The 139,971-nt window shown below is 45.4% G+C and overlaps 7 protein-coding genes, 1 long non-coding RNA gene, 1 other non-coding gene and 1 pseudogene across 23 annotated transcripts in view; 4 read left to right on the forward strand and 6 right to left on the reverse strand.

Moving 5' to 3' along the window:
- EARS2 (glutamyl-tRNA synthetase 2, mitochondrial) overlaps positions 1–3,936 on the reverse strand; it is a 24,848-nt gene extending 20,912 nt beyond the window's left edge. The window contains exon 1 of the mRNA XM_032242707.1: positions 3,772–3,936. Within this exon, the coding sequence (XP_032098598.1) occupies positions 3,772–3,910 (139 nt within the window). The 5' untranslated portion in view covers positions 3,911–3,936. The remainder of the gene's footprint in view (positions 1–3,771) is intronic.
- Positions 3,937–4,032: 96 nt separating this feature from the next.
- UBFD1 (ubiquitin family domain containing 1) lies at positions 4,033–21,178 on the forward strand. 5 transcript variants are annotated; one of them, XR_004258196.1, is made up of 8 exons: positions 4,033–4,335; positions 4,524–4,853; positions 6,109–6,317; positions 9,110–9,175; positions 9,611–9,716; positions 11,182–11,252; positions 14,078–14,160; positions 17,264–21,178. XR_004258196.1 is itself a non-coding variant. In XM_032242950.1 (7 exons), the coding sequence occupies exons 1-7, from the start codon at positions 4,311–4,313 to the stop codon at positions 17,372–17,374; spliced, it is 930 nt and encodes a 309-aa protein (XP_032098841.1). In that variant the 5' UTR covers positions 4,033–4,310; the 3' UTR covers positions 17,375–21,178. The 5 variants fall into 5 exon arrangements, 3 of the variants coding, with proteins under 3 accessions (XP_032098841.1, XP_032098843.1, XP_032098842.1); XR_004258197.1 differs by having other exon boundaries at positions 11,182–11,232; XM_032242950.1 differs by lacking the exon at positions 11,182–11,252.
- LOC116526568 lies at positions 14,179–14,792 on the forward strand. Its single transcript, XR_004258198.1, has 2 exons — positions 14,179–14,253; positions 14,565–14,792. It is a non-coding gene; the product is annotated as an uncharacterized LOC116526568 (long non-coding RNA).
- Positions 21,179–33,496: 12,318 nt separating the features above from the next.
- Positions 33,497–44,360, reverse strand: NDUFAB1 (NADH:ubiquinone oxidoreductase subunit AB1). 2 transcript variants are annotated; one of them, XR_004258199.1, is made up of 6 exons: positions 44,137–44,360; positions 38,905–39,027; positions 37,060–37,147; positions 35,361–35,460; positions 34,155–34,272; positions 33,497–33,571 (listed from the first exon to the last, which is right to left on the reverse strand). XR_004258199.1 is itself a non-coding variant. In XM_032242953.1 (5 exons), the coding sequence occupies exons 1-4, from the start codon at positions 44,302–44,304 to the stop codon at positions 35,369–35,371; spliced, it is 471 nt and encodes a 156-aa protein (XP_032098844.1). In that variant the 5' UTR covers positions 44,305–44,360; the 3' UTR covers positions 34,110–34,272; positions 35,361–35,368. The 2 variants fall into 2 exon arrangements, 1 of the variants encoding a protein (XP_032098844.1); XM_032242953.1 differs by lacking the exon at positions 33,497–33,571 and having other exon boundaries at positions 34,110–34,272.
- A 2,678-nt stretch (positions 44,361–47,038) lies between these two features.
- On the reverse strand, positions 47,039–84,485 carry PALB2 (partner and localizer of BRCA2). 4 transcript variants are annotated; one of them, XM_032242956.1, is made up of 13 exons: positions 84,243–84,485; positions 81,497–81,556; positions 81,276–81,378; positions 77,843–79,297; positions 72,521–73,350; positions 72,092–72,163; positions 68,851–69,012; positions 66,382–66,467; positions 65,661–65,822; positions 64,037–64,153; positions 57,056–57,143; positions 51,314–51,462; positions 47,039–47,546 (listed from the first exon to the last, which is right to left on the reverse strand). In XM_032242956.1, exons 1-13 carry the CDS (start codon positions 84,288–84,290, stop codon positions 47,336–47,338), a joined length of 3,543 nt encoding a protein of 1,180 aa, XP_032098847.1. In that variant the 5' UTR covers positions 84,291–84,485; the 3' UTR covers positions 47,039–47,335. The 4 variants fall into 4 exon arrangements, 3 of the variants coding, with proteins under 3 accessions (XP_032098847.1, XP_032098849.1, XP_032098848.1); XR_004258200.1 differs by lacking the exon at positions 57,056–57,143; XM_032242958.1 differs by lacking the exon at positions 51,314–51,462.
- LOC116526749 lies at positions 79,922–80,062 on the reverse strand. Its single transcript, XR_004258253.1, has one exon. It is a non-coding gene; the product is annotated as a U4 spliceosomal RNA (small nuclear RNA).
- An 18-nt stretch (positions 84,486–84,503) lies between the features above and the next one.
- DCTN5 (dynactin subunit 5) lies at positions 84,504–102,060 on the forward strand. Of its 2 annotated transcripts, none has more exons than XM_032242959.1 (6): positions 84,504–84,723; positions 86,401–86,469; positions 92,654–92,772; positions 94,837–94,948; positions 97,906–98,008; positions 99,268–102,060. In XM_032242959.1, the coding sequence occupies exons 1-6, from the start codon at positions 84,676–84,678 to the stop codon at positions 99,363–99,365; spliced, it is 549 nt and encodes a 182-aa protein (XP_032098850.1). In that variant the 5' UTR covers positions 84,504–84,675; the 3' UTR covers positions 99,366–102,060. The 2 variants fall into 2 exon arrangements, with proteins under 2 accessions (XP_032098850.1, XP_032098851.1); XM_032242960.1 differs by lacking the exon at positions 99,268–102,060 and adding an exon at positions 98,801–98,948.
- An 8,217-nt stretch (positions 102,061–110,277) lies between these two features.
- On the forward strand, positions 110,278–124,982 carry PLK1 (polo like kinase 1). Its single transcript, XM_032242966.1, has 10 exons — positions 110,278–111,663; positions 112,409–112,577; positions 113,323–113,467; positions 114,490–114,583; positions 116,291–116,510; positions 120,774–120,929; positions 123,276–123,353; positions 123,874–124,028; positions 124,129–124,311; positions 124,482–124,982. The coding sequence occupies exons 1-10, from the start codon at positions 111,256–111,258 to the stop codon at positions 124,680–124,682; spliced, it is 1,809 nt and encodes a 602-aa protein (XP_032098857.1). The 5' UTR covers positions 110,278–111,255; the 3' UTR covers positions 124,683–124,982.
- On the reverse strand, positions 121,513–122,800 carry LOC116526574 (annotated as a pseudogene). The gene has a single exon (XR_004258202.1). The product of XR_004258202.1 is annotated as a glyceraldehyde-3-phosphate dehydrogenase pseudogene (transcript).
- Positions 124,975–139,971, reverse strand: part of ERN2 (endoplasmic reticulum to nucleus signaling 2) — a 24,309-nt gene continuing 9,312 nt past the window's right edge. Inside the window, exons 9-22 of one of the 5 annotated variants that reach the window (XM_032242961.1) lie at positions 138,158–138,236; positions 137,928–138,075; positions 137,694–137,812; positions 136,197–136,352; positions 135,780–135,942; positions 130,830–130,914; positions 130,136–130,325; positions 129,959–130,058; positions 129,667–129,866; positions 126,793–126,940; positions 126,575–126,702; positions 125,908–126,031; positions 125,757–125,824; positions 124,975–125,669 (exon numbers count right to left, since the gene is read on the reverse strand). In XM_032242961.1, the coding sequence (XP_032098852.1) occupies positions 125,457–125,669; positions 125,757–125,824; positions 125,908–126,031; positions 126,575–126,702; positions 126,793–126,940; positions 129,667–129,866; positions 129,959–130,058; positions 130,136–130,325; positions 130,830–130,914; positions 135,780–135,942; positions 136,197–136,352; positions 137,694–137,812; positions 137,928–138,075; positions 138,158–138,236 (1,921 nt within the window). In that variant the 3' untranslated portion in view covers positions 124,975–125,456. The other 4 variants (XM_032242963.1, XM_032242962.1, XR_004258201.1 and 1 more) reach the window with 4 other exon arrangements.

The following is a 139,971-nucleotide window of genomic DNA, read 5'->3' on the forward strand; positions in this document are numbered from 1 at the left end:
ATATATTTTTACTTTTTTTAAAAGAAATTTTATTTTTAAAATTTGAGATGGGGGTCTCACTGTTGCCCAGGCTGAGGCTGGAGTGCAATGGTGCAGTCACAGCTCACTGCAGCCCCAATCTCCCAGGCTCAATCAGTCCTCCCACATCAGCCTCCCAAGTAGCTGGAACTACAAGTGTACACCACCACACCGGGGTAATATTTGTATTTTCTTTTTGTAGCAGCAAGATCTCACTATGTGGCCTGGGCTGGTCTCGAACTCCACTCCTGGGCTCAAGTAATCCTTCTACCTCAGCCTCCTAAAGTCCTGGGATTACCGACATGAGCCACCATGACTTGCCAAGATTTTCACCTTAAATGCTGGCTTTAAACACTAACCAAAAGTAGCGTTTGAGTCCACCATCTTTCTCTTCATCAGTTTAAACTCCTAAGATTTTACTTTTTCATCATTCCTGTCTAAAAACTGACAGTTAACAGTTTTTCCAGGGCAGTCACTACCTCTTACCCTACCTTCTTTGGACCAGCCCATAACCCTAAGTTACAATGAGCTCATCTATATTTATAGGTACAAGAGGCAGCACAAGAGAGGAAACACTCTTCTGGAGCCAGGCTGACCCTGCTTCAACACTGATGTGTATAACCTTCAGGCAATTACTGCAAGGCCACCAGAAAACCAGTGAGGTTCAGTGGCACTGGATCCCAAGAGTCCCTAAGACAGAAGAGGAACCCAGCTGCTAAAAACAAGGCCTCTTGGCTGGGCGCGGGGGCTCAAGCCTGTGTAATCCTAGCACTTTGGGAGGCCGAGGCAGGCGGATCACTAGGTCAGGAGTTCAAGGCCATCCTGGCCAAAGTGGTGAAAACCCCATCTCTAGTAAAAATACAAAAATTAGCTGTGCATGGTGGCAGGTGCCTGTAATCCCAGCTACTCAGGAGGCTGAGGCTAAGGCGAGAAAATCGCTTGAACCAGGACCCAGAAGGCAGAGGTTGAAGTGAGCAGAGATGGCACCACTGCATTCCAGCCTAGGATACAGAGCAAGACTCTATCTCAAAAAAAAAAAAAAAGGCCTCTTACATCAAGTACACTGGGATTCAAATTGTGCATCCACCATTTATTAGTTGCTACCCCTTGGGAAGGAACTCTGCTTAACTTTTATGAGCTTCTACTTTCTCATCTGTCAGAGGGATTAAGAGCAAAAAACTTGGAATCTTCCTTATTACAGGGTTGCTCCGAGATCTAAATGCTGACCAAAGTAAACCCGCAATTAATTTCAGCTACTGTAATGATCTGTGCCTGACAATTCTTTTATATGTTTATAATCAAAAGCCTTTCCCATATGGGCTTTTCCTGCAAACGAGTAAGGAAATGAAAATTATAATCATCATAACAGAGGATGGTAAGTGCTTTCTGTGTGTATTAGACCTTGCTAAGTGGTTCAGCTGCATGAGCTTAACCCCATGAGACAGATACTATTATTGGCCCTGTTTTGATGAATGGTAAAACTGAGGCTCAGATTCATTAAATAATTTGCATATCTAGGCCACCATGCATGGTGGCTTACTTACACTTGTAATCTCAGCACTTTTGGGGGCCGAGGCAGGTGGATCACTTTAACTCAGGAGTGTGAGACAAGCCTGGGCAACATGGCAAAACCCCATCTCTACAATAAAGTACAAAAATTAGCTGGGCATAGTCACACGTCTGTAGTCCTAGCTACTTGGGAGGCTGAAGTGGGAGGTTCACTTGACAGAGCCAGAAACCTTCTCAAAATAATAATCATAATAATACTGATAGTAATAATAATTTGAACATCTAGTAAGTTATACATTTAACAAGTGGCGAAGACAGAAATTTGGATCCAGGCAATTCCAGGCCTTGGCATTCTACGGCTTTTCAAAGCAAAGCGTACAATCCAGTGCTGGTTTGAAAACAGTTGTCAGTTCACAATCAAGTACAGAAACTCACAGTAAAAGTTTAGAAACTTTTATTGTTTTTTTGCGATGGAGTCTCACTCTGTTGCCCAGGCTGGACTGCAGTGGCACTATCTTGGCTTACTGCAACCTCTGCCTCCTGGGTTCAAGAGATTCTCGGGTGTCAGCCTCCTGAGTAGCTGGGATTACAGGCCTGTGCCACATGCCTAGCTAAATTTTGTGTTTAGTAGAGATGGGGTTTCGTCATGTTGGCCAGGCTGTAGAAACTTACATAGCAATCTGACAGAATGATTTTTACCTCTGCTAAACCAAATAAGGAGAGATCGGTTTGTATTTTGAATGTTTTCAAAATTTTATTTTTCTAGTCATTAATTTATATTAATTTTATGCAAATATTGATACATAATTGATTGGAAATTAAAAACCAGTACTTCTACCACGGATGGTTTGAAAAGCACTGCTCTGGCCAGGTGCGGTGGCTCACTCCTGTAATCCCAGCACTTTGGAAGGCCAAGATGGGTGAATCACAAGGCCAGGAGATCGAGACCATCCTGGCCAACATGGTAAAACCCCGTCTCTACTAAAAATACAAAAATTAGCTGGGCATGGTGACACGCACCTGTAGTCCCAGCTACTCAGCAGGCTGAGGCAGGAGAATCCCTTGAACCTGGGAGGCGGAGGTTACAGTGAGCCAAGATCGCACCACTGCACTCCAGCCTGGGGACAGAGTGGGACTCTGTCTCAAAAAAAAAAAAAAAAGCACTGCTCTGTACTACACTGCCTGCCAGAAAGATCCTGTCACATACAGCTGGGATCTTGCCACAAAGATCCTTGTATGTTTACCCTGGGATTTGGGATGAGAGGAATACCCAGTGTAGAAAAGGCAGAAGATAGCCTTACTGGTGGGAAGCCCCCGACAAGACCTCCAACATAATATACAACAGGCCTCTGTCACCCTCTAGCTTGCTAAGTTCCCAATAACAATAGCACAGTGCCTTGGTACCTGCGATTTCCTCTACCCAGAAGGTTCCTTCTTTGAGATGGAATTTCACTCTTGTTGCCCAGGCTAGAGAGCAATGGTGCGATCTCAGCTCACTACAACCTCCACCTCCCAGGTTCAAGCAATTCTCTGCTTCAGCCTTCCAAGTATCTGGGATTACAAGTGTGTGCCATCATGCCCGGCGAATTTTGCATTTTTAGTAGAGACGGGGTTTCATCATGTTAGTCGGACTGGTCTCAAATGATCCACCCGCCTCGACCTCCCAAAGTGCTGGGATTGCAGGCGTGAGCTACCGCGCCCGGCCTCCTGAAGGTTCCTTCTTATAGGCTTCACAAAGCTGGCTCCTTCTTGTCATTTGGATCTCAGCTCAAATGTTACCTGCTCAGTAAGGCCTTCTGGAGCATCCTTCCTAAACTCGTCTCCTATCCTGCTTCATTTCCCGCATGGCACATGTGACTCTAAAATTATTTTTATAGGTGTCCGCGGCAGCCACTGGGCTGCAGGCTTCTTGACAGCAGGGCCCCTACCTTTCTCAATGATCACTGTATCCCAGCGTCTACAACACCTGGCACACAGTTTGTCGTCAATACACATGTATGGAATGCATGAAAAAAAGATGGAAAGAGATGGGATAGCACAAAAAACACAAAGAAATCCCTGGCAATTTAAATTATTTCCGATCCTGCACCTCAGTTTCTGCCTCTGTAGAATGGGCTCCCGCTGCCTTAACCCTTCTCCGCCCGCCCGCTCCGACACCACCGGAAAGGATTCATTCAGGAACTTTCGGTGGGCGGAGACGGGACAGGGGGCCGTGGCCTGCGGCGTCACGTCCGCCAAGGTTACCTGTGGGGCTGGGAGCGAACCGCACTCGCACCGCAACCCCGGGATCAGTGCCCAAGCTAGCCTCACGCCGTCCCACGGGGCGGCCTGAGGCCGCCAAGGGCCTGCCGCGTTGCAGCAGTCTCTTCAGGAGCGCCGCCATGTGGGGTGGAATCGCACACGTGGGCTTCTCCCTGCGTCACTTCCGTGGACTCCTTCCAGCCAATCGGCCTCCGCCACAGCCAGCGCAGCCCTGCCCCTTAAAGTCACAGGCCTCCTAGCGCGAAAGCCCACGCCCCCCGAACGGCTGCGGCCGCCCTCGGCCTCCAGGGGGCAGAGCCCAGTGAAAGGGCGATTTCCCGGACCCGCCCCCTTCGGCTTGGGAAAGCTAAAGCGTGGCAGGGGCCTGGCCGGGGAAGCGGAGGAGGCGGGTCTCCATAGAAACCTCCACCTGTTTCCGGCCGGGAGGCGAGCGATTAGGGGCTGCTGCGGGGGCCAATCTCAGCCAGCTCGCCTCTTCCCAGTGGCCTCTGCGGGAGCGGTGGTTGTTGTACACAATCATCATGGCGGCGGCCGGGGCCCCGGATGGTGAGTGCGGCGGGGGTGGCGGGTGGCGGGCGCCGGGCCCGGGCCGAGGTTGCCAGCGCTCCTCGGGGGGATGCGGCTCGGCCCGAGAGGGAGAAGCGCGGCTCGGGAGCGGAGGTCCCGTGGCGTCCGGGCAGCGTCCGTTCCCAGGCCCAGCCCGCGGCGAGCGCCCACCCCTAACCCCCTTGCAGGCATGGAAGAACCTGGCATGGACACGGAGGCCGAGACCGTGGCGACCGAGGCGCCCGCGCGGCCCCTCAACTGCGCGGAGGCTGAAGCCGCGGTGGGGATGGCGGCCGAGGACTCCGGCGCCGCACGAGACAGCCTGCAGCCGGCCCCGGCCCAGCCCCCTGGGGACCCTGCGGCCCAGGCCTCCGTCAGCAACGGCGAAGACGCAGGCGGCGGCGCGGGCAAGGAGCTGGTGGACCTGAAGATCATCTGGAACAAGACCAAGCATGACGTGAAGGTCCCCTTGGACAGCACAGGCTCCGAGCTGAAACAGAAGATCCACTCGATTACAGGTAATTTCTGCGGTGCTGACAGCCAGTCTTCCCCACCCCGCCTCCTGACGGCCCTTGCACCGTGCTAGGCACTTGGTGGCTTTCTTTGCATCAGGTACTCCCATCCTCACAACAGTCTTAATGAAAGGCACTTGGATGCCCATTACTCAGCTGGGGAAAAAGACTCAAGTTTATAGAGCTAGTAAGTTGTAGAGCTGGGATTCAAGCCCAAGTCTGACATTTAGGCCTTAGTTTCTCACTAACGTTTTTCTAACATCTCTAATTTAAAAATCACCTAAGGCACTTGTTTTACAGCTTCCCGGCCCTTTCTCAGGAGATTCTGATTCAGTGGGTCTGTGATGTAGCCAGGAATTTATTTTTAGCAAATATCTTAGGTAATTCTCCTAAGTGAAGTTTAGGAAATACTGCTATTGACTTTGATGCTGGTTCTTCAAAGTTGATACTGTTCTTAATTTTACCTTGTTTATAGTGCTTTGACGTCTGATTTTTTTTTTTTTTTTTTTTTTGAGACTGAGTCTCACTCTGTTGCCCAAGCTGGAGTGCACTGACACGATCTCAGCTCACTTCAACCTCCGCCTCCCAGGTTCAAGCGATTCCCCTGCCTCAGCCTCCCAAGTAGCTGTTATTACAGGCACCTGCCACCCTGCCTGGCTAGTCTTTTTTTTTTTTTTTTTGGTGATTTTTTTTTTTTTTTTAAATATGGACGGGAGTTTCACCATGTTGGCCAGGCTGGTCTTGAACTCCTGACCTCAGGTGATCCGCCCACATCTGCCCCCCAAAGAGCTAGGATTACAGGCATGAGCCACCACTCCTGGCATTGAAATTTATTGTTTTAAGGCTTCCTACATGTAGCCTTGTAAGCTCCATTAAGAACAGGAGTTTTATCCCTATTGGCTTCTGTAGCTCTGATGTCTGTGGATTCTCAATATTTGAATGTTATGATTGAGGAACAACTTGGAAAGAATGAGAGCTAATATTTATTGAACAGTTACTGAATAATAGGCACCATACTAAATGCCCTGCATTTGTCCTGTGTCTTAATCCTTAAAACAAGTCTATACAGAAGGACTTATTCTCATAAATCTTACCGAGTTCTAGAAACTGAGTTTCAGAGGTAGTAAATCGTCCAAGTTCACAAAGCTAATAGGTGGTGGAGTCAGTATTCACTTTCTAGTCTGTTACCAAAGAGCTGTGTAGGATCCATACATTTTTTTCCTTCTTTCCTTTCACTATCTGCCTTCTACCTTTTCCCAAGGTCTCCCGCCTGCCATGCAGAAAGTCATGTATAAGGGACTCGTCCCCGAGGATAAGACATTGAGAGAAATAAAAGTGACCAGTGGGGCCAAGATCATGGTGGTTGGCTCCACCATCAATGATGTTTTAGCAGTAAACACACCCAAAGATGCTGTGCAGCAGGATGCAAAGGCCGAAGAGAACAAGAAGGAGCCTCTCTGCAGGCAGAAAGTGAGTCCATCTTGTGCTTCTTGGTCCTGAGAAATTTGAGGCTTTGTCCTCTCGAGCCTTGGCTGGTTATAGTCTCCCTAGAATAAGCTCCTTTTTGGACAGGGCCCATGATGGAAATTTATGGCAGCAGTTGGGTGCCGCAGAGTGGAGGTGACAACTACCTGAGATTTGCAACTTTGTCTCATCTGGCGGGTCAGTGTGTCTCAAGTCTACCTACTTTAGGATAAGACCTTGGTAAAGGGAGGCTTCAGATTGGTGTTAAAAGGAATCAGACATGGGTTTCTCTCTCCCTTTCAGTGCTAGAGAAAAAACCAGTACTAGAAGCCAGCCCTCGTTTTGTACAGGTGCTTACATGTGGCTTTTTGGTTTGTGGCTTTCCCCAAGTCCACAGGCCTGGCTAGGCACGGGAATCAACAACTGAAGGTTCCTCTAAAACTGATCGTTTCAGGAAGCTGAATGACGCCGAGTAAGAAGACAACTACACTTAGTTTTTTTTTTTGTCCTGATCTGTGAAATAGGGGCTTGATTTTTCACATTCTCTGTTCTTTTGTATCAAGAGAGCCTGCCTTGTCTTATGCTCATCATAGCCGTTAATCTTTTGTGTAACGAGGAAAAATGAGATTTTGCTATACAAGGAACAGGTTGTAAGAATCATCATTTACTGTCTTTTTACCTGGCAAATCCCACTGATTGCTGTGGAGCCTCCTGATCATTCCTATTGTTCCAAGGAAAACAGGTGTTCTCAAATGTGTCTGGAGTAGAGTAGATCAGCTTGAATCAACATTAGTTTTATTGACCGTAGGCACTAAGATGTATGACCAACAATAAGAGGAGGGCACAGTTTGTGTTACAGATTGATAATCCCCCATGTATGCTTCCAAAACCCCAAAGGAGTCTAAAACTAAAAATGTTTTTATTTAAAACAAAACAAAATTTTATTTTCGAGATGGAGTTTTTCATTCTTGTTGCCCAGGCTGGAGTGCAGTGGCACCATCTTGGCTCACCACAACCTCTGCCTCCCAAGTTCAAGTAATTCTTCTGCCTCAGCCTCCCAAGTAGCTGGGATTACAGGCATGCCCAACTATGCCCAGCTAATTTTGTATTTTTAGTAAAGGCGGGGCTTCACCATGTTGGTCAGACGGGTCTCTAACTCCTAACCTTGGGTGATCCACCCCCCTCAGCCTCCCAAAGTGCTGGGATTACAGGCGTGAGGCACCGTGCTTGGCCATGTTTTTATAAATTTAACAGACCCCCCAAAACCTGACCAGAATTAGTGTGAATTTTTCTCTTTGGTGATAAGGTCCTGCCCTGGACCCCACAGAGAAGATTGTGTTATAGATTTTAAAACAATATTATCTTTGTAAAACTCTTAAAGTTTAAAACTCTAGGGTTTGAGATAAGGGGTTGTAGAACTGTGTTATCTAAAAGGTGTTGATTTGGAGACTTCACCCCCACATACAGGTTGTTATGTCTTAAAACCGATTGAGTTCATTCTCACATTCCTGTAGTCCTCTCCCACGTGTCAGGAGTGGTCCCACTGGTCACACCCTTAGAGTGTAGCATGCCTCCTAAATACAGGTTTTGAGTTACTAATGGTAGCTTAACAGGCCTAGAACTGTTCTCCACAATACAGGAAATCTTGTTCAAAAGGTACTTGAAAGGTGTGACTCGAATTATACTTCCAGCCCATGCTGCTCTGTTTCATTGAGGCCAATTATGAGGCATCACATGACCTAATGAGGCGGATATAGTCCCTTGGCTTTTTATCACCTTGTTAAGGGGTCTGGGGCTGATGTCTGGAGTGACTGTTTGCTAGCAGTCTGGCAATGCTGAGTTTATTCCTCCGAGGGATTCTGCCATGCCATTGAGGATTTGGGCTGGCTTATGGCTACCTGGTGCTTACATTTGATTAAATTTTTACCTTCTATCCATTCATTGCCCCATAGTACCAGCTTTACTAAGCAGTGGCTGTGCCTATAAGGCCACAGATGGAGAAGAAAGAAGACTCAGGCATTTGGGCCTGGCAGGAGAGCTGTTTAAGGGGCCCTGAACTTGGAATCCTTAAAGAGCTGCCTCAGAGTTCTTGGGGCAGGCGGGAGGGGAGGAGTTTAGAGGCTTCTTAATGTCAGGTTATAGAGTAATTTGCATTTCTGACTGAAGGGTGGCTCCTACAGGTTCCTGTTTAGCTGGAGTTAAGGGTAGGGCAGTGGGGAAAATGTCTGCCATGGGCTGGGTTTCCATTTGTTGAAGAGCTGCTCCTTCTAGGCAGTTAGACCGATCATCAACATGTTGTAGTGTTCTCTGGGAGTTTAAGTTGAAACAGTTGGGTGCCTTTTTTTGGGGGGGGGGCCTACTAGAGTAACACCCTTTGTGGCTCTCTTTAGCTTGATGGTTTAATTATTTCAGGAGTGAATTTTTTTTTGAGGGGGAAGGGCAATCTGGAAATCCCATTTATTCTAGAACTTTGATATCTAATATGGTAGGTAGCTACATGTGGCTGGTTAAAACTGAAATGAAATTAAGAATTCAGTTCCTTACTCATTCGAGCCGCGTTTCAAGTGCATAATAGTCACAATAGTAGATAGTGGCTCGCACAGGTACAGAACATGTTCCTCTCCCCAGAAAGTTTTTCGGGACAGCGTTGTTCTGTAGTTTCAAAGGATCCTTGGGCTGTCGTCATTAAAAGCTTTTGAGCCAAAACACTAAGGCTTTCTTTATCCTTTGTTTCAAAGGAATAGTATATGACTAAACGTAGTCAGCTGTTTCATTTCATCCTCTTTTCTGACTTACAGCAACACAGGAAAGTGTTGGATAAAGGAAAACCCGAAGATGTGATGCCATCTGTTAAGGGTGCCCAGGTAAGGCAGATTTCTTTGTGAACATTCTGAAAATGAGCCAGTCCCACCTTCCAACTTGAGGTTCTTCCAATCCTGTCCCTTCTCTTTTTTCTTTTTTCGAGACAAAGTCTTGCTGTGCCGCCCAGGCTGGGGTGCAGAGTGGTGATCTTGGCTCAACTGCAGCCTCCGCCTCCCAGGTTCAAGTGATTCTCATGCCTCAGCCTCCTGAGTAGCTGGGATTACGGGTGCACACCGCCACACCTGGCTAATTTTTGTATTTTTAGTAGAGACAGGGTTTTACCGTGTAGCCCAGGCTAGCCAAACTCCTGACCTCAGGTGATCCGCCCGCCTTGGCCTCCCAATGTGCTGGGATTACAGGCATGAGCCACTGCGCCTGGTCCCTTGTCTTTTTTTTGGACCATGCCTCTGTCTCTTACCATGCTCTTGTGCTTTCAGGAGCGCCTGCCAACGGTACCCCTGTCTGGCATGTACAATAAGTCTGGAGGAAAAGTGAGACTCACCTTTAAGCTAGAACAAGACCAACTGTGGATTGGCACTAAAGGTATGTTCTTCCTTGCCTGCTTGCTGGCCTGCTGCCTGCCTCTGGCACCCAGCAGCACTCACGTTGTGGAGTGCGATTCCGCCCCTCCTTCTGAAACCTCTCTACACTGTGCTTTGCGTGCTTCTGGCTTCTTTTTTTTTCTTTATAAATAGAGATGGGGTTTCTCCATGTTGGTCAGGCTGGTCTCGAACTCCCAACCTCTGGTGATCTGCCCGCCTCGGCCTCCCAGAGTGCTGGGATGACAGGCGTGAGCCACCACGCCCGGCCGCTTCTGGCTTTTAAATTCGCTTTTAGACGCTCGCCTTTTGTTCGGACCCTTTTTCCTCATTGTTTTTAGTCTGATCTCAGGGCTGATCCACCAAACATTGGCTCTTCAGTTGCACACAAATTCAGAGGCCCCAAACATGGCCCAAGGACCAAATCTGGTCCACAGACAAGGCTTTTGTGGGATGACACACAATCCATAAAAATCGGAGGATTTCACTTAATCTGTTTTTTGTTTTGTTTTGTTTTTGTTTTTGTTTTTGTTTTGGCTTCTCTTGAAAAATCAAATGATCTGGCCCTTTGGGGCCTGCATTCTCACATGGCATTGACCCACTAGAGCTGAGTGGTAGTTTCCAGTGGGCCATGCTACAGTCCTCATAGTCCCGTTTATCTTAGAAGTAGCCAGCTTTGTTCATTCGTCACCTGCCTGGCCCCTGTAGGTCAGAGTTTGACCCTATAGAGGGTGAAGTTTTCCTAACCACTGCCTAGGAACCTGTCTCTCCCACCCCTCCTGGTTGCCCTCTGCCTGCCCCACCCTAGCCTGTGCACGGTCTCTGGATCAGCCTTACTGTTTGCTGGAAAGTGTCTCTGACTGTCCTCCCTCTTCCCTCCACCAGATGCTTACAAAGTGTTTTCAGTTACACTGCAGAACTGTCTGTCCCTTTCTTTGCTACACTGTTGCGCCAGTTTAGGTTCCCAAGCATCTTTAAACCTGGTCTGTTCAAAGCAAGTTACCCTATTGCACTGCCCCATCTGTGTTTTCTTCTGTCCTGTCCATGTTGCCTATTGCTTTTTGTCATGGGTACCCGTGCTCAAGAACCGTTGGCTCTTTAAGGACACGTTCCAATGCCTAACCTTAGCGTTCAGTGTTCTCAACACCGGGCCTTAGTTTAAATTTTGGTTCCAACTTCCGGCCCGTTTGCCCTGTGTATTTCAGCCGCATCTCTCTATGAAACTCCCAGTGTGCTTTGCACAGCTCCTTGTCTTTGCTCATGCTGTGCCCTTACCTGGAATGCCTTCTTCCCATTCCTTGTTTTTAATAAAGTCATCCAAGGCCCTACTTAAATGTCCTCTCCGAATGAAGTCTTCCTTGGTTCTCCCCCCACCCTCCAAATGACTTGCTGCAGCTTCTGTTCATAGAGCGCTTCATTTATATGCCCAGAGCACTCATTACTCTCTGACTTGTCTGTCCCCCTGTTAGATTCCTGGAGGGAACCGAACATGCCTAAATCACCTGTTTCTGGCCAGCACTGTAGGTATTCAGTGTTCGAGGTAAATGCTAAAGAGAAGTATAGGGGGTCCCATCATCTGAGGTTCATTGGTCTCAGGGACAGGCCATTTAGTGAGACTCCACTTAAAATGGGACCAAGTTTTATGGAGAATAATTGGGGCGGGGTGGTGGGGAGAGAGATTTTTTTAAACATCTAAGATGCAAAAATCAATACTCAACCCTATACTGATTCTTAAAGTGAACAAAAATTGAAATGCCAAAAACGCTTGAGTTTTCTATCAATTTTATGATAACTTGCTGTTTTCTTCATTTCACATTCAACTCTAACTGCATGGGCAAAGCAAGTTTTGCAGTATATCTGAGCGTTCCCCCCAGTTTTTGCAAGGGCCTTTGAACCCTCTGCTGGACGATTCTTTTCTGCAGATCCTGTCCCATCTCCCACCTTGTCGGTATTTAGCTACCCAGCCTCTGTTGACTTTGCAGGTGATTTTGCTTAGTTCTGTCTCATCGCATTCACTTGCTGAAGTGCATAGACTTACTGCCTCTTGCTGGACTTCTACTTTTGCTTGTGGACAGCCTTATTTGAAGGCAGTTGCTAAGGCTGATCTGGAAAGACCCTGCCATGAGGATAGGTACAGGCAGAGAGTTCTGGATGGGAACTAAGTCTGGAAGTGCTCATTGGTTCCTCGGGGATATATTTTTGTGTCAGGAAGTTGTATAGGGAACACATCATAACTGCAAGAACTGATAGAACAAGAACCTACTGACCCTGTATTGGAGGTTTTCTTTTTACTAGTAGGAGCAGCTGCCTTCCTGCTTTGGACTGAAGGCAGAGCTCTAGAAGAAGCTCAGTATGTTGGGGCTTCTGAGCCCTTGAAAGCCTCATTACTCACCAGCCTTGTCGAGGAGCATGGCACTGAACTATTCATGTCTTCTAGGGTTGACCAAGGCTGAGATTTTCATTCCCACCCAGAGGACTGTACCTCTGGAGCCCAAGGGGCAGGCACTCTTCCCAGTTGCCCAGGAGTCCTGTCATCTGAGTGTCATAAGCACTCATAGGAGGACAGCTTGTTCTGGGAGTTGGCTACTATAGCCACTGGCTTCATCTTTCTGCTGGCAAGGAGAAGCGGCTATGGAATGACCGTCCCAGCAGCGAGTTGGCCTCTCCATGAGGCACTTTGCTGAGTAAGTGACCCTTAAGGGCTGTTACTCTTGACTAAACTCTCCTAGCTTGTGTAGGAGTAGGCAGTACTAACAGCTTCAAAAGAATGAGAACAAGCTCCAGGCAGGAAATGTGAAGCTGCTAGGGGAGAGCATGTGCCCTGCTCGTAGGAAAGTTGAATCTGGCTGGTGGTCTGATGTCGTGATCAGGAGTGTGGGTCCAGAAATGCCCAATTTTCAGACTTTTCAAGAGAAGCCAGAAAACTGTTAGATATTTTTGTGTGAAATCTCCAGACGTTTCAGGATGAAAGGTGTTTTACAAGTTTCCATCTTAAAGACAACTGCTGCCCAGGTCCTGCTTTGTGGACCGCTGTTGTAGAGCCACTAAAAGTCCAAACCTAAATGAACAGCTTCAGGCCCCTCTTCCCCAGCCCCCATTTTTGAGAGACTGAGGCCCACAGAACTGAAGTAAAATGTCTTAAGTCCCCAGCTAGACCAGAACCCTGGTCTCTGAATTCCCAGTCTGTTTGGCCAGTTTATCTATTTTAGATTCTACCTTTCCAGATTTTTCCTCCTGCAAAGGCTGCAAGTTTTTTTTCTACTTGGTTTAGCTGTTTGCTGAGCCTCCGCGCCCCATCCCCGAGGTGTCTGCCACTCCAGGGTGGTCATGTCCTGTTGTGCAGGTGCACCACACGCCTGACCTCACCCCGTCCCGCTTCACTTGGCTCACTCGCAGCAGTCTCATCTCCAGGCATCCCTTGCTGCCCCCTCTCTCTTACCTGCCATCCTCCTTAAACTTGCCTCAATGTCTTCTGACCCCATGTGATAAGTGGTATCTCAAGTGTTAATACAAGAGGTTATAAATGTTTTATGAAGTTCTCCTAAAAGTGTGAATATGGAGGTGGGAGGACCCGGGGAGGGAGGTTGGGGAAGGGAGCAGGGTCATGATATAGAATCTAGCCCTAAAGCCCAGGCACTCCCCTTCCCTTGTGAGAGCCACAGAGGAACATGTTGCCTCTCCCTCTTAGGCCCCTTGACTTTCCCTACTGCCCAACACCTTAGCCAGTGCTGGGCTTGCATAAGGTTACAAAAGAATTTCTTGGATATTTATTTTATTTTACTTTTTATTTTTTGAGGCAGAGTTTTGCTTTTTCGCCCAGGCTGGAGTGAAGTGGTATGATCTCGGCTCACTGCAACCTCAGCACCCTGGGTTCAAGCAATTCTTCTGCTTCAGTGTCCCGAGTGGCTGGGATTACAGGCGCCCGCCACCACGCTTGGCTACTTTTTTGTATTTTTAGTAGAGACAGGGTTTCACCACGTTGGCCAGGCTGGTCTAGAACTCCTGATCTCAGGTGTCCACCCACCTTGGCCTCCCAAAGTGCTAGGATTATAGGTGTGGGCCACCATGCCTGTCTGTCTTGGATATTTATTAACCATCAAACTTTAAAAAATAATCCTGGGGAAAACATATCTCTGCCCTCAGAGACCTTTACCATTGCCAAACCCTGTTTCCCACTTGCTCCTACGGAGTTCCCAGCTCACACACAGGGCCCTAGTTACACTGGGAGAAGACCCTGTCTTGTTGTCCCCAGAGGGCATGGGACCAGTCAGTCCCACAGCCACCAGCCCTGACGAGGGACTGCTGAGTCAGGAGAGTTAGAACAGGAGGGCCTTTGAATAATCACTGTAATCCCTCTCAACTTAGAGCGGACTGAGAAATTGCCCATGGGCTCCATAAAAAATGTGGTCAGTGAACCTATCGAAGGACATGAAGACTACCACATGATGGTAAGTAGCACTGGCTGAGTCCAGCCCCTCGCTAGACTCCTGCTTCATCTGGCAGGAAACAGTTTCAATTGAGCTTGTTTCATGGAAGAAAACGTAGTCTCGCCGGGCGCGGTGGCTCACGCCTGTAATCCCAGCACTTTGGGAGGTCGAGGCGGGTGGATCACAAGGTCAAGAGATCGAGACCATCCTGGTCAACATGGTGAAACCCCGTCTCTACTAAAAATACAAAAAAAAAAAAATTAGCTGGGCGTGGTGGCGCGCGCCTGTAATCCCAGCTACTCAGGAGGCTGAGGCAGGAGAATTACCTGAACCCAGGAAGCGGAGGTTGCGGTGAACCAAGATCGCGCCATTGCACTCCAGCCTGGGTAACAAGAGCAAAACTCCGTCTCAAAAAAAAAAAAAAGAAAACGTAGTCTCCAGAAGATGCACTGTTTTAAGACCCTCATGTTGTCTTCATCTACTTAGACCTTAATCCATGGTCTCTGTTCCTAGTTCTGTTTCTTTTGCACACACACCCCCCCACACACACATACCTTCCATCAGTTTAAAGAGGATGTGTCTTCTCCTACCTCTTAGAAAAGTCTCTTTTGCCTCCCTCTTGCAATGTGTTGCTTTTAGACCAGGAAAATAAAAAGAGGAGGAATGGTTTGTGGAATTTCATTAAAAGTTTTGTCTTGCATGTAAAACAAAACCTGCCCCTAGCCTTGGTGTTGGTGAGGGCTCCAGACATCCTGTTTTCTGTAATAATGATGCCGCTCTTCCCAGGCACAGTGGTTGAGGGCCTGGTGGGGAGGACAGGCTCTCTGGAGCATCTGTTCTGCAGAGGCTGCTCTGTGGAGAGACAGAATGTTTGGAGGCCATCTGCAAGTATGCAGAACGAAGCAAAAAATTTATTCATCTGATAAAATGAGCAGCTTAGGCAAAGTTTCCAGAATTTTCCCAGCACTCTTTGCAGAGGCCACATTGGCAACAAAGTTGATTCTGCAGTTGCCATTTGGACCTGGCCTGAGCAGCTGTGGTGTGAGGGCGGGGCCTCCTGCCTTTGTTCATTCCAGGGGGCAGGCCTTTCAGTGTGCATTCCATAGGGATGAAGCCACATCGGCCCCATCCCAGGGAGAAGGAGGAGCTAGTGGTTTGACCTGTGGGTTACCAAGTTAGATGTGTTAGAAGATTTTCTTGCTATAGAAAAAAATGACAGGGGCTTAAAGTATGGTGGGGAAGGGAGGCAGCCCTGTCCCTGTCCTGCCCAGTGCTGCTAGCAAGGCCGTAGCTGGGAGTGTAGGTCCTAGGCTGCAGGGCTTCTGGGGTTTTGGCTTCTGGAAGTGATGATGACATCACTGGGACTTCTCTCAGGCCCCCTGGCAGCCCTTCCACCCCTACTGTCTCTGCAGTCTTTATTACAAGGATTGCAGACAGATTGGTTTGACCTGGTCAGTTATTATTTTCTGTTTTAACAGTTGGACTTGAATGTTTTTAACTGAGTCCCACCACTCCTTTTTGAGTAATTTGTGTTGCCAGTCGCACCCTGTGGGGTTTGAAAGCAGCCTGGAGGTACGGAGTCCAAGGAAGTTGAGTAGACTGTTTTGGACATTGGTGTGGATGGGTAATGACTTAGTATTTCACTGAAATGTTCATTTCTCTCGAGTCTTTTCTGGCAGAGGATAGTTCTAATTAGCCCCCTTCTCTTATCCAAACACCTTTACCTTTGTCCTAATGAAAGTACTGACTTTCCTCTTTGTCCAGATGCCATTTCTCTAGCTCCATTAATGTGTCGTCATTCACAGTTGGAAAACTGTGGCTGTGCTTTTTCATTTTTAGAGAAATGTTTTTACGATACAGAAAAGAGGCTGAGCGCAGTGGCTCACGCCTGTAATCCTAGCACTTTGGGAGGACGAGGGGATGAATCACGCGAGGTCAGGAGTTCGAGACCAGCCTGGCCAACATGGTGAAACCTCGTCTCTACTAAAAATACAATAATTAGCTGGCCAAGGTGGCACATGCCTGTAGTCCCAGCTACTTGGGAAGCTAAGGCAGGAGAATCGCTTGAATGCAGGAGGCAGAGGTTGCAGTGAGCTGAGATTGCACTGCTGCACTCCATCCTGGACAATAGAGCGAGACTCCAGTCAGAAAAAATAAACTACAGAAAAGGACAGAGAATAATAACTGTCACAAACTCATATATCCATCACTGAGAAGTGGTAATTATCAATATTTTATAGCTTGATTTAAATTTTTTTTTAAATAAAAGAAATAGTTTCTTCATAGCAATGATGGCCCCACTGTCTTCCCCTTCCCCCATTACCATTGTCATGTGTCACGTGCTTCCTTCCCATCTATTCATTCTTTTATTTACACGGACATTCTTTTATTTATCCATGACAAGATGGGAGTATTGTTTCGTGCTTCCAGTTTTCGTAAATGGTATCATGGTATATGTATTGTTCCACAACTTTCTTATCTTTGGTTCAACATAAGAATCTGTCATTTTCCTCTTTAAATTGCTCTAATTGTTGAAAGAAAAAAAAAAATCTGTCAGAGATCCATATGGACCCAGTTGATACCTCTTTAAAAAGAACCCCAGTATTGGTGTGACTCTAGGCCTTGTCGCTTTGAATTATGCATTTCTTTACTGATAGATATGTATGTTGTTCCCAGGTTTTTGTGGTTTCAGACAGTGCTGCAGTGAACACCTGTTTTCTTGAGCATGTGTGACAGGTTTTCTAGGGCAGTGGTTTTCAAACGTGGTCCCTGGATCGGTAGTGTTGCATCACCTAGGAGCTTGCTGGTTTCTCAGGCCCCACCCGAGACCTCCCTAAATTAGAAACTTCTAGCAGGGGTGGAGGTGCTGATCTATGTTCCAACAAGCCGTCTGGATGGCTCTGATGCTCACTCAGGTTTGAGAACCGCTGCTTTAGGGTTGGCTCTGCGTAACCCTCACCCTGCCTGGTTTTGTTTTTTGTTAGGAGAATGCTCCCTATGTGCAAAGTTTTGGTTTTTCTTCCCTTTTTAATTAACTCATATCCCAACCCTCCCCCATTTTTGTTCTGCCTGCTTGGTCTCCCAACCTCTGAAGTACCGCTTGGTTTTCCTTTTTCCTTTCCAGGCGTTTCAGTTGGGCCCCACAGAAGCCTCTTACTACTGGGTGTACTGGGTTCCAACTCAATATGTGGATGCAATCAAAGACACTGTGCTGGGGAAATGGCAGTATTTTTGAAAGCACTTTCACCTCTGGCCCAGGAGACTGACCCAAAGTGAAGGACATTGCCGGGAGAGGCCTGCAGCATCCCTGGATTTCAGAGTTCTGGAACTTTGTTCACAAAAAATCTATATTCAATCTAAGGTGATGTGGTGACTGAAGCCAGAGGTGATGTACTTTCACCATTAGCTTAATTTTAACTTAAAATTACCAGTTCCCTTTCTTGCAGTCAGCTTCATACCATTTTTAAAGTCCATACGATGGAAATCAATAAATCTGAATTCCGAACATGTTGTGTGGAATACTCTTAAGTGTGTTTGAGAGTAGATCTGCCAATTATGTTGACAAGGGAATGATCAAAAGCTTTTTTTTTTTTTTTCTTTTTTTCTTTTTAGCAGTTTCAATTGAAATATTTTCGTACATCTTTGGTTGCAAACATTTGGACTGCCTTGTGATTAGTTGGGGTTTTTTTTCCCTTTTTTGTATAAAATTGTATGCAAAATGCGGGGGGGTTAGTAAGCCATATATTTCTGTCCATTGATTCAGATTTAATTCTTTCCCTTTTTAATTCTCTTGCTTCCTCAATTTGAGTTTTTGTTTTAAGAACCCAAAGATATCAGTTCCTCTTTTAGTACCTCATCAACGCTTCCTCTCCTGGGCTCCCTCCTGCCGTGCTGCTGCTGCCTGTGAACGCACGGTGGGAGAGGAAGAGCTGCTCGGTCTTGGGCAGGGAGCTCTCACACTTGCTGTGGTGTTCGTTGAGCAGCAGAGTATCTCCCAGTGACTCCTGTCTAAACGTCTTGCCCTTTGGGCCTCAATCTCCGAGGAGTTCCATTGCTGGTTGGATGATTGTCTGCACCCCTCACTGAGCTTGGCCTAGAGGCCCAGCCTGGCATGGTTGTGCCTGGGCTGTGCCCCTCAAAAACCCCAGCTTCCAGGCAGACAGAGGCCTCTTCTAGGAGGAGCCAGGTAGGAGATAGACTATACAGCCATACAGCTGCAGATCCAGATAACCTTCTTTATTTGGAAGTTTTCAAGAAATTCTTAAGCAGTCCAAGGATGATTTCAATTACGCTTCTCCATTGGGTCCTTCTGCTCATCCATTCAGTTCAAGTGTCCTTTATCCCAGGTTCAGAGACGCTGCCTTTCACGAGAAGAAGACATCTGACCCCAGCAGGTTGGCCGTTGTTATTGAACAACGAATGGGATAAATTGCTTTCATGATTAGCTCACCCTCTTCTGGTTTTAGCCCTTCTGTTCTTTGTACATGTGAACTTCTGTCATCTCCTTCTGGCTTGGTTGCCTCTGACAGGAGGGAAAGTCTCTTGGTAAATGATCTCCTTTGTGCTGTTTGCTGTTTCTCTGCTGCCGTCTTTGCAGTTCTCCTCTCACTGGTTGCAGGCTCTCATAGTAAGGTTTGGCGAGAAATGTTCCAAATGTCACATTTTGAATTCTAGGCTGTCACCCCTCATTCTGTGAAACGTATTAGCATGTGTTCGCCCAAGATGACTATTCCTTGTGAGCCAGTTGATGATCTTCTACACCCTTCCCTTCTAAGCCGTAGTTCAGGAATCCAGCCCACATAGCCAGACTCTTCCTTTCTATGGTGTAGTCAATGCCAAGTGATGCATCTAGGCAGGAAAATCTACTCTCTGCTTTTTTGGGGGCAATTAGTACATTTGTGAAGTGCAGCATCCAAGAAACTGCCTGTTTTTCATCCCTTGAAAAAGGAGCGACCATTGCAGCTTTTCTGTCCTTGTCGGCCTGCAGTTCCTGGGGAAAAGAGTGTGTCTGAGCTACTTGTCCAAGCCTCTGTCTGCAGGTGATGGGCTTTGGGGGAAATGAGATGCATTAAGTAGAACATCATCTCGGGTCAGACACTGCCCCTTTTGTTTGCCAATGCCTCAGTCCTAGAGACTTGCCCTGACAGTGCCACATGCCTCCTTTTGATCTCTCAGAGCAGGCGGCTCCATCCCCAGGCTGGCCTGGCTACTCTCCGAGGCACCTCCACCTGCTCCCCTTTATTGCCCCGTTCTTGTGGCTCACTGGGCCACTTGGCCTCCCTTCTTGCCAGTGACAACGAGCGTTCCATCATCTCCCCGCTCCCCAGGGGCCAACTGCTTCTCACTCAGGCTGGTGTCATTTCAAGAGGACCAAAGCCTGCGTGAGCCTTTTTATTTTCAGTAAAATGGTGCTTTTTTCCTTACTTCGAGATACTATATATAAATAATAATGTAAATGACACCTTTTCGTACGGAGCTGTTTGAGTATTGCTTTACAGAGCTCACTAAATCAGCTTCAACAATCTTGAGCTCTGTGGCTTCCCCCCCTGTCCGCATGGAAGACTTTGCTGGAAGCTCTCGGACAGCAGACATACCACCAGAAGCCACTGGGAGAAGTGTTTGCGATCCGTGTCTGGGCCACAGTAGTTTTCACTGTTTACTCAGTTCTGTGAGCAGTCTCTTCATATATTTCTTACAGTCCAGAGTGTACTGACTAAATCTGTGTAAGCAAATTGAAATACTCTTTCTCTTAGGTAGCGTCACAGTGTTTTTTTTTTCCTCAGGATAATTTCTATACAATTTCCTCACTGTCAGAGAGGACCGGATCTTTCCCTCACTGTGGCAGGGGGCATGCAGGTGGATAAAGGAAGAGCTGGTTTCCAGAGAGTGACTGTAACAGTGCTGAGTCAAAGCTAGAGATGGGGGTGGTGGCTGTCTCTTACACGTTGGACACCTCTCGGAGCCTCCTGAGGGGCTTCTTTCTCTTCTAGAATCTGTCCCGTGATCCTCCCGCGGGTTCTGGCTCACAGATGTCATCATGCCTTTCTTTCTTTCCCTGAGGCGCCTTGGTAGAAGAACGTGACCCTGTGAGCCAGGTCTTCATCAGCTCTGCTTCAGATCACAGAACGTAAACAGACTCACGAGTTGCTGGAACTCTTTGGTATTAAGTGTTTGAATCTATGATGGGCCTTTTGCAAGTAGCGTTAGCTCTTTTTAATTGAAGTTGAACTGAGCTAAGGATGCACTTTCTTGTGGACATAGAAGGGGCCCGCGTGAGGCCCTGAGTAGGCTCCTTAGTTGCTGCTTTACCTGATGAGGGCCAAAGAGATTACCTCTGCCTCGTTGCCATGTCTCAGAAAAGTTGCCATATTTCACCCAGAAGGGGCTCGTTTTCCTCTTACTCTTACTTTAACCATGTGCCTGGAGGAGCCGTTCTGGGCTCTTGCACTTCCCCAGCCTTTCTTTGCCAGGGGCAGAGAAGGGAAAAGGGGTAGATTGAGTGTGCCAAGGGCCGTGCAAGGGCAGGCTTGATTTCCACCCATCTGCTGAGGGAGCCCTTTCCTCTCGCTCCTTGCCTCTGTTCACACCTGTTGTCTTGGAAAAGGATGGTCCCTTTGTCTTAAGGCTTTGTGATAAAGTCATCTCCAGTTAGGATCGGCACCTGTTTCCTTCGTAATAGTGCCTGGCGGCCTTTCTGAAGTTACAGGTGGTTGGGAGCCCTCTCAGATGCAGAACATCTGGTAGATTGACCTGCCAGGCTGGGTGGTTCTACTGCTTTCTCAATTTCTAAGAACCTTTTTTTTCCTTAAAGAGTTCTGCAGAATTATTTGACAATATATGTGAGTACCATGTTTCCTTGTGGTGTACGCTCTGTTCTGGTTTCTGTTTTTAAATCAAATGCCTGTTTGGGAGGAGATGAACGTATTTAGTCTATTAGATTTGCGCTGCTGGATTTTTTTTTAAAAGTGTAACCTTGACTAGCTGTCTTATTGTTTATCCTGTAAGATTAGTCTATCGATTAAAGTTTGATAATTAACTGCGTCTCTTTTTCCTTCCAATTCTTCAAGCACCTAATTCACACTGGAGATTAACCAACATTTGGAATTGGGGCCAAAGCCATTTCTTTGCCAGTTATGGTCTTATTTGGCTTTAAGTATATCAAAATTTATTCTCTGCTGAAACAGCTGACCTTGACTCTGTAATGGTGACGGTGACCAGGGTGGCAGTGAGCCACACTCCCACTAGATTGGCATGGTCTGCTCCTTGGGTCGGCCCTGGCCTCTCCACATGTTGGAGGGGAAGCTGCCTCCCTGTATTCACACCTCCTGACCAGTGCCTTGGGCAACCCCACCTGGCCATTCAGCCTTCAAGGACATGTTTTGTAAAACACTGAGATTGGAGCTACAGATTTAGCCACAAGCTACAAAGACCCAGGAGCCGGGAAGGAGAAAAATCTGTTACCAAAAAATGGGCCTGGCTCAGTATTTACCCCTGTAATCCCAGCACTTCGGACGCCAAGGTGGGAGGCTCATGTGAGTCCAGGGGTTTGAGACCAGCCTGGGCAATGTAGAAATGTAACCCCATCTCTACAAAAAATACAAATATTATCCAGGTGTGGTGGCTATTCGGGATGCTAAGGTAGGAGGGTTGCTTGAGCCCAAGAGGTCAAGGCTGCAGCGAGCCATGACTGTGCCACCACACTTCAGTTTGGAAGACAGGGCAAGACTGTTGAATTTAAAAAAAAGGACTGTGGTATGGGAGAGTCCACCCCTGTAATCCCAGCACTTTGGGAGGCCGAGGCAGGTAGGTCATTGAGGCCAGGAGTTCAAGGCCAGCCTGGCCAATGTGGTGGAACACCGCCTCTACTAGAAATACAAAAATTAGTCAGGTATGGTGTCAGGTGCCTGTAGTCCCAGCTACTTGGGAGGCTGAGGCTCGAGAATCGCTTGAACCCCAGAGGCAGAGGCTGCAGTGAGCCAAGATCATGCCACTGCACTCCAGCCTGGGTGGCATAGCAAGACCCTGTCTCAAAAAGGCCGGGGGGAGCTAAAACAGAATCCTTGGTATATGAAGAGTGTGGAGAGTGATGGAGTTTGTCACAGCCGGTTTCACTTCCTCTGGCAATGGAGCAGGTAGCTCTTCACTTTTTCCCAGTATCTCATAATCCTGAAACAACACTGCTGGATGCGTAGGGATCTGACTCCTGTGTAGGAGAGGGGAGCGGTGGGATTGTGTCATGTGCTGTATGTTGGCTGATACTCACCTAGAGACTCTGCTGTCTGCAATCAGGGTACTTCTCGGCTGGGTGTGGCGGCTCACACCTGTAATCCCAACACTTTGGGAGGCTGAGGCAGGTGGATCACGAGGTCAGGAGTTTGAGACCAGCCTGGCCAACATGGCGAAACTCCGTCTCTACTAAAAATACAAAAATTAGCTAGGTGTGGTGGCACACACCTGTAATCCCAGCTACTCAGGAGGCTGAGGCAGGAGAACCGCTTGTACCCAGAGGCGGAGGTTTCAGTGAACCGAGATAGCACCACTGCGCTCCAGCCTGGGTGACAGAGCAAGACTCCATCTCAAAAAAAAAAGAGGATAGTATTTTATCCCAATTCTGAACAGTTATTTCAGGTACCTTAGAAACCAGTATGATGACAATAACAAAGAAAAAACAGTATGATGATTGACTCTCAAATGAGATAAACTCTAGTCTGAATGTCTTATTTGCTGGGGAGATGTCCAGTGTTTTCTTAATTCTGGGTGATTAACAGACTCCTTTGTACAACAGGGACCCATCAACCAGACAGTTATTAGGACAAGAGGCGATGACTTCCTACTTTTGCATGAGAGGAATTGTTTAGCCCAACCGTGCTGTAGGAAGCTGAGATACTTCAACCCAGGAAACTAATACCCATACCGTATGGCTGCTTTCAGCAGGGATCAGCCCCCTCTGGCTTTGCCTAATTTTTTTTTTTTTTTTTGAGACAGAGTCTCACTCTGTCACCAGGCGCCATGCTGGAGTGCAGTGGCGTGACCTTGGCTCACTGCAACCTCTGCCTCCTGGGTTCAAGCAATTCTCCTGCCTCAGCCTCCCAAGTAGCTGGGACCACAGGCGCGTGCCACCGTGCCCAGCTAATTTTTTTTGTATTTTTACTAGAGACGAAGTTTCACCATGTTGGACAAGATGGCCTCAATCTCTTGACTTCTTGATCCACCCGCCTCGGCCTCCCAAAGTGCTGGGATTACAGGCGTGAGCCACCGCACCCAGCCTGCCTAATTTTTAAATTATTTTTTGAGAGAGGATCTCATTCTGCCACCCAGCCTGGAGTGCAGTGGTGCTTTCACAATTCACTGCCGCCTCGATCTCCCAGATTCAAGCGATTCTCCCACCTCAGCCTCACCAACAGCTCAGACCACAGGCATGCACTGCCACACGCAGCTAACTTTTTCATCTTTTCATAGAGACGAGGGTCTCACTATGTTGCCCAGGCTGGTGTTTACCTTCTGGGCCCAAATGGCCCTACCACCTCAGCCTCCCAAAGTGCTGCAGTTACAGGCATGAGCTACCGTGCCCCACTGGCTTTGCCTTATTTATCAAGGCTGTTTTGTTCCAAAACCTCATCATCCTCTCTCATTTTCCTGCTATGACTTTGTCTGACTGTTCACCTCACTTAATTACTTCTAATTAGGATAGGTGTGGTGGCTCACACCTGTCATCCCAGCAGCAGAGGTTGAGGTAGGAGGGTCATCGAACCTAGGAGCTGGAGACCAGCCTAGGCAACATAGACTTCATCTCAATAAAAATTAAATAATTAGCTGGGCGTGGTGGCACATACTCGTATTCTCAGCTACTTTAGGAGGCTGAGGTAGGAGGATCACTTGAGTGAGCCCAGGAATTCGAGGCTGTGGTGAGCTGTGATTGCACCACTGCCCTCCAGCCTGGCAATAGAGTAAGACTTGGTATTTTAAAAAAGTGCTAAATTTTTAAGTCTTTTGCTTTTGTTTTTACCCCTTTGCCTTTATCTAATTTTAAATCATTCATTGTTTTTCTCTTTGTGTTTTGAAAATTTTTAAACCAGGCTAGGCACGGTGGCTCACACCTGTAATCCCAGCCCTTTGGGAAGCCTAGGTGAGCAGATCACTTGAGGTCAGGAGTTCAAGAGCAGCCTGGCCAACATGTTGAAACCCCATCTCTACTAAAAATACAAAACTTAGCTGAACATGGTTGTATGTGCCTCTAGTCCCAGCTACTCAGGATGCTGAGGTAGGAGAATTGCTTGAACCTGGGAGGCGGCGGTTGCAGTGAGCTATTACTCCACTCCACTCCAGCCTGGAAGACAGAACGAGACCCCACTCTGAAACAAAAAACAATAATTTTTTTTTTTTAAATACCTAAACTGGAACTGGGTAATTTATAAGAAAATTTAAAAAAAAATTTTAACCTACAGAAAATGTAAGCGTGCTACTGTGAATACCCTTATATCTTTCACCTAGGCTTACCAGTTATTAAAATGTTAGCCACATTTGCTTTCTCTTTCTCTAGATACACACACACCTTATTTTGCTGCAACTTTTTTTTTTTTTTTTTTTTTTGAGCGGGGGACGGAGTTTCGCTCTTGTTACCCAGGCTGGAGTGCAATGGCGCGATCTCGGCTCACCGCAACCTCCGCCTCCTGGGTTCAGGCAATTCTCCTGCCTCAGCTTCCTGAGTAGCTGGGATTACAGGCACGCGCCACCATGCCCAGCAAATGTTTTTTTGTATTTTTAGTAGAGACGGGGTTTCACCGTATTGACCAGGATGGTCTCGATCTCTTGACCTTGTGATCCACCCGCCTCGGCCTCCCAAAGTGCTGGGATTACAGGCTTGAGCCACCGCGCCCGGCAACTTTTTTTTTTTTTTAAGAGACGGGTCTCACTATGTGCTCAGGCTAATCTCAAATCCTGGTTTCAAGTAATCCACTTGTCTCAGCCTCCCAAAGTGTTAGGATTACAGGCGTGAGCCATCACACCTGGCCTTGCTGTGACATTTGACAGACGTGCAGATATTGTGATATTTCACCTGTAAATATTTTAGCACAAAACTTCTAAGAATGTGGGTGTTGTTGGCCGGGTGTGGTGGCTCACGCCTGTAATCCCAGTACTTTAGGAGGCTGAGGCGGGTGGATCACGAGGTCAGGAGATCAAGACCATCTGGGCCAACATAGTGAAACCCCATCCCTACAAAAAATACAAAAAAAATAGCTGGCCGTGGCAGCGCACACCTGTAGTTCCAGCTACTCGGGAGACTGAGGCAGGAGAAATGCATGAACTCAGGAGGCGGAGATTGCAGTGAGCCAGGATTGCGCCACTGCACTACAGCCTGGGTGACAGTACAAGACTCTATCTCAAAAAAAAAAAAAAAAAAATACGGATGTTGTTATACCGTACCACAATAACATTATCTCACCTAAGAAAATTACCGTCAATTCAGTAATATCTAATATGCAGACCAAAGTATCTTCTGGAACTATTTATTTTCCAATCAATAATCCCTGGTTTTCTTTTTTTATTTTAAATAGACACAGAGTCCCTGGCCAGGTGCAGTGGCTTAAGCCTGTATTCTCAGCACTTTGGGAGCCCAAGAAAGGAGGATTACTTGAGCCCAGGAGTTCAAGACCAGCTTGGGCAACATAGCAAGACCCAGTCTCTACAAAAAAGAAAAATGTAACCAGGTGTGATGTCACGGCTCCTGTAGTCTCAGCTTATTGGGAGGCTAAGGCAGGAGGATTGCCTGAGCCTGGGAGGTTGAAGCTACAGTGAGCTGAGATCACACCTCTGTGCTTCAGCCTGGGTGACAGAGTAAGACCCAGTTTCGGAAAAAAAAAAAAAAAAAAAAAAAAAAAAAGGTTCCCACTGTGTCACCCACACTGGGTACAGTAGCCCGATTAGAGCTTGCTGCAGTCGCCAACTCCTGGGCTCAAGTGATCTCCCACCTCACCATCCCAAGTACCTGGGACTGCAGCTATGCCACCACGTCTGGCTAATTTTGTTTCTATTTATTTTTTATTTTTTGAGAAAGAGTCTTGCTCTGTCGCCCAGGCTGTAGTGCAGTGGTGTGATCTCGGCTCACCACAACCTCCACCTCCCAGGTTCAAGTGATTCTCTTGCCTCAGCTTTCGGAGTAGCTGGAATTACAGGCGAGCGCCACCGCACCCAGCTCATTTTAGTAGAGATAGGGTTTCACCATGTTGGTCAGGCTGGTCTCGAACTCACCTTGAGATCCACCCACCTCAGCCTAAAGTGCTGCGATTACAGGCATGAGCCACCACACCTGGTGCTAATTTAGTTTTTGTTTCTTTTTATTTTTTTGTAGAGATTGGGGTCTCACTATGTTGCCCAGGCTGGTTTCAAACTCCTGAGCTCAAATGATCCTTCTGTGTGCTGGGATTATAGGTGTGAGCCACTACAGCCAGCCTAAGCCTTGTTTTTAAATTCTTACTAGTCTTGTATTCTTTAAATACCCTTTTAGCTTTTCCATGGTTGCTAGTCTTGGCTTTTCTGTCTACCTTAAAATTAATATCCCATATATATTTTTTGTTGTTTGTTTCTTTGCTTGTTTGAAACAGAATCTTGTTCTGTTGCCCAGGATGGAGTGCAGTTGCACAATGTTGACTCACTGCAACCTCCACCTCCCAGATTCAAGTAATTCCTGCCTCAGCCTCCTGAGTAGCTGGGATTGCCCGCACGTGCCACCACCCCCGGCTAATTCTTTTTTGTCTTTTTAGTAGAGACAGGGTTTCACCATGTTGCCCAGGCTGGCTGGTCTTGAACTCCTGGCCTCTGGTGATCTGCCCGCCTTGGCTTCCCAAAGTCCTGACATACAGGCGTGAGCCACCTCACCTGGCCATCCCTATATATTTGTAATCTTACTTTTCACTTGTGACCCCTAATCTCTTCTCCTTCCCATCTTACGATGAGGCTTGTTCTGAGTTTAGGTCATGGGTGTCTCAAGGCTGGGACAGCTGTGGTTCTGGGAGAGGTCTATAGGGAGCTGCCCGTCCCAGAGGGCAGATTTCTCTCATCCACTGATCCCTCTGGCTCTGTTCCCATACCTAAGACTGAAAAGACTCCATGGGTCCATGGCTTAGGACTGCCTTAGTTCTTGGTGACAAACCCAGTTCACATGACTGAGGTAAGGACACTTGGCTCATGTGACTGGAGGATCCAGAGTGTCAGACCTGGTCCAGCACAGGTGCTCAAGTCAGGTCATCAGGTCCCTGACCACCAAAGCCTTGGCTCTACTTTGTTCTGTTAAGTTAGTCTCCCAAACTAGCAACTCCAAGGAAAAGAGAATTTCTTCCCCCAAGAGTTCCAGTAAAAGACAGGTTCTTCCTCTGTCGCCCAAGCTGGAGTACAGTGGTACAGTGGTGCAATCTTGGCTTACTGCAGCCTCAACCCCCTGGGCTCAAGTGATCCTCCTGTCTAAGCCTCCCAAGTGGCTGGGACTATAGGCGTGTGCTACCACACCTGGCTAATTTTTCTTTTTTTTTTTTAATAGAGACAGGGTTTTGCCATGTTGCCCGGGCTGGTCTCAAACTCTGGGTTCAAGTGATCCACCTGCCTTGACCTCCCAAAGTGCTGGGATGAGAGGCATAGGCCACCACTCTTGGCCCCAGATAAGCCTTTTATAAGCATGTCACCCTGCCCTCCGTAAACACAAACACATATCAGCATCTAAGACATGCTAGTTTACTTTCATTCATTGTGAGCCTGGGGCTTTCAGGCAAATACTCCATGTCATACCATAGATAACAGAGTGGCTTTAAGAGACCACCTAGGCTGGGCGCAGTGGCTCGAACCTGTAATCCCAGCACTTTGGGAGGCTGAGGTAGGCGGATCGCCTGAGGTTAGGAGTTTGCTATCAGCCTGTCCAACATGGTGAAACCCCGTCTCTACTAAAAATATAAAATTAGCCGGGCCTGGTGCCGCATGCCTGGAATCCCAGCTACTCAGGAGGTTGAGGCAGGAGAATCACTTGAACACAGGAGGCGAAGGTTGCAGTGAGCCAAGATCGTGCCATTGCACTGCAGCCTGGGCAACAAGAGTGAAACTCCATCTCAAAAAAGTAAAGAGACCACCTAACAGGGTGTTTTGACCTCTTGCTATATGCTTGTGAATGCTGCTTCTCTAGGCCACCAACCCTGGAACGAAGAATGGACGTCACCTCTAGCATTCTGACCACCACGTATTTGCTCCAAACACTCTACATTCAGGTCCTGTGATATCAGCTCCTTCCTTACATCTTAGTGTGAAGGATGTTGTGTGCATTATATAGTCAACACTACACCACATGCCCCCATGACTCCCACTTCAGCCACTAGAGGAAATCTTAGGTTCTAACATCACATCCCTGTTACTGAGTGAAGCTATGATTCAGAATCCAGCTTTGTCTGATGGTAAAGTCTGTGCTCCTAGATACTTGCCTGCACTTGGGAAGTTAGGAAAGAACCCAGCTGCTTTGTTTATTTAGCTTTCAAATTTTTTCTTTCCTTGGTTTTGCTGTATGTCTTAAAGGGCACTGACTTGGGTGTTAGCTGCTTTTTTAAACTTTGAACCTTGGCATTTGTTTATTGGCTTTATTCATTAGCTTTGCATATTAATAAAGTTAATTTGTCAGTTAAATTTGTTTAATTGGTTTTATTTATTAGCTGGCTACCACTTTAAAAAATTAAAACAGATGCAAATCAACAGGAAGGGAAAAAAATTAAAACAGTAACACATGCACTTAATAAATATCAGGTGATAGGTAAGTCTTTCACTCAGTTCTCCCAGCTTCCCAGCCCCAGCACCAAATCATCCCTGAAGAAGTAGAATTCCCATTAGGCTTAAGTACTTAAGTATGCATCCCAGGGAGCAGAGGGCCAGTCATTCCCACTTAAACCACTTCCAAGAGTGCTGTGAGGGCACTCCTCAATGGGAACTTAGCAGGAAGGAGCCAGCACTGGGGAAGTGCCTCACCAGCACTCAGACTCCAAGCCTGACATTTTTCTTGAGCTCTTGCTTATTATCTCTTGCCTACTCGGGTGTCCCACACCTCAAATCCAATGTACCAGATACTATCCTCAGCTCGTCCCTGCTTTAGACAACAACTCACCCAGTACTGGTAGCTTGAGAGGTATCCTAGGTACAACTGATCAGATTCTGCCATTTATTTTATTTATTGATTGATTTTGAGATGGAGTCTTGCTCTGTTGCCCAGGCTGGAGTGCAGTGTCATCATCTTGGCCCGCTGCAACCTCTGCCTCCTGTACTCAAGCAATTCTTCTGCCTCAGCCTCCCAAGTAGTTGGGATTACAGGCACCTGCCACCATGCCTGACTAATTTTTATATTTTTAGTAGACACCAGGTTTCACCATGTTGGCCAGGCTGGTCTTGAACTCCTGACCTCAGATGATCTGCCCACGTTGGCCTCCCAAAGTGCTGGGATTATAGGCATGAGCCACTGTACCCGGCCTATTTATTTTTCAACTCCTTTAGAGACAGGGTCTCCCTTTGTTGCAGTGCCATGGTGCAATCAGCTCACTGCAGCCTCTAATTCCCTGGCTCATATGGTCCTCCCACCCAGCCTCCCAGGTTCTGCCATTTTATTCCCAGAATCTCTTGCCAGTCCATCTCTCTTTATCCCAGGCTCCAAATATGGGACTAGCGGGGGCCATAGGCATGTGACACCACACTCAGCTATTTTTTAAGTTTTTTTTGTAGAGACAGGGTGTCACGATATTGCCCAGTCAGGTATCAAACTCCTGGCCTCAAATGAAAGTGTTGGGATTAACAAAACAGGCATGATCCACCATGCTGGGCCTCCCATGACTCTTTACAAAGTCCAGGCCTTATAAACTCTCCCACCCTCTGGATGTTTCCTCATAATCAGATTCAAGTTAAATGAGTTTAGCGAGGGTGCCTCAGAGGTGACACAACCTCATTGCTTCCCATCAGGGGCAGCATAGGTGGATTGGCCTGTTGTGTCATTGGTGATGCCGAGTGCGATACCTCTGCCTGGGTTGTACCAGTCTCCCTTAAAATAAGATGGTGAGCTCCTGGAGACAAACTATATGTTGTGAAACTGTACTCAGGCTCCAGGAATGCTTAACACAGAGTGGGTACTTCATTGTATGTGGAGCAATGAGTGCACTTGCTATTTGGGGGACACAGAAGACTGAAGCAGCTCCACTGGAGATATGGTGGGGATGGCTGGAGATAGGGCTGGGACCGGGTCATGACAGGCTTCACAAGCCACCGTTCCCCAGTGGGAATGGTGTGCAACAGAGGCACAGATCCTCAGAGGTGTTTTCAGCAGCTATTAAACACCATATGCATACAATTCCATTTACCCTGTTCTTGAATTCATGCATGCTTAATACTACATTTGGCCAGTTTGCTGCCTACTTATAGTGGCACAGAAGTCTCAAAAGAACATTTTGGCTGGGTGCAGTGGCTCATACCTGTCATCCCAGCACTTTGGGAGGCCAAGGTGGGCGGATCACCTGAGGTAGTAGTTCGGAACCAGGCTGACCAACATGGTGAAACCCTGTCCTACTAAAAAAAAATACAAAATTAGCCAGGCGTGGTGGCCCATGCCTGTAATCCCAGCTACTAAGGAGGCTGAGGCAGGAGAATCATTTGAACCCGGGAGGCAGAGGTTGCAGTGAGCCAAGATTGTGCCATTGCACTCCACCCTGGGCAACAAGAGTGAAACTCCCGTCTCAAAAAAAAAAAAAAAATTCTGATAAGCTCTTAGAGCAGAAAGAACAAAAAGGCTTTTGCTTTTGTTTGAACAACCAGACCCTAAACGGCCTTGGGGATGAATGATCTGTGTGTATGAGATTCAATAAATGTCCTCCCTCATTCTGGCTGCTTTGGGGCTTACAGTGGCTACTGGATGACATGAATGGGCCGTTTCACTGCAGGCGTCTGGTGAAGATAGTAGCAAAGCAGGCACTCAAGTGGCAGTACAGTCAGACTTTGTGATCTTAGGCAGACACAATCACAGACGCTTTTTCTGGCAAAATGTACAGCTGCCATGGGATTTTAAATAGAACAACTTGGGGACCATCGCCAAAATACCCCCAGTGTTAAACTACAGACGTTTAATCAAAGGAATGACACAGCCTGTTTATTCCCTATTGGATCACCAGTGCCTAGTTAAGTGCTCAAGTTTTTTTTTTTTTTTTTTTTAAAAGACGGGTTTCTTCATGTTGGTCAGGCTGGTCTTGAACTCCCAACCTCAGGTGATCTGCCCCACTCCCAAAGTGTTGGGATTACAGGTGTGAGTCACCATGCCTGGCCTCAAGCTATTGTTAAATAAATGCAGTTGTAAAAAACGAGGAAGTGCCTTATCCTCCAATTTGGCAGTTTTCCAAGATATGTTGCTAAGTATTGAAAAAAAGAAAAAAGGCCTAGTACAATGTATGATTTTTATGACTGAAAAGAATATGCTTTCTATTACCAAAAATAGTTTTAGTATATTTAAACTATATTTAGTATATTTAAACTAAAATTAGTTTTAGTATATTTCTATTACTGGGGGCCGGGCGCGGTGGCTCAAGCCTGTAATCCCAGCACTTTGGGAGGCCGAGGCGGGTGGATCACGAGGTCAAGAGATCGAGACCATCCTGGTCAACATGGTGAAACCCCATCTCTACTAAAACTACAAAAAATTAGCTGGGCATGGTGGCGCGTGCCTGTAATCCCAGCTACTCAAGAGGCTGAGGCAGGAGAATTGCCTGAACCCAGGAGGCGGAGGTTGCGGTGAGCCGAGATCACGCCATTGCACTCCAGCCTGGGTAACAAGAGCGAAACTCCGTCTCAATAAATAAATATTTCTATTACTGGGTCCAGGACCTCACACCTGTAATCCCAGCACTTTGGGAAGTGGAGGCAGCAGGATCTTTTGAGCCCAGGAGTTTGAGACCAGTCTGGGTAACACAGTGAGATCCCATCTCTACAACTAACTTTAAAAATTAGCAGTGGTTTGCCTACTTGGGAGGCTGAGGCAGGAGGATGGCCTAAGCCTGGGAGGTTGAGGAGGCTGTAGTGAACCATGATCATGCCACTGCATTCAAACTGGGTAACAGAGTGAATGTCTCAAAAGGAAAAGAGGTTTTCATTTGACCCAGCAATCCCATTAATGGTTATACATAAAGGAATATAAATCATTCTATACATTCTATAAAGGCACATGGATGCCTATGTTCATTGCACCATTATTCACAGTAGCAAAGACATGGAATCAACCTAAATGCCCATCAACTGTAAACTGGATTAAAAAAAAAAAAAAAGTGTGTAGGCTGGGCACAGTGGCTCTCACCTGTAAGCCTAGCACTTCAGGAGACCAAGGCAGGCAGATCACTTGAGGTCAGGAGTTTGAAACCAGCCTGGCCAACATGGTGAAACCCCGAAACCCCAGCTCTACTAAAAATAGAAAACAATATCTGGGTGCAGTGGCAGATACCTGTAATCCAGCTACTCAGGAGGCTGAGGCAGGAGAATTGCTTGAACCTGGGAGGTGGGGGTTGCAGTGAGCTGAAATCATGCCACTGCACTCCAGCCTGGCAACAAAGCAAGACTCCGTCTCAAAAAAAAAAAAAAAATGTGTACATGCATGCTCTCGCATGCACACACACCCACACACCCCCCATGGAATACTATGCAGCTATAAACAAGAATGAGATCATGTCCTTTGCAGCAACATGGATGCAGCTGTATCCTAAATGAACACAGGAACAGAAAACCAAATACCATGTTCTCACTTGTAAGTGGGAGCAAAACATTGAGCAAACATGGCAGAAGGGAACAAGAGGCACTGGGGCTTCCTGGAGGGTGAGCAGAGGATGAGGATCCAAAAAATATCCATCGGGGCTGGGTGCTATGGCTCATGCCTGAAATCCCAGCACTTTGGGAGGATGAGATGGGCGGATCACCTGAGGTTAGGAGTTCAAGATCAGCCTGGCCAACATGGTGAAACCCTGTCTCAACTAAAAATACAGAAAATCAGCTGGGTGTGGTAGTGGGTGCTGTAATCTCATCTCAGCTATTTGGGAGGCTGAGGCAGGACAGTCACTTGGACTTGGGACGTGAGGGTTGCATTGAACTGAGATTATGCCACTGCATTCCACCTGGGCAACAAGAGTGAAACTCCATCTCAAAAAACCCATCGGGTACTATACCTATTACCTGGGTGATAAAATAATCTGTACACCAAACCCCATGACACACAATTTACCTGTAACAAACCTGCACATGTACCCTTGAACCTAAATGCTGAAAAAAAATATATATATATATAATCCATTAGATTCTCTGCTGGCTGAGGGCCCCTCACCTTAGTTCCTCTGCCCTGAAGACACTTCTTACTATAGGCTTACTACAGGACTTTGGTTCCTCTTCCCCCCCAATACTAGAAACATCAGTAAGAGAGCAATTATTTTGATGTAACTCTCAAACTAAACCTCATCAAGAGCTAGGCAATTCGTACATGTTATTTACATCAACCCCAAGGAATCAACACAGTGCTAAGAGTAAAGGGCGGAACTGATATTCAATGTGTGACAAAGGGACACAATGTCAAACTGACCTTCCAGGAGGAAAGAGAGCCTCCATTCTCCAGAACTGTTAAATTCTATTAATTTGGAAAGGGATCTTTAGGACAGGGATGAAAAAGTAGTCCCACATGCTGTTATCAGCTGACACATCTGATAATAAGCTAATGAAAACTAAAAAAAAATTTTCTGAAACAAAAAGTCTTTTTCCATGAATGTATTTACTCCTGACACGAAGGAGGGGAGAGAGCCTTACTTCAAGTACACTGCTGGAGAACCCACTGTTTTTGACGTACATGAATACCAATGACAAATGAGACAGGCCTTTACAGATATTAAGCAATGGCAATAAAAAAAGCACTTTATAGACATCACTGAAAAACTGAAGACTGAGGAAAATGTTGGTTTTATAGATTTATTTTCAAAGAGAAAAACACTCACACAATTTAAATACAAGTCCCTCCGAATTACTCTGTCAGAGCCAGCAATAATGCCGAACTGTGTCCTCACTGCCATTCATCAGTATCATCTGTGTCCTCTCTCACCAAAGCTAAAGGGTCTGGAAAAGACAAAGGAAGTTCAGTGTTATTTTTGGTGTATTCTTACTAATGGTAAGTGACATCTTTCAGGTGCTAAAAATGCAGCATCTGGCTGACCACAGTGGCTCATGTCTGTAATCTCAGCACTTTGGGAGGCCAAGGTGGGCAGATCACCTGAGGTCAGAAGTTCAAGACCAGCCTTGCCAACATGGTGACACTCCATTTCTACTAAAAATACAAAAATTAGCTGGGTGTGGTGGTACACGCCTGTAATCCCAGCTATTCAGGAGGCTGAGGCAGGAGAACTGCTTGAACCCAGGAGGCAGAGGTTGCAGTGAACCAAGATCATGTCACTGCGCTTCAGCCTGGGCAACAGAACAAGATTCCGTCTTTAAAAAATAAAAAAGCAGTCACTAAAAGCTAAAGACACTAATACAATGTTTTAATTCAAAAAGTCTTAATTGATTATTCTAGAACCCAAATAACAAGAGCTACTATTTACTGAGAGGCTTCTTTACATCATTGTATTAAGCTATATACATACTGTCTTCAATTTTGCCTTCACAAAAGCCCCAAGTAGGTCCTGTCATTACCCCCAGATTATGTATGAGGAAACAGGCTTACAGAGCTAAGCAGCCTACCTGGGACCACCAGCCTTACAGAGTGTGGCAGGGCTGAGAATAAACTTGGATGTCTCTGACTCCACAGTCCATCCTCTTACCTGTCAGGCCTCTCTTGCCTAAGAGCCAGGTCACCTCAGTGTCTTACCCAGCAGGCTGGGCTTGCTTTGAGTAATTGAGGGAGACAGAGGTTTCCAGGTTACCCTGCTCAGTACTTTGTATAAGACTCTGCTTTTGTTAGAAGAGCTGACAATCAAGGGAGTCCTGTCTAGGAATGACAGCTCTCAACCTCTCAAAGATAAAGATCACCACCTGGGCTGGGCCCCTTTGAGTGGCAGACAACAGAAAAGGGATTGCATTTTGTAAGTAGTGAAAAGTCTCTGTCAAGCATTTCCATTTTCTATTTCTTCTTGAGTTTCCTTTATTGAAGAACCACTGACAGATTAAACCTATGGGTGAACACCATTTTTATAAGTCTAATTATTTACCTGATACTTTATTCATATACATCCTTCTTATCTGCAATGTAATCTACAATTTCTTGTGGACACATTAACTTTTCCGCATCTAAATCAGGAATTTCAAACCCTAAAAGAAAAATATACAATGTGAGAGAGAAAAAAAAAAAAAAATCCTTTAGAACGGAAAGCACCTGACCCTTCTACAACAAGTATATAAAAAAATTCAGCAACCTTGAATCCCGTTTAGGTGGTGGGCCAGTTAGGTTCTAGACAGTGTGCATACAGGTTGGGTACCATGTTTCAGAGGTATGTATGTTTGTCTGAGATAGAATTCACATAATAGGAAATTCCTCTCTGTATATATATATATATGTAGTTTTTAGCATGTTCACAACATTGTGCAGCCATCACTACTGTCTAATTCTAGAACATTTCATCACCCGAAAAGAAACCCAGTGCCCATCAGCAGTCCCTCCCCATCCTCCCTACCCCTGGCAACCACCAGTCTACTTTCTGTCTCTGGATCTGCCTCTTCCTGACATTTCACGTAAACGGTATATAACTCTGTGTCTGGCTTCTTTCACTCAGCACATTCTCAAGGTTCACTGTGTTGTAACACGTCACACATGCATCTTTTTTATGATTGTTGGTTTTTTATAAACGGCTGGGTTTTTGATAGTTAGCTTACTTTGGGCCAAACACTGTGCTGAGCATTTTACACATAACCTCTGATTCCCCAGCAGTCCAAATCCTGGGGTTCCTACTATGATCACCCCCACTTTACAGCTGAGGAAACAGGCTTTGAGAGATAGTTACATATCCAGGCTCATACCTAACTAAGCTCAATTCTAGACCTGGTACTCAAACACTAGGCAAAGGATTCCATCCTAGTCAGCACCATCTGTGAGGAATGTTAACTAGGCCCTGCTCTGTAGAAGAGCACAGAAGTCCCTTGATTTCCTATTCAACCAATTCATCCAGAAACAGCCAGGGAGCCTTATAAAGGTCTCACTTGCACAACACACAGTCCCAAACTTGGAGTGTGCATGTAAGCCATGATAGGAGACCAAGGCCAGAGGGCTCTGGGTGCGTCTCTTGTTCGGGCACACCTCATTACAGCTAGTGCTCGACTTACGACCACAATTGGTTCCGACAGACCGGTCGTAACACGATTTGGTCGTAAGTTGAGTGGGCTATATGCACGCAGAGATGGCAATGCTGCCGGAAGCTGGTCCACACTGTCGTACGCCCAGCTGGGCAACATTTGCGCTGCCAGACGTGGAGCAGTCGTGGCTAGCGATTGTGGTCGTAAAGTCGAACGATCGTAAGTTGCATAGGTAGTAAGTCGATCAATACCTGTACTTCCATCTGGCTTGTGTTACCCAAGCTCATGAGGGGCTGACGTGTCATCAGCAGGTGTTCCAGGGAGGCTTTTGCCCTGGACTCAGTCCCCTGGAACCCTCTCTAGTCATTTCGCTCTTGGGACCACACTGGGCACTCTGCTGGGCTTGTGCTAAGTGCTTTCTGAATAAATGCACCATCCCTAAGGCTTACTTCACCTGATGGTAAGTGGGCAGGAAGGTGTGTGGGTAGGGCAGTGGAAGCTACTGTTTCTATTAATACTTAATTCTAATTCCAATTCAGACTCCCAGCATTTCTTTCAGTTTAATCCACCGAAATAAAAAATCACAGTATGTAGATACGAGACTGAGCCTGCGTGCATTACCAAATTCGTCTTCCATGGCCATGATAATCTCCACTTGGTCCAAACTGTCTAAGCCCAGGTCTTTCATAAAATGAGAATTTACGGAAAGCTGCAAGAAAGGAGCACCAAACACACAATTTAGCCCATGAATGCATTTGCTTCCCAAGGTAACAGGGTGGTACAATGCCACTTAATCACGATATCCAATTTTTTTTAATAAACAGAGGCCATAACTGACATTATATACGTAACCTGTGCTGGTATGTACATGGTTTGCTTTATCATATTCAACTTTGTTTTGAAGTGGTGAACAATATATACACAGCTAATGAAGGATTTCACTGAATATGGGTTTTTTTTTTTTTTTTGCTTTTTTTGAGACAGAGTCTTGCTCTGTCCCAGGCTGGAGCACAATGGCATGATCTTGGCTCATTGCAACCTTGGCCTCCTGGGTTTAAGTGATTCTTGTGCCTCAGCCTGCTGAGTAGCTGGGACTATGGGCACATGCCACCATGCCCAGCTAATTTTTTTGTATTTTTAGGAGAGACAGGGTTTTTTGGCCAGGCTGGTCCTGAACTCCTGACCTCGGGTGATCCGCCTTCCTTGGCCTCCCAAAATGCTGGCATTATAGGTGTGAGCCACCGCGCCCAGCCCAAACTGTATGTTTTGCTGAGATCTCTGATTATTGTTCTGAATGACATCAGAAGTTTGGGTATTTTTGCTGCCTTACTGACAACTAAGGCCTAGACCCCACACCTTAAGCGGCCTGCCTCAAAAACAGCAGACTACTATAAAATGCAGGCAGTTTCATGTTACAAAGTGTTTACTACCACCCTGCCTTTAATTTAGACCTCAGGATCACCAGGAATGATTCTTCAAAATCCCGTATCAAAAACAAACTACCCTACCTACACAACAGATTCAGTTTTTGTTGTTGCTGTTAGACAGTTTCACTCTGTCACCCAGGCTGAAGTACAATGGTGCGATCTTGGCTCACTGCAACCTCCACCTCCCAGGTTTAAGCAATTCTCCTGCCTCAGTCTCCTGAGCAGCTGGGATTACAAGCGACTGCCACCACACCTAGCTAATTTTTGTATTTTTAGTAGAGACAGGGTTTCACCATGTTGGCCAGGCTGGTCTTAAACTCCAGGCCTCAGGTGATCTGCCCGCCTTGGCTTCCCAAAGTGCTGGGATTACAGGCGTGAGCCATCGCACCCGGCCAGATTCAATTTTTAAAGAAGAAAATTTTAAAAACCTTCCATATCAGAAAAATTCCAAGTTAAAAATGCAAGGATCATTTACACTACACTGCCACCTGTGGGGTTTTTTTTTTTTTTTTTGAGACAGAGTCTCACTCAATTGCCCAGGCTGTAGTGCACTGGCACAACCTCAGCTCACTGCAACCTCCACCTCCTGGGTTCAAGTAATTCTCCTGTCTCAGCCTCCCCGGTAGCTGGGATTACAGGTGCACACCACCACATCCGGCTAATTTGTGTATTTTTAGTAGAGACAGGGTTTCACCATCTTGGCCAGTTCGTCTTGAACTCCTGACCTTGTGATCCACCCGCGGCGGCCTCCCAAAGTGCTGGGATTGATTATAGGTGTGAGCCACCGCACCCGAACCCACTTGTATTTTTAAAAAGGGTGAGATATACCTACATATAATATACACACATGTGTATACTTCTTAATATACACATTGAGTATTTCTGGAAACACACATGAAACTGGTAGCGCTGGCTGTCTCCCAGAATGAGCCTGGGTGGCTGGGAGCCAGGGAGATTTTTACTGAGTATCTTTCCCTTTGCATTTTGTACCATGTGATTAAATACTCTAAAGAAAAAAATTCAAACCACCATCAGTTACCTTCTCTGGGTCAATCTTGTCATAGAGTTTCAATACGTAAAGAACACGGTCCTCGATGCCCGCTAATGTCAACGGGGGTGCTTCGCAATACTGGCGGCACAACTGTGTAACTCTACTCGGAACCTGGAGAGAAGGCAGGAAGGAAACACTGTCACTGAACAAAAATGCCTCTAAATCAGTGCACAAATCTATAGGTAACTTTCACAAAACTTTTGGGACTTTAGGGAACCCACATCATCTGATTCTAATTGTGGCCATTAGGACACACCAAGTTGCAGAGCTTGGTAGTCGCAGAAGCCCTAACAGTTCAGCAGCATCTTAGGCCTCCTTCCCGGGAGTCAGGACTGGCCCCTCTGCCTCCTGGGTTCAACCCTCAGGCTCTGGACATTCATCCTGCTCTGTGACATTAACTGCCACTAAAATTGTCTAGTGCCTGCAGAAATGCCTATGTCTTCTCATGGCATCTTCAGCATCCTGAGGCCTCTATAGGGTGCTGCCACCTTTAATTGGCAGACCCAAGTCAAAATAACCCACAAGGAAACAGCTGTCATGGTAAACCCAAAGGCAATTCAAACTGAGGACCATACACCAGAAAGGTCTAGTTTGGCTCCAGCAGTTATCTCCCTAACTTCAGCCAGGACAAAGAAAGCTGGCCACCCAGCCAAAGAGGGGGATGAGGGAGCTTACAGTCATTACATTCCAATCTATTTCTCTTCCAGAGAGGCTTGCCTCATGGCCACCAGCCAGACCATGAGCCCTTCTGGCCTCTGCCATGTTAGAACAATATGTCACGTTATCTCTGGTATTAGTTGGCTCAGTGTTTAACTAGGTATTAGGGTCTTGACCAGATTTCATTCAACAAATGTGGAATGAGCTGCAATCACAGGTCGGGGCTTTAATGCTGTGGAAGGTACCCTGCAGAACAAGAGAAAACAAAATAGGTATCTGGCAGTTTTGCTCAGTACAGGAATCCCTAATCTAAGTTGGTCTGTTTACCTCCTGAAGTTGATTTTAAGTCCAAGGCTTGGAGTTCTTAAGGCATTTCCCTATTGAAAGTGGGGCTGTTTGTTAAGGCTCAGGTCCCCGACACTCACAAAGGTCTACGAAAAATCGTAATATACACTGCCCAGGGAACCAAACCAGTATAACCTCTATATAAGAAACATTAATCTTGCATAAAGAACAGGTATTAGGCCAGGTGTGGTATCTCACACCTGTAATCCCAGCACTTTGGGAGGCCAAGGTGGGCCAATCACTTGAGGCCAGGAGTTTGAGACCAGCCTGGCCAACATGGTGAAGCCCCATCTCTACTAAAAATACAAAAATTAGCCGGGTGTGGTGGTGCATGCCTCTATGAGCCCAGGAGTTCAAAGCTGCAGAGATGTGATCTTGCCACTGCACTCCAGTCTGGGTGACAAAAACCTTATCTCCAAAAAAAAAAAAAAAAAAGAAAAGAAATAAGACAAGGCATGAAAGTGCAGTGCCTTTCTATGTAAGAAGACATTAGCTCATGTTAGGAGATGGTACACAGATGACAGGTTCCGAGGCTACGAGGAAGGGCCTTAAGGGCCATAATAATGGCCTGCGACTTTGTCTTAATGGGAGATGAATGACACAGATAGAGCACAGCCCCGAGTCCATTACAGTCATACATTATCAGTCTGGTCCTGGTCCCAGTCCTGGAATAGCTAGTTTTTTTGTTTTGTTTTGTTTTTAACACAAGTGCTGTCTTCATATGGGTACCATACCCCACAGAACTGCTGGAAATTCTCTTTGTGCTCCAGCTGCTGGACAGTGTGGATTCAATACCTGCCTGGATCAAGTATAAGACTTCCAGGCTGCATTTTAGGTCACTGCCCTTGTTTGTTTGTTTTTTTCCCCCCTCCTACATTATATTTTATGTCACCTGGTATTTTTATACTCAAGAAAGCTGCCTTAGCTTCTTTTGGGAAAAAGGGTGTAAATGAATAACTAGTTGCTCTGGAGTTGGCATAGTGGATGGATGTGAGGAGGGGAAATTTCACTGCAGGGAATAGGTAGCATCAGCAATGGTCCAAATGAGATCAACAAGGGCTGGAGGTGGAGGCCTGGGATATACAGCAATAACAGAAACCAAGAGTGAAGAGGTAGTCCAAGGAGCGTGTGTGGTAAAAGAACTCTGGAGCCTATCAACATTTAAGAGTTAGGCACACCAGGTGTGATGGCTCATGCCTGTAATTCCAGCACTTGGGAAGCTGAGGCAGGAGGATCATTTAAGCCCAAGAGTTCACAACTAGCTTAGGCAACATAAGGAGATCCTGTCTTTACAAAAAAGGATAGACATCAAAAAATTAGCCAGGCGTGGTGGCACATGCCTGTAGTCCCAGTTACAAGGCTGAGGCGGGAGGACCACTTGAGTTCAGGAGGTCAAGGCTGTAGTGAGCCATGATCATGTCACTGCACTCCAGCCTGAAAGGCAAAGTGCCAACAAGGTAGGGGGACAAACCAACCAAGGGAGAACAGTGTCCCAACAGCTTAGCGAAGAAGACAGCAGCAGAGAAGGAGCCGGCAAGTTGGACATAAAGGCTACAAAGTGTTCAATAAAGATGTAAGCTAATGTCTTTCTTTTGTGTTCATCTCTGCATCTCTCAACGGTTAGCATAAGTTCTGGCACATAAGCTGGCCCTCAATATCTTTGAATGAACTTAGTCAAAACCACTTTGTAAATATAAATAAAATTATTTCTCTGCTGTATATGCAAGCCAAGCAGCCACAGTGGAACATTTCTGAGCTCATTGCTATTCAAAGCATGGTCCAAGGAACACCAGCAGCAGGATCTTCTGTAAGCCCACTGGAAGCGGAAGCTCTCTGACCCCTTCCCAGACCTGAATCAGAATCTGTATTTTAACCCAATCGATGAGAATCAGTACTGTGAGAACAAGGACAATCACTTCACATTTTAGCCTAAAGTTGAAAGCAATCTTAGGAACCAGACAATCATCAATTCTACCTACTGCCTTTTTTTACTTTTATTTTTTTTTTGAGACAGAGTCTTGCTGTGTCGCCCAGTCTAAAGTGCAGTGGTGTGATCTCAGCTCACAGCAACCTCTACCTCCCAATGTCAAGCAGTTCTCCTGCCTTGGCCTCCCAAGTAGCTGGGACTACAGGCATGCGCCATCATGCCCAGCTAATTTTTGTATTTTTAATAGAGACAGGGTTTCACCATGTTGGCCAGGATGGCTTCGATCTCTTAACCTTATGATTCACTCGCCTTGGCCTCTCAAAATGCTGAGATTACAGGCATGCGCCACCACGCCTGGCCTACCTACTGCTTTTTTAACCCTTAATTTCAAGGTGACACTTTTCATCTTTTGATACAGCCAATAGTGTGATGCCCAATGAATTAATCCATTAAATTATCAGTGAATATCAACACTGACTTCACAAAAGAAACACCTGATGACTTCTAAAAATAGTTACCTAGTATTCACCTCTAGATTCTGTCCATTTGGCCTGGGCTGGCTTATTTATTTATTTGTTTAAGATGATCTGCCTCCCAGGCTGGAGTGCAGTAGCACGATCTTGGCTCCCTAAAACCTCTGCCTCCTGGGTTCAAGCAAACCTCCCACCTTAGCCTCCCGAGTAGCTGGGACTAGTCAGGAGGCATGCGACACCATGCTCGGCTAATTTCTGTATTTTTGTAGAGACGGGGTCCCAACATGTTGCCCAGGCTGGTCTCAAAGGATCCACCCATTTCAGCCTCCCAAAGTGCTGGGATTATAGGCGTGAGCCACTGTGCCTGGCCAGACACACTTATTTTTCACACTAACATGCAGTCAAGGTTGAAACCACTATTATCTGAAGTCCATGACTTTGAAAAGGGGTTTCATAACCTGACCTTGGGAGTCTATCCTACCTTAAGATGGTTATTTTCATTCTTAACTGGACTTCAGAGTCACCTGGAGAATTTGGACAACAACAAGCCGGGTGCAGTGGCTCATACCTGTAATCCCAGCACTGGGAGGCCCAGGTGGGCGGATCACAAGATCAGGAGTTCGAGACCAGCCTGGCCAATATGATGAAACCCCGTGTCTACTAAAAATATAAAAACTACCCAGGCGTGGTGGTGGGTACTTGTAGTCCCGGCTGCTGGGAAGGCCGAGGCAGGATAATCGCTTGAACCCGGGAAGCGGAGGCTGCAGTGAGCCAAGATCGTGCCACTCCACTCCAGCCTGGGAGACAGATTGAGACGCCATCTCGAAAACAACAGCGACGACGATGACAACAGCAAAAGCCGTGCCAGGGCCTCATCCCAGAGGAATAGTTCAGGAGGAAGGGGGAGGAGCAAGTCTTTTTTTTTTTTTTTAAGTTACCCAGGTAATTCGAATCTGCAGCTAGGTTTGAAAATCACTGCCTCCTGGCGTTTCAGCCTCACGCAGATTTCATCAGCTTAAGCTATGTACTACAAGGTGCAGTCGTTCCTTGGTATTAACGCAGGAAATTGGTTCCAGAACCTCTGATTATAGCCAAATCCTCACACATTCACGTCCTGCAGTCAGCCTTGCAGAATCCGCTGATAGGAAGAGCTAACCTTCCTTACATGCGCGGCTGCACATCCCGTAAATACTGGCCGCGTTTGGTTGAAAAAATCTGCTTATAAGTGAACCCGCGCAATTCAAATCCTTATTGTTTAAACAACACCTGCTCTTGTTTTCTAGAATTACTTCCAGGAGTCCTGGACACTGGCAAAAAGTGGCCGCAGGGAAAAGTAAGAATATAACTGCAGGGAGAGAACTGCTCTAGAGAAGACCGTAGGCCAGTGTGGCTGCCTCTTTGCATGCTGTTACCATTACAACACGGTGACCACTATTTTGAGACCGCAGGAGGTGCTCTACCCGCATGAACTGATCTAATGCTCATTGCTACTCCGCAAGGTAGAGACCAGGATCCCAATTTTGCAGATGTGAGCGAGGATGGAAGACTCGTCCAAAGTTTCAGTAAGCGGCAGCCAGCACTGGAACCCAGAGGTGCTGGACCTGGGTTCCAGTCTCTGCTCTTGCGCGTTATTACGAGGTCACCCAGCCTCCTGACAGGGGTCAACTAAATACCGTTAGGCAGCGGGGCTGGGAGCGAGCTGGCTGCCCCCCTGGCCACCCCCGCCTGCAGCTCGCTCAGCCGGGATGCCCGGCCTCCACTTCCACCGGGGCCGATCCCTGACCCCTGCCAATCCCCAGCAAAGTCACCGCGAGTCACCTGCGCGAGCGCCGATGCTGGCTGCGAAGGCCCGGGCTTCGTCCGGGTCCCCGCGGAGCACAGAGCGGTGCTGAAAGGCTGGGCGGCGGCCAGCATGGAGACCCGGGGCAGCGGCGCGAAGGCCGCAGGCAGGCGGCGGACACAGGAGGAAAGGACACGAGACGCCATGGCTACGCCGACCCAGGATGCACTGCGCCCCGCCTCCGGCCCAGGATTCCTATCCCGCAGCGCACAGGCGACGCACAGAGCGGCGCTGTCGGGCAACGCCGACAGTAGCGGCCCCTGGCGGCTCCTGGAGGCACTGCGCCCTGAGAGCGCATCCATGTTCGCAGGCGAACATCGGCTTGGTACCAGAACTAAACTGTGCAGATGCCGCGTCTTTCCCTAAACACTGCTCATTGACACGAGAAAGCTATCACTTTTTCTCTGAAAGTTCTGAAATACATCTATTTAAACGTTAGGGGCCGGGCGCAGTGGCTCACGCCTTTAATCCTAGCACTTTGTGAGGCCAAGGCGGCAGGACTGCTTGAGCTCAGGAGTTCAAGAGCAATCTGGCCAACACACCAAGACTTCGTTTCTATTACAAAAAAGATTAAAAGAAGAGAAAAAGGTTTTGATTCCATGATTCTTCCACAGGTATTAACATTTATGGAGGCCGGGCACGGTGGCTCAGGCCTGTAATCCCAGCATTTTGGGAGGCTGAGGCGAGCGGATAACAAGGTCAGGAGTTTGAGATCAGTCTGGCCAACATAGTGAAACCCCATCTCAACTAAAAATATAAAAATTAGCCGGGCGTGGTGGTGGGCGCCTGTAGTCCCAGCTATTCTGAAGGCTGAAGAGGGAGCAGGCGGAGGTTGCAGTGAGTCGAGACTACAACATTACATTCCAGCCTGGGTGACTTGACTCTTGTTTTTTGACTCTGTCTTATATATACATATATATATATATGTATACACACACACATATATATGTGTGTATATATATATATATGTACGTATAAACAATAGGCAAAAAAAAAAATTTTCTTTTGAGACCTAGTCTCACTCTTTGCCCAGGCTGGAGTGCAATGGCGCCATTTCAGCTCACTGCAACCTCTGCCTCCCAGGTTCAAGTGATCCTCCTGCTTCAGCCTTCCAAGTAGCTGGGATTGTAGGCCCGTGTCACCATGCCTGGCTAATTTTGTATTTTTAGTAGAGATGGGGTTTCACCGTGTTGGCCAGGCTGGTCTCAAACTCCTGACCTCAGGTGATCCTCCGGGCTCAGCCTCCCAAAGTACTGGGATTACAGGCATGAGCCACTGCACCTGGCCAAAAATTTTTTAAATAAAATAAAAAATATATTCTAAGAATGTTAGGCAAATTAATACTTAGAGCTTGGGATAAAATTTCCAATGATTGGCTGAGTGCGGTAGCTCATGCCACTAATTCCAGCACTTTGGGAGGCCGAGGCAGGCAGATCACCTGAGGTCAGGAGTTCAAGACCAGCCTGGCCAACATGGTGAAACCCCATCTCTACTAAAAATACAAAAATTAGCCAGTTGTGGTGGCACATGCCTGTAGTCCCAGCTACCCAAGAGGCTGAGGCAGGAGAATCATTTGAACCCAGAAGATGGAGGTTGCAGTGGGCTGAGATTGCACCACTGCACTTCAGCCTGGGTGACAGAGCAAGACTTAGTCTCAAAAAAAATGTTTCCAATGATAACAACAGATTAGTACTTTAACAATTTCTTGCTAGGCGCAGTGGCTCATACCTGTAATCCCAGCACTTTGGGAGGCAGAGGTGGGAGGATCACAAGATCAGGCATTCCAGACTAGCCTGGCCAACATGGTAAAACCCCATCTCTATTAAAAATGCAAAAATTAGCTAGGCGTGGTGACATGTGCCTGTAATCCCAGCTACTCTGGAGGCTGAGCCAAGAGAACTGCTTGAACCCGGGAGGTAGAGGTTGCAGTGAGCTGAGACCGTGCCACTGCACTCCAGCCTGGGTGACACAGCAAGATTCTGTCTTGGTATAAAAAAAAAAAAATTCTCTCAAATCACTTAGGCAAAGGTGACTGACTCAAAAGTGACTCTATAGCTACTCAGGAGGATGAAGCAGGAGGGTAGCCTGAGGCCAGGAGTTCAGTATCAGCCTGGGCAACATAGTGAGACCCTGTCTCTTAAAAACAGAAAAATTAGCTGGCCATGGTGAAGTGCACCTGTAGTTCCAGTTACTCACGAGGCTGAGGCAAGAGGATTGCTTGATCCCAGGAGTTTGAGGCTATAGTGAGCTATGATTGCTCCACTGCACTCCAGCCTAGGTGACAGAGTGGCAGTGGCTCACACCTGTAATCCCAGAACTTTGGGAGGCCAAGGCAGGTGGATCACTTGAGGTCAGGAGTTCAAGACCAACCTGAGAGACCCTCTCACCAACATGGTGAGACCCTGTCTCTACTAAAAATACAAAAATTAGCTGGGTGTGGAAGTGGGCGCCTATAATCCCAGTTACTTGGGAGGCTGAGGCAGGAGAATCTCTTGAACCTGGGAGGCAGAGGTTGCAGTAAGCCAAGATCATGCCACTGCACGCCAGCCTGGGTGACAGAGTGAGGCTCCGTCTCAAAAAAAATTGACTCTAGTGATAATGCAGCACTGCCATGAAGGATGCGTGAGAGAATGAAAAAGAATAAGAGTATTCCTAAATTAGGATATTTTAATAGGTTTCATATTATTTTAGTATGCATGTAAAAATAAAGTATTACAAATAGCACAAAATATATATTGCATATTAGTGTAGTAAGTTAACTGAACTGAAATTTACACTTACTGGGCAAATGCTATTGATTAAATATCCTAGTTGTACAATAATTAGTTCTTGCTTCTGAAAGTGATCTTGAAATAATGGGAAACAATAATATGCCAAGCAGAATGTATAAAAATAAGTATTTATTGCCATTTGAAACTTTACGTACACCTTTAAAAGCACATGTGCAAATGTGAGGAATTACAAAAATCAACCTAAAGCCCTTTTTCTCAAAGTAAACATAAATGTACATCTAAGATCAATGGTACCACTATCATCAAAATAAAAAATAAGTCTGTCTGGACATATACAAGTAATTATTTTAAATGTCATTCAGACATTCTCCTTTATATTTAAAACTCCAAAAAATAACAAGAGGCCAAATATATCCAGAAAATTGTGTTTCTGCTTTACCCTAACTTATGAGTAGTGATATACAAATATATTTCCATCTTTTTGTCCAGCCAACAAATGAGAATCTGTACCTGACCATTTCACAAAAGACCAGTTTTGGTCAGAGACAGGTGGGAGGAGGGCAGTGCAGTGACCGAGAAGTAAATCCCAAATGGCAATTGTTCCAGAAGTCAAGATTGCTGCTGCACAATGATCTTTCACATCACCTTCCAGGAACCTGATAGCATACAAACAAGAAATAATTCAGATAACATATCCAAAAAATAAATTAAAAAACAAAAGGCCAAAACCATGTTCCCCAAACCAGCAACGGAACAAAAATCCCTGTAATTATGAATGCCTGCATTTGCAGTCTTAGAGGTCTACTGGCTACTGTGTTGCAGTTTTGGACAGAATCACATGTCCAGTTCCTGCCAGTCTCTCTGATGCATTTTGTACCACTTGAAGGCTGGCTCACAGTGGCCTTCCTTCCACCCTCCATCACTCTGGCCAAACTCAGTCCCAACTCAGTGTCACTGCTCTTGCCATTCTCTGTCCCTGGCAGGCTCTTGCCCTTAGTGAGTTCTTGTCATCATTCAGGCCTGTTAGGTCCATAGAAAGGTCACACCTAATCTGCTATCTGAAGCAGTGCACACAATACTGTAGTCTGTTCCATCTCTATGACATATCTGTTTTTATCTTCATTGTACTTTTCATTACTTGAGATTATCCTGTTTACATATTCAGTGAGTATCTCCCCCATAAAAGATGCCATCTATGAAGCAGAAACCTACCTGGTTGTCTTTTCAATTTAGACAAGGGCTCTGCAGTCAGCTACCTGGGTTTAAATTCTAACTCTGCAATGTAAGAGCTGTGCAACCCTGGGCAAGTTATTTAACTTTATCAGTACAACAGGGATAATTTTAAGAGCACATACTTCACAGGACTGTTGTGAGGTTAAACGAAACAGTTCCTATAAAACGCTTAGCATGGTGCCTGCCACATAGGAGGTGCTCAATAAAAATTAACTATTATTATTACTCACTGCTGTTATCACTGGTGCCTTGCAGAGTGCCTGGGGCATGGTCAGCTCTCAAAGAATATTATATGAATGAACTGCATGATACTTTTTATCCCTGGTTCCCACCCAACTTTGTGTACCTAACTGCTAACTTATCTTTGGAAACTCCCGAAGGCTTTCTTTCATAGTCTCTCCCCAACCCTCTACTGCCAATTAAGGTGCCTGCCGCTCCACTCTTGTGCTCTCAAACAGTGCAAGCTTCACATATTGCACTTTGTGCACTGAACAATAGTCACTAGTTTTCAACGAAATTACAAAGTGTTTTGCTTGTTTGTTTGTTTTTGGAGACAAAGTCTTGCTCTGTTGCCCAGGCTGGAGTGCAATGGCGAGATCTCAGCTCACTGCAACCTCTGCCTCCTGGGATAAATCAATTCTCCTGCCTCAGCTTCCCCAGTAGTTGAGATTACAGGTGCACACCACCATACCGAGCTAATTTTTGTATTTTTTTTTTTTTTTTTAATTGAGACGGAGTTTCGCTCTTGTTACCCAGGCTGGAGTGCAATGGCGGGATCTCGGCTCACCGCAACCTCTGCCTCCTGGGTTCAGGCAATTCTCCTGCCTCAGCCTTCTGAGTAGCTGGGATTACAGGCACGCGCCACCATGCCCAGCTAATGTTTTGTATTTTCAGTAGAGACGGGGTTTCACCATGTTGACCAGGATGGTCTCGATCTCTTGACCTCGTGATCCACCCGCCTCAGCCTCCCAAAGTGCTGGGATTACAGGTTTGAGCCACCGCGCCCGGCTTAATTTTTGTATTTTTAATGGAGACAGGTTTCACCATGTTGGCCAGGTTGGTTTCAAACTCATGACCTCAAATGATCCATCTGCCTCGGCCTCGCAAAGTGCTGGGGTTACAGGTATGAGCCACCACGCCCAGCCAGAAATAGCAGTGTTTTGCTATGGTCTGAATGCTTGTGTCCCCCCCAAATTAATCTGTTGAAACCTAATCACCATGTGATAGTATTAGGAGGTGAGGCCTTTGAGAAGTGATTGGTGGTCTTGTAAAGGAGGCCCCAGAGAGCTGCCTTCTACCATGTGAGGACACAGTGAAAAGGTGCCATCTATGAACCAGGAAATGGGCCCTCACCAGACACTGAATCTGCCAGCATCTTGATCTTGGACTTCCCAGCCTACGTTATGGTAAGAAATAAACTTTGTTGTTTACAGGCTACCCAGCCTGTGGTAGTTTGTTGTAGCAGCCTGATAGGACTAAGATATGTTTCCTGCAGGATTGGTACCAAATAGGCTTTCAAGGATTCCTGAACAGATGAGTTTGAAAAGTCATAAAGGAAATGCTTGACCAAGCAGTTGTCTTTATCTTTAATCTCTAGGCCAATGACTATGGTTCTCTCTTCAAATCCAACAAAGCAAGTTTTATATGAAAGCATATACTGCAGATGATAGTTCTGAGGTTCTTAGGTTCTTAAAAAAAAATTTAGACAAGCAAGGTTGAATGTGGGAGGATGGCTTGAACCTAGGAGGCAGACTTGCAGTAAACTGAGATCGTGCCACTGCACTCTAGCCTGGGCAACAGAGCAAGACCCTGCGGAAGTGCCACAGCTATGCATAGGGATAATGTCTTTTAGAATATGCACTTATCAAATTAGCTTTGCATAAGGTCCAGAAAACATGCATGGTGTCTGTCAAGGTTCCTTATCCTTGTGAGTTATTAAAGCCAGACTTTGTTTTCTTGATTTACTGGGTCTGGTTTCAATCCTTGCTGCTAATTTCAAACTTTAATAAAATAAAGGCAATTTTTAGGAATTATATGTTCAGATGTTGCCTGGTTGACCTAAGAATAATAGCACTACTTCAAAGCTCTATACAGCTCAGAAAACTCTTGGGATGCCAATAACTATGTCACTGGCATCAGTCAATAGATAGATAATTTTTTTATTTTTGAGATGGAGTCTTGCTCTGTTGCCCAGGCTAGAGTGCAGTGGTGCAATCTCGGCTCACTGCAACCTCTGCCTCCCAGTTCAAGCGACCCCAGCCTCCTGAATAGCTGGGATTACAGGTGCCTGCCACCGTGCCTAGCTAATTTTTATATTTTTAGTAGTGACGGGGTTTCACCATCTTGGCCAGGCTGGTCTTCAACTCCTGAGCTCGTGATCTGCCTGCCTCGGTCTCTCAAAGTACTGGGATTACAGGCGTGGGCTACCACATCGGGCCAGATAAACATTTATCTATAGATAAATATAAACTGCCTACATGATAGAGGCTCAGTCAAATTTCAAAGTAAAAATGTCTTCCTAAAGTACATTTAAAATTTCCTTAGTTTAGATTTTAGGGAAAGAACATAAATTATGTTTTTTAATATAGAACATTCATTACTCTTTGTATGAATTTTTTTTTTTTTTTGAGACAGGGTCTTGCTCTGTTGCCAGGCTTGAGTGCAGTGGCTTGATTTTAGCTCACTACAACTTCTGCTTCCCAGGTTCAAGGCATCCTCCTACCTCAGCCTCCCGAATAGCTGGAACTATGGGTGCATCCCAGCATGTTTGGCTAATTTTTTTTTTTTTTTTTTTTTTTTTTAATGTAGACTGGGTCTTGTTATGTTGTCCGAGTTGGTCTCAAACTCCTGGGCTCAAGCTCTCCTCCCATCTTGACTTCCCAAAGTGCTGGGATTACAGGCATGAGCCACAATGCCCTGCCAAAATATTTTCCTTAGAAGAAAAAAATGGGGCTTGAAAAAATACTATTAAAAACCTATCCAAACCCATACTAGTAGAGATCAAGATGCAGAGAATCTGGGGTTTGACTCAAGTCCACTAACCTTTAGCATACTTCTGAACATTCCTATTATAATCTATAGTATTTCATGTTTTCCATCTTTCTAAGTGACATAAAAATACCTAGTATTTGTGTTTGCACAATGACTTTCAGAATGTCCCACCCACTGAGTAGCAGTCATGGACACTTGCCTGCCAGCCTGCCCTTGAGGAAGGCAGTACAGCATCACACCCAGACTCAGGGTCGTCTTAGGGTTAATCGCAATCAGTTGAAACACAGGGCTTTCCAACGACTCACTCTCTTTGGTACAGGGATGACTCAGGACAATAAACAGAAGCCCCTAATTCAGGAGAAAAATAAATACCCAAATAGACTGTCAAGAGTATGTTGGGAAAAAGAAAGATCTGGCAGAGACAAAAACCAAACAATTAAAGCAATGATCAACAGGCTCTAAAGTACCCAGCATCTAACCACTGGCTTCATTTTTTTCCTGACAGCTAGAAACTGTTGAGATTATTACTGGACTGGACTTCTGGATTCTTCTTCAGAGACAGGACCTTGCTACGTTGCCCAGGCTGTTGTTGAACTCCTGGTCTCAAGGTATCCTCCCACCTCAGCCTCCCAAAGTGTTGGGATTACAGAAGGCAGCTACTGTGCTCAGCCAACTTCTAGCTTTAGCTTCTCATGCCTCAGGTTCCCAGCGTTTGTTTCAGCCAGTCTTGCCAGGCATGAATCTGATTCATCAGTTTCCTTCCCCTTAGATAGTACTACATTTCATGCCATTCATTTGGGGAAATACTGTCAAAGAGAGAAAGAGGACATACTTGTGCAGGGAGTGTTCAAATTAGAAATATTCATTTGTAAATTGGTCTTTGAAAATTAAGAACATGTTTTTCCATAAAAACAATCTTGCAGGCAGGGCGTGGTGGCTCACGCCTGTAATCTCAGCACTTTGGGAGGCTGAGGTGGGCGGACTGCCTGAGCTCAGGAGTTCACAACCAGCTTGGGCAACACACTGAAATATCATCTCTACTAAAATACAAAAAATTAGCCGGGCATGGCAGCATGCACCTGTAGTCCCAGCTACTTGGGAGGCTGAGGCAAGAGAATTGCTTGAATCCAGGAGGCGGAGGTTCCAGTGAGCCAAGATTGTGCCATTGCACTCCAGCCTGGATGACAGAGTGAGACTCCATCACAAAAAAAAGAAACGAATCTTGTATGTGGTGCCTGGTTTCTTAGGCTAGCCCATAATAGCCTATTTAAAACCCTGACACTACTACTCTCTATTAAGATTAAGGGTGACAAAAAAAAGATACCAGCACCTATGGTTGTTTCTGTGGGAAAATGTGTTTAAGTTCTCTCCTGGCTTTAAAATTACAGGTTCTAATAATAATATTAGTGTGCATATATATATATATATATACACATATATACGGATATATGTTATAGGTGGAAAGTACTTCTCTTTAAATGTAAGATGGGGAAAATTAGCCAGGTGTGGTGGCACATGTCACATGTCTGTAATCCCAGATACCTGGGATGCTGAGTGCGGAGGATTGAATTGTTTGGGGCTTGGAGTTTGAGACCAGCCTGGGCAACCTAATAAGACCTTGTCTCAACAAAAAAAAAAAAAAAAAAAAAAAAAAAAAAAAGCAGGGGACAAAATTAAACAAGAGGGCCATTTTAGAATTAGAAAGTAGTACTTTCTACTTTATAAATTTCTAGAATGATTGAATTTTTTTTTTTTGAGACAAAGTCTCACTCTGTCACCAGGCTAGAGTGTGGTGACGCAATCTTGGCTCACTGCAGCAGGGTATCACAACCTCCGATTCCCTGGTTCAAGCTATTCTCTTGCCTCAGCCTCCCGAGTAACTGGGATTACAGGCACACAGCACCACGCCCAGCTAATTTTTGCATTTTTCTTAGAGATGGGGTTACACCATGTTGGCCAGGATGGTCTCGATTTCCTAACCTAAGTGATCTGCCCGCCTTGGCCTCCCAAAGTGCTAGGATTACTGGCGTGAGCCACTGTGCCTGGCTGAATGATTGTATTAATGAAAATAATTTTTTTCTTTTTGAGATGAAGTCTCACTCTGTCGCCCAGGCTGGAATGCAGTGGCCTGGTCTTGGCTCACTGCAACCTCCACCTCCCGGGTTCAAGCGATTCTCCCACCTCAGCCTCCTGAGTAGCTGGGATTACAGGTGTACGCCACCACGTCTGGCTAATTTTTGTAGTTTTAGTAGAGATGGGGTTTCACCATGTTGGTCAGGCTGGTCTCGAACTCCTGACCTCATGATCTGCCCACCTCGGCCTCCAAAAGTGCTGAGATTACAGGCGTGAGCCACCGTGCCCGGCTGAAAATAAAATATTTTTATATTTAGAAAACAACTGAGGTGACTCAGGAGGCTGAGGCAGTTTAGCTTGAGACCAGGAGCTCAAGACCAGCCTAGGCAATATAGTTGAAGACTTCATCCTCTAAGTTAGCTGGGTGGTGTGGCTCATGCTATGTAATTCCATCAACTTGGCAGGCTGAGTGTGGAGGATTGCTTGAGCCCAGGAACTCAAGGCTATAGTGAGCTATGATTGTACCACTGCACTACAGCCTGAATGACAGAGTGAGACCCTATCTATAAAAGGAAAAACAACTGAGGATTTAAAAATGTTAAATGCTATACAGTTAAGAAGAGGCTGACAAACTATGGCTGACCGGGTTAATCTAGCCCAACACTTTTTTTTGGGACAGGGTCTCACTGTCACCTAGGCTGGAGTGCAGTGGCATAATCAGCTCACTGCGGCCTTGAATTCCTGGCCTCAGGCAATCCTCCCTCCTTGGCCTCCCAAAGCACTGGAATTACAGCTGTAAGCCACCATGCCTGGCCCCAATACTTATTTTTCCATGGCCAATAAGCTAAGAATGTTTTCCAAATTTTGAAATGGCTAAAAAACATCAGAATAACAACATTTTGTGACATGTGAAAATTAATATATGAACTTCAAGTTTCAGTCTCCATAAAGTTTTATTAGAACATAGCTACACCTATCCATTTATATACTGTCTGTGGCTGATTTGGGGCCACAATGGCAGAGCTGGGTATAACAGAGATTGCAAAGCCAGCACAACTGAAAATATTTGCTTTCTGGTCCTATATGGAAAACATTTGCCAGTCCCTGCACTAAACAGTGAAATACATAATAAATTATTTAATAAATTATTTTTGAAGATTGGCTTTATGGGGGACTTTTACTATCTTATGCATATCTATGTTAAATTTTTTAGTATCAAGTGGTTATTAATGTTGTAATAGAAAAGGTATAACATATTTAAATGCTTAATAAGTAAATACTAGAGATGAATTCAACTGTCAGTCTATCTATCTATTTTTTTTTTTTTTTGACATGGAGTTTTGCTCGTTTCCCACGCTGGAGTGCAGTAGCGCAATCTTGGCTCAATGCAACCTCTGCCTCCTGGGTTCAAGCAATTCTTCTGCCTTAGCCTCCCTAGTAGCTGGGACTACAGGTGTGCACCACCATACCTGGCTAAAATTTTTGTATTTTTAGTAGAGACAGGGTTTCACCACATTGGATGGTCTCGAACTCCTGACCTTAGGTGATCTGCCTGCTTTGACCTCTCAAAGTATTGGGATTACAGGTGTAAGCCACCACATCTGGCCTATTAGTTATTTTTGAGACAGAGTCTCACTGTATCACCCAGGCTAGAGTACAGTGGTGCCATCATGGCTGACTGCAGCCTCAATCTTCTGGGCGCCAGTGATCCTTTCACTTCAACTTCCTGAGAAGCTAGTATTACAGGCTGTGCCACACTTGGCCACAACTGTCTTAAAGGAAGAGAAAGGTTTGGCTCAAAATTATGTGATGGATTATCTAAGATCACACAACTTTTGGGTTCAATTCCACATATCCTACTAGGCTAGGGAAAGATTCAGTCTTTGTGTTCAAAGCCTCTGGGTGCTGTTCCTCTCACTGTAATCACCAAAACCAAGCAAGTCTCTAAACAAATGCTGAGCCTGCTGCTATTATCTCTGCTCACAGCTTCAACAGTAAATACTCAAGTAGTTATTCATTACTTCTAGACAACTACTTTTCCACTGTAACTACACTGTGAGTCAAGGCTTTTTTTTTTTTTTTTGAGATGGAGGCTCACTCTTGTTGCCCAGGCTAGAGTGTAGTGGCACACCCTTGGCTCACTGCAACATCCACCTCCCGGTTCAGGTGATTCTCCCTGCCTCAGCCTCCTTGGTAGCTGGGACTACAGGTGCCCGACACCATGCCCTGTATAATCATTCTTCCTAAGGCCACTCAATCACTTACGGCAATGTGGTTGGGAATCAAGTCTGATTACAGGCCTAATAGTTCTCAGTTCAAATCCACAGCTAAAAATAAACATTTGCCCTCAGGTCCTACAGCTAATTTTTGTATTTTTAGTAGAGACAGGGTTTCACCATGTTGGCCAGGCTGGTCTCGAACTCCTGACCTCAGGTGATCCACCCACCTCAGCCTCTCAAAGTGTTGAGATTACAGGTATGAGCCACCGTGCCCAGCCAAGATAGTCTCCCTAGTAGCTGGGACTACAGGTGCATGCCACCATGCCTTGCTAATTTTGTATTTTTTATAGACAGTGGTTTTGCCATGTTGCCCAGGCTAAGGCTTTTTTTAATTGATAGAAAATATTTTATATATTTATGAGGTACATGATTTTTTACAGGCACAGAGTATATAATGATCAAGGCAGGGTATTTAGGGTATGCATCACCTCAAGAGTCTATCATTTCTATGTATTGGGAACATTTCAAATCCTTTCTTCTAGCTACTTTGAAATATGTAGTACATTGTTGCTAACTACAGTCATCCTACTCTGTTACTGAATATTAGAGATTATTTCTTCTTTCTTTTTTTTTTTTTTTTTTGAGATGGAGTCTTGCTCTATCACCAGGCTGGAGTGCTGTGGCATGATCTCGGCTCACTGCAACCTCTGCCTCCCAGATTCAAGCGATTCCCCTGCCTCAGCCTCCCAAGTAGCTGGGACTACAGGCATGCACCACCATGCACAGCTAATTTTTTGTATTTTAGTAGAGATGGGATTTCACCATGTTGGCCAGGATAGTCTCAATTTCCTGACCTCGTGATCTGCCCACTCCGGCCTCCCAAATGCTGGGATTATACGCGTGAGGCACCCTACCCAGCCTATTTCTTCTTTCTAACTGTATGTTTGTACCCACTAGCCAAGACTATTAGCACAACAGCTGAGTAACTGTATTTGTTTCTATATGAGACTAAAGCCTAAGAGTAAAGCATGTTGGCCAGGCACTGTGGCTCACGCCTGTAATCCCAGCACTTTGGGAGGCTGAGGCAGGCAGATCACTTGAGGTCAGGAGTTCGAGACCAGCCTGGCCAACATGGCAAAACCCCGTCTCTACAAAAAATACAGAAATTAGCTGGGGATGGTGGTGGGCACCTGTAGAATTGATTGAACCTGGGAGGTGGAGGTTACAGTAAGCTGAGATAGTGCCATTGCATTCAAGCCTGGGCAACAAGAGCGAAACTCCATCTCAAAAAAAAGCATTTCTGAGATCATTAAATCATCTTTCCTAAAGCTACTCAATCACTTATGGCAATGTGGTTGGCAGTCAAGTCTGATAACAGGCATAACAGTTCTCAGTTCAAATCCACAGCTAGATATAAATATTTGCCCTCAGGTCCTACAGCCAGAAAATTTACCAACCAATTGCTATATCAACACTTATTTTCATCCATAATTTTCAAGAAAAAACAAACATTGCTATCCAATTTTGAAAAAAAATAGGCAACAGGGAAGGTTTGTTCACTACTACCTCTGACTTACTACTCTCACTTAATGGGACCAACAGTAACACACAAAGTAAACACAAAGTGGTCCCAGCCGATCTTTACTTACCATTTCAGAATAGGCTTTGTGACAGACTGAAGCTTGGTAAGAATCATCAATGTGCATCTTTCTCAGGAGTTGACCAGTTTTTAAATTCCTTAGATAACAAAAGCAAATAAGCTGATCGCATTCTTCCAACAAACCGGTTTTCAGGTAATGTTTTCTTATTCATCATAGCATCTTTTAGGAGGTGATCAAGGAAAAAAACTAAGGGTTCCTTCGTTTTCTTTAGTTGTAGATTTAGGTAAAAGGACTGTGGGTTAACTTTGCCAATAGTTTAATTTGATAGGTCAGCCTTATCTACTCTGCCCCTAGGGATAAATCTCTCCAAATTCTATGCGAAAAGTTTGTCATTATTTCATTCAACCCGGTATTGAAATCAGGAACATGGTATAGCACTATCATGATTTTGTGACACTTCTTGTTACCTCTAAATTTTCCAAGGATGACAATGGCCAGGGAACCAAATTTGGTAGGGCAAGAGACTACGCCTAAAAGAGACTTATAATTATGTCTCTATTACATGTATTTATACTACAGCTAGACCAAAATAAGTGATAGAAGGAAGGACTGAGGTGGGGTAGGGAGAGAAGGGTGAATATAAAGAAGAAAAAAAAGATAACATTTGTTGGAATCACTCCCTAGCTTTTTTTTTTTTTTTTTTGAGACAGAGTCTTACTCTGTCACCTAGGCTGGAGTGCAGCGGCACCATCTTGGCTCACTGCAATCTCTGCCTCCTCAATTCCAGTGATTCTCAGACCTCAGTCTCCCGAGTAGCTGGGATTACAGGCACCCACCACTATGCCCGGCTAATACAGGTGGGGTTTCACTAGGTTGGCCAGGCTGGTCTTGAACTCCTGACCACAGGTGATCCTCCTGCCTCGGCCTCCCAAAGTGCTGGGATTACAGGCATGAGGCACTGTGTCCAACCTGCTCCCTCAGCTTTACTGAGGATTTGTGACATTGATAACTGCTCTGTTATGATACTCTGTTTTTTGTTTTTGGAGCTAAGGTCTTGCTCCGTTGCCCAGGCTGGAGTGCAGTGCCGTGCCATGATCATGACTCACCATAACCTCAACATCCTGGACTCAAGTGATCCTCCCACCTCACTGCCCCAAGTAGTTGGGACTACAGGTGTGTGCCACCTTGCCTGAATAATTTTTTAATTTTTTGTAGAGACAGGGTTTCAGTATGTTGCCTGGGCTGGTCTCTTAACTCCTGGGTTCAAGCAATCCACCTCAAGTCTCCCAAAGTGCTGGGATTACAGATGTGAGGCACTGCACCCGGTTCATGTTACACTTTGTTGATGAAAATCTTTCAGTTGGCTCCCATTAGCCACAATATAAAGTCCAAGTTCTTTTTTTTTTTTTTTGAGATGGAGTTTTGCCCAGGCTGGAGTGCAATGGCATGATCTCGGCCTCCTGGGTTCAAGCAATTCTCCTGCCTCAGCCTCTGGAATAGCTGGGATTACAGGTGCATGCCACCACACTCAGCTAATTTTTGTATTTTTAGTAGAGATAGTGTTTCATCATGTCGGCCAAGTTGGTCTCAAACTCCTGACCTCAGGTGATCCACCCACCTTGGCCTCCCAAAGTGTTGAGATTACAGGTGTGAGCCATGGCACCTGGCCCCCAGGTTCATTTTAGTGGTGTTTATAACTCTCATAAATCCAGTAGTGCAATATTACATTACTCATTGCTTCATTTCCTGAAATCTTTCGGCCTAAAGAACAAACTATGCATTTCCTTGACTACAGACTGTGTTCAAGCTATGCCTTTCAATGCACCCTGCTTCCCCAACTCCCTGCTGCCCATTACAGAACAGTTCCCATCCCTGTTACTAACCAATTCTCATCAATTTCTTAGGGCCTAGTTATATACTACCCCTCCAAGCTGCATGAACTCACTTTAGACTATAGCAGTCCAGTCATCTCTTCCTTTAATTCTGTCCATATACCTCATTTGGCATTTAATATATTATTGGCAATAGTGTATCATGTATTCATTCAACAAATACAGAATTCTATGAGCCAGGTACTGTGTATAAAAAACTGAAGAAGGAAAATTAAATTTCCATGTGTATATGCAAGGTTTTCCTCCTATCAGGGATACCAGATGGTATCCTACAGATTTTCATACACGTTCTGTATTTAGTAATTATTGTTTCCTCAAATCCCTAATCACTTTGTCCAAATCTCTATCACCCTTGTGTGAATAGTGACCTTGTGTGACTCGTAATTGTATTGAAATTGTAGGCTTTGATTGTAAAGGCATCTTATTTACCTACTAGATTATAGGGGCCCTGGGACCAGGTTTCATATCTGATTCATCTCTGCATGTCTCACAGAGAATGGGACATAAGTAGAGACTCAGATATCTACTGAATGTTTGAAAGATATTGAATGCAATGTCTCAGTGAATATGCACAGCAAGACTTCCTTACACATTGGCCCCTCAGTGTTTGAGAATGTTTTAACATGTTTCTTTAATATGACTTCATTATAAACGTTAAGCTTAACCAAGATGAAATATTTAGACCTTCAGCAGTTTCCAAAAAAAAAAGCCACTTAAAAGCTTGAGTATAACATGAATCACTTTAGACATCTAACAAATAAGGAGTTAAATCGGAACACATACTACCTGTAAGTATAAAATTATACAGAGCCCACAAGGTAAGTAATAGCTTTTGATAGACAATATAATTAATACATCAATGAGTAACTACTCTAAACATGGAGCTAAGGCAGGCACCAAGAATAGATATGAGACATGGTACCTATCTTCAAAAACCAGAGGATAAACAACACAAAGCAGCAAATACGAAGATAAAAATCAAGGCAGGCCAGGTATGGCAGCTTATGCCTATAATCCCAGCACTTTGGGAGGCCAAGGCGGGAGAATCACTTGCATTGAGGAGTTGGAGACCAGCCTAAGGCAACATGGGAAGGCCCTGTCTCTACAAAAACATTTTTTTTAAAAGTTTTTTGTTTTTAATTAGCCAGGCATGGTGGCACGAGTCTGTAGTCCTGTTACTCAGGAGGCTGAGGGGGGAGGACTGCTTGAGCCTGACAGGTTGAGACTTCAGTGAGCCATAATCATGCCACTGTACTCCAGCCTGGGCAACAGACTGAGACCCTGTCTCAAAAAAACAAAAACAAACAAACAAAAGAAACAAGCAAGACAATATGAATTCAGAGAAGGAAACATCAATGAAGGCTGTGATGGTACAACAGAACTCAAGGTAAGGGCTGAAAATATTCGCTAAGGGGAACTTAGAAGCTAAGTATAGAAATCCTCCCCAACTTCCCAGCACTTTAGGATGCTGAGATGGGAGGGTTGCTTAAGTCCAAAAGTCAAGATCAGCCTGGGAAAAATAGCAAGATCCTGTCTTTACAAAGAAAAAGAAAAAGAAAAATTAGCCAGGCATGGTGGTGTACACCTGTAGTCTCAGCACTTTGGGAGGCTGAAGTGGGAGGAGAGGATTGCTTGAGCCCAGGAGTTCAAGACCAGCCTGAGTAACATACCAAGGTCTCGTCTGTACAAAAAATTTAAAAATTAACAGGGCATGGTGGTGTGTGTCTGTAGTCCTAGCTACTCAGGAGGCTGAGGTGGGAGGATTCCTTAAGCCCAGGAGTTTGAGGTTACAGTCGGCTATGGTCATGCCTATGCACTCCAGCCTGGGTACTGAGTGAGACTCTATCTCAGAAAGAAATCCCTCCCCAACCTCAAATTCCTTTGTGACCTCTTATATACGAAATGCCAAAGGACTATTAGAAAAGGGTGGAACTGAGGGATGGGAAGAAAAAAATGGAACAAAGGAGGATGGCATAGCTGGAGAGGACATTTTTGTACTCGAGCACCGGGGAAATAAAAGTTGAAGAAAAGCAAACATGGGTCCCTGTAAAGATTTTCTTTTGAGGGGTGAGGGTAGGGTTGGGAGGAAGAGTATTTACCAAGCAATCAAATATAAAATGACCTGCGCTTGAGCCCAGGCATTCAAGGTTGCAGAAAGCTATGGTCATGCCACTGCACTCAAGTTTGGGTGACAGAGTAACACATAGTCTCTAAAAAGATTTAAAAAAAAATATGGAGGTTGAATATTGATTAATGGCAGAGAGGCCAACTACTAGATTATTTTAACAGTTCAGGAGACAAATAATGAAGGTATGGATTATGAAAAGAGCAGAAAGAATAGAAAACACAACTTCTGGAAGAACACTGTCCTCAAATAACACCTCTGAGCAGAAACCCTAGTGAAAGTGCTCCAAGTGGCCAAGTGCTGCCCTAGACATCAGGACATCTGAAAACCGGGTCTTCTAACAGATCAGAACATAGTCAAATTTCAGAGGCTTTCTGGTGGGAAGGGCAAAACGTTTATTTCAGGAGCCAAGCTTTTCTAGTTTATTCCTAAAAGGTTAGGGCTGTACATCACCATAGTGTTTAAAAAAGAAAAATAAAAGGTTAGAGTTGGATGGTACAAAAGAGCTAGGGTAGTGGCGACATTAATTTCATAACTTCCTCTTACCAAGACCCATTCTGGCTCCAAGGAAACAGTTAATAGACAAGGCTTTGGAGAAAAGAAAAGAAAAGAATTCAGCAGAGTTTTAAACTGAATCAGAAAAAAAAAAAGAAAAGAAAAGAAAAGAAAAAAAATCAATCTATTCTCCTGACACAAATTAAACTTGCAAGTGCCTATGGCTGGGTATGGTTCTCCCGATAGTCAGAAAAGAGATGGCTGGGAACTCCTGTGATGGTTTCCCTATCACAAATGTGTTAATTTGGTTCCTGTGATCACACTTTTTTTTTCTTTTTTTGAGACAGAGTCTCACTCTGTCACTCAGGCTGGAGTACGGTGGCATGATCTTGGCTCACTTCAACCTCTGCCTCCTGGGTTCAAAAAAGTGTTTTTCAGAGGAACCTAACAGAACATATATGAGATGGAGTCTCGCTCTGTCGCTGGGTTGGAGTGCAGTGGCACGATCTCAGCTCACTGTAACCTCTGCCTCCCAGGTTCAAGTGATTCTCCTGCCTCAGCCTCTCTGAGTAGCTGGGACTACAGGCTGGAGCCACCACGCCCAGCTAATTTTTGTATTTTTAGCAGAGACGGATTTTACCATGTTGGCCAGGATAGTCTCAATCTCTTGACCTTGTGATCCACCCACCTCAGCCTCCCAAACTGCTGGGATTACAGGTGTGAGCCACCGCACCCGGCCAAAAATATTTTTTAAAAAGGAATTTTAACATTTACTGAATACCTTCTATGTGCCAGACAAATCTAGTAAGTACTTTTAAAATACAATCCTATTGACTTTTATTATTTTTGAGACAGAATCTTGCCCTGTCACCCAGGCTGGAGTGCAGTGGCACAATCTTGACTCACTGCAACCTCCGCCTCCTGGGTTCAAGTGATTCTCATGCCTCAGCCTCCTGAGTAGCTGGGATTACAGGCATGTTCCATCATGCCTGGCTAATTTTTGTATTTGTAGTAGAGATAAGGTCTGAACATGTTGGCCAGGCTGGTCTCGAACTCCTGGCCTCAGGTGATCTGCCTGCCTCTGCCTCCCAAAATGCTAGGATTACAAGTGTGAGCCACTGCACCTGACCTTGATTTTTGTTGTTGTTGTTTTGTTATCTGTCCTAGTAAACAATTAACTTGGCTGAACTCGAACTCCAAATGCTGAAATCGAAGTTCAGTTCTTTCAGTCTTACCTCAGCTGCCTGGAGTCTGACCTAAGCACATGCAGTTTAAAGGGTCAACCAGATATTTAGGCAAACACTATAATCAGAATGTAGGGTTCTTTTGTTTTGCTCTCCCCCTTTTGGGACTTTTCTTCCTCCCTTTCTAGCAGCTGTGATCACCCTGAAATCTGTCCTTTGGTTCTCTAAGCCAGTGGGACAGAAGATCTTCCGTTAGGCTTTCTGTCACCCAGTGGGCAGAGTGGTTCTTGGCCTCTAACTTAAAGCCATAATAGGAACGTTGCCTAGTGCCATTCCCTTCACCTAAAGGGAGAAACCCCTCCAGCATGTTTCTTCTTTTTCTTGCTCCCTAGTTCCTTTAGAAAGTTGTTTTTTGTTATATGAGAATAGGCTGAGGCTTCAGACCCTGGCCATGGCACTTGCGGGGTTTCCCCCCCTACAGGATGGATAAATAAATACAAGAAAAAGAAAAAAGAAAAAAAAAATAAATAAAAGAAAGTTATTTTTTGTATTTTGTTCAGAGTGTATAAGTTATTCAAAGGTAGAAAGTTGGTCTGACAAGCTACTCAACCACTAACCAAAAGCAGAAAGAAGTGTACATCTTTGAAAATAGAATTCCATTTAAATAGTCTACTCAGACTGATCTTTTTTGGTATGTTTCAATTAATATGATGTTGTTGGTAAGGCAAGTATATAGTATCTGACAGTTAAAGCACAATCAGACTGGGCATAGTGGCTCACACCTGTAATCCTAGCAATTTGAGAGGCCAAGGTGGGCAGTTCATTTGAGGCCAGGAGTTTGAGAACAACCTAGCCAATATGGCGAAACCCCGTTTCTACTAAAAAATACAAAACTTAGCCAGGCATGGTGGCTCTCTCTTGTAATCACAGCATTTTGGGAGAATAAGGTGGGTGGATTGCTTGAGGCCAGGAGTTCAAGACCAACATGACCAACATGGTGAAACCCTATCTCTACTAAAAAATACAAAAATTAGCTGGGTGTGGTAGAACACGCCTGTAGTCCCAGCTACTAGGGAGGCTGAGGCAGGAGAATCACTTGAACCCAGGAGGGAGGCAGGGGTTGTGATGAGCCGAGATCACGCCCTGTACTTCCCGCCTGGGTGATAGGAGGAGACTCTGCCTCAAAAAAACAACAAAGACAACAATAGCAACAAAAAACCACCATCATGTTTATACATACTCTCTTATTTAATCTTCACAACAACCATGTAAAATTAGAGGTATATCTTCATACTATAGATAAGGAAACTGAGGACTTAGAGGGAAAGCTTACCAAATAACAATGTTGTTCATAATAGTAGTACCAAGCAGAGCTTCTTGCATCCCTTGGACCTCAGCAAAAGTTAGAATAGTCTCCTCAGGAGGCATCAAAAATTGGTTTTCTTTGCTTCTGCAATTAAAACAGTATTAAAAGTCAGTACTTTGTGCTAAAGCAGTTTCTACGTAGCCCTTCTACACATTTTTTAACTATGTGTAATATAAATTAACCTGGTATCAGGAAAAAAAAATCAAACCCAGAAAATGTGTATACTAAACTTTCCACAATGAACATATATTACTTTTATATTATCTACTTAGGTATCCTGCTAGCACCTCAAATTCTTTATATTCAAAATTAAACTTGTCAACTTTCTCTTTAAACCTTTTGTTTCTTTCTGCATTCCTATCTCAATGGAACTGCACCACCATCTAATGTCCAGGTTTCAGGGTTGGCCAACACTCAAGTGACCACCTAGATTGGCAGTAAGGAGACAAGGATAATGTCCACGTTTCGGGCCTGGTCACCACTCAAGTGACCAACCCTACCTACCACCTTGATATTCTCTCCTTTCTCTCAATCTAGTCAATTACCAAGTCCCAGTAACTTTATCATCTCATCTCTCAGAAATCTGTCTGCTGCTTCTCATCTCCACTAACATAATCCTAATTTAAGCAAACAACTATCATCTCTTGCCTAGATTACTGCCACAAATCATAAATAAATAAGTCAAAGTTACCCACCCTCCATTTTAGAAAACACAGATGAATAGTAACAATGAAGTGTAATTGAAAAATAAAAATAAAAAAATGAAGTATAATGAGTATATGATAGAGAAGGTGCTGTAAGTTCAGTTTGCAACATTTTGAATTTGAGGTGTTCCCAATATTTCTAATAAATAGGCCTGTGGGTCTAGAGCTCAAGAAAGAGCTCAGAGGTAAAAATGTATGTTTGCAAGTAGCTAGTACCAAGATGATCAATGAGGCAATGGACACCAAGTGTGTGGAACGAGGAAAGGGTTTACGACCTTAAGGTATTTCTATATTTAAAAAAAAAAATGTGTGTGTGTGTATGTGTGTGTGTGTGTGTGTGTGTAAGATTAGGTCTCCCTCTGCTGCCCGAGGTGGTGTGCAGTGGTGTGATTACAGCTCATTGCACCCTTGAACTCCTGAGCTCAAGTGATCCTCCCATTAGACTCCCTAGCAGCTGGGACCACAGGCGTGCTCTGCCACACCCAGCTAATTGTTAATTTTTTGTAAAGATGGGCTCTGCTATGTGGCCTCAAATGGTCTTGAAGCCCTGGGCTCAAACTTCTGCCCTGGCCTCCCAAAGGGCTGGGATTATGGGCATGAGCCACTGTGCCCAGCAGAAGTATTTCTAAGGGACACAGAGATTTCAAAGAAGACTGAAGAGCAAACTACATTTGCTGAGCCTCTCCCCTTCTTTGACTTCATCCCTGTCATATCTGGTTTCCCCCTCACTAACCTGCTTCTATGTCATAACCTAGTGTTGACGCCATACATGCTATATTACACCTACAGGACAGAAAAACAACATCCTAGTTACCCAACTTTCTCTGAAACCTGTGATAAAATCACCCTTCATCTAATAGCTAAAAATCAACCAATGCTTTTCTTACCCTCCATCTTCTGCAAACGTCATGACTTCTACTTGTTGATCAGAAAGGGTCCCACTGCTACTAACTAGCCTCCTCTTTGTCAGGCCAAGCACAGCTTTTATATTTCCAGACTTCAGTAGTACTTGCTTTTCATTTTCATCATCAGAGGAACAAAGCAATGCCCTAAACCAAACATAAGGAAAAATGGGGTGACAGGAGTAAGCTTTTAATATTAAAGGACTAGGTTCACATTCTTTTTTTTTTTTTTTTTGAGATGAAGTCTTACTCTGCATCCAGGCAGAGTGTAGTGGCACGATCTTGGCTCACTGCAACCTGTTTCCTGGGTTCAAGCAATTCTCCTACCTCAGCCTCCTGAGTAGCTGGGATTATAGGCACCTGCCACCACACCCAGCTAATATTTGTATTGTTAATAGAGACACAGTTTCACAGTGTTGGCCAGGCTTGTCTCAAACTCCTGACCTCAGGTGATCCACATCCCTCAGCCTCCCAAACTGCTGAGATTATAGGTGTGAGCCACTGTACCTGGCTTATATTCACATTTTAAATAGAAACTTTAGTAAGGGATGTTATTTTATTGTTTTTTTTTTCTTTTTTTCAAAAAGCTCTCTTTAAATCTTTCAGATTCTTTCAAGATTCAAGCCTAGGTTATTACCTGAACTCAAAACCAGCTGACAGAGACAAAGATGAAGGAAAAACAAATCACCCCTTGAGAATTACATACCTGATCTCTCTGATTTCCAAATTTCCCAAAGCTACACACACCAGATTATACACATCAGGCACTGGAACTATCTGTAATACTGGAACCTAAATAAAACAAAGCAGCCAAAAATTATACTTGGTTGTTTCCTTTTTAATCCAGATTTTCTAAAATTTATCAAACTCTTTTTTATTCTCACTGTACCAGGATAATTTTCAACATCTGAAGGCTCAGAAAACATTCTTATTATTAGCTGTAAATCCAAATAAACTATATGCATAATAGTGCTTACTAAGCATTTACCTAACGCAATGTACTACTCTAACAATAGGGGAATAATTAAGTATATTCTGGCATGTGAATGAAAAGAACATTTATGCAGCCATTTAAAAGTATATGTATGTTCAAAGCACAGTGTTAGGTGTGGTATATATTTGGAGAGTAAGAATGAGGTATATACAAGTATGAAGACTTAACAGAAACAAGGAAAAAAAATTTTTTTTTAAGATGGAATTTCACTTGTTGCCCACTCTGGAGTGCAGTGGCGCAATCTCAGCTCACTGCAACCTCCACCTCCTGGGTACAAGCAATTCTCCTGCCTCAGCCTCCCAAGTAGCTGGGACTAGGGGCATGAGCCACCACACCTGGCTAATTTTTGTATTTTTCGTAGAGACAAGGTTTAACCATGTTGGTCAGGCTAGTCACTAACTTTTGACCTCAGGTGATCCACCTGCCTCAGTTTCCCAAAGTGCTAGATTACAGGTGCGAGCCACTGTACCTGGCCGGAAAAAGTGTTTATATGGTGAGAAAAGACAGATCTAAAAATTTTAAGCACACTAAGATTGTAAGCATGTAAGATGTATATGATGGATATACATGTAGTAAGAAGCAAAATAATGCCTTGGGGAAAGGCAAGGAGTATAGATATCAGCAAGTAACGAAGTCAGAATAGAAATAAAATTCTAAGCTTGGCCAGGCACAGTGGCTCACGCCTGTAATCCCAAACACTTTGGGAGGCCGAGGCAGGCAGTTCACCTGAGGTCGGGAGTTTGACATCAGCCTGACCAACATGGAGAAACCCCATCTCTACTAAAAGTACAAAATTAGCCGGGTGTGGTGGCGCATGTTTGTAATTCCACCTACTCAGGAGGCTGAGGCAGGAGAATCACTTGAACCCGGAAGGCGGAGGTTGTGGTGAACCAAGATCATACCATTGCACTCCAGCCTGGGCAACAAGAGTGAAAGTCTGTCTTAAAAAAAAAAATTCTAAGCTCCTCCAACAGGTCTAGTGTAAAAACCCATCTCTGGACTGGGTTCAGTGGCTCATGCCTATAATCCCAGCACTTTGGGAAGCTGAGGCGGGCAGATCACTTGTGGTCAGGAGTTCGAGACCAGCCTGGCCAACAAGGTAAAACCCCGTCTCTACTAAAAATACAAAAATTAGCTGGGTGGGGTGGTGAGTGCCAATAGTCCTAGCTACTCGGGAGGCTGAGGCAGGAGAATTGCCTGAACCTGGGAGGCAGAAGTTGCAGTGAGCCAAGATGGCACCACTGCACTACAGCCTGGGAGACAGTATGACTCTGTCTCCAAAAAAAAAAACAAAACCAAACAACAAAAAAAAAACCCATCTCTAGATAACGCTGTGATTGGCTGGGTATGGTGGTTCACATCTGTAATCCCCAGCACTTTGGGAGGCTAAGGCAGGAGGACTGCTTAAGCCCAGGAGTTTAAGACCAGCCTGGGCAACATGGCAAAACCCCATCTCTATAAAAAACACAGGCCAGGCGTGGTGCTCATGTCTGTAATCCCAGCACTTTGGGAGGCTGAGGTGGGCAGACTGCCTGAGGTCAGAAGTTTGAGAACAGCCTGGCCAACATGGCAAAATCCCATCTCTACTAAAAATACAAAAAAATTAGCCAGGCATGGTGGCAGGCACCTATAATCCCAGCTACTCACAAGGCTGAGGCACAAGAATCCCTTGAACCCGGGTGGCAGAGGTTGGCAGTGAGCTGAGATCGTGCCACCGCACTCCAGCCTGTGTGACAGAGAGAGATTCCATCTCAATAAAAAGAAAAAAAACAAAAAAATAAAAAATTAGGCAGACATGGTGGTGTATGCCTATGGTCCCAGCTACTTGGGAGGTTGAGGTGAGAAGATTACCTAGCCTGGGGAGGTTGAGGCTGCAGTGAGCCATGATCACGCCACTGCACTACAGCCTGTGTGACAGAGTGAGACCTTGTCTCAAACAAGCAAACAAAAATTTGTGATAAAGCAAATAAAGCAGCATGTTAATGGTAGAGTCTATAATGGTAGGTATATGGGTGCTCACTATACTACTTTTCTGGGTGTTTGAAACTTTTCATAATAAAATGTTAGGGAAAAAAAACCTCATCTCTGTTCTGCCTTGCATGGTCATAGCTCCTAAGTTTGGTAAGCTACCCATCTACAATATTAGGCAAATATGTCTTTCAGCTCAAGATTCCTACTTACCTCTGTGAAGTGCCAGGTATAAAGTTTTTTCCACTGCCAAGCACCCAAAGCTTTCCAAAGAGAAACTACGTCTTCACAAGCAGTTATGATACATGGCTCCTTACAACCGGCTCTTTCCCAAAACATGGCACTCACATCTACGGAACAGGAACCTGAAAGATTCTGACACAATAGCAACAAGAGTTCTATTAAAGTGGTACTCGAGGGCTGTTTTATGCAAAGCATAAATATGAAAAGTGAGGAAGTACAATTCAATGAAACAGTAGGTATGTAAAATTTAAGTTTTATGCAGGTCAAAAGAAAGAGCTTTGTGGTTCTTATGTACCTAAAAAATTGCCTATCAAACTTACATTATGAAATATTTTGTTTTATTTTATTAATTTTAATTTTTTTTTTTTTTGAGATTGAGTCTCACTCACTCAATCACCCAGGCTGTATAGTGGTGCAATCTCGGCTCACTGTAACCTCCGTCTCCTGGATTCAAGTGATTCTCCTGCCTCAGCCTTCGGAGTAGCTGGGATCACAGGCACCTGCCACCACACCCAGCTAATTTTTATATTTATAGTAGAGACAGGTTTCACCTCCCAAAGTACTTGGATTACAGGCATGAGCACCACGCTTGGCCCATGAAAGATTTTAAAATATACAGTCCAGATGGAATAAATTCAGATTTAACCATAAGAAGATATCCCATAGAACTTACCCATTTGAAAATGAAACATCCTGATGAACCACTCATGGGTTGAAGAGGGAATAACATGGAAACAACATATATTACGCTATCTACTATTATGACAATGGGAGCACTACATATCCAAACCACAGAGCATGGCCAAACCAGTATTTCCAAGAAAATTTGGAAATTTCCAAGAAAAATCATAATCACAAAGCCATTTATAAGGAAACAAGAAAGATTAAAATCAAGTAAGCATGCAGCTCAGGAAGTCAGTACTAAAACAAAATAAGAACAATAAAAAACAGTAGGAAGGAATTATTTATAGTTATTCTACTTATTACAAAAACAGAACTAGGCCAGGTGCAGTGGCTCATGCCTGTAATCCTGGCACTTTGGGAGGCCGAGGCTAGTGGATCTTGAGTTCAGAAGATTGACCACCCTGGCTAACATGGTGAAACCCTGTCTTTACTAAACATACAAAAAATTAGCCAGGTGTGGTGGCATGTGCCTGGAGTCCCAATTACTTGGGAAGCTGAAGTGGGATAATTGCTTGAACCTGGAAGGCAGAGGTTGCAATGAGCTAAGATTGAGCCAGTGCACTCCAGCCTGGTGACAGAACAAGACTCACTCTCATAAAACAAAACAAAACAAAACCCAGAAATAAATGAACTAGAAAACAAAACAAAAAACAACAACAAAAAATACGACCCAATTAATAATTGATATAATGGCCAAATCTCAAGTCTAATGTAGAAAAACAATAATTTTAGAAATGGGAGAAGGGAGAGGAGAGGCTTAATTGCAGATATACAGATTTTAAAGATCTATAAGTAGTAGTAACTTTTTACCTACAAATCTGAAAATATGAATGAAATGGTTGATTCCTTAAGAGGCTAAGTTATTAGGATACTGGGCATGGTAGCTCAAACCTATGATCCCAGCACGTTGAGAGGCCAAGGCAGGCAAAGCCCCTGAGGTTAGGCGTTCAAGACCAGCCTGGCCAAGGTGGCGAAACTCCATCTCTACTGAAAATACAAAAATTGGCCACGTGCGGTGGTTCATGCCTGTAATCCCAGCACTTTGTGAGGCTGACATTAGCAGATCACCTAAGGTCAGGAGTTCGAGACCAGCCTGACCAACATGGAGAAACCTGTCTCTACTAAAAGTACAAAATTAACCAGGCATGGTGGTACATGCCTGTAATCCCAGCTACTGGGAAGGCTGAGGCAGGAGAATTGCTTGAACCCGGGAGGTGGAGGTTGCAGTGAGCTGAGATCACACCACTGCACTCCAGCTTGGGTAATGAGAGCAAAACTCTGTCTAAAGAAATAAATAAATAAAAATAAAAAATTAGCAAGGTGTGGTGGTGCGCACCTGTAATCCCAGCTACTCTGGAGGCTGAGATACAAGAATCACTTGAGTCTGTGAGGTGGAGGTTGCAGTGAGTGGAGACTGGAGACTGCCCCATGGCACTCCAGCCTGGGCAACAGAGGGAGACTCTGTCTCAAAAAATAAAATAAAAATAAACTAGGTTATTAAAATTGACTCAAGAATAAATTCTGAAACAGAGCACAGGTATTATGATGTATCCTTTATGGAAAAGAAATCTAGAGCTTAGAGGTTACACAATTTGTTCAAGGTGACATAGCCAATAACTGGAAAAAACACTTTATGTATGTGGATTTGAAGCTCTTTCCTTCACACTACTGGTTCTCTGGGAGAGCTTCTGTACTCCCATCTTCACCCCCACCCCTAGGACATTTAGTAATACAACATTTTCAGTTATCACACTGCATAGAAAAGACTAAACAATCTATCAAAATCTAGAACTGCTACCCATTTTCTTATAAATCACCATAAGTGATTTTTCTAGGAACACTATACCATTTGAGTAGGAGAGGCATGAATAACTCTCATTTCACTCTCTTTCTGTCAAAATGCCTGACATCTCATCTCATCTCATCTCCTCATCTCATCTCATCTCATCTCATCTCATCTCATCTCATCTCATCATCTCATCATCTCATCTCATTTTGAGACAGAGTCTCATTCTGTTGCCCAGGCTGGAGTGCACTGGTGAGATCTTGGCTCAATGCAACGTCTGCCTCTGGGTTCAAGTATTCTCCTTCTCAGCCTCCCTAGTAGCTGGGATTATAGGCGTGACCATCACGCTTGGCTAGTTGTTGTATTTTTAGTAAAGATGGGGTTTCACCATGTTGGCCAGGCTGACCTCAAACTCCTGACCTCAAGTGATTTGCCCGCTTCAGCCCCCAAAGTGCTGAGATTACAGCTGTGAGCCACCACGCCCAGCTCCCTAACTTAGATTTACTTAGCCTAAGTTGTTCTTGGCAATAGATTGGTATAGAAACGTCAAGAGAAGAGCTCAAAACATAAACAGAGGTAAATATTGGGAAAAACAAACAATCCAAATCTGTTTTCTGAATCTGTTTACCAATATATTTAATAGTATTAAAGAACAAGAAGCTATATGATCAAATTATTTTTCAATTCATTCAAGTTTTCATATGAAAGACACAAGACACTGTAAAAGAATATTCTTCTGACCTTTAACTTTGAAACCAATTTTAGGTTGCCTGGGTTTATGCTACCAGAAGCAGGAAGCACTGCTACTTCATTCTGTGAAAACAAAAGTCACATCATTAGTCTACACTTTATGTATAATGTCTGCCTGCATCACCTACTCATCAAAATAACTACTTCATATTGTTTTTATTTCCTCTTATAATAGCAGCAAAGCTCCAGAGGCAAACTGTTTTCACTGATGACAAAGAGAATAGGATCTCCCATATTTAAAAGAAACATTTTAATGAGCCTTAATTTCCCCAGAATGAACTTAATGTTTACAATGAAGTCATTTCAAAGAAACATGTTAAAACATTCTTAAACATGGAGGGCCTAAGCAAGTCATGCTGTTTACATTCACTAAGACATTTCATTCCTTCAGAGAAAATTTCACAAAGGAAATAAATGTACCTGTTCAACAAACTGTTTACGCAACTCCTGGCATGTGTTTCCATAGAGCTGATTTTCTTTAAAAGTGAATGACTCAACGGGTGGGGATGTTCCTTGCAGGACAGACTCACAGTCACAGGTAGGTTGTCCTTGCCTGCCTGACACTTGCAGGGTGGTATGTGGTTTTGCTGGGCTGCTTGAACTGTCGCACTGTTTACCATCACTGGCAAGACAGATTGAGTCTTTCAAATGAGCAAGTTGGGGTGTACAGCAAGTTTGTCCAGTGACCTCTGTGCATGCTTTTTCATAGGAGCCTTGAGAGCCAAAGGCTGGAGTAGTACCTAAGATGGGGAAAGCAGGTGAACACATGTCTGCAGTAGGTCTATCATTATCATCAGGCACAACTGTATTTAAAGGAGTATAAAGTAATATGGATGAAGAAAGGCCCTTCTTTGCACACTGGCTTTGTGGGTTTGGCATTTTGGGATGCGATTTTCCTGGCAAAACAACAACATCCTCTTCTAAGTCTTCCATTTCTGTATCCATGCATTTAGGACTCAGTTCCTCTGGAAAAATACAATTTCTCCCTTTAAGATGCCTCTCTCCATACACTTTTGATTCAAAGGGCTCCATTAGTTTTTCTGAGCAGGATTTCAGTTTTTCAAGCTTAAGAGGCCCAAAGTCTTCATCAGGTAACTGAAAGTCTGTGATATTGAGAAAAGACGATAGTTGCTTTAAACTCAGCATTCCATTCTTATGGAACGAAGCTATGAAAGCATCATCATCCAAGGATAAATAAGCACTATTACTCCAAGAAAGGGAGTCCTCTTTTTGATGACGACTTTTCTTCCCTAGAGAAAAATAAGCCACATAGTAACAAAACCCAACAAAAGAGACATTAATACCCAACAAAGAGTGAGCTTCTAAACTCACATATACTAGAAAATGTTCATTACCTTTCCCACTCATGACTCAGAAACCTGGGTGAAAGGTTCAAACAATGGTCATGGGTTAGTGTTTAATTAACAGCTCTTTTCCCACACTACCCCAAAAGTGTATTGCTAGCCAGGTGTGGTAGCTCACAGCTGTAATCCTAGTGCTTTGAGAGGTCAAGGTAAGAGAATCGCCAGAACCCAGGGGTTCAAGACCAGCCTGGGCAACACAGTGAGGCTGTCTTTAAAAAAAAAACCAAAAACTAAAAATTAAAAAAAATAAATAAATAAGGCCAGGCACAGTGGCTCACACTTGTAGTCTCATCACTTTGAGAGGCTGAGGCAAGTGGATCACTTGAGGTCAGGAGTTTAAGATCAGCCTCGCCAACATGGTGAAACCATCTCTACTAAAAATACAAAAAAAAAAAAATTAGCCGGAGTGGTGGTGCATACCTGTGATCTCAGCTACCCGAAGCTGAGGCAGGAGAACCGCTTAAACTCAGGAGGTGGAGGTTGAAATGAACCAAACTGCACCCCTGAACTCCAGCCTGGGCAACAGAGCGAGATTCCATCTCAAAGAATAAATAAATAAATAAAACCAAATAAAACCAAACAGTATATGGCTAACATTAACTGGGAAAAGGGACTGAGGTGATGTCTCAGCTCAACCACTGATTTACAGTGTAAACTTAGGCAAATCGATTTATTTCATTTTCCTTTTTCTCATTGTCTCTCTAAGGCAAGTGAATTAAAAATATCTATATCCTTTCCTACCTCTAAAACTGTGATTCCAACAGGCTGCCAGAGTATGGTCTACTAAATGCTGGCTCCTCTCACTATGGAAAATTAAGTCCCCTTTTGAAGCAAAGAGTAATTTACTGCTTTTTGTTTGCTTGTTTGTTTCAAGACAGGCTCTCACTGTTGCCCAGGCTGGAGTGCAGTGGTGAGATCTTGGCTCACTGCAACCTCCCACATCAGCCTCCTGAGTAGAAATTAACTGCTCTTATTGCAAATGGTATCCCACACCATTCAAAATGTTGCTATATCCTAAATGATGAATGCATAAACAAACTGTGGCATATACATACGATGGAATATTATTTAGTCATAAAAATGAACAAACTACTGATGCATGTTACAACACAGGTTGTACCTTAAAAACATTATACTAAGTGGCCAGGCTTGGTGGCTCATACCTATAATCCCAGCACTTTGGGAGGCCAAAGGCAAGTGGTTCACTTGAGATCAGGAGTTTGAGGCCAGCATGGCCAACATGATGAAACTCTCTTTCTACTAAAAATGTAAAAATTAGTCAGGTGTGGTGGTGGGCGCCTATAATCCCAGCTACTCCTGAGGCTGAGGCAGAAGAATCACTTGAACCTGGAAGGCAGAGGTTGCAGTGAGCTGAGATTTTGCCACTGCACTCCAGCCTGGGCAACAGAGTAAGACTCCATCTCAAAAACAAATAAACCTGTTATGCTAAGTGAAAGCAGCCAGACACAAAAGGTCTCATATTGTATGATTCCATATATATGAAATATCCATATATATGAAATATGATGTATTATGTAAATCCATGGAGATAGAAAGCAGATTGGCGGTTGCCCAAGGATGGGGTAGAGGGTAGGGGGAGAGAAATAGGTAGCAGCTGCTTAATGGGTACGGGATTTTGAGGTGATAAAAATGTTTTAGAATGAGATAGAGGTGATAGCTGCACAACACTGTAAATGTACTGACTTGTTCACTTAATTTAAAATGGCTAATGTTGTTATATGAATGTCACCTTGTGAAAAAAAGTTTTTAAATGTAGCTGCAGTCTACTAAAATTATAGCAGACTATTTCAAACTACTGGTTGGGCCTGGTGGCTCACGCCTATAATCTCAGCACTTTGGGAGGCCGAGGCAGGCAGATCACCAGAGTTTAGGAGGTCAAGACTAGCTTGGCCAAAATGGCGAAACCGCATCTCTACTAAAAATATAAAAATTAGCTGGGCATGGTGGCGGGCGGGCACCTGTAATCCCAGCTACTCAGGAGGCTGAGGTGGGAGAATCACTTGAACCTGGGAGGTGGAGGTTGCAGTGAGCTGAGATAGCACCACTGCACTCCATCCTGGGCAATAAGAGCGAAACTCTGTCTCAACAACAACAAAAAACTGTGTAAAAAACAGTATTTCTAGATTACTGGATTGCCTACTTTTTGATGACTTTGTATTCTTGTTAACTTAAAAGATAATGAAGAGTCACAATTATTATTTTTGGATTAATTAATCATAGCTCATAGACCAAGTCTCTGTCCAGTGGTACAGAACCGCCTGCTACCTATTTTTGCACATAAAGTTGTTTTTTTTTGTTTTACCAACTTGGCTGTAAAATGCACAGTAAAGGTGTGTTAGAACATAGTCACAGTTACAAATTGAATTTGGCTGCTCTGGCACATAGCTGAGTAGTTAAGACAGAGCATAAAGACTAAAATATGTGCTATCTGGCCCCTTCCAGAAAGTATGCTGATCCCTGGTTTACAGTCATAATGAATTACCCAGTTTTTGTGCTCAGTTGATCAGATATGATTAAATCCTCAGTAAATGAATTACAAGTTTAAATTACAATGTATCCTTGCTTGCCATCCTCAAAAATCCTGTGTTCCTTGGAGGCCTTAGAGACACTGCATTAGATATTTTATCCAAAAAAGTTGCTCAGGCCTTTTATATTACATGTTGACTTCTAAAAGAGGTAGTCAGTGGACTCCTACTCTTTTTTTTTCTTTTGAGAGAGTGTCTTGGGTCTTGTTCTGTCACCCAGGCTGGAGTGCAGTGGTGCAATCACAGCTCACGCAGCCTCAACCTCCTGGGCTCAAGTGATCCTCCCACCTAAGCCTCTCAAGTAACTGAAACTACAAGCATATACCACCACACCTGGCTAATTTTTCTATATATTTTTTTTGTAGAGATGGGGTTTCATCATGTTGCTCAAGCTGGTCTCAAACTCCTAGGCTCAAGCAATCCTCCCGCCTTGGCCTCCCAAAGTGCTGGGATTACAGGGTTGAGCCACCAAACCTGACATAGAGTCTTACTCTAGTACAAATTCCATTTTACTTCAAAAAACACTTTCTATATTAGCTGTGAAGCTGCTAGCCATAGATAAGAATTGTGTTCTGCCTGAATAAATATTAATATTACATACACACCAGTATATTTTCCTTTTCAGTGTTTGTTTCAGCTCTATTAGTGAACACTGGCACCATACCATCAGGTTTAAATCTGGCTCTTGATTTTAATTACATTAATTAAAGTCATTTAATTTTTTTTTTTTTTTTTTTTTGAGATGGAGTATCACTCTGTCACCCAGGCTGGAGCCTCCACCTCCTGGGTTCAACCAATTCTCCTGCCTCAGGCTTCTGAGTAGCAGGGATTATAGGCATGTGCCACCACACCTGGCTAATTTTTTTTTTTTTTTTTTTTTGTATTTTTAGTAGAGATGGGGTTTCATCATGTTGGCCAGGCTGGTCTCGAACTCCCAACCTCAAGTGACCCACCCATCCTGGCCTCCTAAAGTGCTGGAATTACAGGCATGAGTCACTGCATCTGGCCTAAAGTCATTTTAATCTCCCTATGCTTTAGTTTCCTCACCTGTAAAGTAAGAATGAAAATAGATTCTATCTCAGTTAGGACTGCTATGATGACTTAATGAGTTAGTATCTGTACAGCATTTAGAAAGTACCAGGCAGGCTGGACACAGTGGCTCATGTCTGTAATTCCAGCACTTTGGGAGGCCGTGGTGAGAGGGTTGTTTGAGGCCAGGAGTTCAAGATCAGCCTGGGTAACAGGGCAAGACCTCGCCTCTACAAAGAATTTAAAAACATTAGCCAGGCATGGTGGTACAGCTAGCTCGGAGGCTGAGGCAGAAGGAACATTTGAGCCCAGGAGATAGAGGCTGCAATGAGCCATGATCAAACCACTGCACCCTAGCCTGGATGATTGTGAGACCCTGTCTCTTTATTAATGTATCATTCATTCATTCATTCATTTATTTGAGCCAGGGTCTCACTCTGTTTCCCAGACTGGAGTGCTAGATCTTGGCTCATCGCAGCCTCTGCCTCCCGGGCTCAAGCGATCCTCCCACCTCAGCCTCCTGAATACCTGGGACTACAGGCACATACCATCACACCATATACCCAGCTAATTTTTGTATTTTTTGTAGAGACAGAGTTTTGCCATGTTGCCCAGGCTGGTCTCGAACTCCTGGGCTCAAACAATCTGCCAGCCTCAGGTCTGCAAAGAGCTAGAATTATAGACGTAAGCCACCACGTTCAGATCTCTTCTTAGAAAAAAAAAAAAAAAGAAAGAAAGAAATTGCTGGGCACATAGTAATTGTTAGCTTTCATCATCATCATCATCAAACACATCTTGATTACCTTTCTCTTGAATAACTGCTTTTTTGTTCTGATATTTGTGCGAGGTGACTTCCTCCTTGGCCCTATTAATAACTGATGTGCTGGAAGTTGGCAAAAGTGGTTCACAATGATCTGATGCTGGGGTGCAGGCTGATTTTCTTTTTCCTCTGTTTCTTCTACTAGATGCCTGGGCAACTGCCTTCCTAGACAAGTCATTGTCTTCAGTGGGCCCAGTGGGAGAGTTGACTTTAGTTAATGAGAAAAGTTTCTGAGAGTTTCTTGAACTCGGTTGTCCTGTGCATGTGTCAGACATCCGAATTTCACTTCGGTCGGTTTCCTCATTGGAAAGGTTTAAATTTTTACTTGCATCCTTATTTTTATTTTTACACCCTTTCTTTTTGACATCCAAATGATTCTGAATGACAGCCTCCACGGCTACTTTCCTCTGGCAATTGGACATGCTTCGTGTTGTTCTAACATAATATTCTGCAGGAAACAGAAGACCTTCAAGCATTGTGCAAGAATGTTTTTCTGCAGAAAGAGGAGAAGTTGCTTCTAGGCTAAGACTCTTAGGTTGACTTAGAATACCATTTTCCTGAAGATTTTCATTTCTGCCATCAAGAGCATCGCTGGGAGATTTTTCTGTTTGATTTTGTTCTTTTAAGTTTTGGTTTTCATTTGCTGATAAGTTATTGTGAGTGAGTTCATTTGTAGAACATGAAATATCTGCCTCTAAATTAGAACTTGTGAGCAGATGGCCACTTACAGCTTTATTTACAACCAGGTTCTCTGTAGAGACAGTTACTTTTTTGCCCTGTGCCTCCAAACTTATAGGTGAAGTAAATCTAATGCTTTTTAGGCCGTGAGTAGTAAGCTCACTGCTACCTTTAGGAGGAATATGTTCAAAGTGCTGACTCCTTCTACTATCTGATGGAGTCTGTAAAGGAACTGTAGTCGTCTTGGTGAAATTAGTTCTTAGGAGTGTATCAACACCTTTTTCTGGTTGGGCAGTTGGTGGAATTAATATACTGTCTCCATTAGTTTCTGTAATTGGTTCTGGAGAATCCAGAAGTTCAGACTGAAGAGTTAAAAAGTGGGTTCTTATTTCAGCTACTGGTGATCTAGTAGGATTTTTGCTGCTCATTTCTTCCTGTTCCTTTAGGCTTTTCCCAGACTGTCTGAGTGAATCAGTGTCAAAGACACAGTCTCTCTCCTGTGAAATAAATGTTCTTTTCTGCTGCTTCTTACTTCTCCTTGGCAGTTTCTGTTTTTTCTCACTATCAGGGTCACTGACCCTGTGTGGGAAATGTTCTTGGGTGTCATCTGTTCTTTGTATAGGTAATCCTCCTGGGCCATCTCCAGGATTAGAAGACTCAGGCCCAACATCAAGTGTGATAGATGTCTTTTCTCCAGTTTCTTCATCAAGATGGGTTTTGATGTGTAACTTGTTATAAAGAGATATTTTATTTTTAAGTTCTGAAGAGGAAAAAAAAGGTATATACGTTATTTGTCTTATAAAATGAAACAAAAAGTACTCTATTTTTTAACCTATTATATATAAATACTACTAAACATTTATTCAAGAAAGAGTCAGTGGCATTTCATTCAGGCAGATGAATTTACAGGTGAAGTAAAACTGTTTTTTTTTTTTTTTTTTGGAGACAGAGTTTCGCTCTTGTTACCCAGGCTAGAGTGCAATGGCACGATCTCGGCTCACCGCAACCTCCGCCTCCTGGGTTCAAGCAATTCTCCTGCCTCAGCCTCCTGAGTAGCTGGGACTACAGGCACGCACCACCATGCCCAGCTAATTTTTTTGTAGTTTTAGTAGAGACGGGGTTTCACCATGTTGACCAGGATGGTCTCGATCTCTTGACCTCGTGATCCACCCGCCTCGGCCTCCCAAAGTGCTGGGATTACAGGCTTGAGCCACCGCGCCCGGCGGTAAAACTGTTTTTTAGGCTGTGAGTAGTAACTTCACTGTTACCTTTAAGAGGAGTATGTTCAAGGTGCTGACTACTTCTACCATCTGATGGAGTCTGTAAAGGAACTGTATGTATTCCATACCATACATACTTTTAAAAGTCCTAATTTTTTTTTCAGTCTCTGTAGAGACTGTCAAAAATTGCCAATGCCAACTATATTTCAAGTTGTCATGGCAGGGTATTGGGAAAAGTTTTCAATTAGCAATAATCGCACCTTGGATAAACCTCATTGGCTACGATACTGCCACTGCACAAAGCTAAAAGTCCTAATTTTTTTAATTCAAATAATCTATGAAATTTTAAGTACATGTAAAACAAATAGTATTGTGCTAAAAATGTGTTTTAAATAGAGTATTATCACACAACCCTTTCTCTTAATTTTTAAATCTCAACTAATTTTTTATTTCATGTATTTTTTTTTTTTTTTTTTGAGGTTGTGTTTTGCTCTTGTTGCCCAGGCTGGAGTGCAATGGGAGTGATCTCAACTCACTGCAACCTCTGCCTCCTGGGTTCAGGCGATTCTCCTGCCTTGGCCTCCCAATTAGCTGGGATTACATGGATGCGCCACCATGCCTGGCTAATTTTGTATTTTTAGCAGAGACGGAGTTTCTCCATGTTGTTCATACTGGTCTCGGACTCCTGACCTCAGGTGATACACCCGCCTCAGCCTCCCAAAGTGTTGGGATTACAGGTGTGAGCCACCGCGCCTGGCCTATCTCAGGTATTTCTTTTATTTTCCCCTTGACTCAAGTAATTTTCATAACCTTCCCTTTTTATTAACCCTCAATTTTATTATTACAAATTACTTGAATTTTAACATCAGAATTGACCATTGGTTTTAGAGTATTTTTACTCAGATTTTTTTCTCTGTTCATATATACATAAATTTTAAAAAGCTTTCTAAAATTTAAACAATAAATATAATTTCTGAAAGTTGAGAAGGGAAAAAAAGTGAAGAGAGGAAAAAGAGCAACTAATAAACAGTATAACTGAAAGCAGAGTCTATAGAGTAGATTTTATGGCATATTAATTTTATGTTAATTAGAGTATACTGCAGCTGGGAGCAGTGGCTCATACCTGTATCCTAGCGCTTTGGGAGGCCCAGGCGGACAGATCACTTGAGGCCAGGAGTTTGAGACCAGCCAAGCCAAGATGGCGAAACCCTGTCTCTACTAAAAATATAAAAATTAGCCAGGTGTGGTAGTGTGTGTGCCTGTAATCCTAGCTACTTGGGAGGCTGAGGCATGAGAATCACTTGAGCCTAAAAGGTGGAGATTATAGTGAGCCCAGACTGTGTCATTGCACTCCATCCTGGGTGACAGAATGAGACTCTGTCTCAAAAAATAAAAATAAAAATAAAACTGAAGTGTCTATTGCTAGTCATTATCTTCACGGTGGGAAAAAGAACAACAGCCAAAATACACCTGGGAAATGAATAATAAAGCAGGCATAAGTGAATGGTCTAGATTTACCTGAGTGGTTTAGCTGTGGTGAGAATTCCTGCTGGGACAAGCGATCTTGTTCTTCTACTGTTTTCTTACTAGAATGCCTTATTTTTTCAGCTCTTTGAGCACGCTAGAGGAAACAAAAACAGCCCAAGAAATACATTTTCTTTAAAGCTTTATTAGAGTCAGGAACCGTTTTCAAATTGTTTGTACTACAACACCTTAATTTGAGAATACGATTCACTTACCTGAAGGCGGGCTAGTGTCTTGCTGTATTCCCTTTTCAAGAATGCTAATTTCTCCTTTAACTGGAAGAAGAAAAACACCAACAATACTGGGCAAGTGGAAAGGCGGAGTCAGAGGGAAGGGATGCAGTGCTTGGCAGAGTCCCTTAGCAAGAGGCAGCGAGTAGCACTGGTCCCTAACAATCTACTTTCAGTTCTCAAAAAGCACCAAGCTCTTGACCATTTCATAATCTTTGCATAACCTGTTCCTGTCACTTGGAACATTTCAAGCCTTAGCTTAGATTTTTATTTCCCTGGAATAGACTACTGGGTCCTTCTCCAAATCTAGGTTAGACACTCTACCAGTCCTCTTACTTCCTTTATCACAATATTATCACATTTTGTTATCTGTTTACATCTCTGTTTCTCCCCATTGCCCAGATCCATGAAGGTGGCAGGGACTGTCACCCTCAGTCATTTAACAAATGAATCTTTTGTCAATTAATGGTCCAAGTATCTCTGGTACCTGGGACAACAACCGATACCCGCTATGTGGCAATTATTGCTACAGATGCTATTCCAATGCAATTCACATACAGTGAGAAATACATATAATAAGAAAACAGAGAAAATGATTTTACAAGGTAATAAATAACTAGATAGATAAACAGAGTGATGTGAGAGAGTTACTAGCCTACTGATAGGGACTACTTTAGTTAGAGTGGTCAGGGAGGCATTTTTGAGGACCATCATTTGAGCCTAAGATTGAAGGAGGAAGGAGCTAGTTTTGGGAAGATCAGAGGGAATGGTACTCCAGGCAGAGGGCACCACAAATATAAAGTATCTGCAGTGGAATGGGCTATGTGTGTTTGAGGAACACGCAGAAGGCCAGTGAAGCTGGAGCTATCACTGCTGAATCCCCAGCCAGGCACACAGTAGGCATTTAACAAAGATTTATTAAATAAATAAATGAATTGGGCTGAATCAAATTACTGTTCTCTGAAAGTCTAGATTCCCTTGTCTCTCTGGCTTCTTTGGTTCAAAGGATTCTCTCAGCAGCAAATCCAGCCCAGGTTTTTCTGCTTTTTAGGAACTTTTTAGCTATACTAATCTTTCAACTAACAAAACATCAAGATTTCCATCCTCCATATACACCTTAAAAAAAAAGAACTACTCAGCTGGGTGCGATGGCTCACACCTGTAATCTCAGCATTTTGGGAGGCCAAGGCGGGCAGATCATCTAAGGTCAAGAGTCTGAAACCAGCCTGGCCAACTTGGTGAAACCCCGTCTCTGCTAAAAATACAAAAATTAGCCGGGAGCGATGGTGAGCGCCTGTAATCCCAGCTACCCCGGAGGCTGAGGCAGAATCGCTTGAACCCGGGAGGGGGAGGTTCCAGTGAGCCAAGATCACGCTATTGCACTCTAGCCTGGGCGACAGAGTGAGACTTGTCCTAAAAAACAAAAGCAAAAATCAACTATGTGCAAAACATGGTACTAGACAAGCTGCCAATTGTGGATTTTTCTTTTCTTTTTTTTTTTTTTTTTTTTGAGTCTCACTCTGTCGCCCAGCCTGGAGTGCAGTGGTGCGATCTCGGCGTCGACTTCAAGCGATTCCTGTGCATCAGCCTCTGAGGCCTGTGCCTCTGGGACTATAGGCGGGCATCACCACACCCGGCTAATTTTTGTATTTTTAGTAGAGACGGGGTTTCACTACGTTGCCTAGGCTGTTCTCAAACTCTGAGCTCAAGCGATCTAGCCATCTCAGCCTCCTAAAGTGCTGGGATTACAGGCGTGAGCCACGAGACTGGCCTCCCACCAATCTTATCAATGTCTGGGGATAATCCTGTTTACCTATAAATGCTCTTTCTCACCCCCAAAGAAGGTAAGCGATAAGAATATCAGCAAAAACTGGAAACATCCTAAACGTCTATCAGTAAAGTACAGTCTAAAGAAGCAAGGGCACTTCCAAGGTCAGGCACGGTGGCGAGCGCCTATAATCCCAGCTACTCGGGAGGCTGAGGCAGGACAGTCGCTTGAACCCGGGAGGCGGGGGTTGCAGTGAGCCTCCATGGCGCCACTGCACTTCAGCATGGGTGGCGGAGTGGGATTCTTGTCTCAAAAAACAAGAAGAAAAGAAAGGAAAAGAAAAGGAAAAAGAACTTACTTTCATTTTTAAGTTCCAGACAGTATTTTTGTTACAAAAATTTGTTACAAAATACTGACTAGAACTTTAAAATGAAAGTAAGTTAGATCAACATGTCCTGACAGGAACGCCAAGCAGGGGTATGAAAAATGGAGCCTGCAGAACCGTTCAGATCAGACCATTTATGAACTTTCCCTTCTCCAAAAAATCCGCATAGGATTCCTTTTAGGTGGTTAGGGATACGTCCCTCCTCCACCACACACACGAACACACCAAAGGACCTGGAAGTACCAGACTTAAAACCTGTACTTGAGGAGGTGGGGCGGGAGAAGTGAAGATTGAGAGTGCGGGAGGGGGAGGAGCAAGGGCGTCGATACAGCTTTATCTGCAAAGTGTTACACACTGCATTAACGCATTGCTACTGTAACGAGATTTGTTCTTTAAACACCACCACGTCGGCACCACGCTATTTCTACATTTTCATTTTCTGTGCCCCCTCAGCCCTGAGAGGAGGAGAGGTCAGACGATCCTGCTGCCCTCGGATCGCCGATGACATAAAGCCAGGCCTGAAACCCTGAGAAAGAGGGTCAGAGTCCTGCGTCCGCCCTTCCCGCACCCCCTGGCACCTTTTCCTTCTCCTCACAGCTGAGGGGCTTCCCGGGAGGCTCTTCCATTGGGCAGGCGACAGAACGAAAAGAGCGGCCGTCGCCAACCCCAGGCCTGCCGACACCGGGACCCAGTTGTTTCTGGGCCGCGGAGGCGCCTCGAGGAGGATTGGGGAGCCCCAAATCGCCCCCTCAGTGCACGATCAGCTGACCCACGCGGGTCTGGCGCGCCCTAAACTCCGGCCAATTAAATCCACCGTTCTGTCTGCGCACGCGCAGCCGGTGACAGCCGAGCACTGGAGCTAGGCCGCCGAAAGGAGAGCCGCGCTGTCGATGAGACTCGGCGGTCCACCTAGAGCGGAAGTGGAGGAGCGGCCGGAAGTAGCCGGAATCTCAGAAAGACTGACCGACTGACTCTGACAGGAGCTGGGTCTGAGGGAAGGAGGCGGCGGCCATGGAGTTGGGCGAGCTGCTTTACAACAAGTCCGAGTACATCGAGACGGTGCGCGTGTCCAGATAGCTACCCTCCCTTTTCCAAGCCTGCGTCCCTTTGAGGCCTGGGTCGGCGGCCCCAACCTGACCCTACCCCACCACCCTGGTCCCTTTGGCCGATAGTCCCGGAGTATCTGGCGACGCTCCCTGTACGGTCTGGCTTTGCTCTTTACCCCGGGCATGGCTAGTTTAGGCTTTTTGTATTTATTCTTGCTTTTCTCATAGGGATAAAGTGCTTTTAGGAGGGTAGGACAAGTCCCATCCTGTTAATATGAATTACAGCTCGGGCTTCTGGCCCTTTTACACTGCCTTTTGTAATCTGTTAACTTGTGCTAAAAACGATTAGGCTCTTTTTGAGGGGGGCGGGGGACGGAGTCTTGCTCTGTCGCCCAGGCTGGAGTGCAGTGACGCGATCTCGGCTCACTGCAACCTCCACCTCCCGGGTTCAAGTGATTCTCCTGCTTCAGCCTCCCGAGTAACTGGGATTACAGGTGCCTGCCACAACGCCCGGGTAATTTATATAGTTTTAGTAGAGACGGGGTTTCACCATGTTGGCCATGCTGGTCCCGAACCCCTGACCTCAGGTGATCCACCCGCCTGGGCTTCCCAAAGTGCTGGGATTACAGGCGTGAGCCACCGCGCCCTGCCGATTTGGTTCTTTATGATCAGCGCATGATGTTTGTAAAATCCTGGAAGCAGGGCAGGTAGTCAATTAACATTACTATTTTTTGTTTTTTCTGTTTTTATTTTTCCGAGAGAGAGTCTCACTTTTTTGCCTGGCAGTAGCGCTATCTCGGCTCACTGAAACCTCCCGTTTCCCAGGTTCAAGCGATTCTCCTGCCTCAGCCTCCTGAGTAGCTGAGATATCAGCCTGACATCATGCCCAGCTAATTTTTTGTATTTTTTAGTAGACAGGTTTCACTATGTTGCCCAGGCTGGTCTTGAACTCCTGACCTCGTGATTTGTCTGCCTCCGCCTGCCAAAGCGCTGGAATTATGGGCGTGAGCCACCATGCCTGACCAGCATTACTATTGTTATTTTGGCTTTCTTTGCATTCTCACAACTCTGATATTCATAAAGTCATTATACTCGTTTTAGGGCTATAAAGCTTAAGAAGTGAGACTTGAATCCACGTCTGTCTAATGCCACTAAGCTATACACATTGAAATTTCTGGGTTCATTCCTTGAGTCCCTAGTTTCCTTTTTTTTTTTTTTTTTTTTTTTTTTTTTTTGAGACAGGGTCTCAACTCTATTGCCCAGGCTGGAGTGCAGTGGCACAATCACGGCTCATTGTAGCCTTGACCTCCCAGGCTCAAGAGATCCTCCAGCCTCAGCCTTCTGAGGAACTGGGACTATACACACTGCCACCATGAGCAGCTAAATAAAAAAATTTTTTTTTGCAGAGAAGGGGTCTCACTATGTTGCCCAGGCTGGTCTTGAACTCCTGGCCTCAAGGGATCCTCCTGCCTCAGGTTCTCAAAGTGCTGAGATTACAGGTATGAGCCACCACGCTCAGCCATAGTTTCCTCATCCATCGTTGCGTTTTTGATATCCTGGACTCACTCTGTCATGGACAGCACCCCACTTTTAAGTTTTTTCCTCTCAAACATGAGCTTTCTTGACAGAAACCTTTAGTCCAGAAACCCAGTAAGTTTGCTCACCCCGGTTTTCTATTGTTTTCTTTTAGGCATCTGGGAACAAAGTCAGTCGCCAGTCGGTGTTGTGTGGAAGCCAGAACATCGTTCTCAATGGCAAGGTAAGGGACAAAGCCTGCTCCAGGCTACAAACCCCTTAGTTTGCTTTCTGCTAATTATCACATTAGCAGGGCAGATAAAATGTTGCCATATCTCCCATTTATTGTTGTGCATTTTCAATTCTCTTGTTTTCAAATTTTTTATTCTCTCAGTTGAATCTCCTTTCTTTTCTTTTTCTTTTTTTTTTTTTTTTTTGAGACTCTGTCACCCAGGCTGGTGTGTAGTGGCCCCATCTCAGGTCACTGCAACCAACATCCGCCTTCTAATTTTAACCAGTTCTCCTGCCTCAGCCTCCCGAATAGCTGTGATACAGGCACCTGCCACCAAGCCCGGCTAATATTTTGAACTTTTAGTAGAGACAGGGTTTCACCATGTTGGACAGGCTGGTCTCGAACATCTGCCCTCAAGTAATCCACCCACCTTAGCCTCCCAAAGTGCTGGGATACAGACATGAACCACTGCGCCCGGCCTAAGTAAGATCTCTTGGATGCAAAAAGGTTCAATAAGAGGCAGCAGAAAACCTTTCTCCCTTTATGCCAGGAACAAAATACAATGGTACCTAGAACCAACATTATTGTACGATATTACAGTGTGCATTAAACTACTGGACACAGTGTAATCGATAATGAAATATTTGAAGATAGAAACTAAAATAATACTCATAAACTTACCTGTTTAGTAATAATAATTCACTATGAAGTGAATCTCTTAAAACGAATGTGAGAATTGGAAAAGATATTAAAGTATGAGACAAATATGCAAAGTGGAATCTGAAAGGTTGAGAATCTTGTAATCAAAATAAATTTAAATAGCAAAGAGAAGAGTATAAACTGGGAAGAAAATATCACAAGGTATATTTGAGCTTGGCAAACAGTGAAGTTCACAGTTGTTTTCCTGATATCTGGAACACTCAATTTTGAAAATAATTTTTCTTTAAATGTTACATGTCTAACTTCTAGAAGGAAAGTAGTCTCATTATAACCAAGAGATCACAAATATTTTCAGTAGAAGCACAATTAGTCTTCATTAAGCCTGTCATACCAAGGAATTAAGTGAAAAAGAAATATAATTCAGTAATTGCTGCCCAGAGATACTGTTTCTCTTCTTTTTTTTTGAGACAGAGTTTCACTCTGTCACCCAAGCTGGAGCGCAGTGGCGCAATCTCAGCTCACTGTAACCTCTGCTTCCCAGGTTCAGGTGATTCTGTCTCAGCCTCCCAAGTAGCTGGGACTATATGTGTGTGCCACCACACCTGGCTAATTTTTGTATTTTTAGTAGAGATGAGGTTTCACCATGTTGGCCAGGCTGGTCTCAACTCCGAACCTCAAGCGACCCATCTGCTTCTGCCTCCCAAAGTGCTGGTATTACAGGTGTGAGCCACCTTGCGCAGCCCCAGATTTTTTTTTTCCCACAGTGAACTATATATAACAAAAGTTGCCATTTTAGCAATTTTTAAAAAATTTTTATTCTTTGAGACAGTCACCCAGGCTGGAGTGCAGTGGCGCAATCTCAGCTTACTGTAACCTCTACCTCCCAGGTTCAAGTGATTCTCTTGCCTCAGCCTCCTGAGTAGCTGGGATTACAGGCGGGCACCACCACACTAGAGACAGGGTTGGCCAGGCTAGTCTTGAACTCCTGACCTCTGGTGATCTGCCTGTCTTGCCCTCCCAAAGTAGTGGGATTACAGGCATGAACCACCGCTCTTGGCTTACTATAATAAGTTTTTAATTATGAGTCCTCCATGTTTGTTCTTTTGTAAGATTGTTTTGCCTATTGAGGGCTCTTTGCTTGTTTTTTTTTTTTGGATATGGAGTGTTGTTCTGTTGCCCAGGCTGGAGTACAGTTGCACAATCTTGGCTCACTGCAGCCTCCGCCTTCCAGATTCAAGTGATTGTCCTGCCTCAGCCTCCCCAGTACCTGGGATTACAGGTATGCCCCACCACGCCTGGCTAATTCTTCTGTTTTTAGTGGCAACGGGGTTTCACCATGTTGGCCAGGCTGGTCTTGAACTCCTGACCTCAAGTGATCTGCCCGCCTCGGCCTCCCAAAGTGCTGGGATTATAAGCATGAGCCACCACACCTGGCTGCCCTTTGCTTTTTAAAGATGTTTACTTTGGCAGTATTTTGTGTATACAAAAGAATATATGTGACACATGTTATAAAGCATAAAATTAAATCAACACCAGTGAACCCAATACTCAGCTGAAGAATTGGAATGTAATTGGTATACAGTAAGTCCCATTTTTATATTCCTCCCCTATTCCTGTTTTTGCCTCCCTCCAAGAGGAAACCACTGTCCTGATTTTGTGTCTTATAAATTCTTTGTTATTTAAACAAATTTTCCACATATCCCTAAATAATATATATTGTTTAACTTTACTTGGTTTTCTATGGCTTATTTTTATTTAAAAAAATCTTTATTTTATTTATTTGTTTAATTTTTTTGAGACAGGGTCTCACTTTGTTGCCCAGGCTAGAGCGCAGTGGCACAATCACAGATCACTGCAGCCTTGACCTTCCAGGCCAGGCCAGGCTCGGCTCAGGCGAACCTCCCACCTCAGCTTCCTGAGTGGCTTGGACTATGGGCATGCATCACCATTTTTTTTTTTTTTTTTTTTGAGACCGAGTCTCACAAATTTTTTTAAAAAATTTTTATTCTTTGAGACAGTCACCCAGGCTGGAGTGCAGTGGCATGATCTCGGTTCACTGCAACCTCGGTGTCCTTGGTTCAAGTGATGCTCATGCTTCAATCTCCCGAATAGATGGGATTACAGGTGCACACCACCATGTCTGGCTAATTTTTGTATTTTTAGTAGAAATGGGGTTTAACCATCTTGGCCAGGCTGGTCTTGAATTCCTGACCTCAAGTGTTCCACCTGCCTCAGCTTCCCAAAGCACTGAGATTACAGGTGTGAGCCACCACACCTGCCCCTATTTATAGTTTTTTTTAGAAACCTTCATACTGTTCTCCAAGTGGCTATACTAGTCTACATTCCCACTGTTAAAACCGGGCGAGTCAGAAGGAAAGCACCACGCTCTGAGTTCCAAATTAGGAGAACTTTATTAGCTGACCACTGAGAGACGGCTAATGCTCAAAATTCTCCCGGCCTCAAGGAAGGGGCTGGATTCCTTTTTATACCGTACTTAAGGCAGGGGAGGGGAGAGCCTAGCTGAAGCAGAATTTACAGAAGCACAACAAGCAAGTTAGATAAGGAGGCTGGTAACTAGGAGGCAGGAGGTTTCCATGATTGTTGATTACCAAGGAGGGTATACACACGTGGTTCCCATGATTGCCGGTTACCGAGGTACGTATTCAGTACTTGCCATACAATCAATCAAGGGGTTATTCATAATAGCAAGTGGGCTTGCCAAGCAGGACATGATTACAGATTATATGCTTCTATAGTTCTAAGTACCGCATGACCCAGCACGGTAGCATGACCCAGGTATGCACTTAAGGGAGAAATGGCGGGAGTGGTTACGTGGAGGTTAAGATGGAGTCTCTCTGGCTTTCAGCAAGATGGAGCCTGTCAGGCTAACACAGGGTAGGTTAGCACACCACCAACAGTGGATGAGAGTTTCCTTTTCTCTGAATCCTCACTAGTATTTGTTATTTTTTGTCTTTATGATAAGCATCCTAACTGCGGTGAGATGATACTTCATTGTGGTCTTAATTTGCCTTTCTCTGATAATTAGTGATTTTGTTGTTGTTGTTTTGAGACAGACTCCCCATTCTGTTGCCCAAGCTGGAGTGTGGTGGTGTGATGTCGGCTCACTGGAACCTCTGCCTCCTGGGTTCAAGCAATTCTCCTGTCTCAGCCTCCTGAATTGCTGGGACTACATGCATGTGCCACCAAGCCCAGATGATATTTTGTATTTTTAGTAGAGACGAGGAGTCACTATATTGGTCAGGCTGGTCTTGAAACTCCTGACCTCAAGTGATCCACCTGCCTTGGCATCCCAAAGTACTGGGATTATAGGCGTGAGCCACCATGCCTGGCTGATTGGTGATGTTTAGTAAACATTTTTTAATATATTTGTTGGCCATTAGTATGTCTTTTGAGAAATGTCTATTCAAATCATTTGTCCATTTTTAAAAATCAGATTATTTGGGTTTTTTGCAGTTGAGATGTTTCAGTTCCTGTTTTAATATATTCTGGATGTTAATCTTGTGTTTGAAGCATAATTCGAAGATTTATTCTGCCATGTTTTCATTCTGTTGATTGTTTCTTATGCTGTGCAGGATCATTTTATTTGCTTTTGTCGTCTCTGATTTTGAAGTCTTACTCATCTTTTCCAAGACCAGTGTCTTTAAGCTTTTCCTGTTTCCTTCTAGTAGTTTTATAGTCCCAGGCCTTCCATTTAGGTCTTTAATTCATTTTGAGTTATAGGCCAGGTGCAGTGGCTTATGACTGTAATCCCAGCACTTTGGGAGGCCGAGGTGGGCAGATCACTTGAGATCAGGAGTTCAAGACCAGCCTGGCCAATATGATGAAACCCCGTCTCTACTAAAAATACAAAAATGAGCTGGGTATGGTGGTGGATGCCTGTAATTCCAGCTACTCGGGAGGCAGCGGCAGGATAATTGCTTGAACCTGGGAGGTAGGGTTGCAGTGAACCAAGATCACCCCACTGCAGTCCAGCCTGGGTGACAGAGCAAGACTCCATCTCCAAAAAAAAAAGGCCCATTATCTATTTTTACCTTGATCCATGGTAGTCATCTAAAGGGTCAGTTTTTCTCAAGTCTGTCACCTGTATCCTTCATGCAGAGATGCCAGGCTGCTTCCAGAGTAGTAATATGGAAATTTGTGTATGTTAATCCTGTTTACAGTATTGGGGCCAGGTGCCGTGTCTTATGCCTGCAATCCCAGCACTTTGGGAGGCTGAAGTTGGAGGATTGCATGAGCCTATCAGTTCAAGACCAGTATGGGCAACATAGGGAGGCTCCATCTCTACAAAACATTTTTTTAAAAATTGGTGGGGTGTAGTGGCACACACCTGTAGTCCTAGCTGCTGAGAAGGCTGAGGCGGGAAGATCCCTTGAGCCCAGGAGCTCAAGATTGCAGTGAGCTATGATTGTGCCGCTGCTTGCAGCTTGGGCAACAGAGTGAGACCCTATGTCTTAAAAAATTTTTTTTTGTTTTGTTTTGAGACAAAGTCTCACTCTTGTCACCAAGGCTGGAGTGCAATGGCACAATCTCGGCCAACTGCAACCTCCGCTTCCCAGGTTCAAGTGATTCTTCTGCCTCAGCCTCCTGATTAGCTGGGATTACAGGCGCCTGCTACCATGCCTGGCTGATTTTTGTATTTTTTAGTAGAGACAGGGTTTCACCATGTTGGCCAGGCTGGTCTTGAACTCCTGACCTTAGGTGATCTGCCCACCTCAGTCTCCTAAAGTGCTGGGATTACAGGCATGAGCCACCGCACCCAGCCAGAAAATTTTTTTTAATGAAATATTTTATTGACTGCTTATATCCTCTAGGAAAAACGTCTAAGCTTCTATGCTTAGCATACATAATTCCTCATAATCTACTAGCATGTCCGTTGTTTACTTTTTCCAGCTATAACTCCAGCATATGCACTTTTTAACCTCATTCATTTATTCAGCAGGCATTTTAAGGGTGCCTACACAAGTATAAGGCATTAATTCTCCCAGACATGCGGGTTGTGTTACTCAGTCTCTCTGGGCAACTTCTGGGGAAGCCACATCTTACACCCTGCAGTATAGCACTTAATCTGAATTCAGAGGTTGGGAGATGAACCCTAACTCCAGTGGGTCTACCTCTGGGAACATGGAGTTGGAGGTGGTATTCTAACTGCTGTCTACAAAGGTATAGCAGCCAAAACTCTTGGTAAGCAAGCAGCCAAGCCTTCAGGGCATGAGGACCTGAGTAAATCTAAAGAGACACATAAGCCATATCTGCTATAGGTGTTCTCAATAAGTGCTCATTCAATGAGTCCTGTTCATAGGGAATTAAGGGGAAAGCTTGTGATGTACTAGGAGCATCGCTAACTGCATCACTGTCATGAGGGCAGTTTTTTTCTTTACCTTACAAGTTATTCCTTTTGGCGCAGCATTTGAAATGTTCTGTCAAAGTTCTGTCAGAATCAGTATCTTGTTATCTGTTCTTTTTTGTTACGTCTTAGGCTGTGTTGCTAATTTTTAAAAATTGCATTGTCTTACAGACCATTGTGATGAATGACTGTATTATCCGAGGGGATCTGGCAAACGTAAGAGTTGGGCGCCATTGTGTTGTGAAAAGTCGTAGTGTCATAAGGCCACCATTCAAGAAATTCAGCAAAGGGTATGTAATTTAATTACTTTGTTTGGGTCTTGGGCAAGAAGCTGCCACGGGTGGTGTGGTCCATGTGTTGAGTTGTGTTATAATGAGTAGGCCTGTCCTGTTGTTTGAAGCACTGAGTAAGAGTTTACCATAATGAATGCAACTCTGCTGGTGATTGTCTCAGTCTGGTTGATGATTGGTTGCCACAAACAGAATCTGCTTATCCCCTGGCAAAAGCAAAGGGTTTCTGATCAAACAGATTGGCATATATAATAGGATCTAAGAGTAGGAAAAGGAGGAAGCCAGGCCTCACAAAGGACCGGAACCTGGAATTGGACAGCTAGCCGGAATCAAGACTGTTTTGTCTACGTACACCTCTCTGTATCTGAGATTGCATTTTTTCTCCTATACTGCCCTTCTTTCTGCATTTCTACTTCCTTTTCTCTCTCACAGATACCTGCCCCGTTTGTTCATGGAGCCTACCTTGCTGACTCAGCCTGAATTTATATCGTTTCTCCATTTAGGCCTCCAGCAGACATTGACCAGAGTTCTTATGTCTTATTTCTAAACTTCTAAGAGAAAGAATCTGATTGGCTCACCTTAAGCATCCCTGATTTGAATGGCTTTGACCCAGAGGGCTAAGTCAAGTCAGGTCCACTGATCCTTTAAGTGGGAATAATGACTGTCCAAGAAAGGCCGTGGATAGAGCAGGCAAACGGACCACCGTAGCTGATATGGTGCTAAAGTATTCTTTTTGCCTCTTTGCCGCTATCCTCCTTGGCTAATTGCCCTCCTGGCACCCATCTGTATTTCAACCAATAAGTCAGCAAGCATTTATTGAGTACCTTCCTCATGCCCACAACTGGGTCGTAAGCTGAGAATGTATAAAAATAGATAAAGTTCCTGCCTCAAGGTTCCCAAAGTCTAGTGGTAGAAACAATTAACATATTCAGATAGTGACATGTGACAGCTACTATATGATGTGATATACTTGTCACAGGGGTATCAAACTTGGAATTTTTAATTTAAAATTAAAATTAAAGAACTGTCAGTACTGCTACAGACGGTGATGAGATCAAAGAATGCATTACCACACAAGAGGAACAGACCAAAAATACTAATGGACCAAAATACAAATGGGCCAAAAATACTAATTAAGGAAAATTTAAATAAATTACAGATTCATAGAGGACAGGTATTATCTCTGAAAAAATATTCCAGACCGAATAGAACAGAATTGAAAGGAGCTAATGAACATCTTGCTCTTTATATTCATTCCAGTCCAAATATTTTACATCCCAAGATATAGCAACTACATATGAATGTGATCACAGAACCACTGTCAGTGACATTTGAAGAACCCTAGAGAATGGGATGGGAGTGATGTCAGATATCTGGGGAAAGCCTGCCTATTCCTACTCAAAGTCAATTAGGTTTTGCCTAAAGCCGTGGACTAGGAAAGGTCTCCTTGTTATATATGCTCATAACTTGATATTATGTTTCTGTAGCCCTTATCATAGTTGTCACTACTCATTATTTAATCTCATTTCTTTTCTTGATTGTAAGCTGCCCACGGACAGGGTTGTGTCTCTTTTGTCACTCTTACATTCCTGATTTCTAGGATTGAGTCTGGCACATAGTAGGCACTCAGTAAAATCTGTGAATGAATAAATTTTTAGAATGCTGAATGTGAAAGTTATAACTCATGAACCTAAAGTCAATCCCCTGGAACATTATAGGGAAGCTTACTAAAAATGTGATCTGTGACCATTTTCAAAGGAAGTGGGAATGAACAAACATTCATTGATTTTTATTTGGTACCTGTTCTTTTAGCTTTGAAGATCTTGCTCCTCCTGCCTTGCTTTTTCCTTGCATATTTCTTTGGTGTAATATTTCAATTTTGAGCTAGTAATCACATTCATTTTCTTCATCATGGTAGAATTTTTCTAGCCTGAGGTTTCTTTCCTTGCTGGGAACAGTCTTATTAACATGATAAATTTCAGATTATGATCTGTAGTTCTATAAACCTTGACCCAAAGTATATCACCTTGACCTTTCTTTGTTCATCTTCTTTTCCTCCTCTAGTGTTGCATTCTTTCCTTTACACATTGGGGACCATGTCTTTATTGAGGAAGATTGTGTGGTCAATGCAGCTCAGATTGGTTCCTACGTTCATGTTGGCAAGAACTGTGTGATTGTGAGTATGATGACTTGCTGTTGAAGCAGGCTCACCTTCCCTCCAGCTCCCATCCCTTATATCAGTGGGACTCTTACCAAGCAGGGTAGCAGTAGTTTCCAGTCTTCCCAAAGTTGGGTTTCTCTTGACAGATTTGGAATTTTTTTTGACCATGCGCAGTGGCTCTTGCCTATAATCCCAGCTCTTTGGAAGGTCAAGGCCAGCGGATCACTTGAGGTCAGGAGTTTGAGGCCAGCCTGGCCAACATGGCAAAACCCTGTCACAACAAAAATACAAAACTTAGCTGGGCATGGTGGCAGATTCCTGTAGTCCCATCTACTCAGGAGGGTGAGGCAGGAGAATGTTTTCAACCCAGGAGGCGGAGGTTGCAATGAGCCAAGATTGCATCACTGCCCTCCAGCCTGGGCGACAAAATGAGACACTGTCTCAAAAAAAAAAAAAAAAAAAAAAAAAAAAGGATTTGACATATTTTCTAGACAGTAATATTGGCAAGCCTTTGGCAAGCCTCTACTCTATGATGTTAAACTCTTTCTTTTGATGATTTCATTTAATCCTCGCAACCATTCAGGGATATGAGGTGTTATCCCTGTTTGCAGATACAAAGATTGAGGAGCTTAAATATTAATGGATTTGGGGCCAGGTGTGATGGTTGTTGCCTGTAATCCCAGCACTTTGGGAGGCCAATGCAGGAAGTCCGTTGAGCCCAGGAATTTAAGACCAGCCTGGGCAACAAAGCAAGACCGTGTCTCTTGAAAAAACAAAAGTTAAGGGATTTTATACGGCTAGAAAGTGATAGACTGGGATTTAAACCCATCTGCAAGTAATTCAGGGTGCAAGTGGGCCCCTTGCTCAGCAGAATCTTTAGGACCCTGATCCATTGGAGCCTAGGAATTGGCTGATTTAACCCAACTGAGGAGGTGGAGGTTGCATTGAGCAGAGATCATCCCACTGCACTCCAGCCTGGGCAACAGAGTGAGACTTCGTCTCAAAAAAAAAAAGTGGTTTCAGCTTTTATCTCCTCAGCTATTACCAGTACATTTCATGCCTAAGAAATACCTACATTTAAAATGTTTAATTTGATTGATCAGTCTATCCAGACAGCTCCTGAAACCCAGCTAAGCATCATTTCTCTAAGTGGGCAAAATGGCCAACCAGTGGACAGAGCAGGTGCCTCCAGGCTGCATGGTGGCTGGTGTACACAGTGAAAATATTCTGTCAACTGGTCTTCTTTTCCAGGGCCCTTTGTCTGTGGATCCTTCCCTGGGACTATATCATGCCTTATGCAACATGTTGGGTGCTGTTTTACTCAGTGCCTCATGAGCTTAGTCTGAGTTAGTGTTTACTAGTAGGGGCTTAGGCATGACAGGAATTCTTTGGGATTATGTTAATTTGAGGTCACCAGGGCAGATAGTTAGTTGCTATATTTTTTAAATTGCCACTAGCAGGTAACCCATGGAAGAGAATTTTCCAAAGAGGAATGAAGAATGCATAATCCAAATAGTTGTAATATGCTTTTGAGCCAAAGATGTTGCCAACTATTACCAGGGCTGTTTTCCACCCAGCTGGAGAGAGATCAGCCACTTGGGAAATTCAGAGCTTGGAGGAACATGCTTTCATAAGAAGTTTATTTAGCAATCTACCTTTTCCTGGAAAAACATATGATTTAAGTGTTTAATAGTAGGGAAAAATTTAAACACAACCAAATCAAAGTGTCTTTCATGTTCTTTGCTAAAATCTGAGGTCTGGGCAGGTTAACATTGTCCTGGTATTTGTAAAGATTTCCACATTCTCAGTATAGGTATATTTTTTGATTGTCTAAGCAGGGTACCAGTAAACTAACAGGCCCTGACATAAATGCAATAAAAAATGACCAAAACTTTCATTTCGTCAGCAAGGAGTCTGAGGTACAGCTGTAAACTCTACACAGAAGCCCCACTTTTCCCTTAACCCATGAAAGATGAGTCTCTCAGACCTTACTTCTTGCTCTCTAAATGCTGTGGATCATGGCAGAATTGAAAAGTGGTGATAGTGGTTAAAGTCAAGATTGAGGTTCAAACATTCACATGACTATCACTCATCTGTGGGGGAACAATTGAACTAATAGTTTCATATCCAAATGAATTTGTCAGGATTTTTCCAGTTTGAATTGACAAAGGAGCAAACCAACCAACCAACCTTAAGCTGGTGGGTGCAGACTGGAATGGGTGGTGAATATAAACCAAGAGTACAGGAGTAGATCCTAATGTCATTGCCAAATGGCTCCGGGGTTCAGTCCATGTTGTGAGAATTAGTCTCCATCTCTGTGCTGCTTTCCTCTGGGAGGTTTACTCTCAGGCAGGTTCTTCCTTCATGGAAATAGATTGCTTATTCCAGCCTTCCAGCCTATGCTCTGGAAACCCCAGTGGGAAGTGCTGCTTTCCTCAGCAGTCCCAGCAGAAGCCCTGAGGTTGACGTCCATCAGACTAACTGGGATAATATGCTGATTGCCTACACCTGTCATTGTGTCCAGGATTGGGGTTTGGTGTGTGGGCTGGCAGGTAAGGCACATGGATGAGATGGGGATTGGAGGGTTACCAAGGAAAATACAGGTTCTGTTACCAGAAGAAGGGGAAATGGATGCTGGACAAGCAGAAGCATAGATGTCCACTAAAACACAGAGAAAATTAAAGAGAACTCATGGAAGTCTGAAATTCAGTCTGTAATGCCTGAGACATTGTCCTGTCTCTAGCATCCTGCCACCTTCCGCAAATGTACACAAACACAAACTCTCACAACCTTGCTGTCTCCTTCTTGTCAGGTACCACCTGAAGCAGGAAATTGCAACTCTTGTCACTATACTTGGCTATTACATGATATAATGAATGGGGAAAATAGAAAGGAGACTTTTACACAGAAGGCGAGACAACTTTTACTCGCATTTGCTGATCTATTTCCTATTAACAAGCTTTTAATTTCAGGGACGCCGATGTGTGTTGAAAGACTGCTGCAAAATTCTTGACAACACAGTATTACCTCCAGAAACTGTGGTCCCACCCTTCACTGTCTTCTCAGGCTGCCCAGGTAACCTTGGGTGTTCATTAATTTTAACTTCCTAAAACTCAGTTGTATTTTCCATCATAAAAGGAGTGCATACAGTTCTTACCTCTGGCAATATGTTGATAGAGTTCACTTAGAAATTCACCTGTACAAAGTACCTAGGAATGTAACCTAACATATAATGCAAGCATCTGTTTAAATGCATAATTGGGTTCACCAGTAAATAAGGAAATTATGAAGGGCCAAACACAAAGAGGAAACTAAATCCAAGCTTTAAGATTGCATGGCTTAATGCTGTCGGTTTAAGGAGTGATAGTCATGTTGGGATGGAAATAAAGCCTTGGATTCACACATGGCAGAGAGATCCTCAAATACTCTTAAAGGATTCCCTCTCAAGGAAAAGTTGATGTGGAACCAATCTGCCACCAACACAGGGAATGCACAAGAATGCATTTCTTGTCTGGCCTGGGCTTTGGATGGAAAAAGTCTGTCTAGAGAAGTTTAACTATGGGGTTACCCTCACATTGGTCATGGGTTTAATTTATGCATCTCACATGGCTCGGTGATACCTTGGGGATACCTGAGAGGGACAAATATTAATACATTATCTCTGGACCTTGACTAATAGAATGCTCACAGGTAAAGCCAGTCAGGAGCTTGGAGTTCCAAATTATAAAACATGTTAGGAAACGAAAGTGAAACATGCTTGTTTTAGAAAACTTGGAAAACACTGAAAAGCAGAAGGAAGAAGAAAACTTCATATTCCCTTATCCTTACCCCAAGACAGTGTCATCTTCTCCATATTGTTTTACACAGCTGAAATCATGTAGCACATACAGAGGCACGTCATAAATTCGCAGATGGAAAATGATACGAACAGAGAGATTTGACCGTATATGATACCTACCACTGGGTGGTTAAATTGTTTTTCCAGTTAAGAAATAAATCTCATCTCCCAAATCATTGAATCTGAGTTTTCTAAGATGAACAAAATCATCATTTAGATTATTTGGGGAGACATTTGGACATTCTGCCATGTCATGCATCTCTGCTTTTGCAGAGGAGGAAGGAGAGACTTTTGTGTAGTAATTTCTCCATATTGGGGTCCTGCTGTGAAAAAATTTAGCTGTTCTTAGCAAGTACTGGACCAGAACAGCCCCAGCAATTGTTTAAGCAATTGTCAGACGTGCATCTGAACAAGGTGAGAAAGATATTGCCAGAGAAGTATCTTAATCTCTTGTAACTTCTTCGAGCTCCTTAGAGCTGGATATTTTTTTCCCTAGGACTCTTCTCAGGGGAGCTCCCGGAGTGCACTCAGGAGCTGATGATTGACGTCACCAAGAGCTACTACCAGAAGTTTTTGCCCCTGACACAAGTCTAGCATCTCTGCCTCATATCTTGAATTTGCTTGAGCTCTAAAATGAATTTGGAGACAAAGTGAGCCAGTCAACACCTACAAAGAGCTCTTATGTCTTCAACATCTACCCTTCCTTCTTTTAAAACATTTCTTGAGAATTTCTCAATCCTCAAGGCTCTATGCTCTTTAGAATTTACTAATAGACCATCTGGAGGAGTTATCTTCAAATGCTATGCTTACACCTTATCTATGAACAGTCACTTTGTACCATTATCTGTGGAACACAGAATCATCTGTTCCCAACACTCCAGCCCGTTGGTCCTGTGAATGGCTGGATCCCGCCTGAAACGGACCTGCAGAGTAGCAGCACCCTTTCGGTTTGGAGGCTATGTAGCTGATGTGCTGCTCACAGGCATATGCTGCCCATGCTGAGCGCCTCTCACACAGGTAATGCCCAGCTTTTCTTCTGCTAACACAATTGGCCAGTTGTTGCAATTGCTCATAATCCTGGGAAAAGGTGTTTGTGACTTTTCAGAGCCTAGATTCCTGTTGGCTATTAAAACTTGAAGGGAGGGGTGACTAGTGTTTCTCTCTCTTCCCAAAATGACCTTAGCTGTCCTAGGGTAGTTAGTAAAAGACTTTTTAGCATTTTGACCTAGGACCTTTGGCTTTCACTAAACGTGGGGACCTCAGCATCCCAGACTGTACTTTTGCCAAGGGTTAGATATAAGTCTCTCATGTGGATGCATTAGTCAGGTGGTTACTTCTTGCCTCAAGGTTCTTATTTCACTGAAGATACTGCATTTGCGAACTCTTGCTCCCTGGCCTAGAACCATTCAGCCTACCCTGTATTTGTCAAAACTCCATAATTTACACCAAAATGTCTGTACTTAGAGGCCATTCACGTAATACATGAAGGGCTCTTAAAATCAGTTTGTGGGCACAGAGCCGCAGGAGTAAATGAAGTTGCTAGGGTTGTTCTTACCATCTCCTTCTGGCCAGTAGCACACCCTTCCTGGTACTGGTCTGACCTCGTAGCTTAGAAGGAAGATTTAGAGGTAAGGGGCTGAGAAGGTTGGCTTTGGTTAATACTCTGATCTGTAAGTGAGTAGGGCAGAACAGTTCAGCCTTCTAGGTTAGAATTTAGCAGGAGCTATCCTGACTTAATAGCCAGTTGTGGGGTTTGTGAAACAAAACAGCTGTATATAATAATTTCCACTAGTTCCATCTAGAACTCCTTTCTAGTTTGTCATTTTTTTTATAACTTCCTTTGTCATTTTTTTAATAAATACATAACTCAGAGAAGATGGAAGTTTATTTCTCTCTCCCCTAACAGTGCAGAGATAGTCAGCTGGTCCAGGCCAGGCAAGTGGCTGGTTCATGATATCATCAGGCACCCAGGTTCCTACTGTCTTGCCATGTGTCCACAGTTAGCAACAAGGTAGGCTCTACATTTAGTTTCTACTTGGGCAGCCAAAACTGTGGAAGGAGATTGTGCTAGTAAGGGAGTGGGGGAAGAATGGCCATTGGGAGACAATAAGCAGACACAGCCAGGCCTCTGTTGGCTTCCTTTCCTCCTGCTGCACGTGAGCCTTCTCTGTGTATTTGGGGCCATGACCACTGACAGGTCCAGACCTGCATCCTTCCATCTTGGGGGCCCTGAATGAAAGGCTTCTTCCCTTCCAGTTCTAATTTGTTTGTTAGTTCTCAGTGGTTTGTTAGTCCTATGTCCTCTTGGATCAGTCTCTGTGGCCATGCGTGTTTGGCCACATGATTAATCCAGTCTGAGTCATGACCTTTTCTCCATCCAAAATAAGGTGCTGGGAAGACAAAAACAATAGCTACTACAAACAACAGGAGTTTATAATTATGTGCTGATGTATTCAAAGATGTGTTGACAGTTGTGAGTCTGTATCCTAGGAAAGGCCAGCTGGAGTCTGTCTCCATGGTGGTTCTCACCCCAGGGACCTAGGCACAGTCTGTCACCACGCAATTACTTTTGTAACCCTAGAGAAGAAAATCTTGTCCTCAGAATACTTGCAGAAGAGCAACCAGAGGGGAAGGACCTTGATTGGGAGTCTTTCCAGTTTACTTGGGGCAGAGGGAATTTAATGGCTCATGTAGCTGAAAAGGCTGGGCTAGATTGGGCTTCAGGCTGCATCCCAGGACTCCAAACAGGGATCTGTCTCTTCGGCTCTCAGCTCTGCTTTCATTTGAGTTGGCTTTATTCTCGGGCTTCACGGTGTGGCCCCACAGCACCAGTTATTGATAAAAAGAGCTCCCCTTTGCTGACAGAACTGCTGGATTTGGTTCTCATTGGCCCAGACGAGGAAGGTATCCAGCCTAAAGTCATCATTGTGGCCAGGAAGATGGAATATGCTGAGTGGACAGGCCTGGCGTGTACCCACAGAGACAAAGAGTTGCTGCTGGTGGTTGTGGTGGCGATATTACCTGAAGAAGGGATGAATGGGTGCTGGGCAGGAAGAAGCATCAGCTGTCTAGTTCAGGCCTCTCCTCTTTTCCTAGTATCTTTACTTTCCTCCCTCTCCCTGCTGTCCCTTACCCTCTGGCTAGTCTCATTACTCCTGGTCTTGGGAGGTACCTTCTGAGGATACTCTGTGGGGTTACTTGAGCCTGGATTACAGGCAGAGGGAGGATGTTGCCTAGCCAAAGTGGGTGTTCAATAAAGAACCATTTGGAGATGGTCTTCTGTCTGGAACTGCTTCCTTTTTATTTTTTTCTCCCGATGAGCTGACTGGGCCATGGAACTGCTTCCTTATGGTCCCCCATAGCACCTTACAGAGGGGCCCTTGTCAATAGAGTTTTAGTTACCCACCTATGTTCTTGTCTGAGCCCTCACTAGCTGTGAGCTCCTGAGGAGTCAGGCCTGAGTCTGTGGGTCATCCAACACATCCTTAATAGAGTGACGGGATGTGACCACCCCCACCTCCCACCCTCACACACCCCACCAGCATGCCTCAGACCCTACTCCAGCGTCAGATAAGTCTCACGTTACAGGATCCCTGGTGCAGAGAACAAAGATAAATGATCGTCTTGTGAGCCTCCCATTGACTGATTCTGTTTTACATGGCTGCACAGAGCCCTTATGGTTGTTTGGGGTTGGTGGTGTCTTCTGTATTAGTCACTTCTGAATGAATCGGTTCCCTCAGGATCTGAGGCCACAGTTCCTTTCTTAGTTACTGACCCATCTGAATGCTGGCAGACTTGAAATTAATCAGACAGACATTGTTCCTAGTTAACATGTCCTTGGAAGCTTCTCAGCTATGAAGAAGAGGTCTTGGTGGCAGGGAGTCCTTTCACCGTTTCCTGTTCTGTCCAGTGAGAGCCCAGAGGGTGCTTCCCAGCCACGTTCTGGCTGGCCTCAGCTATTCTGAAAAAAATTGGCATCTGACAACCTGGATGGTTACTGTAGGTAGTCAAATTCAGCTGGCTGCTCTCCTGGGGGTTAGCTTCTGTGGAGCTGCAGGGTCCCTGAAATGATACTGGCAGTGTTGGGACAGCGTATCCAAAGGCCTGGTGTTTTCAGAACTGGTCTCAGTAAACTGTCGTGCCAGCTGCTATAGTTCCCATAAGTACATGATAACTGAAACACTTCTAGAGGCCCCCAGCAATGGGGTTGTGTTTTTTGTAGAATATGTATTTGCTGCCATTTAGGGGTAAGAAGGTGGGCCCCCCACCGTATGCTGCACAGAGAAAAGAGCACCATCACTCACTCATTTAACAGATGCTTTCTGAGCCACCACTGAGCACCAAGCACTTCCTAGGTCCTGGGGATTCAGTGGACACTAAGATAGGAGCCAGTTCTTGCCCATAGGTATCTCACAGCTTAGTGAGGGAGAAAGCCAAGGAATCAAACAAAATACAGAGAGTTCTTTGAAGAGGGTTTGAGGGGCCCATTTTGAGAGCCATCAGTGATGAGGAGTGAGTGCTAGAGTTAGGGTGATCAAATCCCAGCCTGCTATTGCCTAGCCTTGTGACTTTGAGCAAGTTATCTTCATGGAACCTCAGGTTTCTCATACATAAAACGGGGAGGTTGGATAGGGTTATTATGAGGATTGAAATGCATTAATATATATAAAGCATAAGTACTGGCTCAAGGTCAGCACTCAATAAATGGTAGTTATACCTACTTTTATTAGGAAGTGATGCACCTTGAGCAAAACCCCTTAGAGTATAAGGCATAGCAATCTTACATATTTTAAAAATTTTAAATAAAAACATCTTGGCCTTTATAATTAGTCCACCACAAAGAAGAGATGGAGAAATCACCCTTCCTTGTTTTGTATCTATGAGATGCAAACATTTAAATCCTCCCAGCTGTCAAAAAAGGGATTTTCACAGCCTATATTACAGCAGAGGAAACTGCTATTCAAAGAAGTTAAGTAAATTTGCCCCATAGTCACACATCTAATAAACGGATGAGCTATAATCAAGACAAGCCCTTACTTGGCTGCAAAGTCCATGTTTTATGCAGTTCCTCCTATATCTTGGCCTCCAAGGCAGCTGGCTCTGAACACTAACCTTGCAGCCCACTCAGCCAATCCCGTTCTCTCCTGAAGTTTTTGCTGGCGAGCTGGCCCCACCCGCTTTCCATGTGTACTCTGACTTGGACCCTGAAGTGAGAAGAGCTGGCACAGGACATCTTGCTCCCCTGAAAACAGTACCTGGACTTTTCTGTATCTTCACATCCATTGAGCATTGGGCCAGTGGGTCATGCAGATGAAAATCATCCAAGAAAAGAGAACACAGGAATGAAATTCACACCCTTTCTGGCTTTCAGACCGTGGGTCTGACCACTAGCCCGTGGTGTTTCTTGGCTGTACCGACCTGCGCCTTTTCAGCTGCATTCATCTCAATTGGTGGTGTCTGCTGGCTGCTCTTTCTGATATCCCACAGGAGCAGTAAGAGCCTAAGGAAGAGTAGGGTCAGAGGAGTCAAGGAGAATGAGGAAATGAGAGAGCCCCAGGCATTGGAAAGGACTGTCAGAGACCCTGAGCTTTCTGGGAACTGGTACAGGTTCTTTTTATTTCAATAACAACAGCCACAACTGTCAAAACCGTATGCCTGTACTATTTGGAGTGCTGTCCTTGCAGAATCTCTTTACAAGAACCTTAGGAAATAGGCACATCATCTCCTGAATAGAATCCTAGGAAATGGGCACTATAGTGGGCACTTTATCCCCATTTTATAGACATGGAAATTGAGGCCCAGAGAAGTTAAGTACTTTCCCAAGGTCATACAGCTAGTAAGGGAGGAATTCTTTAGTCTGTGAGCTTAACGGATAGATCATACTGCATTTTGTTATGGAAGAAGCAAGCAAGTGAACAAATGAGTCTGGGATTTAGGGCTCGCCAGACAAGGCCCCAGACTTGGGTTGGAATTCTAGTTTTGCCACCTGCTGGCTATAAACCTTGGGTAAGTAACCCAAGGTAAATGAGATCATCTTTGTAAAACTCCTAGCCCTGTGCCATGCACATAGTAAATGCTCAATAAGGGTTCACTGTTAGTATTATTGTTACTGATAACATACAAATGTATTAACTGCCGTAATTGCAACTGTATAAAACAGATTCCATGTTGACAAGGACTAGAAGGGAATATGAGAACATGGAAACAGCTATGAAAGGAGATAAGATAATTAGGTGCATTTTCTTCAATATATTTTTAACTTTCTTTTGTTTATTTTTTATTTTATATATATTTTCTTTTTTTCACTCAGCTAATTTTTAAGTAGACAGCTTCATATTTGTTTATTTTTTAAATAGAGACCGGGTTTTACCATGTTGCCCAGACTAGTCTTGAACTCCTGGGCTCAAGCCATCTTGGCCTCCCAAAGTGCTGGGATCACAGGCATAAATCATTGTGCCCCGCCGTTTTTTAGTAAATGTTTCTAATCAAACAAGTAAAACCATATATGCAGTGGGTGCTCAGCAGGCCTTGAGTGTGTGAATGAAAACTATTCTAACTTGTTTTTATTGGTTGATTTAATTGCTTTAAAACCATACCTTAGCTGGGCACAGTGGCATGCGCCTGTAGTCACAGCTACTCATCTCTTAAAAGTTTTATGCTTGTTAATTTCATAAATGCTAGATGGATCACCCCAATCAAAGAAAGCTACTCAAAAATAAAATATGAAAGGTGTTAGTGGGGTACAGCTTACTAGCTTTTTGCCACTAGTGGATAGGTTGGAATTTAAATTCTTCAGATATTGGAACCATAACAATTCTGTAACTGATGATTTTTGCTATGATTGGTGCCTATTGGAGCCTCTGGAAAGAGGAAGACAACATGGAAAGAGAAGCAATCTCTGTTTGGAACATGAAAGTACAGTTAAATTGCTAATGAGCCCTTGCCAAAATCAAATCTCTACCCGTAGAAGCTGATGATTGTCTAATCTAATATGCATTTTTTGAGTGGGTCAGTTGGACTCTAAGACCAACAGGATAAAAAGGCAGCCTTGCGTGTCACTTGGACTTGGATCACAGCTGTCTGGCCACACAGCATGCCTTCACTGCTGCTGAAGAAAAGCAGCTGGCTTATTGGAATCTCAAATTCACAGATCCTAATTGCCTGTCCCTGACTCTAAGCTGAAACCTGCTACTGTCTGCCATGAACTGTTTCAGCCTCAACCAATATAAGCTATGCTGAATTGAAAGCAGACACAGGCTTAATGGCCAGGACTCAGACGTTGGGGCCGTTGGAGATTCAGGACCCTCTCTGTGGTACACTAAACTAGGAAACCATCCTGGAACCTGACTGAAAAGGGCTTATTCTTTAATGGGACCATCTAAGATCAAGCTGCTCGTAGGCTGTTTGTCTCTAATACAGGCTAATTGCATTCCTAACTTCTGATCTTTGCCAAAAGCTGCAGGCTGGAAAAGGGCACATCACAAGGATTGTAACCTCTCCTGCTTTTGACAGACCAGACTCGAACCTTCTCTGGGGCTTCTCTGCTGTTGACTTGTTGCATTCAGCTTTTGGGATTAGTTGCACTTGCAGCAGTAGACTGGCAGCCTGACTCTACTTCCTTCACTTTTCTCCCAGCACACACAGCTTAGTAAAGTAGGTGGATTATTAAAATGTAGCTGTCCCCAGAAAGGTATTAGACTTTTCTAGGTTGCTCATTGAATAATCAGGACAAAAGGGTTAGAAGATTATGTAAACACATTTTGAAATTTTTAAAAATTCAGGGTTTCATCCTTTATTAGTTTGCTAAGGATACCATAAAGTACCACAAACTGAATGACTTACACAATAGAAACTTATTTTCCTATAGTTCTGGAGGCTAAAAAGTCCAAGACAAGGTGTCGACAGGTTTGGTTTCTTCTGAGACCTCTCTGCTTGGCTTGCAGATGGCTGCCTTCTTACTCTGTCCTCACATGGTCCCTCTGTCTGTGTATCTGTGTCCTAATCTCTTCTTTCAATAAGGATACCAGTCACATTGGATTAGGGCCCATCCTAACAATCCCATTTTAACTTAGTTACTTCTTTAGGGCCTATCTTCAAATATACTCACATTCTGAGGTACAGGTGGTTAGGACTTAGCATGAATTTTTATGAGGACATAGTTCAACCCTAAACATATTATTACCAATTTCTGAATGTGTCTTTCTAGTTAAGTTGCATAAAAACATTTATCTACTTGAACTCTAGCATGGTGGTAAAAAAAAAAAAAAATGTTGGCCAGGCACAAGTGATAGACACATATGATCCCAGCACGTCGGGAGGCCGAGGTGGTCGGATTGCTTGAGCTCAGAAGTTTAAGACCAGCTTGGGCAACATGATGAAATCCTGTGTCTACAAAAAGTACAAAAATTAGCTGGGTGTGATGGCATGCGCCTATAGTCCCAGCTACTTAGGAGGCTGAGGTAGGAGGATGGCTTGAGCCCTGGAGCCACGTGGAGGTTGCAGTGAACCAGAATCGTGCCACTGCACTCTAACCTGGGCAACAGAGCCAGACCTGGTCTCAAAAAAAAAAAAAAAACGTTTATTTACAGAAATGCTTTTGTGCCTCTTACATACAACCCTTTCAGAGGAAAGGCCTGGCTGAGAGTAAGAGATGGTTGAAAAAACATTACGTTATGGCTGGGCACAGCGGCTCATGCCTGTAATCCTAGCACTTTGGGAGGTTGAAGTGGGTGGATCACCAGGTCAGGAGTTTGAGACCAGCTTGGCCAATATGGTGAAACCCTGTCTCTACTAAAAATACAAAAATTACCCGGGTGTGGTGGTGTGCACCTGTAATCTCAGCTACTCAGGAGGCTGAGGCAGAATTGCTTGAACCTGGGAAGTAGAGGTTGCAGTGAGCCAAGATTGCGCCACTGCACTCCAGCCTGGGTGACAGAGCAAGACTCTGTCTAAAAAAGAAAAAAAAAAAAAAGTAAAGTTATGATTGCTGAACAGGGCATGATTGTTTTGGTAACGTTGGAGAAAAGAAAGCCTGGACCCTAGAAAGGCTTGATCCCTGGAAGCCTCCTCTTGCTGAAGGAAAAATCCCAGTACTGCCTTTCCATGTGCTGTGAGTGCTTTGAGTTCATACTGTCAACAGAGTGGGTCCAGCTCCCATGCTTTCCATGAAGATCTTCAAATGTCATCCACGCTCATGAGATGGATCAACTTGTATCCTGAACAGCAAAACTGTTTGAGACTCACTGCCTTCAGGCAGTCCCTTAGACCCCAAGGATTCCAGGAACTTTTCAGATGGGACTAGAAACACTAGGGCAGGAGTTCCTCTGGTAGGAGGCCTGTTCACCTGTATGGCCTGACTAATGGATGTTCTGCTTGGGGTGTCCTAATTTTGCAAGTTCTTTGTTTTCAGGGGTACCACCTATGCCCCTGGGACTGTGCTTCTGTACATGACCATAACTCTCATGATGTCCCCTCAGCCCTGGAAAGCATGTGGGTTAGCTTCCGCTTACTGCCCAGAGTTGTACTGTGCCTGAATTGATGCCTCAGGTCAGGTTAAAAAAAAAATAATAAAGGTTCAGACAGCAATTAAGGGCCGGGCATGGTGGCTCACACATGTAATCCCAGCACTTTGGGAGGCTGAGGTGGGCAGATCACCTGAGGTCAGGAGTTTGAGAGCAGCCTGACCAACATGGTGAAACCCGTCTCTAGTAAGAATATGAAAATAAAAAAATTAGCTGGGTGTGGTGGCGTGCACCTGTAGTCCCAGCTACTTGGGAGGCTGAGGCAGGAGAATGACTTGAACCCAGGAGGTGGAGATTGCAGTGAGCCCAGATCACGCCGTTACACTCCAGCCTGCGACAGAGCAAGACTCCACGTCAAAAAAAAAAAAGAAACTAATTAAGGAGGAAGCCACCCGGCTTTCCAAGATAGCCTTTATGGTTAATGGGATTTAATTTAACTGGTTACATCCAGGACCCCTACCAGGAAGAACTGAGGTCCATGCTTCAGGTTGGTCTCACTCTTTTGTATGGGGGTCCTACTGATAATAATTTTGCTGTAAAGAAGTCTCAATAAGGAGATGGACTATGTGAAAAGGATGAGAAAGCAAGCCTGTCTCTGCTGTCCTTAGGCCTGTTTGCAAGGCTGGCCATTGGCTGGCATTGAAAGCTTGGATTTCAGGAGGGTTCTCACTACTTAAATGATAACAGTGTCTCATTGTGCCTACCTAAACTTTGTACAAACAGTGTGGGTTATGCTGAACATCTGCTTTTCTGGAGTTTGGGATTTTGGTATGTGTTAGGCAGAGGATGAGGTGACCAGAAGCCTGGACACAGTCTGTAATGACCTTCCCTGGTACACATTTCACATGGGTGTCACAATTGATTGCTGGAGGAATTGTGTCCTGTGTGACTGCTGGGAGAGGACCGTGGGAGGGTTGCACCTGGTTTCCCTGGACTTTGCCCATGCACTTTTTTCCTTTGCTGATTTTGCTTCCTAGCCTTTGGCTGTTGTAAATCATAGCCATGAGTATGACAACAGGCTGAGTCTGTGAATTTCCTAGTACATCATTAGATTAGGAGGTGGTGTTGGCATCTCCAGCACAGGGCGCAAGAGAGACTTGCAGTGTTTGTCATGTTCTCTTTCTCAATCTGGATGTGGTTTATGGATGTGTTCAGTTTGTGAAAATTCACTGAGCTCTATGTACAGTTATGATATGTACATTTTTTTCTGTAAGTGTATTAAATTTCAATAAAAAATAATTCACGCCATGGGGGTACAAAATAACTTAATTTTTCAGTCTTCCTTTTATTCAGCCAACATTTTAGTAAGTACCCTTTTTTTTTTACCAAGCACTGCTCTGGGAGCTTGGGACATGGGGTGGAAAGGACGGCATTATTGTCCTCTTTGTCCTTCAGCTTAGCTGCAAGGCAGGTGAAGGATCCTTATAATATGGTTGATTTTTGCTGGCCTCTATGAAGGATTGGAGGGGGCTAAAGAGACACAGAGAAAGAGCCTGTAACTTGGGTATTTTGCTGTTCCAGGGTTGCCACTCAAGTACCTACAGAAGCTAGAAGACAGACAGGCAAATGGACAAAGGGTTATAGCTTGTAACTGGGGCAAACTGAAAGCACGTTGTAGGCACAGAGTAGCTAGCACTTCTAATTTTTTCAGGAAAAGCCACAAATCTGAATTTTTATGAGCTCTTCTTTTAAATGCTGTAAATGTTTTAGAAGGGCCGGGTGCGGTGGCTCACACTATAATCCCAGCAGTTTGGGAGGCCGAGGTGGACAGGTCACTTGAAGTCAGGAGTTCGAGACCAGCCTGGCCAACATGGTGAAACTCAGTCTCTACTAAAAATACCAAAAAAAAAAAAAAAATGAGCTGGGCGTGGTGGTGGGCTCCTGCAATCACAGCTACTTGGGAGGCTGAGGTGGGAGGATTGCTTCCAGGAAGCAAAGCTTGCAGTGAGCCGAGATCGGGCCACTGAACTCCAGCCTGGGCGACAGAGGGAGACTCCGTCTCAAAAAAAAAAAGGAGGCCAAACAAAACCCCACAAGACACATTTGGCTATGACCTACGAGTTTGTTAGGCATTTCTTCCAACCTTCCCTCCCTTTGACCAAGAAACAGTGCCCTCTGTTTTAGGCCCTGGGAAATTCAGCAGCGAGCAGGCCAAACAGCTTCATTGCATCATGGCGGGCTCTGATACTGTGCTTCTCCAACTTCAGGAGTGTAGGAATCACCTGAGCAGTCTTGTTGAGAGGCAGACTCTGACTCAGGAGATCTGGAGTAGGGCCTGAACATTTGCCTTTGTGGTTCTAACAAGCTCTCAGGTGATGGCGATGCTGCTGTTCCCTGGCCCCTCCTTTAAACAGGGCTGCTCCGTAATCTCAAGAGCAGCAGTTATTTGAAGGAGCAGGACTACGGCACTTGCCATGAAGTTATGTTTGGCAAGCACACTTTTACTTAGATTTTAATTCATTTGGGGTGGGTTGGCTAAGAGCTGACAGCATTGGAAGCGAGTGTTAAGGCTCTCCCAAACTACCTGTTGGTGTGCCAGGTCCCTGCTCAGCTTATATTCTAGGTGGGGTGGAGGTGGATGAAAGTCTAAGGAAAAGCTTCCTGGAGGAGGCGCAAGTGAACTGCAGGAGCTTTCCTGGACGCCCAAGAAAGGGAGAAACCCTAAAGAAATTCCTCCCGTCTTGGGGCCGGGTTTCCGCATCCGAGCAGGGTTTGGTTTCCCAGGCTAGCCCACGTGTTCGGACGTCCCTGTCAATCAAGTTTTCCCTGGCTGGGTCCGGGTTTAAAGGCGGCTGCGGGGCAGGGCGCTCCCATGGTGCCGCGCGGCGGGCGGGTTTGGATTTTAAATCCCCGCGACCAATCAGTAGCGCGCAGGCTTTTGTAACGTTCCCAGCGCCGCGTTTGAATTCGGGGAGGAGCGGAGCCTCTGCTGGGATCGAGGTCTGCAGAGCAGCTCCGAGAGCATGAGTGCGGCGGTGACTGCGGAAAAGCTGGCACGAGCACCGGCCGACCCTGGGAAAGCCGGGGTCCCAGGAGTTGCAGCTCCCGGAGCTCCGGCGGCGGCTCCACCAGCGAAGGAGATCCCGGAGATCTTAGTGGACCCACGCAGTCGGCGGCGCTATGTGCGGGGCCGCTTTTTGGGCAAGGGCGGCTTTGCCAAGTGCTTCGAGATATCGGACGCGGACACCAAGGAGGTGTTCGCGGGCAAGATTGTGCCTAAGTCTCTGCTGCTCAAGCCGCACCAGAAAGAGAAGATGTCCATGGAAATATCCATTCACCGCAGCCTGGCCCACCAGCACGTCGTAGGATTCCACGGCTTTTTCGAGGACAACGACTTCGTGTTCGTGGTTTTGGAGCTATGCCGCCGGAGGGTGAGTGTCGCTGCTAGGGAACTGGAATTGCCTGCGGGGCAGTTGGAGCGCCTGGACGTGGAGCAGCTGCTGGAAAGAGTGCCCAGGAAGGGAGTGCCTGGGACTTGGAGCTGGTTGAGAAGGGTGCTGGGAGCCTCCCGCTTAGGTATGGAAAGTGTCTTTGGTAAGGGCTTCTTGGCCCTTGGAACTGCTAGAGGGGTGGGTTCCAGTGAAGTGGAGTCTGAGTCAGGTTGCTGACAGGGAAGTCAGCTTCTGGACGCGAGGTGCTGCGGGGAGAGGTGCTGGTAATGGACTCTAGGGCCCTAGAGTGCCCAGGGAGGAGTCCCAAGGTTAGTGAAGCCGCGCACTGGGAGCTTCCGGAGTGGGGTTGGGTCAGTGTGGAGGTAGTTGCAATCCAGACTTCGGGCCTTGCCGGGGAAATAAGAATCAGGAAAGGGATCTGCTGCCGGGCACTCGGAAGCTTCCGGAATGGGGCTGAGAGAGGACCCCCAAGTAAGGGAGGAAGCTAATAGGGGAAGGGGTGCTGCGAATGGTTGTGGGCAGCGTTAAAGGAGGGTCCAGATAGCAATTGTCCTGGAGAAGGAATGGGGTGGGGGCTTAGGGAAGGAGAGAAACCCACCAAGACGCCACTTTGATCCCCCAGGAGTCTAGGTCCTGTTCTTCCTTTACCTAGTAACCCTCTCCCTTCCCCACCGGCCTCAGTACCACCTTCCCATCCCTCCTGCCCTCTCCTTCCCACCCACAGTCTCTCCTGGAGCTGCACAAGAGGAGGAAAGCCCTGACTGAGCCTGAGGCCCGATACTACCTGCGGCAGATTGTGCTTGGCTGCCAGTACCTGCACCGAAACCGAGTTATTCACCGAGACCTCAAGCTGGGTAACCTTTTCCTGAATGAAGATCTGGAGGTGAAAATAGGTGAGTTGCTGAGCCTTGCAGGGTGCTTGACATCACTACAAGAGGCTGGAATTTGGAGGAGGCTGGGAGAAAGGATAGGAAGGAGACCAGGAGGAAGGAAGAGGATGGATGATGAGAAGTTTGGGCTGTTGATTGCTTCTATAATTCTCTCCTTAGTCCAGAAATGTAAAACAAACACCCACAAGTCAGTATCTTGCCTGCAGACACATTATTGCCCCAATACAGCACTTTTTTTTCAAAGAATTTGAGTTTGTTTCTGTTTTTTAAAGTGGAAAGCTTGACATAAAAATTTTGATTCAGAGCTCCTTTTAAACAGGTGAAAGCTCCAGTAATACGAGGGCAGCATTTTCTTAGGGCAGCCCATTGCTGGGCTGGAAAGCAGCTGTCCCTCCTGATGTGTTTGCCACAGTCTCTACTCCTCCCTATTACTTCTTCACAGGCTTGCCAAGTCTTGGCGGTTACTTGCTTGATCCTTGAAGGCACTGGAGTTTTGCTAACCTTGTCAGTTCCCATTTTGAAGCATAGCCCCTTTCCAAGGGGTAGGGGTGAGAAGGGTCACTGGAGGCACCTCCCTGGGGTCAGCATGGCAGGAAGATTTCTGGGCAAGCCTTGCAGCATACAAGGAGCAGAGGCTTGTGGGATCAAATGGCTCTGCTTCTTGATGGTCAACCCTTAACTAGCCTTCTGCATTGACAGATGGCAGAGGCTGGCATTTAAGTACCCATTCTTCTTCCCTGTGTCCCAGGGGATTTTGGACTGGCAACCAAAGTCGAGTATGACGGGGAGAGGAAGAAGACCCTGTGCGGGACTCCTAATTACATAGCTCCCGAGGTGCTGAGCAAGAAAGGGCACAGTTTCGAGGTGGATGTGTGGTCCATTGGGTGTATCATGTAAGTTGGGAGTTGTCTCTGGATCTGCCTGGTCTCAGCAGGGGCAACTTTGGGACATCCTACCTGGCTGACCTTTTCTGTGGACCTTTCTGCCTGCTTTACAGAAAGCCTATACTAGGGGACAAGTGACCCCCAAACAAAGCCAAATTGCCATATCTTTCCCTGTCACTGGTGTATCCTATCAGATTTCTGCAGCCTAGGCCGTGGGTACAGAGGAGGAGCAGGAGGAAGAGGGAGGAGGGAGAGTCTCCACAACCTTACTTTAGTCCTTCGCTAGAGTGGTCCACAGGGCAGCATCACCATCATCTGGGAACTTGTATGCAGAATCTCAGGGCTCAGACTACTTACTGGATCAGAATCTGGATTTTTAACAAATCCCTTGGTGATTTCCATGCACAATAAAGTCTTAGAAACACTGATGAGCATGGTGGGAGAAATTAGTCCAGGAGTTACAGATGGCAGGATGAGGTGCCAGTGGTCTGTCTGGATTGAGACCACCAACCGCGATTGGTGGCAGGCAGAGGCTTGGGCCTTTTCAGGTATTATCTTTCTTGTTTTTGGCATAGGTACTAGAGAGTTAGAAATGAGTCATAGCGATGGCTTTCATGTGTCTTTGCAATGGGTTTTTTTTTTTTTTTTTTAATGAAAACTTGATGCCTTAAGTACAGAACTGCTAAAGGTAGAGCTGCTTCTGTAAGTGCAGGTAGCCCTTTGACATGTTTTGCAAGGCAGGCAGCCTCCGAGGCCCTTGCACAGAGTCCTAGATGCCCTCAGGCTATAGCTGAAAAATCACTGGCCCTTAAGAAACCTGGTCTTACCACATGTATTCTGCTGACGGCTCTTTCTAGCCAATGTCATGGCTCCTGGGGCTGCACAGTGGACTTGAGGATTGTCTTCAGGGGCCCCAGAGTTAGAGTGAGTGTCCAGAGGATGCCTGGCCTTTGTTCTGACCCTGAGATGATTCCTCTTATGTCTGGGTTGTGGCTGGGAGACTTGTGCCAAATCCTACCTTGTGCTTACAGGTATACCTTGTTAGTGGGCAAACCACCTTTTGAGACTTCTTGCCTAAAAGAGACCTACCTCCGGATCAAGAAGAATGAATACAGTATTCCCAAGGTGACTAATGATGCTTTAATTACATTTAGTTTTCCCCAAACTATTTACGGAGCCCAGCAACATCCTAGGATATAGCTACAGAGCTTGAGAGGGCCTGTGTCTGAAATTGCATACAGAACTTGACATGTGTGTGCACATAAGCATTTCTTGTATCGGGAGAGAGTTGGCAGATTCTGAGATTGGGTAACCTAAAAATTGTGTTAAAAGCAAAAATCAGAGGGGGTGGGAAGAAGTAAGAGACAGAAGTGCTTCAGATTTGGAAATGGATTGTCTTAATTCAGATGGGTTCTGCCATTGAGCCAGATCACATTGGGCAAATGGCCTGCATCTTTTTTTCTATTTGAAGTGGAGTTTTGCTGTTGTTGCCCAGGCTAGAGTGTAGTGGCGTGATCTTGACTCACTGCAACCTCTGCCTCCCAGGTTCAAGCGATTCTTCTGCCTCAGTCTCCCGAGTAGCTGGGATTACAAGCACCTGTGACCTTACCTGGCTGATTTTTTTTATTATTTTTTATTTTTTATTTTTTTGTATTTTTAGTAGAGATGGGGTTTCACCACATTGGCCAGGCTGGTCTCAAATTCCTGACCTCAGGTGATCTGCCCGCCTCAGCCTCCCAAAGTGCTGGGAATTACAGGCATGAGTCATGACACCCGGCCTGGCCTGCACCTTCTGAACCACAGTTTCCATCTATAAAGTGGAGTTCCTACCTTGGAGCACCTCACAGAGTGCCTTGCATGTAGTAGGTGCTCACAGAATTATGAACCACTGTGAATCCCAGGACTTTCCAATGGCATAGCGGTGTGCATGTCCTTTTTTCTTTTTTTGAGATGGAGTCTCACTCATTTTTTTTTAGATGGACTCTCATAGTGGTGTGCATTTTTTTTTTTTTTTTTTTTTGAAATACAGTCTCACTCGTTGCCCAGGCTGGCGTGCAGTGCACTGCAACCTCCGCCTCCCAGGTTCAAGCATCCTTCTGCCTCAGCCCCACTAGTAACTGGATTACAGGCACCCACCACCATGCCCAGCTAATTTCTGTAGCTTTGTTAGTAGAGAAATGGTTTTGCCATGTTGACCAGGCTGGTCTCGAACTCCTAATCCACCCACCTAGGCCTCCCAAAGTGCTAAGATAACAGGCGTGAGCCACTGCGCCTGGCCAGTGGTGTGCATTTTTACAACCACCAACAGAAATGCATTTAAGGGGATATCTGGTTCCTGCAGAAGCCTAGTACACAGGCAGTTTGAAGTGTAGTGTCCTCGTGTGAAGCCAAGAGGCCTATCACCATAAGGACAGACACAGTAAATCCATCACAAAGTGTCAGTTCACTGTCAGAGACAGCATGGAATCAAGCCAACTACACCCTCTCTGTGCCTCACTTTCCTCCTGTGCAAAAAAGGGATTCCCACCCCTTAGATGTGTTGGTGAGAGCTAAGGAGCTAAACACAGGAAGGGCTTAGAATGCTTTCCTGGCACATAGTAAGTGCTAGGAAGTGAGTTGGTGCTAGGCCACAGTCCGTTGACCCTTCTCAGTGGTGCCCAATAAAGCCGACAGTGGAGAACTTGGCACTGCACCAAGTTGTGAGCCACTGACCTGTGGTGTATTTGACACTGGAAGCTGCGTGTGGGCTAGGGGCCTGTACCCCTTTGTGGCCGTGGTGTACGTGGGGTCGACCTTACATTCTGCTTATGGCCGTCCCTCTCCCTGCCCCAGCACATCAACCCCGTGGCCACCTCCCTCATCCAGAAGATGCTTCAGACAGATCCCACTGCCCGCCCAACCATTAACGAGCTGCTTAACGACGAGTTCTTTACTTCTGGCTACATCCCTGTCCGTCTCCCCATCACCTGTCTGACCATTCCACCGAGGTTTTCAATCGCTCCCAGCAGCCTGGACTCCAGCAACCGGAAGCCCCTCACAGTCCTCAATAAAGGTACAACAAGGGTTTGGGTAAGAGAGCAGACCCCCTAGAGAAAGCCCAGGTTGTAGGGTTGTGTGCAGCTTACTCCCTGGCCCTGAGAGCTCAGGTGTGGAGTAGGACAGGCCTTTATCCTTAAATCCATGGTTACAGTGCCCATCTGCTCCTTGGCCCTGCCAGGAAAGACCGACCTTACCATGGCTGGATAAACCTACCATACCCAAGAAGAAGAAAATGGACTGAATGCCAAGCCTGAAAAATTCTTTCCAATCACTTTCATTAATTAATTTTTTGGATACAGGGTCTCCTCTGTTGCTCAGGCTGGAGTGCAGTGGCATAGTCACAGCTCACTGCAGTCTTAAACTTTAAGGCTCAGTTGGTCCTCCCATCTCAGCCTCCCAAGTAGCTGGAGTGTCAGGCTTATGCCACCATGCCTGGCGAATTTTTCTACTTTTTGTAGAGACAGTGTTTTGCCATGTTGCCCAGGCAGGTCTTGAAACTCCTGGACTCAAGCGATCCTTCTACCTCCGCCTCCCAGTGTTGGGATTACAGGCATGAGCTGCTATTAAAAATATTTCTAACACTTTTACATGGTTCATTGAAAAAAATTTCCGTTTTTTTTTTGGAGACGGGGTCTGGCTCTGTCCCCCAGGCTGGAGTGCAGCAGTGTGATCTCAACTCACTGCAACTTCTGCTTCCCAGGCTCAAGCCATCCTCCCATCTCAGCCTCTCAAGTAGCTGGGACTACAAGCATGTGCCGCCATGCCTGGCTAATTTTTTGTATTTTTAGTAGAGACAGGGTTTTGTCACGTTGCCCAGGCTTTTCTTGAACTCCTGAGCTCAAGTAATCTGCCCGCCTCGGCCTCCTAACATGCCGGGATTACAGGTGTGAGCCACTGGCCCAGCCAGCCTGAAAATTTTCAAGTACACATAGAGAGCATAATGTAATAGATCCCCTCATACTTACCAGATTCAGTAATTAGTTATCAGGATTTTGTCAAGTTTGCTTCATTTATTTATTTTTGTTCCTTTGAAGTATTTTTTAAAGTTAACCTTGGCTCTCTGCCATTTTACACCTATATAAACTTCAGAATGCTTCTCTTAAAAAAGATGTACATTTTCTTAAAAATCAAAAAACCACATGCAATTGCTTAGGTTGTCATTGCTTCTTTAGAGCATGTGTGCCTGTCACCTGAGCATGGCAGCTCCTGCTCTATTGACCAGGCACTGACTCAGTTTCCCCTAAGCAGTGGTCTCTTCAGAGAACAGAACTAGGAACTGCATTTGTAGCAGTGGGGGAAGACTGACATTGAGTCTGTGATGATATTTCCTAACCACACATTTTTAAACAATTTATTTTGATATTATTGCAAGCTTATGAAAAAGGTAGCATAGATCAAAAACACACTCCTATTCTCCCCTTTTGCCCAGATTCACCAGTTAGCACTTTTCTCCACATTTGTTTTATCAATTACTCTTTTTTTCTGAACATTCAAAAGTTATATACGTCCTACACTTCACCCTTAGTGCTTCAGTGTATGCTTCCTAAAAACAGATTCTTTTACCTAACGATAGTACATGGCACGGTTCCCAAGTTCAGGAAATTTAACATTGATACGCATTGTCTTATAGTGATCTTCTCTACTGGGGAGTTACTGCTTTTGGCAATTTTTAAGTGTCTGATTTAGACACGATGTTAATTTGTTTTTACTTCTTTGGTTTATACTTGTATTTCTCTTAAACTGAAAATCTCGCTTCCTTACATTAATATACTTAAAATTTTCAACATATATGAGTTCCTGTTAAATATTTATTTTCTTGCAATTCTAATTGTCCTTAAAGTATATTTCACTAAGGATATATAGTTTTAAAAAGTCACTTAAAATACTTTTTTTCTCTGTGGATATATCACCCATTTGATGTAAAACTTAAGTTCATTTTTCAGTTTTCAATTTTTAGGTATTAGTTTTTCTTAAACTTCATTTTGGAATTATTTTAGGCTTATACAGAAAAGTTACAACAACAAAAAGATCCCCAGAGTTTCCATATGCCTTTCAGAAATTATTACAGTGGAATTTTTTTTTGAGATGGTTCTTGGGACTTGCTGTCACCCAGGCTGGAATGCAGTGGCTTAGTCATAGCTCACTTCAGCCCCAACGTCCTGGGCTCAAACAGTCCTCTTGCCTCAGCTTCCAGAGTAGCTAGGACTATAGGTATGTGCCACAATACCCAGCTAATTTAAATTTTTTTTTTCTTTGGGAGACCAAGGTGGGCAGATTGTCTGATCTCAGGAGTTCGAGATCAGCCTGAGCAACATGGCAAAACCCTGTCTCTACTAATAATACAAAAAAATTAGCCAAGTCTGGAGGTGCGCACTAGGAGGCGGGAGGTTGCAGTGAGCCAAGATCTCACCAGTGCACTCCAGCCTTCACGACAGAGCAAGACTGTTGGGGAAAAAAAAAAAAATTTTTTTTTTTTTTTTTTTTTTTTTTTTTTTGTGGAGACTTGATCTCTATGTGGACCAGGCTTGTCTCAAACTCCTGCCCTCAAGTGATCCTCCTTGGCCTCCCAAAGTGTTGAGATTACGGGTGTGAGCCACTGTGCCCTACCTACAGTGATATTCTAATGACAATTTTTCTTTTCCTTACTTTTTCTACATTTAATAATTGGAATTCTTCTGTAAGGAAGAGCTGTTCCTTTTCTCCCATTGATTTATTTGGTTATGTCTGAAATAGACTCATGGATATTTTATTCTTTGGGTTATATTTTAAAGGATTACTTATTTCTCTCTTTTTTAAAAATTTATTTGAGACAGGGTCTTGCTCTGCTTCCCAGGCTGGAGCACAGTGGCACAATTGTACCTCACTGTAGCTTTGACCCGAATAGCTAGGACTTTAAGCGTGTGCCACTACATCTGACTAATTTTTAAAATTTTTGTAGAGATGAGATCTCGCTCTGTTGCCCACGCCGGTCTCGAACTCCTGAGCTCAAGTGATCCTCCTGCCTCAGCCTCCTACTTTTTTTCTTTCAGTTTTAATTTTTCATATAGCATTTTTAAAACTTAAGGAAATTTTCAAACTTACCCAAAGGTAGAGAGAACTGTATGATGAATCCCATGTTTCATCTATTTTTACTAGTTATCAACATTTGGCCAGACTTGTTTTATTTATTCCGGCCTCCTGCCTTTTTTTTTACTGAAGTTTTGAAATTTTATTATTTATTTATTTATTTATTTGAGACAGTCTTGCCTTGTTGCCCAGGCTGGAGTGCAGTAGCAAGATCATGGCTCACTGCAGCGTCAACCTCCTGTGTTCAAGTGATTCTCCCATCTCAGCCTCCCAAGTAGCTGGGACTACAGGTGTTGTGCCACCATGTCCAGCTAGTTTCTGTATTTTTAGCAGAGACAGGGTTTCGCCATGTTGTTCAGGCTGGTCTCAAGCTCCTGAGCTCAAACAGTCTACCCGCCTCGGCTTCTCGTTGTGCTGGGATTACACGTGTGAGCCATCTGCCCTGGTCTTGCTGGAGTGTTTAAAGCAAATCCCTAATATCTTATTATTTCACACCTAAGTCCCTATTGTGGCATAGTTTTTGTTTGTTTGTTTGTTTTGTTTTGTTTTGTTTTGTTTTGTTTTGTTTTGAACAGCTCCTTGCTATATCATGGCATAGTTTTTAATTGAAAACTCCTTTAGGAAACATTTTATATTATACAAGGAGAACTAACACATGTTGATGGGGGAATAAACAAATAAGGAAAAAGACAATAAAAATAATCTGTGCCTCTACTGCCCAGATATAACCAGCGTTAAAATTTCATGTATCTTTTCATGCTTTTTTTGATTATAAACATATAAAGCAAATTTTAGAGTGGAAGAAAACCTCTTGTGTTTTTATTTAAATGCCTACTGAATCCATCCTGCGGATGAACTGAGACTACTCAGCCCTCCCATCTGCCTGGATGCGAAAGATGCTTCTAAGTCTTTGCTTGAAGCTGGGCAGCTCTGAGCTGCTGGTGGCTTCGAGCTGTTTGTCTGGGTGGCAGGTGGTATCCTGCAGGGCCACGCCGTTGGGTTATAGGCTACAGCATCTGAAGATGTGTTGCCTCACAGTGAGCACGTGTGCCTGTCACCTGAGCATGGCAGCTCGTGCTCTATTGACCAGGCACTGACTCAGTTTCCCCTAAGCAGTGGTAGCTAAGATAATTTTTCTTTTGGAAAAGTTTCAGCTGTGGCAGGGAGTCCTGTGCACTTCCCAACGCCCCTGTTTTTGTTACCCTCCTAGGCTTGGAGAACCCCCTGCCTGAGCGTCCCCGGGAAAAAGAAGAACCAGTGGTTCGAGAGACGGGTGAGGTGGTCGACTGCCACCTCAGTGATATGCTGCAGCAGCTGCATAGTGTCAATGCCTCGAAGCCCTCAGAGCGTGGGCTGGTCAGGCAAGGTGGGTACTGTGGGCCCTGGGTAGGGCAGGATTGCTTGGGGCATCTGGAGAAGCCAGGAGTCTTGGCCAGCAAAGCACTGGTGACTTGTCCAGGCCCTGTCTCCATAGGACCATTGGTTTCCCCATTTCCTGACATCCGATGTCCTGCATGCTGTGGCTCCTGCCTTCTTTTCTGATCCGTCTCTTACTCTAGCACCTTGATATGCCACCTTCATATGCTGTTTCTTTTGCTCAGTAAGTCCTATTGTTTCTTCAAGACTCTTGAAATAACAGGCCCAGATGGGTTGCAACCTTGGGGCTTTCGACCCTGTGGTTCCCTGGCCCTGGCATGAAAGCAGACAGCACATGGCTCACACTGTGGCCTCCTTCAAGTGTCTGCTCCAGTGTCACTACTGTGAGCATCTCCCTGGCCCATCTGCTAGTGCTTCTCATCCCCTTGCCTGCTGCATGGTTCTCCATAATACTTCTCACCCAACATAGTCCAACGTATCCATCTTTGTTTAATGGATTTAAAATAAGGGATTTGTTGCATGCACTGAACATAACATTTTGATGTGTTTGCAACTGGCTTCTGTCTTCACAGTTTTTTTTTTTTTTTGGCTGAGCACAGGGGGCTTTATTGATGGTACACGACAAGGTGGGGCTCCCTAGGCCCCTCCCTCTTCAAGGGGTCTGCATGGAAACTGTGAGGAGGGGCAATTCAGTGTGGTGGGGGACTCTGTGGCAGGGACTCCCCAGCAGTGAGGGCCTCTTCCTCTCGTGCTCTCGCTGGGGCTGGTGGTCCAGGGGTCTTACTCCTTGGAGGCCATGTGGGACATGAGGTCCACCACCCTGTTGCTGTAGCCAAATTCATTGTCATACCAGGAAATGAGCTTGACGAAGTGGTCGTTGAGGGCAATGCCAGCCCCAGCATCAAAGGTGGAAGAATGGGTGTCGCTGTTGAAGTCAGAGGACACCACCTGGTGCTCAGTGTAGCCCAGGATGCCCTTGAGGGGGCCCTCCGACGCCTGCTTCACCACCTTCTTGATGTCATCATATTTGGCAGGTTTTTCCAGACGGCAGGTCGGGTCCACCACTGACACGTTGGCAGTGGGGACACAGAAGGCCATGCCAGTGAGCTTCCCGTTCAGCTCAGGGATGACCTTGCCCACGGCCTTGGCAGCTCCAGTAGAGGCAGGGATGATGTTCTGGAGAGCCCCACGGCCATCACGCCACAGTTTCCCGGAGGGTCCATCCACGGTCTTCTGGGTGGCAGTGATAGCGTGGACAGTGGTCATGAGTCCTTCCACGATACCAAAGTTGTCATGGATGACCTTGGCCAGGGGCGCTAAGCAGTTGGTGGTGCAGGAGGCATTGCTGACGATCTTGAGGCTGTTGTCATACTTCTCATGGTTCACGCCCATCACGAACATGGGGGCATCAGCAGAAGGGGCAGATATGATGACCCTTTTGGCTCCCCCCTGCAAGTGAGCCCCAGCCTTCTCCATGGTGGTGAAGACGCCAGTGGACTCCACCACGTACTCAGCACCAGCATCGCCCCACTTGATTTTGGAGGCATCTCGCTCCTGGAAGATGGTGATGGGATTTCCATTGATAACAAGCTTCCCGTTCTCAGCCTTGACAGTGCCATGGAATTTGCCATGGGTGGAATCATACTGGAACATGTAAACCATGTAGTTGAGGTCAATGAAGGGATCATTGATGGCGACAATATCCACTTTACCAGAGTTAAAAGCAGCCCTGGTGACCAGGCGCCCAATACGACCAAATCCGTTAACTCTGACCTTCACCTTCCCCATGGTGTCTCCGGGATGTGGCTGCGCTGACGTTGGGAGACTAGATGCGGCTTTCCGGCGAACAGGAGGCGCAGAGAGCCCACAGTTTCTTAATGACTCCAAACTGGAAAGCTAGATAATGTCATCCTCTGACTCTTATCATGATAGAAGTCACTGACATTTTGCCCATACTTAATTTGATTAGTCTTTGTCCCTACAACCACAGTGTAAGCTCCGTGGAGGCTGGAGTTTTGTCTGTTGCTCACTGTACCTGTGACAGTGCCTGGCAGGCACAGTAGGCCTTCAATAAATGAATCGGTCAGTGGAATGAAGGAGTGAGTGGAACTTGGCATTCTGTGCTGAGATTTTCTGTGTAGATGTCTGTGCTGCTGCTTGTCTGAGCCTGTTAGCAGTAGAAGCCCTGCTTTGCTCTTCTCTGGGGCCCCAGGCCTCTCAACTCAGCCCAGGTGGGGTGCTCAGCAAGATTCCCTGTTCCCTGGTGTGGGCCACATGTGCGAACCAGAGGGGAAGAGGCTAGTCCTGACCAATTGTTTGTCTGTTTCTGTCTCAGAGGAGGCTGAGGATCCTGCCTGTATCCCCATCTTCTGGGTCAGCAAGTGGGTGGACTATTCGGACAAGTACGGCCTTGGTAGGTTTCTACTAGAACAGGTGGGTGACTCAGGTACAGCCAGGTGACCTTTCAGTTGTTACAGGCTCTGGCTTTTTTGGGCTCCCAGGTTCTCTTCTCAGTGCTCTTCTCTCCATCCCAGGCCTCCCAGTTCCAGCTCCCAGTGCTCTCCGACTCCCCTACTTTTTTTTTTTTTTTTTTTTTCCCCCAGAGACAGGGTCCTGCTCTATCACCCAGGCTGGAGTGCAGTGACATAATCATGGCTCTCTGCAGCCCTCAAACTTTCAGGCTGGCTCCTGGCTTAGCCTCCTGAGTAGCTGGGACTACAGGCGCACACCACCACACTCCACTAATTTTTATAATTTTTTGTAGTGATGGGATCTCATTATGTTGCCCAGGCTGGTCTCAGACTCCTGGGCTCAAGCATTCCCCCCGCCTCAGCCTCCAAAAGTGCTGGAATCACAGGCATGTGCCGCCTCACCTGGCCCCACTCCCCACTTTCGATTTCCCCTTTCTGAGGCCTCTCTCCACCAATCTCTAGGGTATCAGCTGTGTGATAACAGTGTGGGGGTGCTCTTCAATGACTCAACACGCCTTATTCTCTACAATGATGGTGACAGCCTGCAGTATATAGAGCGTGATGGCACTGAGTCCTACCTCACCGTGAGTTCCCATCCCAGCTCCTTGATGAAGAAGGTGAGTGCCATCCTGCCCAGGGGGCGTGGTGTTGCAGGATGGGACTTGTGCTGGAGGGTCAGACTCTAATTCTAGAACCCCTCCCCTACTTTTCGTCCAGATCACCCTCCTTAAATATTTCCGCAATTACATGAGTGAACACTTGCTGAAGGCAGGTGCCAACATCACACCACGTGAAGGCGATGAGCTTGCCCGGCTGCCCTACCTGCGGACCTGGTTCCGCACCCGCAGTGCCATCATTCTGCACCTCAGCAACGGCAGCGTGCAGATCAACTTCTTCCAGGTGAGCTGGAGGTCACCAAGGGCTGGGGTAGGCTCCATGTGCCTGGCAGTGGCCCATGTGAGTTGAGCACGGAGTGAGTGGCTCAGGTACCATACCTGTTGTGTCTTCCCTCTGCTCCCTAACATACACTGGCCTCTGGGATCGCCAATCGCTGCCCCCTTCTCTTGCAGGATCACACCAAGCTCATCTTGTGCCCACTGATGGCAGCCGTGACCTACATTGACGAGAAGCGGGACTTCCGCACGTACCGCTTGAGTCTCCTGGAGGAGTATGGCTGCTGCAAGGAGCTGGCCAGCCGGCTCCGCTATGCCCGCACCATGGTGGACAAGCTGCTGAGCTCGCGCTCAGCCAACCGCCTCAAGGCCTCCTAATAGCCTCCCTCCCCTCCGGACTGGTTCCCTCCTCACTCCCACCTGCATCGGGCCCACACGGGTTGGCTCCCATGGTGCCATGTCTGCAGTGTGTCCGCCAGCCCTGGGGGCTGGGCAGAGCTGCATTATCCTTGCAGGTGAGGGTTACTGTGTAAGTTATTTTTGTACATGTTCAGGTGTGGGTTCTATATCCTTGTCTGTTCCCCGAAACCCCACCGTATGAATTGTACAGAATATTTCTATTGAATTTGGGACTGTCCTTTCCTTGGCTTTATATACATTAAACAGATGCGAATCTTCTTTTTCTTGTATTTCCTGAGGGGTGGGACCTGGGCTCCAGGGAACATCTCTGCTTCATCAGCCCCAGGCCGCCCAGTCTCTGCCAGTCTTGAGAGGGTGTGCTTTTTGAGACACTGTCTCTCTGTCAACCAGGCTGGAGTTCAGTGGCATGCTCGTGGCTCACTGCAACCTCAAACTCCCGGGCTCAAGCAATTCTCCCACCTCAGCCTCCCAAGCAGCTAGGACTATAGGCGTACGCCACCATGCCTGGCTAATTTTTAAAATTTCTTATAGAGATGGGGTCTTGCCATGTTGGCCAGGCTGGTCTTGAACTCCTGAACTCAATTGATCCTCTCACAGTCTCCCAAAATGCGGGGATTACAGGTGTGAGCCACTGCACCTAGCCTGGCAGTCTTTTCTGATTCTGAGGCCAGCTACAGTCTCAACTCTTCAGCCAGCCAGCATGAAGACCATCTGTGTGGTCCCTGGCCCACCTCACCTCCCTGCGGCTCCAGGGCATGGTCCCCTGGCTTCTGAGGCTGGCAGGTAGTAGGGCAAGAAGAGGCTCTCGGAGGCACAGCTCCTCATGGCTTGGTGCGTGTGAAGGAGCAGCCGTGGGAAGCGGTTTGTGAAGTACTGGACGAAGCCGTCGGGGACTTGGCCAAGTGCCTGTCGTACCTCAACTGGGAGCTCCCTGTAGTGGTGTTTCTGGAGGGGTAGGTAGAGCAGAGAACCCTGGCTCAGCTACAGCCAGGCCTCCCCAAGACCCAGGCTCCCCCAGGCCCCAGCACACACCTTGTTCCTCATGGCGCGCAGCAGGTCTCGCACTGACGTCCCTTTATAGGACCGGAACCTTCTCAGATCTGTGGACAGGGTATTCAGTGGCAAAACTGTCCCTTGGCGGGTTCCCCTCCACTTCCCAGGCCCACCTGAGTGTGGCCTCTACCTGTCTGCAGCGGCATGGAGATGTGTTCATGCCAGTTGTCCCGGACCACCGCACAGCCTCCTGTCTCCAGCGCCCTCACCAGGGGCTCCTGCTCAGACTCCTTCTCCAGCCAGTCGCTGACGTCCTGTGGCCCAGAGAGCTCCTGAGCCTTGTGACCGGGGCCAGAGGCCACATGGCTAGGAATATGTTGTCTGACTTAGGGGAGTGGTTTAGGTGACTGACAAGGATCATTGCCTCTGGGGGTGGGAAGCTTCTCTGTGCCATACCTCTGTTATTTACCACCAACCTATGAGCTTGGTACTGCTGTCCCATTGTACAGATGAGCAAACTGCGGCTCAGAGGCACAAAGTCTGTAGGTCAAGGTCACACAAGTGCAATGGGCTATCGGCACAGGCACAGCATGAGTGACAACTCAGGTGGAAAGGAATGGGCTGTATTCCCATGCAAAGGGCAGCTGGGGCTCGCAAAGTGGCAGTGAGTGGACCAGAGAGTGCCAAGATGGTGGAGTTTAGGAATCCAGGCTGGCTCCCAATTTAGGTAAAGAGCCAGGCTGCCAGGACCGGGTAGCTCTTCCTGTTTTCCCTCAGCCAATCTAATATCCCATTTCTTATTGCTCAGGACCCAAACTTAGGACTTCTGGGGGCCATTCCCAAGCTTTCCTTCTGACCTGGAAGAACTGGAGTTGCTTGGCTCTGCTCCAAAAGAAGGGGTGGGCCAGCACCTGGGCGGCAGAGGGGCGTGCCTGTGGCAGCGGGCTCAACATGGCTCCAACCAGGTCCCGGGCAACCACCTTGTCTGAAGGATGGAAGAGGAGGAGAGTCTGTTTCAGGCCTGCCTAGCGTCTTGCCCTTCCTCCCTTCTCTGCTGGGCCCAGGGGTCCCTCACCGTGGACCTCTTTCTCCAGGTGGGCCAGACAGGGAACTCCTGTGAGGATGTTTGCTTGGCGATAAAGACTCTCTCCAAAGGGGTGGCTGCCACCAGAAAGCACATAGTAGAACACGCAGCCTGCAGAGAAGATGTCCACAGCACTGGTCTGGGGCCAGAGAGATGGCATGAGAAGGAAATCTCTGCTTCCAGGAAGTCAGCTTGGCTAAATTCTCCCATGGGCTGATATAGCAGCCAGGTGTTTGGTTCAAAGTGGAACTCAAGATGCTTCCTAGGCAGCATCTCTTTGGCTCTAGATCCACTCCCATCTACACCACTATAGGGGGCCCATGGTCATCCAAAACCTTTGCCTCTGCTGAGCTAATTCAGGTTTCCAAGCTTCATTCCTACAGGATGTAGGCAGGTAGCATAACTGGGTGCCAGGCATGAGGCAATAAGGCAATCAGGAGGACTGTGGTAAGCTGGCATGGCCTCTGTCTGCAGGGGCAACTGGTCCTTAGCTCCAACCTGTTGTCACCAGGGGACTCTCCAGGGTACAGAGCTGGTTTTTGTTGTTGTTTTGAGTCAGGGCCTTGCTCATGTTGCCCAGGCTAGAGTCCAGTGGTACAACCAAAGCTCACTGTAACCTCAAACTCCTGGGCTCAAGCAGTCCACCTCGGCCTGAGCAGCTGGGACTACAGGCATGTGCCACCATTGTCTGGCCAATTTTGAAATTGTAGAGCTGGGTCTCCTTATGTTACCTAGGCTGATCTCTAACCCCTGGCCTCCAGCAATTCTGATTTTTTTTTTTTAAAGAAAATCCAGATATCCAGATTTTATGTGGAATTTCCCAAATGTCAAAATATTGGGCTGGGTATGGTGGCTCACACTGTAATCCCAGTATTTTGAGAGGCCAAAGTAGGAGGACTGCTTGAGGCCAGGAGTTAAAGACCAGGGTGGGCAATATGCTGAGACCCTGCCTCTACAAAAAATAATAACACAAAAATTAGCCAGGTACCATTGGTGCATGCTGGTAGTTCCAGCTACTTGGGCGGTTGAGGTGAGAGGATCCCTTGAGCTCAGGAGTTCAAGGCTGCAGTGAGCTGTGATGGTGCCACTGCACTCCATGACAGAGTAAGACCCTGTGTCAAAAAAATATATATAGGGCCAGGCGCAGTGGCTCATGTCTATAATCCTAGCACTTTGGGAAGCTGAGGTGGGTGAAATTACCTGAGGTTGGGAGTTCGAGACCAGCCTGACCAACAGGGCATAAACCCTGTCTCTACTAAAAATACAAAAATTAACCAGGCATGGTGGCACAGACCTGTTGTCCCAGCTACTATGGAGGCTGAGGCAGGAGAATCACTTGAATCCAGGAAGTGGAAGTTGCAGTGAGCCGAGATCATGCCACTGCACTCCAACCTGAGCAACAGAACAAGACTCAAAATACATTAAAAAAAAAAAAAAAAAAACTCAAAAAGAGAAAAAATATATATGTAATGGCCACTAATTTAAAAATAAACTGTACAGTCTCATGACATCAGCATTTAGTCCTTGAGCCCAGGTCACCACTTTGAGATTTCTCTCAACTCTAGGAGTGGGGGCAGCCTTCCCTGGTGACTGTCCTTTTGTGTGATTGTCATCCATTTCTCTGTCTTCAACTTCTGCCCACACACTGACTCAAAATCCATAATTTTGGGGTCCCGAATACAAGTGTCTCTGTGTGGGTCCAACACTGCTCTGCGTATCAACTAATTAGCTTATCTGATGCCCTCCAGAACCCTTGACACCAGTGGTTTTCGAACTTGGCTCCACATTAAAATGACCTGGGTAAATTAGGTCATAATCACTGGGTGTGGGGCCCGGGTTTTTTTTTTTTTTTTTTTTCTTTGAGAGAGAGTCTCACTGTGTTGCCCAGGTTAAAGTGCAGTGGTGTGATCTTGACTCTGCAACCTCCACCTCCCAGGCTCAAGCGATCCTTTCACCTCAGCCTCCCAAGTATCCAGGCCCACATATGCACACTCCCACACCTGTTAAATTTTGTGTGCTTTTGGTAGAGATGGAGTCTCCCTAGGTTCCTCAGGCTGGTCTTGAACTCCTGAGCTCAAGCAATCTGCCTGCCTTGGCCTCCCAAAGTGCTGGGATTACAAGGGTGAGCCACTGTGCCCAGCAATAGGCATCCTTTTTTTTTTCTTTTTTGAGGTAGTCTCACTCTATTGCCCAGGCTGGAGTGCAGTGGTGCAATCTCGGCTCACTGCAACCTCTGCCTCCCAGGTTCACTCTTCTGGCTCAGCTTCCTGAGTAGCTGGGATTACAGATACACACCATCACACCCAGCTAATTTTTGTATTTTTAGTAGAGAGAGAGTTTTGCCGTGTTGGCCAGGCTGGTCTCGAACTCCTGACCTCGTGATCTGCCTGCCTTGGCCTCCCAAAGTGCTGGGATTACAGGCATGAGCCACCATGCCTGGCACACATCCTTTTTTAAGTTGCACAGTGGTTGTGATGCCTGCAAACCATTTTCTAGCTCAGGGTCTCCTAATCTCAGCACCACTGACATTTTGTTAATTCTTTGTGTTGGGTACTGTCCTGTCCTGTGAGACATTTAACAGCATTCCCAGCAGATGCCAGTAGTCCCTCCCTCCCAAGTCATGACAGTCAAAAATGTCTCCAGACACTGTCTGATGTCCCCTGAGTGTAAGAACAGTCCCTGATTGAGACTGCTGTAGGAGAAAGGACAAATTATCTCTTCTTTAAGATGAAACAAGCTTGGAGGAGCAGCTGAAAGTCACACAGCAAGTGTCATGGAGTCTCCTCAGGAGGGGAACTGGGACGGGGACGGATTCCTGCAGCCTGGGGCAGCTGTGTACCTGGAGGACTTGGTGTATAGACTCACAGGACTGTCTGGTGGCAGGAGCTGCAGGAGCTCGGGTGCCATCCAGCCTTCTGTGCCAGGGATGCCCGAGTGCAGGCTGAAGCTGCAGCGCCCAGCAGGCAGCTTCTTGCAGAGGCCGAAATCCGAGAGCACCACCCTGCCCAGGCCCTGGCTGTCAGGCCCAGTGATAAGAATATTGCCTGGCTTCAGGTCCCGGTGCACTGTGGGAGGGGGGCAGGAAGAGAGCTGGTTGCTGAGGGCAGAAGGCAGGGGGCTAAGGACAGGGAGTGGGAGGCAGGGGCAGTGCGGGTACCTATGTGTAAAGAGTGCAGGTGGGCCAGGCCAGACATCAGCTGCTGCAGCACCACCTCGGGCTCCAGGCCCCCGCGGTCCAGGTCCGGGTTTTCTACGTACTGAGCAGCAGCGAGGGGCAAAGCATCACTCTCCAGCCGGGACCTTCCCACTCACCCTCCCTGAGCCCACAACTCACCTCCTGCAAGGAGGCCCTGCAGAGCTCCAGGGCAATGTAGTGGAACTGGGGTCCCTGCTCGGTGCAGAAGTAGCGGAGCACATTGGGGTGCCTGTCAGACTCCTGCAGCAGTTGAACTTCCCGCTGAACCAGAGCAAAGCACTCTCGGAGGAGCCGCTTGACAGCCACTGCCCGTCCCTCAAACTGTCCCCTGGAAGGTGAGTGATGGTGGGGGCAGGGGGACATTCAGAGAGAACAGATAAAGGGCCAGACAACATGGCTCACAGCTGTAATCCTAGCACTTTGGGAGGCCGAGGCGAACGGATCACTTGAGGTCGGGAGTTCGAGACCAGCCTGGCCAACGTGGTGAAACCCCGTCTCTACTAAAAAATTACAAACATTAGCCGGGCTGGTGATACACACCCGTAATCCCAGCTACTAGGAAGGCTGAGGCCTGGAATTGCTTGAACCAGGGAAACAGAGGTTGCAGTGAGGTGAGATTGTGCCACTGCACTCCAGCTAGGGCAACAGAGCAAGATTAAAAAAAAAAAGAGAGAGCGCAGATAAAGGAAAGAGCAGAACTGGTGAGTGAGGGATTGACCTGTACCTACCTCAGGAAGTCTTTGAAAGAATGGCTCTCCCAGGGACAGTGCCCATGAGGGCTGTGAGTGCTATGTCTGCCGTGTCCCCAGTTTGGCTCCTGGCTGCCACTCACCGGAAAACGAAAGTCCCGCCTGACCCACGGCCCAGCACGTCCTTGGGATTGAAGGAAATCTTCCCCACTATGGTGAGTTGCTCAGCTGGGGAAAAGAAGGGTGGTGACTCAGGGAGACTCTGCCCACCTTTGCAGGTCACTGGCCCAGTCCAGAGCTGCCTTGACCTTTTCTGGGCCTCCACTGCCCATGCTTAGCCCGGTGCAATGGGTGAGCAAGGGCCCAGGAGCCAGACTGTCTGGGTCCAATGCCTGGTGCTGCCAGTGACTCTTGGTGTACTTAGGCGAATTCCTCACTTCTGTGCCCTCAGTATTCTCATCAGTAAAGCAGGGGGGCTAAGGTTAAAGAGCCCACACAACAGTATTGTGAGGATTAAATGGATATATGGAAAGAATGGGTAGAGGTGACGTTTGCTATATTATTCTGTTTGATCTCTCTCCCTTTTTTGGCATCTTCTGCTGAGGGTTATTTTTTTTTTTCTTTACATCTTCTGTCATTCTGCCCCCCTCCACCAGTTGTAACTGCTTTTTTTTTTTTTTTTTTTTGAGATGGAGTCTTGCTCTGTCACTCAAGGTGGAGTACAGTGGCGTGATCTCGGCTCACTGCAACCTCCACCTCCCTGGCTCAAGCAATTCCCCTGCCTCGGCCTCTCGGGTAGCTGGGATTACAAGTGCACACCATCATGCCTGGCTAATTTTTTGCCTTTTTAGTAGAGATGGGGTTTCACCATGTTGGTCAGGCTGGTCTCGAACTCCTGACCTCGTGATCCACCTGCCTTGGCCTCCCAAAGTTCTGGGATTACAGGCATGAGCCATCTTGTAACTGCATTCTTTTAACTGACACTGAGTCAGCTTCCATTTCAAGGGCAGGTGAGCTCTGGCAGTTGGAAGCATGATGAAAGTGAGTGTAGCCACAGAAAAAAGGACCAGACAGAAGCATGCGCATTGGATGCTAACCTGCCTAGAGTTAGTTCCAGGGCAGCAGGGAGCCCCCAGAGGCCTTGATTTCCCATTAGGATGGGTGGAGTTGGCTCAGGTGGGCAAAGATCTGTAGGTTGGGACGGTCACTGACCTTCCCTTTGGGCAGCGTGTGAGAAATGTCTCACTCTGATCCTGGCAAATCTGGGCAGGCTGAGTCCTGCTTAGCTCCAACGGGTACTATTCATACAGCAAAACGTACATTCACCCCTAGAGTTGTACAGTGCAGTGGTCCTAAGAGCATTCTATTTTGGAAGAGTTTCTAGCTTCAGTTTTTATAATCAGCTCTAGGGAAAGTAAATGAAAATCAGCATTAGGGCTGGGCACTGAGGCTCACACCTGAAATCTCAGCACTTTGGGAGGCCAGGGTGGTGAATCACTTGAGTTAAAGACTAGCCTAGGCAACATGATGAAACCCCATCTTTACTATATATATATATATATATATATATATATATATATATATATATATGTATGTATATTAGCCAGGTGTTCTGGTATGTGCCTGTAGTCCAGCTACTCGGGAGGCTGAGGTGGGAGGATTGGCTTGAGCCTGGTAGGCAGAGGTTGCAGTGAGCTGAGATCACGCCACTACATTTCAGCCTGAGTGACAGAGCAAGACCCTATCTCAAAAATAATAATAACGAGAAAAAGAAAATCACCATTAGGGATCCATGAGAAAAACTCCAAGCTGCACCTTAACATTCCTCTGGATTATTTGCTTAGAGTTCACACTCATCTGTCAGCAAGATGCAGGCAGTACCTTCATTGGTACACACTGGACTTTCTGGAATGGATGGGCTCAGGCAGGACCCTGCTGGAGGCACATCACCCACACGTAGGAAAAACAGGCAGATCAGAGAGCAGGGACAGAGCTGCTTCAACAAACCCTGCTCATCTGACTCCTGCCCTCTCCTCTCTTTTCCTTTCCTGTCCTCTCCTCTGGGACCTCTTTGTGTCACTAGTTCTGCTGGACTTACAGGCTGTTGTGTATCTGTTCTCAGTGCTCTCAGCATAGAGTAAACACTTGCTTAAAGTTTCCTGGGTTAGATGTTCAGAAGCACCCTCAAAGAGAGAGGCCAGACTTATGGCCACAAGAGACTTAAATGCAGATACAATGAGCTAGAGAGGCTCAGTCTGCACACACAGATATTTGCCATCACTTCGCTCAGGCTTTTGCGTCATTATAATGGAGAGGTAGCAAATGTGGGAGTTTTGGTTATCATTGTTGTTTTAGAAACAGGGGCCCACTCTGTCACCCAGGCTGTAGTGCACTGGCGTGATCATAGCTCACTGTAACCTTGAACTCCTGGGATCAAGCAATCCTCCTGCCTCAGTCTCCCAAACAGCTGGATTACAGGCATGTGCCACCATACCTGGCTAATCTTTTTGTATCTTTAATTTTTGTAGACATGGGGCTTCACTATGTTGCCCAGGCTGGGCTCAATCAATCCTTCCACCTCAGCCTCCCAAGTTCGATTCTAAAGTAATCAAAAGTTGTTATATCAGGGAGAAAGAACATATAGTCAGAATTACCTCTGGAAATCCTGAATACCCATGATGTACTTTGCTGCTTCTTCTGCACAGGTTGGGGAGCACTTAACAGTCAGTCACATTTTTTCACAGGTATTTGCCAGGTATTGTTCAAACAGGGGCACCATCCCACGGAGATTAGGGCACATGCTGGAGCCAGCCACATGCATTTGGACCCCTGAGCTGGGACTTACTAGCTTTGTGAGCCGGGGGTAGGGGTGGGAGCTGTCACTAGACCTTTCCGCCTTAGTTTCCACTTCCATAAAAGGGGCATTCTATAATAACATTCGCCTCACAGGAATGTTATCTCATGAGTTAATGCATTCAAAGCATTCAGAATAGTGCCTGGCATACAGTAAGCACTATATAAATGTTAATTCTGGTTCAGGCTGGATTGCATCCACTTGTCATTGAATACATGATGCAGCCAGAGGTCCTGAGAAATGCCCATCCAAGCACATGTAGATTAATTTGTGTACTTTTTTTTTTTTTTTTTTTGAGATGGATTCTTGCTCTGTTGCCTAGACTGGAGCGCAGTGGCATGATCTTGGCTCACTGAAACCTCTCTCTCTTGGATTCAAGAAATTCTTGTACCTCAGCCTCCCCAGTAGCTGAGACTATAGGCACCCACCACCACACCAGGCTAATTTTTGTATTTTTAGTAGAGATATGGTTTCACCATGTTGGCCAGGCTGGTGTCTTGAACTCCTGACCTCAAGTGATCTGCCTGCCTCAGCCTCTCAAAGTGCTGGGATTACAGGCATGAGCCACCATGCCCAGCCAAATTTGTGCAAGTTAAATGAAAACTGGGTGTGACTCCAGTGTAAGTTTTGTGAATCACATAAAACAGTCCATGAGGACTTTGACGAGCATAACTCTGGGGTAACCCAAAGATGGAGTCCCATTTGTCTGGGTAAAGATGAGCCAGACTCAACTTGAGTCAGAAGGCCCATGGAGATGGATGTTTTGGGGTACAGTGAGGTGAATATTACTTGGACCCACCCAGGGCCAGTAAAATGACAAAAACTACAGCAGCTCAGGGCTCAGGAAATCCTGCTGTGGGGTCCTCTAAAAGAGCTGACCCCCCCTGAGGAAGGGGAGCTGTTTTCCTCTGGGCTAAGGCACAGTGACCACAGAGAAGGCCCTTGTGAACAGCACCGGAGCATCAAGCCACGTGTGGCACAGAGAAACCTGAGAGGGGGATGGCAGAGTGGGGCCAAGGTATGAGGAAGTGGCTTGAGCGGTGACCAGGAGGTGTCAGCACAAGTTCACAAAGACAACCAAAAACACGAGCCCAGCCCAGAACCTATCAAGCAGAATTAGCCTGGGCTGATTGGTAAATGCACGCAAGGACCTGGAGCATGCCAGATGCCAGAGGAACCTTGAAAGGTTCACAGCTCACTGCAGCCTCAACCTTCTAGACTCAAGCAATCCTCCTGCCTTAGCCTCCTGAATAGCTGGGACCACAGGTGCACATCACCATACCCAGCGAATTGTTTGTATTATTTGTAGAGATGGGGTCTCCCTATGTTGCCCAGGTTGGTCTTGAACTCCTGGCCTTAAGCTATCCCCTCCTTGGCCTCTGAAAGTTCTGGGATTACAGGTGTGAGCCACCATGCCCAACCTAAAAGGGCTTATTTATAGGACTAAATTGAGAAAAGATAAGAGAAGCGTTTAAAAAATAAAAGACACTAAATTGTACGAAGGCCATTTACTATTATTGTTACCAAATATAATATCATTTTAACATGAATATTAATAATATTACCTAAGTATTATTTAATAATAATGATTGTAACTTCTAATGATGAGATGATGTAATGAGCTGGATGTTATTATTCCCATTTAACAAATGAAAAACTGAGCGCAAAGGAGGTAAGCAGAGAGCAGCCTTGGATCTATACCCTGTTCTATCTACATCCAGATTTCTTAAAAATAATAATACAATAATGAGCTGGGCATGGTGATTCATGCCTGTAATCCCAGCACTTTGGGATGCTGAGGTGGGAGGATCTCTAGAGGCTGTCAGTTCAAGACCAGCCTGGGCAACATAGTGAGACCCAATTTCTGCAAAAATAACTTTAAAATTAGTGGGGCATGGTGGTGCATGCCTATAGTTGCAGCTACTAGGGAGGCTGAGGAGGGAGGATTTCATGAGCCCAGGAGCTTGAGGCTGCAGTAGGCTATGACGGTGCCACTGCACTCCAGCCTGGGTGACAGAGTGAGACCCTGTCTGCAAAAAAAAAAAAAGGACCAAAAAAATGACAGCAGACACTTCTAGAGTGCTCAACTACATAGCAGGCTCTACTCAAAACACTCTTATTAATTCATTTAGACCTAACCACCCCACTATAGTGGCTTTTAATAAACCAGCTTTGCAGTTAAATCTGCCTCTTGATTTTCTCTGCTCCTGACTGCCCTGTCTTGTTCACTCAAGCTCACCTTCATGGTCGTCAAGTGTCTGGGCTTGCTTTGAGGGACTTCGGGACCTCTTCTGGCTCCTTGGGGTGGCCCCCGAGTGCAGGAACTGGGCATCCTGGGAGATGTGAGAAGAGTCTGCAGGTGTCAGGGGCGTCTCTTGCTGCTTCACCACCTGTGGCTGCTGCTATAACACAAGAGCCTAAGAGAGCTCTGTCCTTGCCATGCCCTGCCCCATGATGGGCCCAGTATCTGTGACTGATATGGCCTCACCAGGCAGCATGAACTTACAGAGCAAGATCACAGGGGCCTGGGGAGCTGCTGGGAAGGAGGCAGGGGGCAAAGTCAGAGCTGGGTAGAGGGAGAGAGTTGCTGAGTGGTCTCAGAGAGGAGGAGCAGCACTACTCCCAGATGAACCTGAGGTCAGGGCAATGGGCCTACCTGCCTCATCACAAAGAGAATCCACCCTCCCAGGAGGACAGCAGTGAGGCTAGCTGCCAGCAGGTCTTGTGGGCCCAGTCCCAGGTAAGAGTCTGAAGTTTTCTCCTCTGGATGCAGCTTGGAGTCCCAGAGTTTCTCTCGGCTCAGGCTCAATAGCTGGGGATAAAGGGCCATTCACTTTCAGCACCTCCTGCCACCGGGGAACCCCTAACCTTTCTTCATCACCAGCACATGGCTGGGCTTAATTGAAGAGGCCGTGAGTGGTCTGCATGTGGTGGGAAACATGGCACTCTCCGTGGTGCTGCAACATCAATGTACCCAGAAGAGTGGTTTTCTAAACCTACCCAATGACCAGCATTTCATGGGATGTCATTAAAAAATACAGGTACTCTTGGAATGTCACTAAATATACAGATATCCTTTTCTAGAGATTCTAAATGTGTTGGCGCTGGAATGAGCTCCCAGGTGATTCTGATGAGCAACCAGATTTGCTCTAGGCCATGGCTGTTCCTTCTAACTTTGAGCTACTTACTAGTGATTTTGGTTCCTCCCTCTCCCAGGAGCACATGCTTTTATAGCTTTTGTTTTCAATTTCAATTTAATGAATGCTTTACAGTTTTTACACTGCAGAAGAATAAAGAAAATGTGACCCATGTTTCATGATTTAGGTAGTCAATATCTTTTTTTTGTTTGTTTTGAGATAGAGTCTCGTTCTTTTTGCCCAGGCTGGAGTGCAATAGTGCAATCTTGGCTCACTGCAACCTCCGCCTCCCAGGTTCAAGCGATTCTCCTGCCTCAGTCTCCTGAATGGCTGGGATTACAGGCATGCACCACCATGCCTGGCTAATTTTTTGTATTTTTAGTAGAGACGGGGTTTCTCCATGTTGGTCAGGCTGGTCTTAAACTCCCGACCTCAGGTGATCTGCCTGCCTTGGCCTCCCAAAGTGCTGAGATTACAGGCATGAGCCACTGTGCCTGGTCTTTTTTTTTTTTTTTTCTTTTAAGAGACAGGGTCTCACTGTGTTATCCAGTGTAGTGGTGTGACCATAGCTCACTGCAGCCTCAAATTCTTGGGCTCAAGCAATCCTCCCACCTCAGCCTCCTGAGTAGCTGGGACTACATGTACACACCACCATGCCCCACTAATTTTTAATTTTTTTTTGTAGAGATGGGGTCTTGCTATGTTACCCAGGCTGGTCTCAAACTCCTGACATCAAGCCATCCTTCTACATCAACCTTCCAAAGTGTTGAGATTATAAGCATGAGCCACCATGCCCAGCCACATTTTGACACTTCTAGTGTGTTTCTGCCAGTAACAACAACAACAACAACAACAACAACAACAACAACAAAATGTTTGTCTTCTGGGAAATTGTGTGAGGTCAATTGACCCATCCCCAATTGTTATTCTTAGAAGCCTGAGGAAAAGGTCCAAGGGCTGCTCCCCTATCTGCTGGGGCCTCCCTACCCCCTGCTCTCTGCCCTTCCAGCACTGACCTCCAAGAAGGCTGGGGCCTGGGTGTTCTCTGGGGGTCTTGTCTCTGTAGTCCCACTCCCTGGGGTGGGATGGACCCTCAGCATGGTGGTATGCAGGACTGGGGGTAGCTCGTGGTGTCCTAAAGTGGGGGCAAAAGTCAACAGGCTGAAGGGAACCTCAGCCTTCCAACTCAGAGGCTGGGCTCACAGGTTCTTTATCTTCATCTACTCCCAATTTGAGCCAGAGGATCTCACCAATGAGCAGCCACTGGCTTGGGAGGGCCACGCTGCCTGAGGGGTATCTGACATCAGTACTGGGTGAGACCTCTCGCTCTCCTGAGACTTGGAGTGTCACCTCATCTGTGGTAGGGCCATCTGTGGGGGCCAGGGTCAGTCCACGAGGCTACAGCAGAAGATGGAGAGCCATGAGTGAAGGAGGTTCTTCTGTTCATCCTCTTTCAGCCCACTCAGAGACCACTTCTCACCACCAGGGCCACTCCTGTGTGGACCAGTGCCTTAGAGACATAGAAGCCAGCTTCATCCTTCCCCACATACAGCGTCATCCTAGTGGGAGGTAAGAAAAAGAAGAGAAGAATGAATGCTGGTGGTGAGTAGTTTCAGTTATTAGGGTACTCACACCCTTGTATATTTCTGTCTCACATTGACTCTTGGCTTAGCCGTGAGACTTGCTTTAATCAATTAGACAACAGCACATGTGACATAAGTAGAGGCTTGAAAAGTACTTGTGGCTTGAGGCTTCCTTCTGCATTGTTCTTTGGAGCTCTGAGACCATCGTGGGAGAAAACCCAGGCTAGCCTGCTGGGGCTTGAGAGACCTCCTTAATCCTCCATAGGCCAAACAGTCCATCAACTATGAAATAGGTGAATGAGGCCATCGTAGATTCTCCAGTCTCAACCAAGCCACAAGCAGACTGCAGAAAAATCACCTACCCAGCTGACCCACTGAATCTTGAGGAATAATAAATTGCTGTTTTTTAAGCTCTCTGTTTTGGGGTGATTTGTTACACAGCTGTCTTCATTTCTTGCCTGAACAAATCAATATTCCATGAATGGTCCATTTCTTTCCATATACCACTCTAAGATATTCTTTCTAAAATGAAAATATGATCGAATCACTTCCTTCCTTAAAACTCTCCAGTGACTTCTCTCTGGCTTTAGGAGAAAATGTCCAAGCCTTTTAAATGATCCTACAAGATCCCTGCTTAGCCTATAACCTCAGACCCTACTCCTTGCTGAGGTCTGTATTCCAGTCTTATTTAATTTTTTCCTGTTCCCTGAATTCCATGCTCTCTCATCTCTCTCATTTCCTATTCTTTTTTTAGGTTTTAATTTAGATGTCCCTTCCTCTGGGAAGCTTTCTATGACTGCCTCCTGTCCCCAGTCTCGATGTGGGTACTCTTCCTATACATTGCCATGGCATCGTATACTACTCTCATCTTATCCTTTATCATGTCAGGTTGCAATTGTCTCTTTACATGTCTGTCTCTCCCACTAGACTCAGGTTCCTGTAGGCAGGAACAACGGTTGGGTTATTTATTGCACTCCCAGACTCTAGTGAGACTGGCACACACTAAGTGCTCAGTTAATATTTGTAAAATGAATTGAAATGAATAGATAGATGATCCCTGATCTTCCCAAGCTGTCTACTTGTTTTTCAAGATGGGGACACTACGGTGTTAGATGCAATAAGGGTATTATTCAAAGTATTTAACAATCCATAAGGCACAGCACCTATCAATCAGAACAGGTTAAGACCTGAAGTCCACCTCTGATATGGTTTGGCTGTGTCCCCACCCACATTTCATCTTGAATTCCCATGTGTTGTGGGAGGGACCCAGTGGGAGGTAATTGAATCATGAGGGTGGGCCTTTCCCATGTTGTTCTTATGATAGGGAATAAGTCTCACAAGATCTGATGGTTTTATAAGGGGGAGTTTCTCTACACCAGTGCCTCTCTTTGCCTGCTGCCTTCCACGTAAGATGTGACTTGCTCTTCCTTGCTTTCCACCATGATCGTGAAGCTACCCAGCCACATGGAACTGTAAGTCCATTAAACCTCTTTCTTTTGTAAATTGTCAAGTCTTGGGTGTGTCTTTTTTTTTTTTTTTTTTTTTTTTTTTGAGATGGAGTTTTGTTCTTGTTGCCCAGGATGGAGTACAATGGCACAATCGTGGCTCACTGCAACCTCCACCTCCCAGGTTCAAGCGATTCTCCTGCTTCAGCCTCCCAAGTAGTTGGGATTACAGGCATGCATCACCACACCCAGCTAATTTTTATATG

Source organism: Sapajus apella, unplaced genomic scaffold, assembly GCF_009761245.1.
Source record: "Sapajus apella isolate SASKATOON/1434 unplaced genomic scaffold, GSC_monkey_1.0 scaffold51, whole genome shotgun sequence".
In the NCBI taxonomy this organism is placed as follows: Eukaryota; Metazoa; Chordata; class Mammalia; order Primates; family Cebidae; genus Sapajus; species Sapajus apella.

Coding starts and splice junctions, on each gene's coding strand:
- PLK1 (XM_032242966.1), top strand. CDS start 111,256: ATGAGTGCGGCGGTGACTGCGGAAAAGCTGGCACGAGCACCGGCCGAC. Junction 120,930..123,275: donor GCGTGGGCTGGTCAGGCAAG/GTGGGTACTGTG, acceptor TTTCTGTCTCAG/AGGAGGCTGAGGATCCTGCC. Junction 124,312..124,481: donor TGCAGATCAACTTCTTCCAG/GTGAGCTGGAGG, acceptor CTTCTCTTGCAG/GATCACACCAAGCTCATCTT.
- NDUFAB1 (XM_032242953.1), bottom strand. CDS start 44,304: ATGGCGTCTCGTGTCCTTTCCTCCTGTGTCCGCCGCCTGCCTGCGGCC. Junction 39,028..44,136: donor CAGCATCGGCGCTCGCGCAG/GTGACTCGCGGT, acceptor CCTTCTCTCCAG/GTTCCGAGTAGAGTTACACA. Junction 37,148..38,904: donor ACAAGATTGACCCAGAGAAG/GTAACTGATGGT, acceptor CCTTTCTTGCAG/CTTTCCGTAAATTCTCATTT.
- UBFD1 (XM_032242950.1), top strand. CDS start 4,311: ATGGCGGCGGCCGGGGCCCCGGATG. Junction 4,336..4,523: donor GGCGGCCGGGGCCCCGGATG/GTGAGTGCGGCG, acceptor ACCCCCTTGCAG/GCATGGAAGAACCTGGCATG. Junction 4,854..6,108: donor GAAGATCCACTCGATTACAG/GTAATTTCTGCG, acceptor CCTTTTCCCAAG/GTCTCCCGCCTGCCATGCAG.
- PALB2 (XM_032242956.1), bottom strand. CDS start 84,290: ATGGAAGAGCCTCCCGGGAAGCCCCTCAGCTGTGAGGAGAAGGAAAAG. Junction 81,379..81,496: donor AGACACTAGCCCGCCTTCAG/GTAAGTGAATCG, acceptor TGTTTCCTCTAG/CGTGCTCAAAGAGCTGAAAA. Junction 64,154..65,660: donor ACGTTTGCAGAAGATGGAGG/GTAAGAAAAGCA, acceptor TTTTAATTGCAG/AAGCAAAGAAAACCAATTTT.
- DCTN5 (XM_032242959.1), top strand. CDS start 84,676: ATGGAGTTGGGCGAGCTGCTTTACAACAAGTCCGAGTACATCGAGACG. Junction 84,724..86,400: donor AGTCCGAGTACATCGAGACG/GTGCGCGTGTCC, acceptor GTTTTCTTTTAG/GCATCTGGGAACAAAGTCAG. Junction 94,949..97,905: donor TTGGCAAGAACTGTGTGATT/GTGAGTATGATG, acceptor TTTTAATTTCAG/GGACGCCGATGTGTGTTGAA.